We start from the raw sequence: 144179 nt of genomic DNA on the forward strand, positions 1-144179 counted from the left end.
CAGAACATACACAACAAACCAAACCCAATGATAACAATCTGGGAAAATGTGAGTTGTCATTGATTCTTGATCACAATAAAGCACAGTTCAGATTTATTTTTTTCACAGCTTGCCAGTGTTAATCAAAGGTCATAAGGGAAAGAGAAAAAAATTCCAGTAATAGAATTAAAAAGGTTTGATTTAATATGTTCCATGTACCATAAGTTGTGCCTGCTTATAAATTTGACTAATTACCTGCACACCAGAATCAGGGAATTTTGTTGAGGACATTTAACTCCTGAGGTGAGGTGCCTGTTGTATACCAATCATATAGGGAGACATAGAACTGAAGAGCTACATGACATTTAACACTGTGAGTTATTAAATACAAAGGTATAGCAAATGTCTACAAGGACCCATGTGTTTATATGCAGAAACACTTTTTGTGTCAACAGAAGAACAAACCATAAAGCTATAGCTTGAACAGGACTGACAGTACAATATATGTAGCTGCTACTGCTATGCTTAAATGTGGCCGCCATGGCCACCTCATCGGCAGTGATGGGGGGGAGGAGAGGTGGCAAAGCATTCACCCCTTTCCTGCGGCACGAGTAAGGGTTGAGCCCTGCCCCACTCTGGAGCCACAAACAACACCAGAGGAGCAGGCAGCCAGTGTGAGTTTCCCCTTTCCCAAGGGCAGTGGGGCTTGGGCTTCCAGCTTCTGCCCTAGGGCATTGGGTGGCAGGCTCCGGCCATGGGGCTTCAGGTTCCAGCCTCAGGGCTTCTGTCTCTGGCCCCAGGCTCACTCCCCCATCATTGCCCCGGTCCCTGCTGCCTCCCTACCCACCTCTCCAAGAGCTTAATATGTGACCCAGCTTGCCAGGGCTGAGTAAGTCTGCTATGAAAAGCGATAACAAACCTACAAATATCAGTTTTCACAAGCACAGACTTACTAGCTAGTAAGGCTAAAAAAAAACCCCAAAAAATCAGCAACCAAAAAACCAAAAGAAACAACAACAAAAAATGACAGGAACATGGAAAGCACCTTATTTTGTTTCTATTCTGTTTAGGTCCAGCAAAGAATAGACACAACTGTACATTATTTTTATTATTGAGTCTGAAAAAAAACCCCTACATAAATAAATTACAATGACTTGGACATGTATCTGTGCATATTTATTTGTTTTTCCTAAAGTTAATTAAGTATTTTAGAAAAAATTCTCAGAGCAGTCACCAGCAAGAGTTGGTGGCTGCAATCTAAGGCCACCAAAAATTTTCTTGTGGGAACCCCAGCCCTAGGGGCCTGATCCAAAGCCCATTGAAGTCAATGGACAGATGTCCAAGCCCTAGACTGGCACAACAGAGAAGCACCAGAAGAAATGGACAGAGAATTTATGCATCTATTTCATCCCATTGCTTTCAGCCCACACAGGTAAGTGAATGGGGGTCATTTGATCTGATACTTCTCCTAAATAGCTATTGAAATCTCTTTAATTTTAAGAAGAATGTGTTCTGCAGAACCTATAAACACAGGCATTAGACATTAAAGCCAGAGGGAAAAAGACAGTAGAACCAACCAAACATAGGATTTCTCGCCCAAAAATTCACATGACAAGCTTAAGAGTAGTGCTCCTGAGCCTGTGATGATTTGCAAAGTGTTCCCTGCAATGCATTATGTTATTAACATTATGGGGCTTGTCTTGGAAAGAGATCCAGGCTTTTTGTAATTTACCATAACTAAGATCTCTACTTCCTGAGAAGGCCACACAGCTGTCCTTCTCTGATAAGTGCTAAGTAACAAAATCAAAATGCACCTTTGAGGCAGCTGTATTGGGCTTTGGTAGAGCTGGCATAGGAGTCTTCTAAAGGCAACTTTCGATGTTGCTAATTGAAACTCAATTTGGCTGGGTGGTTTGCTGATGGTTCCTCATAAACCAGGAGGAGGGATAGCTTAGTAGTTTGAGCATTAGCCTGCTAAACCCAGGGTTGTGAGTTTAATCCTTGAGGGGGCCATTTAGGGATTAGGGGCAAAAATTGGGGATTGGTCCTGCTTTGAGCAGGGGGTTGGACTTGATGACCTCCTGAGGTTCCTTCCAAGCCTGATATGCTATGGAGTAGTACACATTTTTCTTCTATTAATCCTATATCTGAAATATACCTGATCCACAGCAATGGGCTCTGAATAGGGCCCAAACTGGTTCCTGCCTTTGCTTTCAAAGATCAGATATATGCATCTATGATTTCCATGTTATTTTTTTGCATATGCTTACGTATTGGTCTAATTTGTGTAGCCGATATGCTCGAAGAGGCTCTGGGTTGTAATGGCTATTATAGGAAGGATATTTCACATTGCTTGTAATTTTTAATATTTATTTACAAGCCCCTAGCATTCAGCAAAGTACTTTTTATCAGTGAAAAAATAGATATGCACACACATTCCTCTACGTGTCATAGATAGGGCCAACCTCAGGCTGTATTGAAGTCAACAGCAAAGCTTCAGTGGACTTCACCAGGATCGATATTTAGGCTAGAAATAATACAGGATCTTTCTTATGACATTTTTGTTTCCAAATGAGGAGAGAAAGGGGAATTCATAATTAAGTTCTTGGTTCTCAGATCTCCTAACAAATGAAGATAAAGCTAAGAGATTCACCACTGCATATAATTAAAATATACTTTTTTTCTCCCATTGTCTTCAGCACAGACATGCCTTTAGATAACAGAACATTAAAAGTGCTTGGAATACGTGAGAATAGAATGATGTTAAACTTTATAAAACAACTGTCACCAGTGATGTGTGTTAAACAGAAAAGGGCACAGTATATACATGCACATCTCTCTCTCTCTCTCTCTGACACACACACACACTTCAATGGAAAGGGCAACGAATTAGGCTCTAGCTTTTCCTTTTTTAAAATAGAGTATTATAAATTATCCACAGATAAACCACACATATTGTAGGTTCCTTTGGAACTTCTGATTACACTTAAAAATATATTGCAGCTTCCCCCATTTTTAGTCTAAATGGTCACTAGAAATCCTGGAGTGGGGATATTTTATATTGTATACCTGGATAAAAAATGGACTAATAAAGAGAAAACTAAGAAACTACAGAAATACAAACCAAGCTTATAATTCCATTGAAGTGTTCTAATAGAAAACCATTAGAATACAAAGATTAAGGTATTAAGAACATGAGTTTCAAGATGAAATTTCCTTGATTATATTGTTCATGGGTTGTTTCTACCAAGTTAGAATGTTTGTTTTTGAATGTGTTTATATCCCACATTCCGAAAAGCTGTTGTATCGATAGCATTTCGCAAGCACCAGTTTTACTATCAGTGGTGAAAACAACATTGATATGAATGTGGTTGTCTGCTGGTCAATGGCAGTTTTCACAAGTTATGCATATACAAAATATCAAGCTATGTGTAACCATTGGAATGAGAGAATTTCATCCTCCACTGGAGAGAAATACCCTAATGAGTAAACTGTAGTGTGGAAATCCTTGCACCTTTTCTATTTGACATTTCCTATGTTATGGGGTTTGGGTTTCAGTGAATGAGGCTGGTTTAGGCTAATTGTAGGATTTTAATTTTGTGATGGGGTCTATTTAGGGGTAATTGTTAGAACCCTGCACTGATACAAAATTTGTATCCACATCTGATTTGCAAAAATGATCCGCAGATATCTGCATCCATATCTGAGGATGAGGATCTCTGTGGATATAAAGCTGATATCCGCAGACTTGCGGGGATCTAGATACAAAATTTGTATCTGCATCCGATCCAAAATCCGCAAAAATGGTCTGTGGATATCTGCGTGCATGCAGATATCCAAGGCTATAAGGTGGATATCCACAGATTTCCAGGGCTCTAGTAATGGTATGATTTTAAATTTTTGATTATGGGCGCTTAGTAAATTTCTCTAATGTGTCAATAACTTTTGCTAAGAATTCAGAATTACTGAAGAGTGGAAAAGATGTGTTTGTTTCAATTTGCTATCCTATCTATGAATCACTTGTGATTTTGTTGATGGTTTAGAAACTATAATAGAATTCGATTAGTTATGTGTTTGAGATACAGACAATTTCAAGTGTAGAGGTTTATGTATAGGTCAGAAAAAGACACAGGACAATTTGAGAGCTTGCAACTTGTAATAAAAAGCCACACTGAACTTTATATACTTAGAAACTCTTCTTATAAACTCATTAATTCTAGTTGGAAAGACTATGTTGGTACAAGAATAATATTTTAAAAGTGAAGCAGCGTTGGTGCAAATGAGATCAAATGTTGAAAGTACCAGTAAGTATGTACTAAAGAGACGTACTACAGAGACATGTTTCTCCAATTGGGCTTATCCTCAAACTTTTATGCATTTGATGAAGTGAGCTGTAGCTCATGAAAGCTTATGCTCAGATAAATTGGTTAGTCTCTAAGGTGCCACAAGTACTCCTTTTCTTTTTGCGAATACAGACTAACACGGCTGCTACTCTGAAACCTCAAACTAATGGTGCTTAGAGTAATTCTAGTAAAGACCCTGTCAGGTGAAACTGACAGATGCAGAAAAGACTATGTCAAAACAAGGGACTATTATTAACAATTGTCATATGTTTACCCAGAATAGTTCTAATTTCAAAATAGAAAGTTATTTTTGAGTCTTTGTCCGCATCTTCAAAGAGAAATTCAGAGCTTCTCTGCCTGCCACCAGGTGATGCTCTATCAGTTGTGAACATTATGCGTAGCTTTTTTTGCTAGTGGGAATCCATGGAAAATAAGAACCTGAAGACAGTTCTTAAAAAAGTCTTCCTCTAAAGAAAATCCTTTTCTCACACTGAGCAAAAAGCACAGCTGAAGGTCCCAATCCTGCAAGCACCTACATATGGGTTTAGCTTTAAGCATATTTGTATGTGTCTGTAGGATCAGGGCCTTATAAAAAGATTTCTAGGTGCTGTTTTTCAAGTTTAATGCATACATTTAGGACCCAGTCCTGCGTACACCTATACACCTGCTTAATTTTACTGATTTCAGTGGGACTAGTTATGGTAGTAAAATTAAGCAAGAATGTAAGAGTTTGCAGAATCAGGGTCTTACACCCTCATCTGCTATAGAGTACTTTTTAGCTATAATTCACCAGTGGTGCAACTCCACTGGAGGTAAGAATGGTAGGAGCTGCAGTGTAGATAGGTATTTTTGCCACCATGTCATCTTATAGAGCAGAAACTTACCACAGTGTAATTCCCTGCAGATACGCACAGATGCATAAATCCAAACCAAGCTCTTATTTTCAATGAAAAACTTCCCTAAATTTAAATTCTTAATGACAAGATTATGCAACTGAGATAAAGGATGCTCATTATTATAAGTTAGACAGATTTTTTTTAAACTATATATTTTTACATAAAACAAATGTATATGATACAATAAAATCAGATAAAAACAACAAAGCTATAAGTTCATAAAGAAAAATCTATTTTAATATATAAAAAACACCATTGACTGCTCCTAGGAGAGAGTCCAAATGTTCACATTTACCATTTACCTTTGATTTTAAAAAGTACTTGTTCACAGTAGACAGAATGACGAGGTCAGACATATTTTTACAACAAAATGTAGTAAACACTTCAGCTCAATTAATCATAAATTAAATCAGGATAAAAATACACATTTAAAGCATCGCAGTGTTTTCCCATAGTTGTATATCAATAGAATTGTCAGTCATTCACAAAACCTTACTTGAAACAGTAAAAACAGTTTGTGTGTATAGCTTTATTACTAAAGACTCATCATACTTCTAAATATTTTGGTATAGTAGACCACACTAAAAACACTCCCATAATTGTTAACTACAACTAAGGGATATATTTAAATTTGAGTTAAAAAATGATGTACTCCATCATATAGATGAGTTTTATAGTAGATTATGCATTTGTGACTATTAGGCAAATAAAATAAAAACATCTAAATCCTGCAAGATACTTTTTTTTATTGAGCATATCTCCACTTTCAGCCCACACCAGATGATCAATGTACTGCACATTTAGCAGAACTGTTCACAATTCTTTTTCAGTATCAGTCTTCTTGGCTGGTATATGGCTAAAATAATTATTGCTGACCAGTGGTAAAAACAGAAAATACAAGAGCAGAGATAGATTTTTCTCTTGAGTGCCTAGGTTTTATGTGCCATCAGAATTTGTTAATTAACTAAGTGACTAGAAGGGGAAAAACGATATTTCAAAACATGCATATAAAAGTTTTGGATGTATAGGCACTGTCATTTGAAAGTATTTAGTTTAAACAGTTTTTCAAAAACTAGTGCTAACACAAAACATAGCAGAAGGTCAAATTGTTTAGACATCTCAAAAAATCCCAATTACATAAGCAAATATTTCTTAGTCTAGCAGCATCAGTCCTATTCCTCAGCCTGCAAAAGAACAAAGCGTTTTCGGAGAAACACATTCTTAAAATTCTGCAATACATTCCTTACGGTATATTTCACTCAAGGTATGTTGTTACTGAATACAGAGTACGATATTTAAGACATGCAAACTAAAGACATGCACATAAAACTGTTGAGTTTATATCCTAAAAGGAATACAAAATATGGACACAAGCCTCAAGTTGCAAGACTCTGCGAATGTGCAATTCATTTCTGTATCAGTTAATGGTGGTTCTCTCCATTTTAGGGTGGATCTGGATCAATAGCTTGTGACTTGCTATTGCTGTGATTGATGCTTTAGTTGATTGTTTAACACAATTCAAAAAGAGAAAGTTACTTTGCGGTAGTTGTGTGTGTTACAGCCTCTACGTCATGCCTATAATAAGATTCTATAACAGTCCCACCTACTAGGAAGCAGAGGCAAAAATAATTGCAAACATAAGTAGTATAAGCAAAGCCTAGTGTTCTTCCCTGGTAAGCTGGACCTAAATTACGCTGCATTATTTCTGTTGTAGCAGACTACAAATTTAGTAGCAGCTTCATTTACATTTTTTTATCTGCAGCTTTTTACTAAATGTGAAAATGTACTATTCAATCTGTACAGTAACCTCCATGTTATTTTTGTGTGGATAATAAATTCAATTTATTTTACTCAGTGCTCACATTCAGTTTTTTGATATGCCAAAGATTTTTGTATTTATAACTCATAACTGCATCACAGAAACAGGGACAAAGTTGGAGGTTTTGGCAGTTGAGTAGGGGATAACTGGGACTTTGGACCCATCAGTAGGTATGCAAGACTTGTCTGGGATTGCGGGAAGATCACATTAGTTGACATTTCTGCTGAAACAGTCAGCAATGGAACAGTTAAATGTTAACATTTAAATTGTCATCTTTAGAATTCAGTAATAACAACTCACTGAGACGAATTGGGCAGTTCAGCCCCTGGAAAGCTTTTGTTTCAGGCTGTCTGCAGACTCAGGAAGACAATATGGCATTAGTTTACAAATCATTCATGGTTTCGAGACTTTTGCAACCATAAGGGCTAGAAACACGTTAAAGAAAAAAAAAAGAGCTTGAATTCTGAAGCACAATCCTGTACCCAAGGGAAAAAATCCACACCTGTGAATCATGGAACACACAGGACTCTGAGCATAAACAGGCAGGTTCCACCAATTTCCCCGGACAGCGAAGACAGTAAACAGTCATGAGGGCAAAAAGCCAGAAAAGCAGGATGGATGCAGAGAATGAAAAGAATGACTAGTAAACAATTTTACATTGTTGTGCAGTCCTGCTTCCATCCAGTAAGATTCCATAAATGCAACTTGTAAAGCAGTGTGAAAAGGCAGACACAGGCTTACCTTGACTAGCAGCCAAGAGTATTGGGACCAAAGGCATATTTAGGCCTGACAGAAGCCTGCTGTGGATTTTAAGAACCTGTTCTGATAACATTTAAAGGTGTAAGCATAAATAGAACTGTGTACGTGTAAGAAATTGCAGAATAATCATATTTAGTGCTGTGCATGTGTAAGAAACTGCAGAGCAATCATGTTTGTGAGAATAAGAACAGATAAAGTAACTAAAAAGCTAAAAAATACTGGTGTGAACTAACACTAAGCCTGTACTGATGGGGGTGGAGAGATCTTATGGAATGATGAGATTGTCCTCATGGGCTTCCCACTCATAACTGATCACTACTCAGTGTTTTGCCTTAATAAATATTTGTTAGACCAGTCTGCTGAGTGAGTGAACCTCAATCCAACAAAGAGAATGCTGACCAAGATCATCTTTGGTATCAGCTGGTATTGAGCAATAAAGGAACGAGTGTAGGGGCAAACAGCTGCCACAATACAGTACAGTAGTTAATGCTTAGGTCCGCTCTCTTCATAAATAATAGCAATATTTCACAGACAGACAGCAGTGAAGAACTGTAGAAACTCTTCATATTGCCTTTAATCCACTGAGCAATAGTGGCTTTAGAAGCTTCATTCTAAATTTTAGACATGGAATCAAAAATATATATATTTTTAAAAACACAATCAAAAGGCGTTATCTAGCCTACATAAAACACGGCAACCCACTATCTGTTTTCTGGGCATAGGAGTAGCTGGAGTAAGAGGATTAAGAAAAATAGGAAATTTTGAATGATAATAAACTGAAAGTGAGAGATGAAATTTGAAATCCTTACAGACAATGCAGCTCTATTCCAGTGAACTCACTGATTCATCACTTGGCAAAGGAGATACCAATTAAAAAGGCTACTATGGCAGAAAACAAAAGAAAGACTCTTTCCCCAGGTCTCAAAGGAGGCCGATATAGCATCTTTAAACAGAGGGCCATTCCTGATGATGAAATAGAATTCTGAAAGTCAAGTCTACAAATCAAATGCTCCATAAAGAAAACCTAACAGTACCTTTGCATCAGACCCCTTTCCTATCTACAGGACCTCAGGAAGTGGAAATGACAGCCATTCATGCTCAGAGCGCTGAGCACAAGACGATATTAACAAGACACTCCAAATACAAGATCAAGTGATTGATTAGCCACTTTAGGTGAGAAACCTACATCCACAAAGACAGGTTCCAGAGTAGCCACCCTGTTAGCCTGTATCCGCAAAAAAGAACAGGAGTACTTGTGGCATCTTAGAGACTAACAAATTTATTAGAACACACTTTCATGGGCTACAGCCCACTTCATCCGATGCACAGAATGGAACATATAGTAAGAAGATATATATATACACACACAGAGAAGTTGGAAGTTTCCATACAAACTGTAAGAGGCTAATTAGTTAAGATGAGCTATTATCAGCATGAGAAAAAAACTTTTGTAGTGATAATCAAGATGGCCCATTTATACAGGTTTCAGAATAGCAGCCGTGTTAGTCTGTATTCGCAAAAAGAAAAGGAGTACTTGTGGCACCTTAGAGACTAACCAATTTATTTGAGCATAAGCTTTCGGGAGCTACAGATCACTTCATCGGATGCATCACAAAAGCTTATGCTCAAATTTGTTAGTCTCTAAGGTGCCACAAGTACTCCTTTTCTTTTTGCCCATTTAGACAGTTGACAAGAAGTTGACACCTTCTTGTCAACTGTCTAAATGGGCCATCTTGATTATCAGTACAAAAGTTTTTTTCTCCTGCTGATAATAGCTCATCTTAACTAATTAGCCTCTCACAGTTTGTATGGCAACTTCCACTTTCTCTGTATGTGTGTGTATATATCTTCTTACTATATGTTCCATTCTATGCATCCGATGAAGTTGGCTGTAGCCCACGAAAGCTTATGCTCCAGTAAATTTGTTAGTCTCTAAGATGCCACAAGTACTCCTGTTCTTTCTACATCCACAAACTGAACCTTTACATCTTCCAAGCTTAGAGTCAGTACTTGCTTGCATGGGGAAATCCATGTGTGTCTCCAACGTAGACGTAATGCAAAGTGAAAACTAACCAACATCAGAGGGGTGCTGAAAATTCATGTTTGTAAATCGTTACTAATAAGCAAAAACATCTGCAGACTGAGATATGGGGGCTGAAATTAGTGCTTTCAGGACTGTTTGGACTCAGATCCCTCTTTGGTCACCTTGGGATTTTCCTGGAACAAATTAGAGCCCTGGAGGGGCAGGGGTACAAACATTAATTCAGTTTGAGCAGGATTAACCCCTTGAGTCAAACATGTTTGACCTTCCATGGCTATCCCCATATACAGCTCAGCAATCAAAAAGTGCATCACTGAGATAGACAGTAACTTTGCTATTTATGGAGGGGCCTGAGCTCTGCAGATATCAAAATCAGGAGAGATGGGCCAGCACTAATGGCACAGCCTTGGTTAAAAAAAAAAATAATAATAATAAAAAAAATGCAGCATTAAGTAGCACTTTCCTATAAACAGCATAAAGAGGAGAAGTCATGGAATCAACAGAGATCACTATCTTAGAGACCTCACATATTTCCACTGCAACTTTATATAATACACAATACTTAGTGGGCGTAATTGAGATATGACTAAGCCTCTGTCAAACAGACCCCATTCCCAAGATGCAAATGTCTTGAAAAAAAACGTGAGGGAAGGGTGCATTGTTGTGATCAGGGAGTCTCTCCAAAATATCCACCTTGTACCCTGACAGTGGAAATATTTTCCAGCAGAGGGCAGCCTCCAGATTTAGGGGGCTCTGAATAAGAATCACCAGTCAGATTTCCCCCTGCAGGAAGTCACCCTCACATATCATGAAGTTTTCATTCTGCAGGAGCAGTGTCACAGAATCATCCCTCCCCCAAACAAACTTGAGCCTGTGGCCAAAGGACTGGAAGGGTGTGTGTGTGTGTGTGTCTGTGTGCAAAAGGAAGCCAGAATGCAAGACTGATTGGGCAATGTATTCCTGTCTGAGGGAGGCAGGCATTGAAAGGACACCAGATAATGGATTAAGGACCACATACAGGTCTCTTATGGTGACCAAACAGGCTTAATAGCTAAGGAGGGATCTTTATGGCAGGAAGCCTACTGAAAGCTCTCCAGGTTGCTTAGACAGCACGGCAGAAGTGAAACAGCAGAAAATGGAGGGAAAACCTGATACTGAAGAAACCAACTACAGCTTGAGGGAGAGTTCAGCAGTTGTTACCTCAGAAATAGAGGGTTTGGATTCTCAGGGCCCAGTACCTACAGAAAGATGAAGGTGGGCTAGAGAAAGCATAAATGCTAGATCCTTACTACTACCTGAGAATTGCCCACAAAGAGAATGCTTGGTTTCCCAAGGCCCTGTACTCACGGTTTGTTGGAGGAAGGGAAGAGAGGAGAGTTTTTTGTACCCCACCGAGTCCCTGAGGAGCTAATAAGGTTCACATATCTGGCATTGTGAGGTGACTGATGGGCTGCAACAGAAGTTCAATTATAAATAAAGTATTTTGCAGTCATATCATTTTTCATGCTAGGAACTCAATGTGCTTTACCAACATGGATTTACCCTCACAACAGCCATGTGACATAGGTACGTATCAGCTGCTCTTAATGAAAGAACCTATCCGGTAGGGATCAAGATTCAAGGAAGAAATGCCTGTAGGTATCCAAGATACGGAGGTATTAAGTTCCTGTGGACTGGGAGCTTGCAACATTTATAATCTCCTCTAATTACTAGAAGAAGACAGAGTGGCAAAGATGAGAGAAGACCAATTTGCATAATCCTTACAGGTAACAAATAGGGCCTTGAATCCCAGGACCCAGTATTTACATTTTGTTACAGGAAAAAGAGAGAGCAGAAATTAATTAGACCGGGCTGTCAATCCTGTGGAGGATGCAGACAGCCAGAATGTCCGAGCCTGCAAATTGTGTGCTGAGCTCCCCCAGAGCCTCAACCATGTAAGAACTGAATACGCCTGCCAAAGAAGGAAGGAATGTGAACACTGGGGTCCTGACTACAGGAGAGAGAACAGAGATTGCTCAAAGGGTATCCACCTTGTTCCCTTGGTTTCTCAGAAGTATGCAGCACAAGTAGCAGGTCCAGAAATAAATGCTTTTCTTTCTAGACTCTGCCTCCACACCTTCCCTCTTATCCTTATTTCTTCTTTATGAGGCCTTGTCTACATCAGAAAATTGTACAGGTTTTACTTGTCAGTTTTTAAATTAATTTAGTTAAACCAATGCAACCCTGTGTGTGGACCCTCTTATTTCAGTTTAAGAGTGGCTTATTTCATTTATTTTAATCTGATTCCTAAATGGTTTAAGATAAACTGAAATAACTGGATGAACCCAAAATAAATCTGGATTAAACCAAAATAAGAGTGTTTGCACAGCCCTTTGCACCTATTTAACTACATACATTTAAAAATCACACCTTAAGTTAAACCAATACAACTCTCTCATGCTGACAAGCCCTAAGACTCGCTAGTAGTGAAAAAAAGAAAAAGAAAAGAAACAGAAGATTGAGCAAGGCTCTCAGTACGAAGGAGGTAAAAGCATTAATGGGAAGCAGAGTAGGGAGCCTGGCAATGTATACTGTTTGTGACAGACAATTGTTTTACTTCCTTGCTTCACAGTTGGTGCAGCTAACCTTAAGACTAGGATGGGAGTAGAGGAGAAGTAGGTCATCTGCCTTTTTGATGATTCTTTATTCAAAGTGAACTATATAGATGCAAACTAAATACTGAAATTATTTGTTCAGAAAATACACTGTGTATCCTTTGTCACTTTCAATTTTGAGTAGTCGGATCACATTATCTAACCCCACATTATGTTACACATGTATATTCTGCACTGGTGAAAGCTTATTTTCACATGCCTACATTCTATATTATGTTTCCAAGTACCTGATATTTTTTTTAATTTTATTTTTTTTAATACTGGCACTCTACAACAATTTTTATAAAGACCACCATACACCGAAATAGTCTAGCTTCATAATATCAGTTGTATAAAAGGATTACAAAGCACACATACAAAAAAGGCAAGGCTAGATTGCATCTACCACTGAAGTATTGGCTATCTAAAATTAAAGAACTATTGCAGATAGAGTATCTCTACAGACTTCCAGCATCTGGATTATTAGATCTGTGTGCAAAGGTATTCAATGTACTCTTCACTTAAAATATTTAAATGACCAAAAACCCCTTGATTATAGCTTTATTAAGAATTAGAAATCTAATTTGTAATATGTGAAATGAATGTTGTGACATGGCCACTCTAGTCCGTCCTGTTGGAACACATTAATTTCACACTTCAGTAGCCTTTTCCAGATTAAAAAAAAGAGGCAATACCATCAATGTATCGGACGTAAACAGAACTTCTTGCCCAAATTCTATTTGCACGGGCTTTCAGAATAACTTCAGAGCAGGCTATTGCCTAATATTTATTAAAAAAATAAAACCAAAAACGCCCATGAAAGTAGTTACGGAGACAAAAGCAGAGTTAGATTGAATTCTGAACCAGTGTTGCTGTTTATGTCACCGCCTGTAGTGAAGTAAGCTTGCTTCTTATTTTCATGCTCCTGGAATCCCAAGCATTCTCTTGTTTTACTCAGAATGTGTTTAGAGCTGCTGAATAATCAAATACGAGTTACAATGTCTTTCTGCAATGCCTTTCTTTTTGTCATTCTAAATGGGCAATTTGGTTTCTAACTCATCCCCTTTAATATGTCATAAGATCGGAAAGTATACTTCAAAGAAAAGGGTTTTGCTTTCATGCTACCTCAACTCTGGATGTCTCCTGAACAGAAACTTGCATTTGTACAAAACTGTCCTCAGCGGTTCTGTGAAATGAACTAATGTTTTTTAGATTAACGGCTCTGAAATCACTTCAGTGGATGTTCACAGCAGTTATTAAGTTATACAGATAATTAGAGGGCCCAGACCTATATGTGAAACAATAACCTATCCCTATTGCTGTATATCTGGTCCCAGGAAGAGAGTGTGGTTTTTTCTAAAGAGGTTTTGATTAACTTAATTATATGAATTTAAACACCAGGGCTGAGGAAAAAGATGCTCTTGTTAAACGAGAAGTTCTCATCAGCTGTTGTACGATTTATATGAAGTACAAGAGCTGAGACCGACTGCAACTTTGCAGATTATGTGCTGTATGCGCACATACATTTACATGGTAAACCCTGTATCAGAGGTCACACAAGTATAAAATCGGTTGGTTTCTTTCTGTGAATTAGGCTTTATTGATTTGTTCCTAAGGATCTTAATATCTACTTAGAGGGATTTGCTACACTTGACTGCAGCTCAACTCAGACACATTTTACCCAACTGATTTACACATGGCAGGAGCCCCCTCTAATCTTAACTCCACTCCACTCAACAAAAGAAATAAAATTGCACGTTGCTAGGAGTATTGATAGTATTGTTTTCTGTTTCTATGGTTGCAACAGCCCTTAAGAAAGATATAAATTTCCCTGCAACAACTAACTGCATATTCATATAAGGTAGATCTAGTTCCAGATTCCTGAGACAGAATCTTCCACCTCTTCACAAACCCAGAGCAGCCATATAAATCATTTCTCTTCTCAACAGAATTCAGTGAGCAGCACAACTGGTTTGAAAAAACACACCAAATTTTCAGCCTGTATGTACAGAAACAATACCAACAAGTGGAACATTCTAGTCAAATTTTGTAAAATACACATTTGGGATCAACAAAACACCAAACATTCAGACCCTAGATTACAAAAATCTGTTGCCGTCTAGTTGTCAACTCCTAGTTTAGACAGTCCTTGTCGGAAGTCATGTAGTTCATCTATCTTCCCATCTAGTATGTCTAAAAAATTCTTTAATTCAGTTTTAAGGCTGTTCTGTCTCTGTTTGTTCTCTTCAACATCTGTCCTTAGTGTTCTGACTTTCTCCTCCAGGTCTCTGTTCTTTTTCTCAGCAGCCTTAAAAAAAGAATAGAAAGAAAAAACAACATGCATCTTAGAGAAGATGGATGAACATTTACTAGAGCAAAGCAACAATACCACGCAGACTTTAAATGTTTTGCTTTGACTTTCTATTAGTCTGCCTAATACAAACACCTCTGGAAGCAATTTTAACATGATATATTTTTTTTAAATCTGACTAATGCAGGGAAGGATACAGATTAAGTGGAAAAGATGCTTTGCATTATATTTTGTCATTGGTTGATATCTTTAAATTCTGCTGGATTTAAATTGTGGACTGTGCATACATTGCTACAGTTGCAAAATTAGTCTCTGTGCCACAAAATTATCTATGGTGGTTTAGCTTTTACAAACATCCCCTGAGAAATAATGTCGCTTTATTAGGTTCTGCAGGATTTCTTTTAAACTCCTTGGCTGAATACTTAAGCATATAGTCAGTGAAAACAACTTAATGCTCTCCCACACTGCAGTTTGCTTTTTCTTTTAGAAAACCATGTTCTCTTATTTCATTAGCTTTCCTTTTGCTTTTCCTCATTTCAGGACAGTGTACATATCTAAACTTAAGTCTTCTTAAAACTTTAAATAATGAGCTTTACCATGTAGAAATGGCCTATGTTAATATCTTATTCCCACAGCTCACATTTCCCTCCCACCTCTTCAATAGTCTTTCCACTATTTTCACCTAGATTACCTTGTTTCATTTATTCTTTTTTCATGTGTTATGTTTATGGCGGTTTAAGCTTGTGAAAGTGTCAGACTGACAGCCTCAGAGTCCAAAGACCTTTATTTATACCCAGAACAAATATAGCACAAGCAGGGAACAGCTCCCAACACACACCTTACCAAGGTGCCTCAGCCATAAGTAATCATTTCCAAGTGAGAGGGTAGTTCAGTTTCCATGCCCTTGCAGTTCTTGATTTTGCTGCTCAGGGTGGTAATTATGATGGTGACTTGGACTCAAATGAAAGCACTCACTTGTATAGCACAGGCCAAAACAACCATCAACTTGCAATGCCTTCTTGGTCACTACCACCCTATACCAAACCCATACCAGTTATCTAGACACTTCCTATCTCAAACCCTGGAACTATAAAGTGCCTCTGGTTCTTACTTTTTCCGGTATATTTACCCCTTAGCCACTGTTCCTTTTGTTGTGAGCTCTGCTAAGCTTGCCTCCACCACAACTTAACTGATGCCAAGAGGGATGAGTATCCTTCCATAAAAGCAAAATCTATTCAAGAAAGGCCAACACACAAAAGACTCAGCTGAAGTATTAGTTCAGTGCATAAGCCATTTCTCCAGTTAAATATTCAAGACGACAACAGATTTGGTGTTTTAGACTTTCCTCTACATTCTGTACAGGGCTAAGCACTGAGGGTGACTGATGAATCAAAAATTAATATCACTGAACAGATTAGACACAAATAACTAACTACAAAGTGAGATTTCACTATTAAAAATGTTTCTCCACTCTTTGTTCAAACAAGAACAAAACTGACCTCCTCTTCCACACTTTCCTTATCCATATTTACAGGGAGTGTCAAATGTTGAAAAATAATTCATTGCTGAAAACATGGCCACATGCTTTTTAGTTTTACTGTCCCAAATATTCATAAAATCTGGACATAGTATGTTTAACCAGGGAACCATACCGCTGTCTCTGAGCTCAACAAAGAAGCTGGAGGCATTGAAGAATATAAAGAGATGTGGGGAAAAGGGAGAAACTCTTTAGCTAAATCAATTCTAAACAGAGTCTTTTACTCACCCCTCCCTTTAGATCCTCACATCTAGGCCATGTGTAGATCTTGCCACCTCTTCCTGTATAATACCTCTAAGATCTGACTTCTCTTCTCCCTCAAAACAGCTCCATTTTTCATCCACTTCTCAACTACTGCAACCTCCTCTCCAGCTTTGACATGTCCCATCTCACCTCACTTATATCCATTCAGAACTGTTGCAAAAATCATTTCCCCAGATTGTCGCTTCGACCACATTACCCCCCTCTTTGCATCCCCCTGTAGGCTCTCCCATCCCTGCAGCATAAACACAAATTACTAGTCTTGCTTTTAAGGTTCTACACAGTTGATCCCTGCCCTATCTATCATCTCTTACATGCTACTGAGCTGTCGAATCTGGAATCTGCTCCACCAGTGATGCCAGTCTTCATCACCCATTTGTTTAAGTTTTGAACACGTGTGCGTAGAGGGAGCTTCCTATAAACATTCACAAAGGTCACTTCATCCTACTTCAAATCTCTCCTTAAAACCTTCCCTGGCCATTTCCTTTGCCAAAATGATTATGGTTAGATAGCTGATGTACTGTTACCTCTGTTTATCAGACTGATCAGTATTGTCTCACTGTTTTCTTGTGTTTCCCCCATGTGTTTGTTGCATCCTTGATTTAGTCCTATTTGGAACATAAGATTTGGTTCAAGAGATAACGATACCTAAATCACTTGGTAATGGTCACCATAATATAATTAAATTTAACATCCTTGTACAGGGGTGCAGGAAGTAGGGGTTCTGGGGGTACGGTAGCTTGAAGTGGTTTCCATCATATACAAGGTTTACAGTTTTATTCAATGGCTTTCAGCATCCCCACTATAAAAACTGCTCCAATGCCACTGTCCTTGTAGGGCAGAAAAATACCCCAAAAATTCCACTACAGTAACATTTAACTTAAAAAAGGGAACTACACAAAAATTAGGACACTTATTAGATGTAAATTAAAGGAAGCTGTCACATGGTTTAAATGCCTGCAAGCAGCACGGGTACTATTTAAAAACACTATATTAGAGACTCAGACTCAATGCATACTCCAAATCAAAAAAGACAATAAGAGGACCAAAAGAATGCCACCATGGCTCAAAACAGAGTAATGAAGGCTATCAGAGGCAAAAAGGCATCCTTTAAAATTTGGAAGTCAAATCCTAGTGAGAGCAACAGGAAGGTGCTCAAACTGGCGGATGAAGTGTAAGAGTATAAAAAGGCAGACCAAGAAAGCATTTGAGAAGCAATCTGCAATAGATGCAAAAACTAACAGTAAGAATTTTTTAAGTACATCAGAAGCAGGAAGCCTCATGAACAGTCACTGGGGCCTCTGGACAACCAAGGTGTTAATGGAGAACTCAAGGAAAACAAGGCCACTGCAGAGAAGCTAAATGAATTCTTTGCATCAGTCTTTTCTGTAGAGGATGTAAGGGAGATGTCAAGAAGGATATCTCTGATGTGGGTAATATATCTGAAGAAATGCCCCACCCTGACGTGTCAAAAGAAGAGGTTTTAAAACAAACTGATAAATTAAACAGTAATAAGTCACCAGGACCAGATGGTATTCACACAAGAGTTCTGAAGGAACTCAAATGTGAAATTGCAGAACTACTAACTGTAGTCTGTAACCTATCATTTAAATCAGCTTCTGTACCAAATGACTGGAAGGTAGATAATGTAACACCAATTTTAAAAAGTGCTCCAGAGGCAATCCTGCCAATTACAGGCCAGGGAGTCTAACTTCAGTCCCAAGCAATTTGGTTGAAACTACAGTAAAGAACAGAATTATCACACACAAATAAACATGATTTGTTAGGGAAGAGTCAACACAGCTTTTGTAAAGGGAAGATATGCCTCACCAATGTAATAGATTTCTTTGAGGGAATCAACAAGCATGTGGACAAGCGTGATCCAGTGGATGTAGCGGACTTGAATTTTCAGAAAGCCTTTGACAAGGTCCTTCACCAAAAGCTCTTAAAGGAAACTAACCAGTCATGGGATATGAGGGAAGATTCTTTCATGGATCAGTAACTGGTTAAAAGATAGGAAACAAAGGGTAGGAATAATGGTCAGTTTTCACAATGGAGAGAAGTAAACAACAGGGTCCCTCAAGGACCTATACTGGGACCTGTGCTGGTCAACATAATCATTAATAATCTGGAAAAGGGAATAAACAGTGATGTGGCAAAGTTCATAGATGACACAAAATTATTCAAGATAGTTAAGTCATGGGCGGTGGGTGAGCCCCCATTTTGGGGAAGCTAACCTACCGTCCCCATCCCGCCACATGTTGGAGCCCTAAAACCTGCCCATAACAGGAGGAGTCCTGAGGGGCCCCCTCCACCACAACCAGAACAGCCATGGCTAGCCCACCCCAGGCCGGTCCCCCCAACCCCAGCGCCGGGCCAATCCACTCCCCCTGCGAGCACCGGGCCAAGTCGCCCCCTGCCTGAGTGCCAGGCAGAGGCAGCGACCTCTACCCCTGTCCAGCTGGTGGCTCCAGTGCCCGCCGCTTGCTCGCAGCATCCCTCCTCACTCCCCCACCCCTGAGGAGAAGCAACGCAGCGAGCAGCATGGACCGGGGGGGCGGGGAGGTGGAGTGCATGTAGGTAGGGGTGGTTGTGCCAGGGAAGGCCAAGCCCTTCCTTGGCCTATTATACCCACTGCCCAAGAGTTAAGTCCAAAGCAGACTGTGAAGAACTACAGGAGGATTTCAGAAAACTGGGTGAGTGGGCAACAAAATGGTAGACGAAAATCAACATTGGTAAGTGAAAAGTAATGCACATTGGAAAAAATAATCTGAACTACACATAAATAAAGATGGGTTCTAAATGAGCTGTTACCACATAAAGATCTTGGAGTCACTGTGGATTGTTCTCTGAAAATTTCCACTCAATGAGCAGCAGTGGTCAAAAAAGGCTAGGATCTATTAGGAAATGGATAGAAAAGATGACAGAAAATACCATAATGCCACTACATAAATCCATGGTGAGCCCACAACTTGAATACTGTGTCCAGTTCTGTTTGCCCCATCTCAAAAAGGATATAGTGGAACTGGAAAAGTTTCAGAGACGGGCAACAAAGATGAAGAAGGGTATGGAGTGGCTTCCATATAAGGAAAGACTAAAAAGATTAGGGCTATTCAGCTTCGAAAAGAGATGACTAGGAGGTGATATTATAGGAAGTCTATAAAATGAATGATGGGAGAAGTGTTATTCACCCCCTTCCCACAGTGCAAACACCAGCATCACCTGATAAAATTAACAGGCAGCAGATTTAATACAAACAAGGAGGAAGTAGTTTTTCCACACAATGCACAATTAACCTGTGGAAGTCATTGCTCTGGCATGTTGTGATGGCCAAAGCATAACTAGGTTCAAAAAAGAAATAGGTAAGTTCATGAAGGGTAAGTCCATCAATGGCCATTAGCCAAGATGGCCAGGGATGCAACCCCATGCTTGGGCGACCCTAAACCTCTGATTCCCAGAAGCTAGGAGGGGGAAGATGGGGAAGACAACTGCCCTGTTTTGTACACTCTCCCTGAAACTTTGGTACTTGCCATGGCTGGAGACAGAATACTGGCCTAGATGGACTATTGGTCTGACCCAGTATGGCTGTTCTTATATACCTGTTGTTTGAATTCATACTTTTATTGTACAGGGCAGGGACTGTCTCTTTGTTCTGTGTTAGTATGGTACATACCATACTGAGGCCCAATCCATGACGGGGACCCCCCAGATCCAAATTCTTGAATGCATCATTTTGATATATACAGTCAGAGTTCAAAAGCTTTAAAACCAACCGGATTAAAATACTTTGGTGATAGGGGGCTATATAAATATCTACATAAAAATACAGACAATGTATTGTGTTGAAAAAGGCTACCCACCATATAAATACCTTTTGTATGAACTTCTCCCCAACATTACGTAACTTAGTTGTTGGGTTTTTTTTTAAACAAATAACTTTTCTTCTTTTCTCTTTCTTTTATAATAATTAGCTTTAGCTGCCATCATGATGTTAGTTTAACTGACTTGACTACTCAAAATGGCCGTTTGGAAGGAGACTGGTGAATGCTTGCCAGCTCTTGTAGGTGAAGCAGTCACTTCTAGTAGCACTGCATATGAGGCAATGCAAGGCAAGGGCGGCATAAAATGCTGGATATAGAATATCCTGGAGTCTGCCAGGTGACAGTTGCAACATGATCCCAGAGTAGCAACTTCTTCAGATAACCAGGCAGAGATAGAAGCTATCTATAATTACTTCTAATTCTGTGGCAGCCACAGTACATTTTGTATGTAATCAGCATTAACTTTTATGAATTGGGGGTCTCTTTATCAGTTAAGTTACAAACAGGTAAAAATACATAAACATGAGAAATACAAAACAAAATGTCCCTTCCACTGTATTTAGATCAATTTCTTTGCTGAACTGTACCTGTAATTTCTGAGATACAGATTCACATTCTGTCATTAGCTGGGGTATAATTTCACCCTGTTTTCGAAGATCCTCCAATTCCTATTAAAAAAAAAAAAGGAAAATTATAACAAGCTTCAATTTAGAATAAAGGTAATTTGAAGCTGTGAAATTACTTTGCACAAGTATATTGTATGCCACACAACATTGGGATTTAAAAATAACTGAAAATGTTTTGGCTTTATAAATGGCAGTTGTTAATTTAATAAATTAAATATAATAATATTCATTTTTGCAACACATTTAATCAATCATTTCTTGACTACATAGTTTCGACATCTGAACATAATCTAATCTCCAGCTAGTTATGTTTATGAATTCTCACTACACATAGACACATACTCAATGAGACAGGGAAATCTGAAACGCAATAATGCTAAAAAGAGACCTAGAAGACAGCAAATTAGATACGAGTTTGCAATGGTATATGGCAGTGAAAAAGGTCACTGGAATTTTGAGCTGTAAATGTAAAACATCACAGAGCACGGAGATAACAGACCTAAGCATATACATATATAGCTCTGAGCAACACCACCGGGGATACTGAATTCAACTCTGAGCGTCACATTACCAGAATAATATGGACAAACAGAAAGGAGTTAGAAATGAGCAACAAGACACATAGGTGACTACAGAGATGGATTGAAGAGGAAAGTTAAAAAGAGTTTGTTGCTCTGCTAACAGCAAAGGCAGTGGTGACGTGGGGAACATATTTGAAGAATGTAAATACCAAGGGCCAAATCATCCCCCTCCCTCATTTAAAGCTGCAGAAATGGACTTTGAGTGAAAATACCCACAAAGATCTGCTCCTGGAGATTTCCCCTAGAGTCCAGGAGGAGGCAGGCTGCAATCTGTGGAGCAGGCTACAGGATCTGCCTCCAAACATGTCTTTTATTTCCTCAAATATTATAAAAAAATAAATAAAGATAAAACGTGTCCAGCCTCATCAGTTCTCGGTCTAGTTTGATATAGGATAGCCAAGCCATATCACACATCACAAGTAGAGTTGTGGGATATGTGACATCTTGTCTTCCAGGTACTGGTGATCTCACAGCAGAATAAGAGTATACGTCTCCCACACTCTACCATAAAATTATGCAACAAAAAACATTTCCTCAATATCTCCAGATTTTGTTCCCCCAGGTACTATACCATTTCTCAAATTTCAGTTCCAACCCAACTTTTAAAAGAATCTGGTCTATTCCACAGTGGTTTTTTTTATTTGCTTCCAAAATTTTTGCCAAAAATACCACTACACAGAGACATTGAGCTTTCTCGATGAGTGATTCTGGTATCCAGGACATCTCCAATATTCTGTGTGTTCTTCTCCAACTTTGTGACCATTACTTTACAGTATTAACTTAAAGGCTCAAATTGCTTGTTAGCATGGCCTGTTTCTGACCATCACATTGAAATCAATTAAAAGAGGCTTCTAATGCAAGCGTAGCAGGCACTGACCCAGATATGCAAAAAAGCTGCTAACTGTGACACAGAGGCTCTACTACAGTGTGTCAACAAGTCTTGTCAGGCCTGACATAATCACTACACCTCCCACAGTGGGGTCACGATATTGATTTAAAAGATGACATATAATAGATTGTTTGAAATCTAACAGCACAACGGCTATTACAGTCATGGTGAACGCTTTGTAACAACTCTGTAGATGAAATTATGGATACTCTCTGATATTATGTCCTGGAAACTGTAAACAAAGATGACAAAACAGGTTTTTTAAATATAAAGGACAATGAAAATATGGCGGCAGATGCCCTGTCAGGGAAGAGGACTCTGACCTGCTGCATCCGGGCAGCCAGTGGCTAGCCCTGCTGCAGCTTTGTAAGGGGGGAAGTGTGACCCTACGAGCATCCAGGGCCAGAGGGCAAGGATTTGTGTTGGTATCAGGTGATGAGTTTCAGTTGGCCTGACCAATTCAGTGTTCCCCAACTCTAGTTATAATCTGTATCTAAAACGTGTCAAGTAATAGGTCATTGGAAAACGAACACCACACTGATCATTAATATACTTGTGTGATGGATATATACAGTGTGTATTAAGAGTTATAGATATATGTTGGAATGAGTACTAAAATATGTTTAAGCCAGGCATGTCAGGGGTAGTTAGTAAACAAGTCTGTCCCAGACAAAGGAATGTTTGCTTCTCTGACCAGCCCCATCATCAAACACAATGAAGGTCCAATTTACATATTAGATAAAGAAAGCTATCAAGGTAACAAATAGGGGAGGAGACAGCATGGCATCTACACCCAGCAGGAAAAAAGCGCGGTCCAGGATTTATTTTTCAAAGAGTACACTGCAAAGATTTACTGGTTTATAAAGACAAGGGGTCTGAACCTCACATGATAACCAACTGAATTAACTGATTGTAAACAATATCACTGTACTATAAAAGTTTATCAAGTGAGGTATTTTATTGAAGCCTAAGATTCACTGATGATTAATATTATCGTAAAAATGTATGTATTAACACTATATATGGATACTTATTGATATTAGGCCTTACAGTATGTCCAAACAAAGGGAGAAACACAGGTCTTTCCCAGACAGGAGGGAACATAGCAGCTATTTACCTGTCTCCTATGTAAATTAAGCAAATCAATAGAAGCCTTATATACATGCCAGGGAGTGGGAAGCCCTACAGCATGAGGTCATCCTGCCTCTTTAAGCAAGATTGTTGAGCTTTGGAAGTTATAAGCAAAGACAGAAGCCATCTTTAGCATCCATCACTAGATGGACACAAGAACTCTTGCGAAATGAGAAAGATGTGTCCTTCTACCAAGGAGGGGTTGAAGTCTCTAGGAACTGAATATGAGTGAGAAATCTGCTTAGGCAAAGATCTTTCACCAAGGAAGACAAGGGAAGCCAGCATCTTGTACTTCTGTAAAAGGTCCGGATGGAAGGAAAGCCAGCCCTGGCTGAAAAGAAGGAAGACTGGTGACAGAAACCATCTTGAACAAAGCCTGTACTTTTCTAGTTTAAGTTTTTAGAGTTTTAGGTGCAGATTTTCACTTTTATTTGCTTGTGACCCTTTCCAAATTTATTCCTTTTACTTGGCATCAGTTAACCTATGTCTTATTGTTAATAAATTTGCTTTATTTTTACCATAAATTAACTCAGTGCTGTGTTTGAAAGAAAGGTGAATTTACCTCAGTTAATAAACTGTAATGTGCTTTTATCTCTTTAAAGGAGAAACAAACCTTATTTCTCTGAGCTGTCCAGGAGAGGGCTAGATACTTCAAAACGCACACGGTTTTGGGGAAATATGGGACTAGGAGTGTGATGGGGTCACCTTGTTTTTGTAAGCAAGGCTGGTGGAAGCCAGAGGGGGCTGCAGGGTGGTAGACAGGTTGGGGCGAGAGCTGCTGAACTAGGGATGTCTAGCACACAGACACTTAGGGTGTGACCTGCATACTTGTAGGTTGGCTGTGAGCATCTGAGACTGGAAGCTACAGAAGCAAAGCATTGTGAGGCACCCAAGGGTTGCAGAGCAAGTAGTGACAACTCAGAGTTCTAGGGTGTAACCCAGATCAGTGTGACAGTAACTCCCTATGTTTATTTTGAGATGTGAACCCCTATACATCTTTAAGCATTCCGATTCCCTTGTATAGGTCTGTGGCTCATATATCTTTTTCCCAGTGCCTCTGCGCCTCTTTCCATCCCTTCATTTTTCTCTCCTCCCTTTATTGTTCCTCAAATGGACAGAATTTCAGAGGTGCTTCTTTTATGTCTGCATTTGTGAGCAGGCTCCATGCTGGTTTGCCTTGCAAAGCCAAGAGCAGCTTGTTTAGGGTGGTTTAGAGCTAATCAGAAATCCACTAATGTAAGAAATAGTCTGAAATCAGGCTGGTGCAGTTCATTCTCAAAAATGAATGGAAGCTAGGCCTGTAATATTCATGTGTCAATCAATTCTCTGGTTGATGTGGTGTCTGGAGAATGTGAACCTCAAGGAAAATGCTAGCACAAAGTAGGGGTTATTACATATGCTATTAGAGCAGAAAGGTTGGGAAAAAAGCATGACGACATTTTCCTTTGAAACTTGGTGCTGAAAACTACATTATATTTTTAACTGCGCATTAAAATCCATCTCCCTAACCTATCTCCTTGTACCATCTTAAAACTCCTTAATAGCACTGCTCTTTAGGAGTACCAGCTGAGAAGTTATAATGGCGCTAGACACGCTTCACTACATCTGCTGTCTGCGTTTGCTCTTGAGTCAGCACAGAACATTTGGTTTCTACTATGGGGGGCGGGGGAGAACCTCAAAGATTCCATTATTTTTCCCCCTAGTCAGGGGCTATACGTTTCCAACATCATTCATCTTAGCAAAATGAATACCCTCTTGTCAAGGTTCCTTCCCCACTCTGAACGCTAGGGTACAGATCTGGGGACCTGCATGAAAACCTCCTAAGCTTACTTTTACCAGCTTAGGTTAAAACTTCCCCAAGGTACAAACTATTTTACCATTTGCCCTTGGACTTTCGCTGCCACCACCAAACGTCTAACACTGGTATTATTATTATTATTATTAGGAAAGAGTTCATTTGGAAATGTCTTCCCCCCCAAAATCCTCCCAAATCTTACCCCCTTTTTTCTGGGGAAGGTTTGATAAAAATCCTCACCAATTTGCATAGGTGACCACAGACCCAAACCCTTGGATCTTAAGAACAATGAAAAAAGCATTCAGTTTCTTAAAAGAAAAAGTAAAAAAGAATCACCTCTGTAAAATCAGGATGGTAAATACCTTACAGGGTAATTAGATTCAAAACATAGAGAATCCCTCTAGGCAAAACCTTAAGTTACAAAAAGACACAAAAACAGGAATATACATTCCATTCAGCACAGCTTATTTTCTCAGCCATTTAAACCAACAGAATCTAACGCATATCTAGCTAGATTACTTACTAAGTTCTAAGACTCCATTCTTGTTCTGTCCCTGGCAAAAGCATCACACAGACAGACCCAGACCCTTTGTTTCTCCCCCCCCTCCAGCTTTGAAAGTATCTTGTCTCCTCATTGGTCATTTTGGTCGGGTGCCAGCGAGGTTATCCTAGCTTCTTAACCCTTTACAGGTGAAAGGGTTTTTCCTCTGGCCAGGAGGGATTTTAAAGGTGTTTACCCTTCCCTTTATATTTATGACACCTCTAAACTAAGATGAGAGATTTAGGAATTCTGAATGAAACTGTCAGTAACATCCTCTAATTTTAATCTCCATCTTGGACTTAATTCTTAAAATCAGAAGGTATGGGTGACAAAATGGTAAAATAGAAGACTCCACAGAAAGAGAGCCTCCCCTGTCTTAACAAAGATACTAAAAACTCTCCTGTAAGGGATGTTTTTTTTACTGACAAACACCTGGAAGTCAACAGCTCCCCTCCTCCCATATGGTAAAGCGATTGGAGTAGGGGACTGAGAACAGTGATTCCGAGATTCTATTCTCAACTCACTTGCTGTGTGACTATGAAGGTACTATTACTTACCTGTCTCAGCAGGTGTTATGCTGTTTAACCAATTAATGGTTTTAAGGGGCACTGAGATCCTCAGAAGTGTAAAGTATAATTTTTGTTAACGATTGTCAAACTCAAATGCCAAATCAGATTAAAAATTCAGAACCTACAGTGTTGTAAACGAGTGATTAGGGGACACCACTGACCTAGGAGGTCTAAAGAGTCTTACAGCAGCTAGAAAGAGCAGTAACTTTAAACGCTGGACTCCCTTTGACTGTGGTGACACATTGTATGTGTTGCTTTGTATAGTCAAAAGCAGATGGGCCCACTCTGACTTTAAAGAATTTGTGCCATTTCTAAGTTTATTTTACTTACTAGTTCTTTGTCTTGAAGTTCTGATTCCAGTTCCTGGAGGCGCCTGTTCAGCTGTGCATTTCTTTCCTTCTCTTTATTTATTTCATTGCATTGTTCCTCCAGCTCTTCAATCTTTAACAAAAGATCATAGCAAACTCCAATTCTCTGTAAATCTAGGGGCAGATCCTCAGCTGGTGTAAACTGTCCCAGCTCCACTGGAATCAACGGAGGTACGACAATTCACATGAGCTAGGATCTGCCCCCCTAGAACATACCAGTTAGTACAACAGTTCAAAGTTACCACTGTTATATTTAAAATTAAGAACAACAAAGTAACCCAATTACACACACTCTAGGGAGCCTCATAGGGTGCATTTATTGTATCTCACGTAATGCCTTATGTAATTACATAGGACTGTGCAAAGCATTGGAATGTCATAATTAGTAATGAAGAGCAACGGATGGGCATAAATTTGCACTTCCATTTTTATGCAAGTATGAGCCAGTAATCTATGGGTTTTTTCAAATATGGTATGAGGAAGTAAGCTCTCTAGAGTTCCCAACATCATCTCCTCAGGGCCTGTCTATTATTCCAGGAGGAATAAGAGGGCTGGATACAGCATTAAAACTTAGCCAGAAGGATTAGTACAGTGTGACAGATGGTGCTTTGTTCTCTCACGCAGGAAATGAGCTTGCTGATTCCACACTTCTTCTAGCCATCTCTGGACTCGGATCTCGTGTGCTGCACTGCTCCTAGGCCACCAGGCTCTCTCATTAATATATTTTTAATTCTCAGCGTTGGGTTTCTCTGGGACTGTACTTGGCATCATTTTAAGGTAGATCAATGTGCAAAACTGTCTAACTCAATTAACACAGGAGAGAGAATTTCCCAGCACCCCATGCTTGGTGCAGCACCAATGCCTATTCAGAAACCTACTTGAGAGAAGAAACAGAGAAGAATCTTTCTCTCTGCAGGAAGATCAATGACACCATATGCAGACAGTGGGGCTATATGAACCACAGAAAGCGTCTGACAGTTGGGCTATAGGTACCTTAACCACTGCGCCAGAATAAGGAAGCATTTTGTGAACCTGCTCATTTTTGACCACACTTAGAGAGAAGTGGCACGTTTGCACCTGGTCATGTTAATGAAAGGAACTTTTTCCTATGTAGCATTACACAAAAGCAAATGCTGAGTAAATAATTTTTGTTGCATGATATGCTATTTAACTGTAATCTACTATTTTGATCAGCTATTTCTCCCTTATACATAAGAGAGACCTTCACTGCTAGCCTTAACAATGAACTATTAACTCTTTGCTCTAGGAACCTGATTTATCTAACAGCCTAATATTACCTTGATGCTGACAATTAGTTCCAGGCAATCTTGACACCCAGCATGGGTTAAGTCGTAGTCTAAATACAGTGAAAGCTTGTTGTGAAGCACTGATTTGCTCTATTAGAATTATCTCCACATTCTGACAGTGACATCCTCAAACTGCACACAAAGAGATATAAAATCTCCATCTTGCAAAGACAGAGTGAATTCCAATAGGCATTTTAGTGCCCTGACAGACAGGTAAATCAGGTTACATCTGCCTATCAGTGGCACTCCCACCAGCTACAACATTCTTCACCTGGAACCAAGTGGCATGCTAAAAGGAATGAAAGTCATACCTACTCCTGAAAACAATCGAAAATCAAAAATCACTTGCAATCTGCTCTGTACATTGAATGCCCCAGTCATCTGTATGAGTGAAAGGCAAAAACAGCAGCAACAACAGGACCCACCTTTTTGGAAAGTAACTTAAGATCAATAGGCTGAAATTATCACTACAAGCATTATTCACAGAAACTGAATTCCCACTGTATTCAGCAGACTTGTACTAGTGCGTGGGCCAATTACAAGCTTTTGATAGATAGCATCATATTATTTTAGAGACAGTACAAGCTACTATTCTAAGCTAGGGTTTTTAAAAATCTAAATGTACATCTCCCAAGTGTTCTCTCTTGTGGTTCACATTCAATCCCTATACTACAGTGCTGTGAAATTACACGCTCAGTAAGGAAAGGAAAAAGGCTTTTGGCAACAATCTCCAACAGGCTTATGGAGTTGAAATACGCTGCTTTGAAGGTGGTGGGCCTGATTTGCAGCCTGGCTCCTCCTCCTCCTCCCTTTTTGTGTTTACAATATTGTGGGTACAACTCATGTCATCACTTAGCTGTCTGATTTTGAGATTTAATTAGCATTATTGAATGGTTTAAACCAGCCAACTTACTACAATGAGTGAGCACAAGGCATCAATATGCTTTAGCTAAAAAACTTATAAGAAGAGTACACTACGGTAATTGTCTTCATTGCAGTTCTCTTTCTTCTCATCCTACCCAACAGCACGGACAGACAGTATTATAGCTCCACCAACCAGGGAGCATGGACTCCTGGGTGATATGTAAATTGGCTCCCAGTTCTTTGCCTCCTGCATCCTGGAAGCAAGGAGAAGTAGCCATCTCCATCTCCTCTACTCCATTCTTCCTCTCTTTTTGCTTTCTAGCACAAGGAAAGACGACAAAGCAGCAGAGTAGACAGAGAAGAAGAACATGAGTACAAAAGAGATGCCACTGCTGTCTCTGTTCTGCCTAGGCTGAGAGAAGAGGAACATCAGAAAAGGTTTAGAAAGAACTAGATTATGGATTTTTAAGCTTAATTAATAATATTACAATAAATATATATTTCAAAATGATCATTCAAAGAGTTTGGGTCTGGATTTTATAACTGGTGGGAATCTGAACTTTGTTTTTTGCTTCTGACCCTTGGTGCTGCTGCTGACTGCCCTCCTCCACTTTGTTCAGTGCTTGGCTGCAGACTCCTCAGTAGCTTCTGGTGAGTATTTGGACAACCTAGTACTGCTGGTTATGTTTGTAAATATCATACAGTCTGGGCTGTTTGTGAGGACATTGGCTTGGGGCAAGGAAAGAGAAATAGGAGAGGAGTCTCCAAGCCAGGGTTCTCTGGCATTTCAACTGGTGCTCTAGGGTTCATTTTATTCTATCCAACCCACTCATGTTACCTTGTTCCTGAGTTGATCATTCTCTTCCTTGCATTCTGAAAACTGTTTTTTCCAGTGTTCTACACTGGCAACAGATTCTTGGAGTGCAGAAGTCAGCCTGGCATTGCTCTCCCTCAGAGTCTGCAGTTCTGTTTCCCATTTCTTTACATTGGAAGAACTGAAAACAACGAACTAGAGTTAGAGTCACTAATGCTTTAGTTCCATTTATTACTCTGTGAGAACACCTGATTGCAATGGTGGGTGGCAAGCTGAATTAGATACAGTATTCTAGTGCAATGCCCACTGCACATTGACCCTCTGTCACAGAGAATATCAGACCTACTCAAGTGTATATGATTACTTATCTCTAATGAACAGCCCACAGACAATACAAGTCCTAGAGCTACTACATCTAGCATAACAGATGCTCTGTTAATTCAAGTAGGAGGAGCTTGTGCTTTTTGATTTTGATTCCAAAAGCACAAGCTCCTCCAACTTGAATTAACAGAGCATCTGTTATGCTAGATGTAGTAGCTCTAGGACTTGTATTGTCTGTGGGGATGTGAGGTTTAGTTTAGATGTGTGGTGTCTGCTGTTTGTAGTCATGAATTTTTACAGCATTCTTTACTTCCTGTCCTAAGCTGTACTGAAGTGTAGCTGTGAATTGTTAAACAGTGGCTGCATTTCAGGTGGTACCAGCATATAGTGTACATATCAGTTTATAAAGCATGTTGGGATCTTTCAGGATGAAAGATAATACTATAGTATTTTATATAGTAAGCCAAGAAAAATATAAATATATATACTCTGTAGGTAAAATACACTTTCACTTCTTTTCTTTGATTTTAAATATCTATATAGCTTTAAAAATATTACTATTGAAGAACTAAACATCCTAGGACCTTCCAAGCTCCTGAAGTAAAGGGTGGGTGATGTGCCTTTTAAAGAGGTGAGGGACAATGGATGGAGAAAACTGAAAGCTTCTAGTATCTGAGTTACTAGCCTGTAGAAGTGACTACAGCCAGTAGGAATAAAAAAATTATCCTATTAAAAATTAAAAGGAGGGTTGATGTACTTCACCTGTCGGGAATAGTCTAGATCAGGGGTCAGCAACCTGCGGCATGCGTGCCAAAGGCGGCACGCTAGCTGATTTTTAGTGGCACTCTGCTGTCAGCCAGGGTCCCGGCTGCCGGCCCCACTCAGCCCGCTGCCAGCCTGGATGGACGGAACCCTGGGCCGGCAGCAGGCTGAGCGGGGTGGGACTCTGGCTGGCAGAGGCCAGCGGACGGAACCCCAGACTGGCAGCGCGGGCTGAGTGGCTCTGGGGATCTGTCCGCCAGCCCCTGCCAGCCGGGGTCCTGGCCACCAGCCCAGGTCAGCCTGCTGCGGGCCCAGGGTTCCGTCCACCCAGGCCGGCAGTGGGCTGAGCGAGGCTGGTGGCTGGGACCCCAGACCGGCAGCGCGGGCGGCAGACGGAACCCCAGACTGGCAGTAGGCTGAGCCACTCATCCCACTGCCGGTCTGGGGTTCTGTCTGCCGCCCACACTGCAGGTCTGCGGTTCCGTCCGCTGGCTCCTGCCAGCCAGGGTCCTGGCTGCCAGCACCGCTCAGCCCACTGCCAGTCTAGGGTTCCATCAGGGGGCCCCTGTAAATGTAAAATTTATTACTGGCACGCAAAACCTTAATTTAATGAAAACTTGGCACACCACTTCTCAAACGTTGCTGACCCCTGGTCTAGATAATACTTAGTCCTGCCATGAGTGCAGGGGACTGGACTAGATGACCTCTCAAGGTCCCTTCCAGTCCTATGATTCTATGATTCATACTGTATGCAACCTTTGAATTGCTTATCGCAGGGGTCAGCAACCCTGGGCACGTGGCCCATCAGGGTAATCCACTGCTGGGCCACAAGACATTGTATTTACTTTGACTGTCTGCAGGCACGGCCCCCCCGCAGCTTCCAGTGGCCATGGTTCACCGTTCCCTCACAATGGGAGCTGCGGGAAGTGGCGGCCAGCACACCAGTGGGAGTTGTGGAGGGGTGGGAGGTGCCTGCAGATGGTCAACGTAAACAAAATGTCTCGCGGCCCACAAGCAGATTACCCTGATGGGCCGCGTGCCGAAGGTTGCTGATCCTTGGCTTATTGTATCATATGGCTTAAAAAAAAAACAAAACTTTAAAAAGCAACAAGTGACCCTGATATTTTTTCCCTTTTTCACTCATGGGCATATTCATATGCTAGAGGCAGATGTGGCAAATAAGTTCCAAGAAGAGAATTATGGCATATTAATGTCACTGCTTAGAACATTCCAACTTTTTATTTTACTATGGCTACAAATTACCATGATTTGCCTTTTCAAAAAATTTATTAAATCAAATGATACAAAATGTGATTTCAAGGCACACAGGGCACATTTTTAAAGTGGTGCTCTAAGTTTTTTAGAAAGCTACGTAAAGTTAAAAAATTAATGAAAAAAATTTATGATGAACTAATAATTATCTTTTGTTATTTTAAATACCCTCACCTGTTTTCACAGCTAAAGTACACCCACTGAAACTGAAGAGAAGAGAAAATTGGCTTCACACAATATCAGAAGTACTTGCTCCCCTTTGGCCTAAATGTTATCTGCATTCTTAAACCCACATATCGATGGTTAGCAATGTGAGCTGGTATCACTAGCTAAGAGAGTTTCTCTCATCATGCACCAAATCAGAAAGAAATGAAATGGTAAATCTCCCAATTTGACAAAAGTAGTACCTACTAAAGTCAGCTAATTCAATCATCTAATATGTGGTTTTAAATTGATGCAATAACATTTGACTAATTTCTGCTAATACTATTAACCTAGATATTGTAAGCTATGACTATTTAATATTCAGTGGTCTAAATTTTGTAAGCAAACCTTTGAGGATTATTAATGTAAATGAAAAATATATACATTTTAAACCTTTAAAGAGCAGACATTTTAGCAGTATATCAAAACGCCTCCCAATCTGTCAGCAATTTAAAGTTCACACGTGAAACAAAGCTTTTTTTTTAGGAACACAAGTAAATTAGAATTCATGAAGAGGTTTGCGAGCCACACGCAGTTCACTCTGGTACGTGTATACCCCTGTCCTACCCCTGTGGCACCTACCCCACACTGGGCTCTAAAGGGTTAATAGAGCCCTAGGGAGGTTGTGCAGGAGGCAGCCAATCAGAGAAGGGCTGAAGGGAGCAGCCAATCAGGGCCAAGCAGGCCCATATAGAAAGGGAGCTACAGGGCAGAGGAGGGCAGTTCTCTGCTGGGAGCCCAGGGAGGAAGGATTGTGTCTCTGTAGGGCTGAGAAACAGCACTCTGGACAGAGCAGTGCTACTAGCAGGGACCAGAGGAGCGAGAGTCATCTCCTGGCTGGCTGATGGGGTTTTCAGGCTGAGGCCCTGAGGCAAGAGCAAAGAGGATGCTGGGGCCACAAGGAAGTGGCCAGACAATTCACTAAAGTAGCCACTAAGGGAAGTGGTAGAACAACGGACTGCAGGTCCCCGGAGGGCTGTGTCGCTGAAGAGGACACCGCGGTCCTTGGAGAGACGTAGGTCCTAGCGCAGGAGTGACGGCGGTGAGGCACCACCCGAAAAGGGCACACTAACATGCAGACCTAATTCCCATGACAGCCAGCAGGAGGTGCCAGAGTGGTGAGTGAACCCTGTTACAAGTCCCTTATTGCTACAGAAACAACACATGACTATATGGGCTATGCTAAAATAGGACACATTTTTATTTCCCTTTACAATGATGTGGGTAATAGGCAGGCAATAACACAGATCCTATTACCACTTTTTTTGATCGCCTTCCCATTTTTTATGTAAGCTGTTCCTGTATCTACCTTGGTATTTGCCTTTTAACATGTATAGTAATTATTAGGTCAGATAGCGGTTTCCTTATTGAACCATCCCTGGATATGTATATGTAACCACTCCCAAAGAGTCACTCCACAGGCATTCAGTGCAATTTAGATACTACAAGAGATTCACCTTTGGGCTAGAGCAATTTTCAGTTTGTCATTCTCACTTTTCAGATGTGCATCAGCAGAGCCACCATGAGATGCCTTCTCATCATCTGTTCCATTTATGCTGGATGCCCGAGTAGAAGATGGTGTTTCACGTCCAGATTCCTGTAGCACAATCCACAGATTAGTGTTAACATAAACTCATGGAAATGTAGGGCTGGAAGGGACCTCAAGAGTTTATCAAGTCCAGGCCCCTGTGCTGAGGCAGGACCACTTAAACATAGACCATCCCTCACAGGTGTTTGTCCAACCTGTTCTTAAAAATCTGCAACAAGAGGGATTCCACAATCTGCTGGAAGCCTATTCCAGAGCTTAACTACCCTTATAGTTAGAAAGTTTGTCCTAGTAATTAACCTAAGTCTCCCTCGCTGCAGAGGAAGCCCATTACTTCTTGACCTGCCTTTTGTGGACATGGAAAACAACTGATCTCTGAGTCTATCCTCTTTATAACAGCCCTTAACATATCTGAAGACTCAACAGACCCCTCTTCAAGCTTCTTTTTCAAGAGTAAGCATGCCCAGTGTGACCGAAAAACCTCTTGGTGCCAACTGGCAGAGGGTATATGGATGTTTATAGAGTTTTACCAGGATCCCCTGTGGCAGATGTATGTATATTCAATTTACCAGAAGGTGGCATGTGAGAGATATACCACGGACCAAGAGCCCACTGGTCATTATAATAACTGTGAAATGTATGTATGCATAATGTTTAAGGAATTGCGTATCAGTACTGAAAATTTTCATCGTAAGGTATGTGAGTTAAGGCACATCACCAGAAGGTGATAAAACAAGCTTCTGTTATGTAGGAGGGAAAAAAGACGCTTCTCTCTCTCTCTGGCTGGTCATGTGTCTATTCTGTATCGTCCGCTTTGCAGTGGAGGCCTATTTGCATTACTGAGCCTGATGCTAAGCAGAAGATTGCAGATTCAACAAGAGAGGAAAGCTGCAGGAAAACACAAAAAAGCAAGAGGGTATCCCGTTTACAAGTAAAGACAGTGGATGTTTGGGGCATAACTGGAGGTACTGAGATACATTCCAGATCCTTCACCAAGGAGAAAAACTGTCAGTATGTTCTGCCTTGTGAAAGGAGGGTCATGGCCAACCTGGCTGGAAAATACTCAAAGACTTTGGATGAGCTAAATTTAATTAGAACAATATCTTGGTAGTTAAATCTAGGATTTAAAATGCATGTTATGATTTTATTTTACAGTTAACCATTTGTTTCCAATATTTTACTTGCTACTTCTCAAATCTCTATACTTCATTAAGTAAATTCTTACTAGTATTCACTGTAAACGTTATCTAACTGTTGTGTGTCAAATGGAGTGGTGACCTGAAGGGAAGCTAGTAAGCTGGTGTGGACTGCTTCATTGGGAGCAGCAAATCTGTGAATCCTGTGTGTAGTGGACCAGTGGCTGGTCACTCCAGGGGGACTCTTTGAGAGCTTGAGTCTTAGAGTGTGCCTAACCCTAAGAGAGAGAGCAGGGCCTGTGTTGCCCATGGCCCCTGGAGTTGGGGAGCTGACCCCAGCATGCACAGACAAGCCTGCCTCACACTAAGGGCAGGTAGTAATGAGGAACTTTGCAATCCTGGGAACCCCCAGGGAACTGTGTCTCACAGCTTTTTTTAAATTTTTCCTCATACATCAGGCTTTCTAACCCATTTATTATTTTTGTTACTCTCCTCTGGACTTGCTCCAATTTATCCACATCCTTCCTGAAGTGTGGTGCCCAGAACAGCACACAGTCCTCCAGCTGTTGCCTCACCAGTATCGAGTACAGTGGGACAATTACCTCCCAGGTCTAACAAATGACAGTCCTGTTAATGCACCCTAGAATGAAACTGGCCTTTTTTGTAACTGCACCACAGTGTTGACTTGTATTCAATTTGTGACCTACTGTAACCCCCAGAATCCTTTTTAGCCGCACTACCACCTAGTTATTCCCTATTTTGAAGTTGTGCATTTAATTTTTCCTTCCCAACTGTATGTAGTAGTTGGCACTCCTCTTTACTGAATTTCATCTTGTTGATTTTAGACAAATTCTTCAATTTGTCAAGGTCATTTTCAATTCTAATCCTGTCCTCCAAAGAGCTTGCAACCTCTCTCAGCTTGATGTCATCTGAAAATTTTAGAAGCATACTCTCTACTCCATTATCCAAGTAACTAATGAAAATACTGAATAGTACCAGACCTAGTGGGAACCCACTAGGGATGCCCTACCAGTTTGTCAGCAAACCACTGATAACTACCTCTGAGTACAGTCTTTCAACCAGCTGTGCACCCACTAATTTGATCTAGCTCACATTTCCCTAGTTTGCTTATGAGAATGTCAAAAACCTTACTAAAATCAAGATATATAACATCTACTTCTTTCCCCTATCCACTAGGCCAGTCACCCTGTCAAAGAAGGAAATCAGATGGTTTGGCATGATTAGTTCTTGACAAATCCATGCTGTTTATTCCTTATAACCCTATTATCCCTCTAGGTACTTACAAACTGATTGTTTCATAATTGGTTCCAGTATCTTTCCAGGTATCGAAGTTAGGCTGACTGGTCTATAATCGCCCCTCCCCCCCAGCATCTTTGTTCCCCTTTTAAAACATATGCCTACTTCCCTACCCCTCTCAAAAAAACCTCAGTGTCACCGAAAGGAAGCAAGCATTTACTTTTGTGACATAACATACTAGGTATGTGACACAAAATGCAATGGCAGATTACCTGGCATGGCCTATTTGAGGTAATGCTGTTGTCTGGGATGCCACTGTTTGTGGCCCAGACAAAGTAGTAAAAAAGTTTCTCTTCTTGTCAATCAAAATGCAGTCCTATCTTTATCTTCACATTGACTTTATCGGTACAAGTAAATACAGGTATCATAAGAGGTCATATTATATACCATGTCGTGTTATATATTTGCACTAAGCAAGAACATTTCTGATTCCCTTTAAGTAATGACAGATAGCTCCTTATCTGAGCCTAGTGATTCCCCCCGGGGTGCACCAGTAGCCACTGGGACTGGTGAATAGTGACCCTCACATCTGTGCTATTTGTAACCTTGTCTCATGTCAAGTCAGTGAGACCAGGAAATAAAGACCAGTCTCTTATCAGCTCTCACATGCATCACATCTTCATGGCATACTAGACTATACACAGATTGTAACAGTAAATGTAATATTTAAAGAAGAACATTTAAAACACAGAACAGTAATAAAAAAAACTATCACAATGAAGTGCCCTGGGGGCAAAAGGCAGCCTCTTTTCAAAGAGAAAAAATATAATTTACAAAGTTTGCAAAATTTTCCAGAAGAATATTTTAAAATCAGTTTAAGCTACTGGAGCAAAGAAATACTACTGGAAGTTGTGAAGTACCAAAAAAAAAAAAAAAAAGGGACACTTTCCTACTCCCAAGAGATTAACATCACACACTTTTTACCAGTGGTCAATTCAGTTAACTTCCTTTGCTTTACATTAGACTCAATGGCCACAATTTTTTTTTTTTTTAAAGCATCTAATGTCAGGCTTCTAAGTCTGGTTTAGGGATCTAAACAAGGGGATTGATTTTCAGAAGAAATGAACACTAAGCAGTCTCACTGATGTCATAAAGGCTCTTCTGATTGTGTAGTTGAAGTAATCACTAAATAGAAGTTATTCTAACTTTCCTCCAAAGCAACACTTTTATGCAAAACACAATGAATGAGTTCCCATTAAACAAGGATTAATTCTTAGCTAGCTGTCGACTTCATGCAATTATAATGAATTATTGTAAGGGACTGTGACAAAGCTTGTGATAAAACTTGATTTCATCATATTCTAACGTAAACAATTAACACTGGGTATAGGGGCATCTTTCTAAACCAAACTGTCCCAGACAGGTGTACTCCATGGACATACATTATAAACTCCCTTTCCACCAGTCACCGTGAGTAATGGATGGTAAAGCCTCACCTGCAGACAAACTATAATCACCCAACATCTCTGGATCACCCAACTTGGACAATGAAATACATGAGAACTCAAATTACGCTAGCTATGTGACATTGTACAAACTGATCTCTAACACAGCCCCAACCAAACAAAAAAATGGGTTAGGCAACTGGCATAAGCAAGTGTTACAACAGATTCCATTTATTTATTGCTGAAATACTGCAGTGAGGCAAAAAGAAAAGGAGGACTTGTGGCACCTTAGAGACTAACAAATTTATCCGAGCATAAGCTTTCGTGAGCTAACTTCATCAGATGCATTCAGATGCATTCATCAGATGCATTCCCCAGTGGCCACCACAATGAAGAACTATATCAAAGAATATATGGATGACCTTGTTATTTTTTCACTAACTTCCTGAAAAGACTATTATATGTAAGTGAGAAAGAGAAGGAGAGCGAGCACACAAGAAAAAGAATATTCCTCCAGCAATGTTAAAGACCAATAGTTAACAATGATATTTAACCATCTTCTTTGTTGACACTTTAAACTGGCTGCCAGAAGCAGGTATATTCCACTGCTGAATCTAGTCTCAAATAATTTTTCCTGCATATGTGTGTGTGTGTGTGTGTACATATATTACAGATAATTGACTTACCTGGGAATGATTGCTTGAGGTCTCAATTTTCTCTTGAGATCTGTCTCTTGCTAGTTTGGCAGCTTCTTTTACTTCCTGGAATTTCTCTGCAAACTGCCAAATGCATGAAAGATATTTATTAAAATCATTTAGGACACATTAACTGTTCAGAATAGAATCTTTATATGGTTTCTTTGTAGTCCGCAAACACCCATGACCATACAATCGCTTATGGCAATTTTTAAATTTTAGATATGAAACATTAAGTGTGTGCTTGATTTGAATTAAAAACAGATTCCCTTGGAAGGGATGGTAGTAACTCTGTTTTGAAAGCAAGGCAATATCTCCATAGTTTCTTTAGAAATTACTAATAATTATTTATTGCTGAAGAAAGAAAAAGTCTGGAGGGAAAAGTGAACGTGATTTAAAAAAATGTTCATCTATTAAAGTTTGAGGATAAAAAGCAGGTTTAGATTAACGGTTATCAAATGTCTTTTGTTCTGAAGGGAAAGGCAATTGAAAGAAAGAATATAAATGAGCTCGTGAGACCTTTGAGGGATTGAGGACAGGGTGTCATGAAGGAGCAGGAAGGTGAAATTAAGGTAACCCTCCACCCCAAAAATAAAGCAGGAATGTGGGAGAAGATGGCCTCTCTCTTAAAAGTCTCGTTATCTTATAGCTGTTAAAAATAAAGATATTAGACAATGTTTGAAGACTGAAAAGCTTTGGCTGTTTCTGTTCACATAAAATGTTCATTCAAATCACCAGGGAAAAAATGCAGTAAAGCTTCTATAGTTAAATCTAAAGATGGGATTTTCAAAACCAAGTTCCAGTAGGCTTTGTGCTTATGAAAGGCCCATCCTAAGGCCATGTAAATTGAAGGCCTCATTCTGCTGTTCTGGTCTTATATGCAAACCCCAATCATTATATGCAAACCCCAATCATTTAATTTTGTGGATCCTACCCCCAAAACACAGGTTCAAGGGGTGGGCAAGGGAGGCATCTAAATAAAAAGCATTCAGTATGAGGGTGGGTGTCTGTAACACTTCGAATGAGTCCTTCACTTCTACCAAAGGCAGTTCAAACGTACATGAATTTATTGTGGAGAAATTTCCAATATTGGAAAGGGAAGACAACATGAAACTTGCTCAACAGTCAGCCATATTTCCTTCCAGACAGGTATATTCCCTTCCCTAAATAGCATCCAAAATGTAGAAGCCACATTTTATTACTTCAGTGTAGCTCATTCCCCCTCCTTCCAATATTGATTTTTAAAAAAAATCATCTGAATAGATCAATTTATTAAGCACCTCTCCACTGAAACAATTGGGCATGGCAGAATGATGGTTGAGAATATATATAATTAAAAACAATAAATAAATAGAACACAACACAACAAACATTCAAATGTGATAAAAACTACACTTTCACTAAAATCCAGGAACAGAAGGGAGAACTACATCCGAGAAAGGGACAAGGGAAGAGTTAGCGGGCGTGGGAGGGAAGGGTTGTCACAATAAAAATATATCTTGAAAAGAAAGACATTTACAGATGTTGTTCAAAGGAGGAGAGGGATGGACTGAGATGGATTATAAAGAGGGAGTACCAAAGTGAAATCTCAGTCATCTGTTAAGTACAATGGTGAAATCCCTAAAAAGTGGGTGTCAAAACAAAAGCACCCCTCAGGAAAAAGGTCAAAAGATGCTCAAATATAGCCTTAGACTACACCACTAATAAAACCACATGATTCAACTCTTCAAAATTATATCGAGTCTATCCAAAGCCATTACACTGGTTAACACTCGGCACTTATCACACATTCCATCCAAAGATCTCCAAGTCCTTGCATACATTCATGAATTCAGTCACACAACACAGGTAAGTAAGTACTCTCATCACCTCAAATTTACAAGCATGGTAGCTGAGGCAGAGAGAGAGATGACTTGTTCAAGGCCACATAGTGATTTGATACATGCTTCAGCAGCTGACACATTTACTATGGGGTTCTTACACCTTTCTCTGGTAGTGCCCATTGTCAGAGACAGGATTACCCTGAACAACATTCTATTATGTATATACACATTTGATTATATATGTGTATATATATATATATATACATACATACATACACACACACACGCAGATTGCTGCTAGAACATTGCAAGATCATTAGTTTTATCGATTACCATAATTCAGCTCTTACGCATGCCAAATTTCAGCCCTAAATGTAAAACTCTGAGAACGTCAGTAACCACAGACCCTTTTTAGAACAGAACCAAGTAGGTGGCCAGAACTACAGGTGTTGCTCTGTATGCCATCTATAAATAAGAAACCTAGATAAAACTACATCAGTAGATAACATATTATATAACACACACACACACAGAGTGGAAATTACCATTAAACATAAGTCATCACAGGATTCCGTTGGATGGGCATGCATGTGCTTAAAGCCAAGGGGAATTTTAGATATAATATAGAGAGGGCTGCGAATATGATCTGTGAAGGTACATATTAAAACTCTGAACTCCAGAGTCCAGTCACCTTCAGCTGGAGTTGCATATGAAAAGTGTTTACTATTTGAAGGAATGTACAGGTAGTATACATGCGATTCCACTATATCTGGAGACCTATAAAATGCACTGAATACAACTGCACTATATTTTGTCCTTGAGTCATGAAACCCTGACCTTTCTAGGTAAAATACATTTTATGTTGCAACTGTTGTTACCAAAACATGTATAACAAGCAGATTATTTCTACCATATTGTGTCAAAAATAAGCTCCAAACTTGGGTATCTTTAAGTCAGCATAGAGTATATATTAATGTTATATTGAGTCACTCTCTTACAATAAATCTTATGTATCAAAATTCCCATGAGTCTAAGTGCACTAGAAAAAAGATGAAAACTGGAAAAAAGTAATCTTTCAAATTTGATTTCTGAAACTATCCTCATAATGGACACAGATGACCGCTCTGAAAAATAATGTGCGCTGTGAAGAGAACATTTTCCACCGTTCCATATAAAAAAATTATATATGAACCCCCCCACTTCCCCCGACATTCTTTAACATATAACCAACAATGATCTCAGTCTGTTGTGTGATTTTAGTCAAAGCTAAAGTTTACTAATGCATTTTATTTAAATAAATGTGCTTCTAGCAGCAAAGACCAACAAAGGAATTGTCCACCAACTTAAAGGGACATCTTCATTTTAAAAACAGTCACATTTCTGAATTATGTTTACCCAATATTGTGGCTAGAGTTAGAGATTATTGCAACTGAAATTATAATGAAAAGTATTGTCTATTTGTTCAGTTTGTTACTTTATGCACTGAATGCTAACAAATGCATAAACAGTTTTGATATTTCCTCTTTAGAAATGTCTTTTTTCTGCCTAATTTACACCTGTTGGATTCCACTAAACAATCTCTGCTTTCCACGGTTTGATAGGTGCACTTAGCTCTTGTGAGAAATGAAAGACTAACACCTGACTGTTCTTCTAACTGTGTAGCCATCGTAGTGGCAGACTAAATGTCTGCACCATTTCCAGTGCCAATTGCTACTTCAGCAACAGACAAGACATTTCTGAGGGAGGTTACAGAGTGTCTATGGAACTTTTGTGGCATTGGTAATATATATAAACCCAATCCACCGCTGGCTGCAGAATCACAGCGATCCTATTTTCTGAGAATTCTTAATATATTATGCCCCCTGACCACAGCCCATTGGTATTAAAACCTGTATGTCACTTCTGTGATCTAGATAGGCCATGAGTTATTAAACCAGCATAAAAGCTGGTTGCTTTTAATGTGTACTTTGTAATTAAAATGGCTAATTGTAAGTTCAGTAAGATCCTACTAAAATATTTTTAAAAATAAAGAAATGTAAGCAGAAAGTGATATTTTCTTGAGGGTGGAGGTATGTTTAGTTATTTAAAGTCTTTCAAAAAGTAGCCTCATTCCTCATCCTCACTCTTCTTTTCCCCTACTTCCACTGCTCTGGCTATTTCAAACGAACTCTTTTGGGCTGACAAACCTACCCAAAATTAGCAAAGGAAGGGAGAAAGGGAAGGAGGTAGAAGGAAGGGAAAACAGCAACTAATCATTGCTGCAGGTTTGAAAGTACATTTCAGAGCCAGCCCCAGCTTCTGCAGCCAGTTATGAATTATATATGACATCTCACAGCAGTCCAGTAAACTGTGGGCACAGGCTGTATTAAAGGAAGGATTTGTTGCTACCAAATCTTGACAAGCGTTTTTGGTCTTGAGAAGGTGTATCATACAAATGCTATATTTGGTTATGAATCTCCCCTGCTGATATTTAATGAGGAATTGAAAGTGCTAATAAGTGTCACATAATATGAATTATTTGAAAGTAACTTGAATCTTCAGAAAGTTATTCACAGAAATATATATTTTAGTAGACCTTACATTTTACATGTTTAGGTTTTACATTTCTGGTGTTATGTTTTATTCCTCCTAAGCACAAGTTGCTCCAGTGCCAGAGCTATAAAACAGCTGCTACCCCCACCCCCCAACCAGTCTCATTTATATTTAATTGCCAGCTCATTTTGCAGGAAGCTCTTGGAAACTAGGCTGTATGAAATTTGCCATTTATGTTTTATGAATGAGTTAAGATAATGGCCCACAATTAATGACTGGCTCATTCTGGCCATTCTCTTTGATATACCAGTTCAGGCACGCCATGTCACATCTCTGTCATCAAATGGATTGGTAGAAAAGTTAGGAGAAACAGCAAAGCATTCAATTAAAAAAAGCTGTGGTGGGCAGAAGAAACACACCTCACTATGGTTCTTTATGGAGATCACCATCTTAGAAACTACCAAAAACCTATTGCCAATAAGCTTCTTAGGCAAACAATTAACCCCGAAGTAGTTACAAGAGAGCTGTATATCAGGAAACGAGAACTGAAGCAGCTCTACAATAAGAACAACAAAGTTATGCAGATGGCAAGAATATCAGATTCCAAACAAAGTAGCTGATTATTTACACAAAAGCAACAGCTACACTATCCACCCCAAACTCATATGACCTAATCCATGCCTGAAAGCCTGTCTTACAGGAGGAACAAAAGATGGCTAAACAAAAGCAGAGGACAATGACTCTGTTTTTTGACAGCTAACCTAAGTCAGTGGCCACCGATAGGGTTGCCAACTTCTAATCACACAAAACCAAACTCTTGCCTCGCCCCCTGCCCAGAGGCCCCACTCCCGCTCTGGCTCGGGGTGGGGCTAGAAATGAAGGGTTCAGAGTGCAGGAGGAGGGGGTTAGGGCTCTGGGGTGGGGATGGAGATGAAGGGTTTTGGGTACAGGAGCAGGGCTCTGGGCTAAGGCCAAGGGGTTTGGAGTGCGGAAGGGGGCTCAGGGCTGGGGCAGAGGCTTGGGGTGCGGGTTTCAGTGTGGGGTGGGGGATGAGGAGTTTGGGGTACAGGAGGGGGCTCAGGGCTGGGGCAGGTGGTTGGGGTGCAGGAGGGGGTGAGGACTCCAGCTGGGGGGTGTGGGCTCTGGGATGCTGGAGGGGGCTGAGGGCTGGGGTGCAGGAGAGGGTTCGGGTTGCGGGCTCCAGCCGGGCGGCGCTTACCTCAGGCGGCTCCCGGAAGCAGCCGGCTTGTCCAGGTCCTAGGCAGAGGGGCCAGGGGCTATGCACACCCCCTTGCCCACAGGTGCCACCCCTGCAGCTACCATTGGCCCTGATTCCCAGCTAATGGGAGCTGCGGAGCCTGGCCACACCTGTGCCTAGGAGCCAGACGTGCTGTCTGCTTCCAGGAGTTGCGCAAAGCCAGGGGGCCTGCTTTAGCCGCGCTGTGCGCCAACCGGTCTTTTAGCAGCCCGGTCATCATTACTCATCAGAGCTGCCAGGGTCCCTGCTCAACTGGGCATTCCAGTTGAAAACTGGACGCCTGGCAACCCTAGACACTGACCCCTGTCATGTGACAGGTTTATTAAAAACTTTTGTAACTGTGGCCTATTGTCAGGTGATTGGGGCCAAAAAATAAAAAACAGTTTCTTATCAGCTCTTTCTTGTCACCCCTTTATGACAAGGTCCACATGCAAAAAAGTGTACATGCATGGGAGGAGTATATCTGCATGCTCAATAACTACTGTGTTCCACAAATAAGGTATGGAATCTTACTCTCTCTTTATTAAAAAGAGATAGGCCTATACGATGCTGGATTGGATAAGTGTTGTTTGGTTTAGGTATCAGAACTACATCTGTGTGTTAGAAGGTGCCCAGTAAGGACTTTGTTGCCTCAGAAGACTGAAGTGCACTTGCTAGTAAGGGAGTTACCGGTGTTTTAATATTTTATAGAATTCAGTGGTACCTCCTTCCAGCCCAGGACTCCTCCCTGATTTTAATGAAAAAATCACTTGTGGCCTACTAGTTAGAGCACTGGCCTGGGACTTAGGGGACTGGGTTTTATTCTCAGCTTGGCCACTGGCCTGTTGGGTGACCTTGGGTGAGTCACTTTACCTTTGTGTCTCAGTTTCTCCATCTGAAAAGTGCTGCATAAGAGCTAGGTACTTTTATTATTTCTTCCTATGCTATTGGGCCATCTAGTACTTCCCTTTCACTCTGTGTCAGTCTGGGCATTTTAATATCTTGCAGTATGTTTCCTCCCACATCTTCCACTTTACATATCTGCTAGTGTATCTCACTTGGAAATAGAATGCTAGTACTTTATTGATCCCTTTGTTTGCTTGCTTTGGAGTACCCCATTTTTGTCCTTAAAGTATGGTACGGCTGCTGTGGGTCTTCTGTTAGAGAGCAGTCTGGCATGTAATCTGCCTGATTTGTTCCCCAATTCATAGAGCCTTTGGCAAACGAGGGAGTTGCCTGTTTGTTTTTTATTGTTGTCAATACTTCTAATGCTATTTTCGCATTCTTAATCTCTTTGACTAAGTCTACATTATTAGACACATTGCTTCTGCAAAATTTGTTCCTCTAACTCTTCCCGGTTTTGCCGATGTCTTTTTTCCCTATAACTATGGCATGAGATAGTATGTCCCCTTATTACTGCTTTAAATGCTTCCCATCTAGCTCCCAGGGTATATCCTGTGAGCTATTGTCCTTAATATAATTATCAATTATCCATTTCATTCACAAAGTTTGGGTCTTTTAACAAAACTTACTTATATATTACTAAACTTATATATTACTAAATCTCCAGCTTTTAATAATCCTGAACTGGACTTTATTTTCATGAAGACAGGAACAGGGTCAGAGATATTCCATTCAAATAAGATTTCATGTAGGAAATCTTTAGATATTGAAATTAAATCTATTCTAGTAAGTGTTTTTCGCAGTTTCAGAGAAAAAAAGGCAAAATCCAAATCTCCATTGTGTCCTGTTCTTTATATACTAGTTCCAGAATTTGAGCTTCTTTAGATGGACCTTGTCTCATTGGTAGTTTATCCCACATTGTGGCCAGACAGCTATTGAAGTCACCTGCCACTATTACCTTTGAATTCTGGACCATTGCCATCACTCCAAAATTATTTCTGAAGAAATGTATATTCCACACTCGGTGCATATTTGTCCTCTGCACGCCCAACAATCACCTCATCTGCCTTCTGGATAGGTTTTAATCCTTTTACATTCCCATTCTACTTAATACACACACCTCTCTCTCATGGGAGCCGAAAGATACTCCATGGTACACATTCCTTTTAAGACTGATTCTTCTGTTTTGAGATAAGTTTCCTGAAGCATTGCCACAGATACATTCTCTTTTTTTTAAAGCAGGTAATATTTTTTCATTTTACTGAATGACTTAGTCCTATAAACATTCCAGGAGAACCAGATGGTTACCAGGACACTTTTCTAGTCACCCCAAGAGTGAAAACAATTTTGCATGATCATTTTTGCAAATGTGAAATATTTGCAAAAAATGCAGTCGTGTGGAAAATGCATGAACTCAGTAAGACCAATTTAACAAAAATAAGTTCACGTAGAATTCAGTCACCCAATTGACTGAAAGTAAACACATTACATCCAACAGGCTTTTCCTTTCCCTACAATGGTCAGTCTTTGCTGTTTCAGACCCAAGAAGCAGCTTTTAAAATTTCAACACTAGTACCTCTCAGACCAAAACATGCAAGAAGACAAAAGGAGAGTAATGGAGACTGTTTGGAATGCCCAAGGACGTGATATTTGGTTAACTGATAAAACAGTGCCAATAAGGGTTGAGTGTTCATGCTTAAAACATCAACTATGTGTTAGATAAGTACCTTCTTTTATTGTGAGAACAAACATTCTGGTTGCTTGACTTGCGTTTGAAAAGTATTAATCGAATCACTGTGAGAGGTATTGTTTACACTACTAGTTATTCATTACCAGAGTCGGCTGGATATTTTACAAGCCTTCATTGTAACCTGTTCTGCAGACAAGTGACATAGGGGAGCTAGAACTACAATCCTCAGCCTTCTGCTTCAAAAGCACAGGCTTACCCCAGCTGAGATAAAGGACAACTTTTCTTTATAGTCACTTGTAGTAATAGTCCCCTTAACATCAAAGGGCCAGCCACTATGGGTCAAATTCACTCATCAACACACAAACCAGTACACCACTACACTACATCCAAGGCCATATGTACTTCATAGGAAGACAATTTTGGATTCTAAATAAGCCTATTAGTTGGATGTCTGTTAAAATAATAGAGACTTCTCTGCAACATAGATGTAGAGTTAAGCATGCATAGGCAGCCTTAACGTTGGCATTTTCTGACATTTTAGTGCTTCACTTTGTATCCTTAATGTTCTTTTGATGTAGTTTTTATATAAAATTAGCACATAGTCTAGGAAAAGAGATGCCAAGAAACCGCTTAGACTGTATTTGAGAACATCTAAAAAACTAAGCTTCAAAATCTCATAGCTTTTGCTTTTATAGAGGGCCACAGGTGATCAAATTAAAATGTATCCTTGTATCAGTGAACTTTGTAACCTTCACTGAGGCTCTATAAGCAACCACTGGATAGTTAGGAGTTTAACAACTTGCACATAGAGAAGAAGAGATCATTAATGAGCTACCGATAAATTCAATTTGTGAGACTCCTACCAGATTGGTACCGACAGTGCAGCAGTTCCCTAATTCACAAGAATCACAGCTGCTGTTTCAGAAATAAAATGAGCCCAGTTACCTTTGTTAGCTGCTGTTCAGAGGAAAAACCCAAACCAAACACAGTGTTTGCTCTGCTGTCCGCCCACTGACCAAACTTCTGCGATGTTTTCGTAAAGGTCATATTAGGTGTGATTGTGCTGTTTATAATCACCTGTTTTAAAAAAGTTGAAAAAAGAATTAGATACAGAAGCAACACCTGAAATGCATATTCTAGCAACATCATTATTCAGAATGATTAGCAGGTTCCCAGTCTAAATTTGGAGTTTGCGGTAGGCATGAAGGATTTTACTTATGAAATATTTTAATACCTTGACTGTCACTTGATTCACATGCTCAATAACTTTTTATTTAAAAAAATGCCACTGTGGTCCCACAGCTTACTACTCCTGCACTATTTCATTGAAATTAGAACTCTGACATAGTCAAAGAGGAAGTAGATTACTTTAGCAATGATATGAGTGAAAATGTTTTTCTTCTGTAATCCACTACTATTAAAAGAGAGCTCACAGAGCATCAGGAAAATGCTTCCTTTGAGGAGCTGAAATACTGATTGAATGCTGGGCTGGTAATGTTGAGAATTACAGGAAAAATCTTTGGACATAAAAATAATTAATACAAGGAAAAAATACAAAATTAGTCCATGCAATTTCTATAGGAATGTTACAGATTCAAGACAGAGATGTCTTTTTTCTATTCTCCTCTCTTGCTAACTTCATTTTGTTTGGATTTTTTCTGCAATCTTCCAATTTCCAGGAATTTCTTTTGACCAATGTATTTTGCCATATTTTGTTTTATCATCTTCTTTGTAAATGGCTGTAGTTGTAAATGAATGTATTTATTAGATGCTCCCATAAAACTTTCAGTAAGCATTATAATAAATGGCCAGTCAAAAACACCTCTACATACTCTTTTAACAGCTTCCAATACCTGGTGTGAGGGCCAGGCACATCCAAGGCCAAGAGTTCTGGGCTGAAGGGCATGGTCTTTGTTGGGAACTCACAGCAGCACTTCCATTTTTAGCATTTCATAGGCACTAGGAACCTAATTCTCTGCTGCTTAGCACCTTGTGTAGCCATTTACCTACTTAGCACATGTATAAATGACCACACAAGGAGCTAGGCTGGTGAAAGTCAGGCACCAGGGCTGGGAAGGATGTACTTTGTAGGGACTGTTTTTTTTTTTTTTTATAAACACACACACACAAAATATGAAAATATTTTGATTGTCATTTTTCTCTCTCCTTTCCCACCTTGTTGTTTTTCTCCTCCCCACCATTTCTGAACTCTTCTCTCTCCCATTGTCTTTATGTTTTCCCTTCTGTTCCCTGTCCTTCCTTGTCCCCTTCTTCTCAATGACTCCCTGGCTCTTTTTCCCTCCATCTGCGAGCATGCTCGCTGCCCCATTGGTTCTTCTCTCATTCCTCCTTTGTCCTGGTTGCCTCTGTCCTGCAGTGAACCACTCCTGCAGCATTTGATCTCTGCTGCTGAAGCATCTGGGCAGAGTAGGCCACAGAATGCCAATCAGAAAAGCATTCTCCACAGGTAGGCAGAGCAAGGAACTGCCTTCTGATCAGCGCTCTGCTCCCCACTATGTCACTTCAGGCAGACATGCAAGCTGATCCAGAGGTGCTAAGGGGGTTAACTCCAGAGGAGGGAGCCCCAAATGAGCAGCACAGCCGTGCTTAATTTCAGGACTGTCCCAGGTGATCTGGGAGAGTTGTGAACTGTAGCATCAATAACTGTATATAATGATATCTTCAAGAGCCAGATTCTGCCTCTTTTGCTCAGTTTGATTAGTACCTTAAGCAATGGGGCATCTCATGAAATAAGGTACTATTTTACAAGAGGAAAGCTATCAAAGGGGGATCTGGAAAAGAATGTACTGAAGCTAGCATAAAATACCATCTTACTACGCAGGTTTTATATACATCAGTTCATTAGGACAGATCTTAATCATGTGGTTGCAAAAAGAAAATATAGTTATGTCTAAAGACTTTTTTCCCCCTTGAAAATGTATCTGAATACAACGGTCTATTAGTAGAAGAGGAGCTTTCTTTAGGAACATGCACCATTGTGTCCAATATGCAAATTATATGCTAATTAAGCTATATCTGCAGGACAGTTTAATTAACACGATCAGGAAGTATCCTGGCAACACCATCTATGATGTATTTCAAGCAGAATTTTTTTCTAAACTATAATTTATATTGAGCAAAAAGTGTTCTATGCAATTCACAATACGATTCCTCCTCCCCCCTCCTTTCTTAACTTTTATGACCTTTCAGAGTAGCAGCCGTGTTAGTCTGTATCCGCAAAAAGAAAAGGAGGACTTGTGGCACCTTAGAGACAAATAAATTTGTTAGAGCATAAGCTTTCGTGAGCTACAGCATGCATCCGATGAAGCGAGCTGTAGCTCACGGAAGCTTATGCTCAAATAAATTGGTTAGTCTCTAAGGTGCCACTAGTCCTCCTGTTCTTTTTATGACCTTGCCATTAGTGCTCCTATTTTTTTCTTATAATCCAGTCAACTTTACTCTTTCCCTCTTTCTACTATTTCCTCTTCTGAATACATACCATAATGCTTTGCGATATGCATAGATATATTTATCACCTCACTTCATGGCATGCGATTTGCGACAAAATTAGTTTTAAAAAAGAAGTGCACAGCAATACAGATCCAAATAGCAACCAAACACAAATGTGCTTGAAGATATTCCCCTGCATTTTGACAAACGAACTAAAATAGACGGAGGCAGGGGGATGTTACTCTTCTGAAGCTTTTTTTGTTTTGTTTTAAAAGAATCAGAATGGCAGAGGCAGTGGCTAATATACATAGTATGTAACTGATCTTTCATACTACATTTTTCTGAATGGCTGACTCAGAGGTTCAAATATAAACAGATTTCCAGATACACTCTTCTCTACCACAGAAATAGCAAAGGAAATAGCAGCTGCAATTCAAAAGAAAATCCAAGTGTAATGTGAGATATTCAAGCCTTTACATCTAAATGCAAAGAAGAGCAAAACCCTAAGGATTTTAGTTAAGTGATCTATATAACTAATTGTCAATGCAATATGAATATGCCATCTTGATGAGAGGATACTGAATAGGACCGTTGGAAGGCCACGAAAGCCACCATTTCTAAACTGCTTATGGGAAATAGTTTTTTTTTTAAATAAAACATTTATGTTAAGTGGTTAAACCAACTACAAATGAAATCAAGTTTTTTCAATTATAAAATTTACTTCAGAATTTAGAAATGCTCAACATTTCCAAGGCTTTCAAGTGGTTAAAACTATTCTTTGAATCCTAATCTGCATCTTAAACTGGGCTCCCATAGGAAAATATTCATAAAATGGCAGCCATTACTGACAGACAATGGCCCCACTCACTGGACAGAAACTGAAAGAGCAATAAAATTTTTCAAAAAGCTACTTTGAAAAGATCCTTCAATAAATATTTACATTTCTTAGAACTATAAAGCTAGATGTATCATTTATGATAATGTGTAATAAGCTATAAAGGGACTAAGACAGTGAGTTGTAGACACGTAACAACACCTGCTTGGGAAAGGAAGTGAAAAACATTAGGTGCTATCTGTTAAACATGGCAAAGTTTAGCTTTTTTGGCAGCCAAAATGCAAGGAAATGTTGCACAGTGATCAGATATCTTCAAGGAACTGACAGTTCATCTATTTTTTATAAGCTGCAATTAAGAAACTACCAGTGAGCTGGCTCTAACTGTTACTCCCTAGTCTGCCAATTACTTAATTAAGATTTCTTTTTGTGCACAGGAAAGTAAGAGAATAAAAGGTGTAAGAGACTAAACTAGAAATGCACTAAATTGGTTCAGAGAAGTTAGGGGCCATTTTAACCATATCTATAATATTTTACTACCTGCCTGTTCTTCCTACCCATCTCCATCTAGTCAGGTAATTGGACAAACAGGGGGGAAGGATTCTGATAGGAAAACAATCAGGAAAAGTCCACTTTCGAAGAGACTGCTGTGTTAAAGCACCTAAGAATATTCAGCATACAGGTTCACTCAATTATCTGAACATTCTTCCGTTTTTTTGAAAGCAGAGATGCTTTTACCTGTAATGAACTATCCAGTGTGCTATGGATATGAAGGGAGTGTACTTAAAACAAACAGAGAGAGAGAGAGAGAGAGGAGAGGAAGCAGGCACAAGGCCTTACGTATTCACAAATACATAATACAAAACAGCTCCATCTTAGTGTCCCTGCATTACTAACTTGCTTAAAGCAAGAGTGGTTGTGTCCAAACTGTTCTGCCACTACACTAATAGCACGCAACGCACAGCTGGGACCAACATTTTGTATATTCGTTATTTATCTCTATTGGAAAAACAGATTTAAAAGACAGTTAATTCTATTGGGTTTTGAAATAAAAGTGGGAACTGGAATTTGAATGTTACATGCAGGAGGGAAATTGTGTTTATTTAAGAGGTTGCTCACTAAGATAACCTCATGAGATACCCAGCTTGATTTTTAACATGGTTCCCAAAGGAGCAGCAGTCATGTAATAGTGCTCCAACATTACTTAGTACCATACAATACATCATAGGACACAATTTCAAACAGCAGACAATCCTTCCATTCTTTTTGCATAGAACAGGTTTGTTAGGAGAAGAGAGTCAAAAATCTCTTAAATCCAGACATTGCCGCTAACAGCTGCAGTATCATATAGTTAAACAAAAAGCTAACAAGTAAAAAAAACCCACAACCCTGGAAAATCCTGTCATTTAATATTTAGAGATGAAAAACACCTCTAATTTCTATGTTTCTGTAGCCTATAAATATTTGAAGACTGTAAACACTAAGAATAGAAAGGACAGAGAGACACAAGGTTATAAGAAAGAATAAGAGGCGCGCATTAAAAAGATAAATTTAGAATGAATATCAGGAAAATCTGTCTGACCGTTCGCTCCATTAGTCTGTGGAATCATCTCCGAAGGGAAGTGATGGAAACGTCTTTGCTTGGGACTCAAAACTAAATTATACACTAGATTAGCAAATTCACTTCAATAAAAACTTCTGCAATGGACAGAATAATCTGACAGGACTTCTCCATCTGTAACTTCCTGGATCTGTTATTCTATTTCTGTAAGAAAAGATGACCCAGCAAATCCAACAGACACATGTAATAATTTTGGATTTGGGCTGCACTAATATAATACAAGCACTAGATGCAATTATGGCTGTACCAGAAACTTGAATAATCTTTCAACCTTTAATCCAGAATTGAAGGTTCAATGGTCATAGAGCTTCTTGGCAGAATAATCTAATCAAATATGATCAAGACCAGAGACAGTTAGTGAGTTTTCCTTAGAGACGGGGCAGAGAAGAAAGTAATGTAATAAGCACCCTTAAAGAATAATAAACTCATTTATCACACAAACTAAGTTCTGTATGTGTGGTAAAAGAAAGAATCACTCTTTACTTTGACATCTATACTAAGTGTATCGATAGTTATTGTTCCTGAAATGTCTATATAAAACAATTTATATTAATCGCACCTCCTTCAGCAAGAGAGGAAACCCTAATGGATATCCTGTATAATAAAAATAATTAAAAAAACATGATGCAACCCATCTCAGTACAAGCTTAGTGCTACAATGCCCAGACAGCAAGTTCTCAAAGTGATATTTGACTCTAGATACTTTAACAGAATGGCCTGAAAAAGGGAATGTTTGTTGGATAAAAGTTAACATAAATATGCTGGAAGCTATGAAGACACATACAGCAGATGACATCTATGGTAAAGCCTTCATGCAGAGAGACTCAGCCAAATAAGTAAATTGTATAGGCTACAAGAAAGCATAAACCTGTAGAAAAAGAGAAAGAAACTATGGGTGATGTAAGTTGTCAAAATGCTTGTGAGATGCACAGAGACTTTTTTAAAGTTGTAGGACTTTGGCATCTAAGAAGTTTGAGGTCTGTGTGATAGCACTGCACTGGGCAGAAAGTGGTTCTCTTGATTCACAGATGTATTACTCATGTACAACTTGCAGAACCAGTACAAAAATGCCAGCATGCCTCCCAAAAGCAAGGGTAAAGGAAAAAAATAGAGATATTTGTGAATCACTCATTACATTACGTATTGTCACCATTTCACGAAGTCATGGATAGGGCAGGGGATTTAAAAACAGCACAATTGTCAGTCAGCTGAAGATCAACAGAATGGAGCTAAGGGATCTTTGGGATTTAGGTTTCTTTAGGTTGGCCTGGTGCTGAACAGATGCCCTGTGGCATCAGGCACTGCTTGCCAGACGAGCACTCCTCCCTGCTCCTCTAAAATAAGGGAGGAGTAAAGATCCCAGAGGCTCAACTCCAAAAGGAAGAGGAAAAAGACCCCACCGGGATCTTGGCAGAGTGGTAGGCATACCTATATGGTGTGGCAACTCGCAAGCAGGACATATTCCAAGGTAATAATATTTCCTATACACAGGAACCTTCTGCAAGAATATCCACCAGGTCTGAATATCCTCCAATTTACCTGCTCCAACCAAGAACTTGTCTACATGTGGAAATTAAATGGAATAACTGCTGCAAAGTTCCTTTCCAAATGCAAACAGATGGACATCATACCAAAAGGAATGAAGGTAAAAAATCCATTACAATCTACATACCACACAGACTATGCTGACAGCTTGTGCCACGCGCTCTCAAAGAAACTGCAGAACCACCTGATCAACATCCTCTACAGCAAACAGGGAAAGATTAAGAATGAGCTCTCAAAACTGGATACTCTCATAAAAAACCAACCTTCCACACAAACTTCCTCGTGGTTGGACTTTACAAAAACTAGACAAGCCATTTACAACACACACTTTGCTTCTCTACAAAAGAAAAAGGACACTAAACTATCTAAACTACTACATGCCACAAGGGGCCACAGCAATGGTTCCCTTAACCCACCCAGCAATATTGTTAATCTATCCAACTATATTCTTAGCCCAGCAGAAGAATCTGTCCTATCTTGGGGTCTCTCCTTCTGCCCCTCCACCCCCACAAACATGATACAGTTCTGTAGTGACCTAGAATCCTATTTTCGACGTCTCTGACTCAAGGAATATTTCCAACACACCTCTGAACAACATACTAATCCACAGAGACCTCCCTACCAACACTACAAAAAGAAGGATTCTAGGTGGACTCCTCCTGAAGGTCGAAACAACAGACTGGACTTCTACATAGAATGCTTCCGCCAACGTGCATGGGCTGAAATTGTGGAAAAGCAGCATCACTTGCCCCACAACCTCAGCCGTGCAGAACACAATGCCATCCACAGCCTCAGAAACAACTCTGACATCATAATCAAAAAGGCTGGCAAAGGAGGTGCTGTCGTCATCATGAATAGGTCGGAATATGAACAAGAGGCTGCTAGGCACTCTGCAACACCACTTTCTACAAGCCGTTACTCTCTGATCCCACTGAGGGTTACCAAAAGAAACTACAGCATTTGCTCAAGAAACTCCCTGAAAAAGCACAAGAACAAATCCGCACAGACACACCCCTGGAGCCCCGACCTGGGATATTCTATCTACTACCCAAGATCCATAAACCTGGAAATCCTGGATGCCCCATCCTCTCAGGCATTGGCACCCTGACAGCAGGATTGTCTGGCTATGTAGACTCCCTCCTCAGCCCCTACGCTACCAGCACTCCCAGCTATCTTCAGGACACCACTGACTTCCTGAGGTAACTACAATCCATCGGTGATCTTCCTGAAAACACCATCCTGGCCACTATGGATGTAGAAGCCCTCTACACCAACATTCCACACAAAGATGGACTACAAGCTGTCAGGAACAGTATCCCCGCTAATGTCACGGCAAACCTGGTGGCTGAACTTTGTGACTTTGTCCTCACCCATAACTATTTCACATTTGGGGACAATGTATACCTTCAAACCAGCAGTACTGCTATGGGTACCCGCATGGCCCCACAGTATGCCAACATTTTTATGGCTGACTTAGAACAATGCTTCCTCAGCTCTCGTCCCCTAATGCCCCTACTCTACTTGCGCTATATTGATGAGATCTTCATCATCTGGACCCATGGAAAAGAAGCCCTTGAGGAATTCCACCATGATTTCAACAATTTCCATCCCACCATCAACCTCAGATGCCTGGACCAGTCCACACAAGAGATCCACTTCCTGGACACTACTGTGCTAATAAGCGATGGTCACAAACACCACCCTATACTGGAAACTACTGACCTCTATTCCTACCTACATGCCTCCAGCTTTCACCCAGATCACACCACACGATCCGTTGTCTACAGCCAAGCTCTACGATACAACCGCATTTGCGCCAACTCCTCAGACAGAGACAAACACCTACAAGATCTCTATCAAGCATTCTTACAACTACAATACCCACCTGCTGAAGTGAAGAAACAGATTGACAGAGCCAGAAGAGTACCCAGAAGTCACCTACTACAGGACAGGCCCAACAAAGAAAATAACAGAACGCCACTAGCCATCACCTTCAGCCCCCAACTAAAACCTCTCCAACACATCATCAACAATCTACAACCTATCCTGAAGGACGACCCATCACTCTCACAGATCTTGGGAGACAGGCCAGTCCTTGCTTATAGACAGCCCCCAACCTGAAGCAAATACTCACTAACAACTACACGCCACACAACAGAACCACTAACCCAGGAACCTATCCTTGCAACAAAGCCCGTTGCCAACTGTGTCCACATATCTATTCAGGGGACACCATCATAGGGCCTAATCACATCAGCCACACTATCAGAGGCTCGTTCACCTGCACATCTACCAATGTGATATGTGCCAGCAATGCCCCTCTGCCATGTACATTGGTCAAACTGGACAGTCTCTAAGTAGAAGAATAAATGGACACAAATCAGATGTCAAGAATTATAACATTCATAAACCAGTCGGAGAACACTTCAATCTCTCTGGTCACTCGATTACAGACCTAGAAGTCGCAATATTACAACAAAAAGACTTCAAAAACAGACTCCAACGAGAGAGTGCTGAATTGGAATTAATTTGCAAACTGGATACAATTAACTTAGGCTTGAATAGAGACTGGGAGTGGATGGGTCATTACACAAAGTAAAACTATTTCCCCATGTTTATTCCCTGCCACCCCCACCGTTCCTCAGACGTTCTTGTCAACTGCTGGAAATGGCCCACCTTGATTACCACTACAAAAGGTTTTCTTCCCCTCTCCCCCGCTGACATTAGCTCATCTTAAGTGATCACTCTCCTTACAGTGTGTATGATAACACCCATTGTTTTGTGTTCTCTGTGTATATAAATCTCCCCACTGTATTTTCCACTGAATGCATCTGATGAAGTGAGCTGTAGCTCACTAAAGCTTATGCTCAAATAAATTGGTTAGTCTCTAAGGTGCCACAAGTACTCCTTTTCTTTTTGCTGCAAAGTAGCTAGTCCTTTAGCCAGTATATTTTGGAAGTCGATTAAGCTAAACTGGAAAAAGGCACTAAGAGTACCCACACAGGAGTTAACACAGAATAGCTCTTGCATTTTAAATTCATATCCTTAATCTGGAATAACTTCCCCACATGGACTGTAGGCCTGGCTTGACATGAGTAACTGAACATGGGGGTGGCCTTATTTTTTGAGAGACAGAATTAGGCAGGTAAATGGATCAGCAGGCTGAAAACAGAATGTCTATAAAAGATACGATAAGAGGAAACACACAGGGAACAATTTACAATGGCTAAGATAACAATGGCTAAAATAAGCCTGGAACATAAATTGAGGTAAGGAGTAAATTGTGCGTGGACAGAGCCTGCTGTACAGCTTCTTACAACCCAATCCAAAAATATGTGATGCAATGTATGGCAAATGCAATGTAATGTCTAAATGTAGATAAAGGGAGAGGTCTGCTGTGTAACTTTGGATGCGTGGTATGTCCTGTTCCCACCCTCTATGCTTGAGCCTGACCAACTCAGCGTAGCTTTCCTGTATGCCAAATAAAGGAACCACAGTGATGAGACTGGAGTCAAACTGAGCTTTTGTAGAACCAAGTGGAAGAGGTCTAGAGGAACCCTAATATGGACATGCCCAAAATAACAAAGCCAAGGTAACTGACCATTAAGTCAGTCATTAAGGTTACCTAAACAAGCTACTAATAATTTCTCAATTATGCTCTCAAAGGTGTGAAGCTGAATGTGTGTGTGCCCCTCAACTGAAATTTCATTTCCCCAGCCCTCTAGGCTGCAAGTCTGCAATAAGGGCAAGTCTCAGGGCTTGTCTAGACCAGGGGTCGGCAACCTTTTAGAAGTGGTGTGCTGAGTCTTCATTTATTTACTTTAATTTAAGGTTTTACATGCCAATAATACATTTTAACATTTTTTAGAAGGTCTCTCTCTAGAAGTCTATATATCAGGGGTCGGCAAGCTTTCCCCTCCCCTCCGCCCTGCAAGGAGAGAGCGGTGGGCGGCGGGCGGAGAAGAGCGGGCCGCGCAGGGCAGGATTTTTAATAGCAGGCTGCTGTCTGCTGGGGTAGGCAGACAGCAGCGTGCCATTAAAAATTGGCTCGCGTGCCATCTTTGGCACACGTGCCATAGGTTACTGACCCCTGATCTCGAGTATTCTTCCTTGTCTATGGTCCACCAAAAATATATATATTTTAAAAAAAGCTTTGTTAATCAAGACTGCTATGAAAAGAAACAAAACACAGGAGTAGAGCAAAGAAACAATCCAATAGCAACTAAGGAGTCAGAAATTGAGAACAGTACTCTGGCTCAAGCAATGAGCCTGTAATGCAGACGGATTAATTATAGTTGTTATAATCACTACCAGTGAATGTGATCAAGCTTTTTCCCCCCCCTTTCTGCCAAGTCTTTGTGGGAGATGCTTCTAAAAATTGTGAGTGCTGCTACACCCTGAGAAATACAATCTGACACACCCATTCGCTGGAAATTGAATGTAGTAGCTGTGTGCATGCATTAGTCTTGATTCATCTGCACAACCTGCCATGTACCACTTGCTTTAATTTGGATGAGTTGAAGATAAGGATGTATTAGATAGAGATGTGTCATAATTCAAAGAAGAGCTTTATAATTCTTCTCTCTTCATGTTCCTCTTTGCTCCTCTACATCACTTACGCACGATTGAGGGGCTTAGAGTGTTGGTGGGACAATACTTGAGACCAGACCTGAATTTATCACCAGATAATTAGTTACAGGTGCCGAACAAAAGACCAGCATTTTAGCCCCATGTATCTGACAAGGCTGGTTATTTGCAGGGACTTCTGTTGTACGTGCAACTAACCCAGCAGGTTTGGTATTTCAATACTGATTATTCTTCACATCCCTTTGCCCTATGGATCTACTTTGCAGCCAGCCAAAATAGTCAAGTTGAGTGATGGGGGGGTGTTTTTAAACCCCAAGTTAAAATAAATCAAACAAAACCCATATATGATTTACATCTGGAAATGGCTCCTAACCCATTTTATGAATAGATGTAAAAGTACTAAAAAAAAAAAAAAAAAAAGACTAAGCAGTCTTCCGCTGAGAAAATAATTCTGTGATGAAGTCCCTACTGAGAAACCTGTCTAAATGCAATGAAAAAATGTTCCTGCTTTATGTGAATTCTACTAAGTAATTTTGTAGCTATACCTACTCCAAATATATCATCTTTCAAGGTAATTAACATCGCCACTAGTTTGGGTAGGCTTTTTCGGGGGAGGGTCCAATCTAAATCTCAAATGTCTGCTTTGACAGCTAAATTTTTTTTCCCTTGAAGGCACAGTGCACACATCCAGCCACCCACACTATTCAAAAGCCTGAGTACTGTTTCATGTAGGAAATCTACAGCCTGTCTTTCCAAGCACTTTTAATCATTTGATATGAACTGTTATTTATAGATTTAATGTAATTTTTATAAGGAATATAAACAAAGTTTTCTGTATTGTTTTAACTTGCTAGGAAGGGAGCCTTCTAATTTGTCCATGGGGTGTACACAATGGATACTTGGGGCTAGATCTGTAAAGGAATTTAGGTGCCCAAATCCAAAATGTAGAACCTCAAAACCCTCACTTAGCTGCCACCAGATCCTGTAGGTGCCAACATTCCCATAAATAAAGCCCCAAAGATGCCTACATTTCTGCTGGTGGGCACAGGCAGAGCCTAAACCTCAGTGAGATTCACAAACTAGGAGTTTCCCAGCCTAATGGATCAGGCCCTGCACAAAACACAGCCGTATATTCTATAGCCCAGTGCTTAGATCAGTCATGGAGAATGTGGGCCACCCAGGTTCCAATCCCCACTCTGCCTGAGAGTAGCAGGGACCTGAACCCAGGTATCCCACCTGTGAGGGAGTGTCCTACTCACGAGGCTATGGGGTATTTTGGGTGGGGGCTCTCCCAAGCTCTCCTGTTGAAGCTGTTCCACTTTATAAAATAATAGTCTATTCACTGGACTAGAATGAGTCCATGATCCGGTGGCTAGGGCACCCACTGGGATGTGGGAGAGCCACATTCAAGTCTGTATTCCTTCTTTGCAAAAAAAAAAAAAAAAGAAAAAAAAAAGAAAAGCCTAATCCAGCTTAGGTGCTGAACTCCAGAAGAGGGTTTGTGACTGTGAATCCCAGGTGGAGATAGGCACCTAATTCCCTTTGAAGGGCAGGGCTTAGGCCACACCCCTCTCCTCAGCATTTCCCACTGGCTAGCTCTGCCTAGCTCAGCACACAGTCTTTTGTGGATCCCATTCTTAGGTGCCTAACTGTTCCCATGCATTGTATAGGGTGCCTGGGTGACCAACTGGGGCGGTGGATTCCACTGGTTGGCAGGGCACCTAGAGTCCAGCATTCTAACACTGAGCCTAAGTTTCCTTTGTGGAGTTAACCCTTTAAGATTTTCCTGGTGACTGGAAATGAGAACATGAAAACACTATAATTATATGTCACAAAAATAGTTTGTGGTTACATAATGCCCACATTTTCTGTACCTAATAAAAGCACATTGTCTTTTGTGCAGCCACCATATTACAGACAAACACTTGTATGAAGTCTTATAAAATCTCTAACATTTTCTACACCCCTGTAACAACATTACTGAAGCCTCAGGACGAAGGCCTCATGTTGCAGTCCTAAACATTCCTATCTTGGGACAGACATGGCCAAGTAGGCATAGAATCACAGAATATCAGGGTTGGAAGGGACCTCAGGAAGCCATCTAGTCCAACCCCCGCTCAAAGCAGGACCAATTCCCAACTAAATCATCCCAGTCAGGGCTTTGTCAAGCCTGACCTTGAAAACCTCTAAGGAAGGAGATTCCACCACCTCCCTAGGTACCGATGCTTCACCACCCTCCTAGTGAAAAAGGTTTTTCCTAATATCCAACCTAAACCTTCCCCACTGCAACTTGAGACCATTACTGCTTGTTCTGTCATCTGCTACCACTGAGAACAGTCTAGATCAGTGGTTCCCAGACTTGTTCCGCCACTTGTGCAGGGAAAGCCCCTGGCAGGCGGATCAGTTTGTATACCTGCTGCATCCGCAGATTCAGCCGATCGTGGCTCCCAGTGGCCGTGGTTCGCTGCTCCAGGCCAATGGGAGCTCCAGTACGTCTCTCGGCCCATGCCGCTTCCAGCAGCTCCCATTGGCCTGGAGCAGCGAACTGCGGCCACTGGGAGCTGCAATCAGCCGAACCTGCGGACGCGACAAGTAAACATACCGGCCCAGCCCGCCAGGGGCTTTCCCTGCACAAGCGGCAGAACAAGTCTGGGAACCTCTGGTAAAAATCCTTCCTCTTTAGAGCCCCCTTTCAGGTAGTTGAAAGCAGTTATCAAATCCCCCCTCATTCTTCTCTTCTGCAGACTAAACAATCCCATTTCCCTCAGCCTCTCCTCACAACTCATGTTCCAGTCCCCTAATCATTTTTGTTGCCCTCCGCTGGACTCTTTCCAATTTTTCCACATCCTTCTTGTAGTGTGGGGCCTAAAACTGGACACAGTACTCCAGATGAGGCTTCACCAATGTCGAATAAAGGAGAATGATCACATCCCTCGATCTGCTGGCAATGCCCCTACTTATACATCCCAAAATGCCATTAGCCTTCTTGGCAACAAGGGCACACTGTTGACTCTCATCCAGCTTCTCGTCCACTGTAACCCCAGGTCCTTTTCTGCAGTACTGCTGCCTAGCCATTCGGTCCCTAGTCTGTAGCGGTGCATGGGATTCTTCCGTGCTAAGTGCAGGACTCTGCACTTGTCTTTTTTGAACCTCACCAGATTTCTTTTGGCCCAATCCTCTAATTTGTCTAGGTCCTTCTGTATCCTATCCCTACCCTCCAGCGTATCTACCACTCCTCCCAGTTTAGCGTCATCTGCAAACTTGCTGAGGGTGCAGCCCACGCCATCCTCTAGATCATAAATGAAGATATTGAACAAAACCGGCCCCAGGATTGACCCTTGGGGCACTCCGCTTGATACCAACTGCCAACTAGATATGGAGCCATTGATCACTACCCATTGAGCCCGACGATCTAGCCAGCTTTCTAGCCACCTTATAGTCCATTCATCCAACCCATACCTCTTTAACTTGCTGGTAAGCATACTGTGGGAGACTGTATCAAAAGCTTTGCTAAAGTCAAGGAATAACACATCCACTGCTTTCCCCTCATCCACAGAGCCAGTTATCTCGTCATAGAAGGCAATTAGGTACTACAGAGAGTCCAATCTGCACAGGCTCTCCCTGCCTACTTGGTTGTTTATGGTCATAAACTTTTCATACTGATCACATGGGCTGGAACCAGAGAGGGGAAGCAGGTATAATTAGGGGGCATGAGCTAATTTAGTTATCACTGTATTGTTAAGCCTGCTCTAGTGCAGCAATAAATCCACATCTCCACTGCACATATAAAAGAGAAAAATCCTGTTCTGAGCTCTTACACATAATTATATTTTTAATTTATGTTACTATTTCTTCCTCTTTCCCCACCCCCAAGCTCATGACACCCTTCTTCTGTTAGAGGAAGATTAACTGGAACTCCTTTTGAAGCGATTCAGTGCCACTCCTTGATCACGATAGAGTGATCAATGCAACTTACTCTCTGCCCCCGGAAGGCTGAACTTGTAATCACATTCTACTAAAAAGACTATCTGTGTTGCAAAAGTCATACTGCTGGGTAGATAATTGATATCTGATAGAGGAAGGAACATGGACAAGTTATTTACAGGCGATGAGAATGTCTCCTGGCCATTTTCCTCGGAAGCATCTGGTCTGGCTACAGTAACATGGAAGGCTCACTGGTCTGATCCAGCCTGGCAATTTCTACATCCACACAGCCGAAGGCATATGCCTCTGTGTATACACGTATACATCTATAGGATTGTGTAAAATAATATCTCTGTGCTCCATGGATGAAAATCATTTCTATTCTACATGTTTTTCCTCTTTTAAAAGATAATATGCACCAAATTATGTTTGATGCACAAATTTTAAGGAGTGCATGTTATAATAGTTTATTTATAAATTGCATCTGGCACTGTTGACTTGATTAGAATGGCTGAAATGTTAACTCTCAGATTGTTTTAGTGGTTGTGTGGGGATTTCCAAACAGACACCTCCAGCAGTACAGCAAGGGGAAAAAGAGAAACTAACGATGTAAATTAGCTGTTCCATTGGACAAGCAATCCTTAGAGCTTTAAAAAGCGTCACAGCTTACATCAATTATTCCTTATTACTTTCAGTGGCTGAACTAAAAAAAATGGGTTAAAGCAAAAATGCCCTGTTTGAAGGGAGGAAGGCTTATGTAATAAAGCATTTGCTGATTCATCAAGGAAACCTCTGGGAATAAACTGCAAGGTATCTGGCTTTTATTCCTGTTACAAAAGAAGGGCTGGATAGGACCATGCAGAATCCATGAATGATGACAAGTGTTCCCATAGTCAATGAATTCTAGCAAGCAGAAGCAAGGGACTTTAACCACTAGTGCTATATGACACTCATCTTCATCAGTTCACACCCCTGCAAGCTTTGCTTTGAAATCTAACAATGCCAAAAACCCCAGCACACCCCACCAAGTTGTGCCTGGTTTCACGACCCCAGCAACAGCCTCTGAGCTGTTTGTGATTTTTCACTTGATGCCACATACCAGCTCATGCTCATCGGAGACCTGGCCAGGATTTTCTGAAAGATCCACTAACCTCACTGAGCCTGGCCTGTGTTTAGGAGAATGTAACAAAAATCAGAAATCAGATGCGCTTTGCCTGGTTTCAGGTTTCATTATCAGAACATCACACAGTTTGGATGACCACCTGGTGCCAGTGGTCTTGGCACATTCCAATGCCCAGGGTAACACTTGAAGCTAGTGCTCAAAATCTATAAGAGGTGATTATGAATTGTCATTAGTTTTTCCATTATTAAAGTATAGGTGTTTCCATCAATTAAAATGTGATCTTCGGCTTGAGCAAACAATTTTCTTATTAATTGGAAAATGGTGCCGTTTAAATGTGTCTGTAGGGCACAATGCTTTGTGACCAACATACTCCACAAACTGGATCTGAAAAGTGGTTTTTGCAGCATCAATCTGCCGGATGCAATTCTGGGTGCTCTTTTCACAAAGTCAGTGAGAAGCAGCTGGGCTGTCCACAGGAACACAGACATAAGCCACACAGGATCATAATCAAATGTGGAGCTGGTCCAGCTCACTTTTACCACCAAGCAGCTGCTGCCAATAATTTGTCACCTATGTCTGACTAGGTTTACAAGTTTGCTTTTGAAGAATTTATATCCTGCGAGTCAAAGGAAGGGATGTGGGATCTTGCACTTGGATTTTAATAATGTGAAAAGAGATTACAGTAGAAATGATCAATCCATTCAAATCACAAAGCTCCACATGACGACATTTTATTCCGAAATAACGTCTTGCACAGATGTCGGGACTCCTACTTAATACACACAGAGTCTCAAAGGACCCATCAAGTTTCTTGAAGCTAAATCAGGACACAACAGAGCTCATTCTGTTTCATATCCCAGTTCTAACCAATTTTCTGTTCCCTTCACAGCCTCACGTCTTGTTTATGCCAAAAATGTTCTTCAAAATTTCCCTCCATTCCCTACACTAGTTCAGCTCAACCAGTATTTGCAATTCTGGGAGCCCTTGTGTAGACAGACTGCTGCAATTATTTCAAGTCCCAATTGGTGGTAGCAGCCAAAGACCTGTAATAGTTATGCTTAACTTTAACAGCTAGAGAGCGCTTGTCAGAAATATAAAGGGAAGGGTAAACCCCTTTGAAATCCCTCCTGGCCAAGGGAAAGCTCCTCTCACCTGTAAAGGGTTAAGAAGCTAAAGGTAACCTCGCTGGCACCTGACCAAAATGACCAATGAGGAGACAAGATACTTTCAAAAGCTGGGAGGAGGGAAAGAAACAAAGGGTCTATGTGTCTGTCTATATGCTGGGTTTCTGCCGGGGATAGACCAGGAATGGAGTCTTAGAACTTTTAGTAAGTAATCTAGCTAGGTACGTGTTAGATTATGATTTCTTTAAATGGCTGAGAAAAGAACTGTGCTGAATAGAATAACTATTTCTGTGTATTTTTTTGTAACTTAAGGTTTTGCCTAGAGGGGTTCTCTATGTTTGAATCTAATTACCCTGTAAGGTATCTACCATCCTGATTTTACAGGGGGGATTTCTTTATTTCTATTTACTTCTATTTTTATTAAAAGTCTTCTTGTAAGAAAACTGAATGCTTTTTCATTGTTCTCAGATCCAAGGGTTTGGGTCTGTGGTCACCTATGCAAATTGGTGAGGCTTTTTATCCAACATTTCCCAGGAAAGGGGGGGGGTGCAAGTGTTGGGAGGATTGTTCATTGTTCTTAAGATCCAAGGGTCTGGGTCTGTAGTCACCCAGGCAAATTGGTGAGGCTTTTTACCAAACCTTGTCCAGGAAGTGGGGTGCAAGGTTTTGGGAAGTATTTTGGGGGGAAAGACGTTTCCAAACAGCTCTTCCCCAGTAACCAGTATCTGTTTGGTGGTGGTAGCAGCCAATCCAAGGACAAAGGGTGGAATATTTTGTACCTTGGGGAAGTTTTGACCTAAGCTGATAAAGATAAGCTTAGGAGGTTTTTCATGCAGGTCCCCACGTCTGTACCCTAGAGTTCAGAGTGGGGGAGGAACCTTGACAGCGCTCAAGCTATTTTAGGTTACCATACCATTTAATACTGTTATACCACAAATACAGACAACCTTAAGCTACTACTAACCCAATGCAGAACTAGAATAATAGATTTTAAGGCCAGAAGGGATCAATGCAATCATCTGATCTGACCTCCTGCATAACACAGGCTAAAGATTTTCACCCAGTGACTCCTGTGTCAAGCTACTGGGTGAAATGTAATGTACCTTTTAGCAAGACATCATATCTTGATGACCTTCCGAGATGGAGAATCACCTTAAGACCTCATGTGATGGAGAATAGGGTACATCCCTTGATAGGTTGTTCCAATGCTTAATTGCCCTCACTGCTGAAAATCTGTCCTTTATTTCCAGTTTCAATTTGTCCAGCTTCAACTTCTAGCCATTGCCAAGTTTGTTATGCCTTTGTATGCTAGATTAAAGAGCCCCCTACTATCAGAATCTTCTCTTGTGCAGGTACTCAGACTGTGATCTGGTCACCTCTTAACCTTCTCTTTGATAAAACCTCTTCTTAAACCTCTCACTGTAAGGCAGATTCTTAATAAGTTGCATCATTCTTGTGACTCTTCTGAGCCCTTTCCAATTTCAATATCCTTTCAAAAGAAGTTTGCACCCCAGAACTACTAGTCAGTGTCTTCCCGTGACCTCACAAAGTGCATATTAGAACCAGTCTTCTGCAGATTTCATTCATTATAACTTATTCCACTATTCCAGTGTAATTAGAAAATAAGGTTAAAAAACAGCGGGATGGTGGTAACAGACTCTGCCTCAGATGTAGGACAAATATTCCCCTTCATTCAATTTGTTCATCATGCAAAATGAAGGAGAACTTCACAACAAAACCAGCAGCTACCTCTCAAACTGAAGCCCAATCCATTTTCATTATTTACAAAGGAAAAAGACTGCAAGAAGCACTCCAGATAGCTTTTACAAGTACATTATTTAAACTGCCACTGCTACTAGGACACAGATCTTTATATTCAAGCATTTTTCTTTAACCTATGCTAGGACATCTCAAGCTACGACAGTCTAAGTTACAGCTGTCTCAAAGAACAAAACTGCTTGTTCTGATGAGTCTGAGTAAGGGCTGATTACAATGATAAGAAAAAGTGTGGGCTTCCAGCAGCTTAACCTATCAGTTTCTAAACCCAAACAATATTTACAGTGCATGCATCACTATACACACTAGAAAACCTCAGCTAATATGCATGAATTCAATGGCTGATTCTCCAATATAAAAATAAAATGTTAATAATAATAGACATAGGGATGCATGATACACATTGGAGGACAGAACTGAGTTCTACAATTACACTTTATATAGAGTCTTTAAAGTTCCAGCCATGCTGTTTTCCTTCGTTAGGAATTCCTTTCGAAAACATATTAGAATCATAAAGCAGACGAAGTTCTGTGTCTATAACCATGTCAAAGTTAGTAGTTTTGATATTTCATGGGTAAAGAGAATAAGTTGATCAAATATATTCAAACTGCCTAAACTGCAGCACCCCAACTTCTCCAGCCCTGGGAGTTTCTGCTCAAGAGAATTGTGCTGAGGTTTCTCCGTTGTGAACAAATCTGCATAGGAGTCTAGGAAAACCAGTCAACCTTCATTTGAACTTAGGTGCCCAGAGGAAAAAGCAATTGACCTTATCACTGAGCCATACTATCTTGATTCACCTTACAGTTAACCTTCAAAAAGTTTTATGCAATATAAAAAGGGCCTGAAGTGTTTTCTTTCTGCTGAATTTATGTTAAAAATGGAAGTGGTATCAAGTCAATTTTTTCTTTTTTTGCTGGAGATCTTACTTGGAGGACTCAAACGTGGACTGGAATCTCTCTCCAGCTCAGCTCCTACCCGAAGGGGTGGGAAGGAGTGCTGTAGGGAACATTCTCACCTGCCAAACTGTTTATTCAGACATTTGAGTTGTTGGACCAAAAAAACAAAAAAAGGTTTTAAAAAGTCTGAACCATTTTCTGCTCACTTGATCAGGTTTCACTGGCACAAGTTGTCTGGATGTCACAATCCTACTGGTTCTACTGTCGCTAATGGATCTTCAGGGCAGGGACCATGTCATCCTCCACAATTGCAGAGTGCACTGCACAATAGGACCTTGACCAGCACTCCGGGTGCTACCATAATATAAACAGCCAACAACAAATAAATAATGACAGCAAATAAAATCTAGCTAGAAAAAACCTGAATTTCTAACGTAAAAAACCCAGGAAACAGAACCCTCTCCATGCGCATGCCCCTACCCATCTCTTTCTGAATATTTTTCCAGGCCTTCTTTATACATTATAAAAACGAGCAAAAAAGGCAAAGCACCACAGTTTTCAGATCACTTTTGAAGACTCCTGAGCTGCTTTCTCCTCCTCCTCTGCATTTCATGACCATAAAATATCTGCTGGTCATTTAACTGTATAGCTAACGGAACAGGAAATTTAGGTTTGACAAAGGTGAATCTCCAATTACAAGCATATAGTTTTGTTTTTAGTAGATGACATGACCAAAAACATAGACAAAACGTGCAGTCACTGTACAACATATAATTGCAGCTAACACACATTTCCCTTAGGGTCCATAAGTCAGCAGGAGCAAAAGCAGGGGTGGGAAGCCATTTGCCTCCCGGCAATCTGTTCACAATGGAGTTAAATGCTGTGAAATCTATAAAGGGCATGGAAAAGTAGGACTTCTTGCATGTCAGTACTGTCATAGTCACAGCAGCAGGGAGTAGCAGGGGAGGAATCCATTAGCAATTCCCACAGATATGTTTAGCCATACTATATATATCCCCAGCTAATTAATCTGCTAAATCAGGATATCACTACATGTTCACTTGGAATATGCTCACAAGAAATAGAAATAATTGCAACCAAATCATGCATTATATTTGCTACAAATCAGACCCCCCAATTCTCAGATATAAAGTTAAGTGCTATGGTGAACGTGCAAGCATCTAGCAAAGTATTTTCATAGCATGTGGTCTGAAGTCTTTATTTGGTGCCAAAAAATGTAGCAGTATGGAACTGCTTCTCAGCGTCACGCTAAATATTTCTCTTAAAAAGATTCAATACTGTTCTAATAATGGAAATTAGGGCAAAGAAAAAGGTATAAAAGCCAAAACAAAATCTAGAGAAAGGCATGTTTCTCTCAGACCCTCTGACAGCACTAACTGCAAATTCTTCAAATCTGAACACACACCTTTTGGCAGAACATCCCAAACCGTTAAAACAAGCAAACAAACAAACAAACAAAGTGTCCATGCTTTCACAACCAATTAACTTTCATCCACAAAGAAAAGTATGCGGATAGTTTCCTTGAAAGTGGTAACTCTAGAGTTCAGGTTCCTAAATCCACCCCTTTTCACTGAGTAAATATTCAACAAAGAAATGTATGTTCTGTGCAGATGTGCTGAGCTATTGTATTAACTAGTAATGCAGACTGGTGAAAGGATTAGAAAAACAAACCCTGAAGGAATCCAAGCATCATTCTATCATCTTCAGCAGTAGAAATTTCCTTTTCAACATGTGCTATTTTTTACTAATCTCTCATATGACAGGATATGCAATTTAAGGCCAAGTATTTTGCAGAGAGGCTTATTCAGTTTATTCTATTCACTCTGAGGAATATACCCCACAGACCTGATTCTGCCACCCTTATTCACACAGATTTGCACTTTACTCCACGAATAGGCCCATTGACTTTGATCCACAGGTCTGCCAGATAACAAAACATTGTATCCTGGGACTCTTCCTTACTATATACATTATTTTAACAAGGTTATCAGCTTGGCCATTGCCAGTTAATTTTCAAGGTAACTTATGCTGTATGTTGTTTTATAGCACGTGGAAACAAACTTGGGCTCTGCAAATGAATGGTCACTCTGCAGTTGAAATGAACGCTTTCCTTAAAGCACTAAAGGTTATCATTTCTGTAGCATATATTTACTAGAGCCAGTTTTGCAACATGCTGGTCTTTTCCTTCTGTGATCTTGCTTCATTTCTCTTCTCTCTGCCCATCTGCCTGATCGTCCTCATAGAAATATCTTCTCCAGTTTGTCACAATCACAATATGAGATGTCAGGTTTCTCTGCTGGACTGGTCTCAAAATATCTGTTCCATCCCAAACTATCACTGGATTTTAATTCTCGGGGTAATTTTTTTTCGCCAAGGACAGAATAGAATTGTTTCTCAAAAGATTAACTGGTGCAGTTGTAACCCACACACCTCCTGGGTGTGGTGTTCTGTCCCATCTAATGGCATTGAGACCACTTAGAGAGATTAATGAGTCTGCTCTAGAGCCTTAGCTAGGGGCCCTATGGCTTTTAACTCATGCAGTAAAGGCTTATGCATTTAGCTCCAGATGCCTCAGGTTCAATCCTGCCTGCCAACAATCGGGGTCTGTTGATGTTACAAGTGGGGGCTCGTCCGGGATTTCAGCTGGGACGTACCTCCTCAGGCTAGGGGAAGTATGCAACCCACACACCTCATTGGTTTGGTGTTATGTCCCATCTAGTGGTATCGAGACCACTTAGAGAGACAGAGAGAGATTAATGAGTCTGCTCTACAGCCTTAACTCGAGACCATATGGCTTTTAGTTCATAAAGTAGAGGTTCATGCACTAAGCTCCAGAGGCCCCAGGTTCAATCCCACACACCAACGACTGTGGTCTATCAGCCTTACACAGGGTCAATAGATTGAAATGGGGGGAGGGGGGGGAAGAGGGAGGGGAAGAGACCTAGCCCTTGCTTATTGTCATGACTGCACTACCCCCATATTTGGAGGGGGCTGAAAATAACAGTTTTAATTCTCAGGTTCTCTATGGAAATATGTTAGGTTCCTATTTTTCCAACCTCAGTTTTCCTTCTTAACAAATATTTACAACTTGAAGGGTTTTTTTTGTTTTAAAATCAATCCAGGCAGTACCATGCATAACTCCAAAGGGTGATGGAGGTTATTGCTCTGTTTAATTCGCAATCTTTCAGCTCTCTGTGTTTCTAAAGGTAGAATAATATAGATTGTTTTTAATGAGGAGTCTGGCCTATGCTTTCCCCCGCACACTGCACAGTAACCAGCCACTTTTATTAGCTCATGTTTTTTCCCCAGTTTAAGTCACACTCTGACTTTTGCCTAAAACACTAGGGGTTTTCCTATGGCAGAGCCAATGGTCACCTCATTAAATCTGGAACATTCCAAGCCCTATTTGTCAATATTACTTCCTTTAGCGTTCTGTATCTTCCTGTTTAGACGGACTCTGGCGAATGACTCCTCCAAGAATTATGATTAAAATTACTTTCTTGAAAAAGTTACAAAGTTCCTTTGTTATTATGTAATTAAAAGACATATTGCTCTGTTCCTTTCCTTGGTAATGTTATCTTGGAAAAGATTCTTATGTTCACACTTGATATAAATACTAACAGCCTATCCAGAAAGGGAAATGTGTCAGCTGTTTTTTCTGTGAGAGGTTACATCAAAGACACTACCCTGGTCTCTGGTGGCTAAGGTTTGTGTGAGTGTCTTCGGATCACTGATCCGCCATGTAGTTTAACTCATCTATGCCATCCTTATAGTTGATACATTACCTCTAGTAACCATTCTGCTGGGAAGACAAATGCTGGTCAGACAGCCAGAGATACCTACTATTCACGTTTCTTTCTCCAACCTGTTTTACTTCATGTTTTCTTAACTGCATATGTTCTCTATAAATGTACAATGCATTTCCACACAGAGAAAACTGCATAGCCCTCTACAGACACATCAAGTGCTCCCTAAACACTCGGTAATTATTAGGGGGAAAAACATGATTTTCCTAACAAACCACTCTTTCAAGGAGCAAGACCTGTCAAACTAGTGACACATCAGAAGGGTAACAAATATTCATTTAGTATTATGCAGCCAGTCCCTGACTTTATGAATGACAACAACAGTAAAGGGGTGAGAGTGACCCTACATTTTTTTCCATATTTGCAATTCAACATGTAGCTCCAGAGGAACAATGAAAGCTTTAAAAAAAAAAAATGAAGCTTACACAACCAAACCACCACCAATGTGGAATGAATTGCACTGCACTCTAGAGAGTTTTCATAACATTTTATTGCTGCTACATAATGTCAGCATGACGTGGTAAAACTATAGCAAATGCGCTGAAGTGGGATTTCAATGCGATTTTTATGCAAGTGTCTCAGCATGTCCTACACTGACTTGTCTAAGCAAAGCAGTGGCCTATAAGGAGGGAGGTTTTGCAGTTAAGGCATAAAATGGAGAGTCACGAAATCTAAGTTGTTTTCACCATAGACTTCCTCACTCAACTAGTTTAATCTAGCCATACTTCAGTTTGCCCATCTTTAAAATGGGGATAACAGCACTTACTCACAGGCTAAGTTATGAAGCTAAATTAACTGATATTAGTAAATGTGCTGAGATTCTTGGATGGAAAAAAGGTGCTAGAAAAGTGAAGCATACTGGCTGAATCTGGCAGCACAATACCAGAGCTTCCTTTTCCAGCCTATATTCCCAAACAGGGGGATGCCCAGCATGGAAGGACTCCACAGAAGGGGTAATGAAGAACTCCAAAGAAGCCAGCGTAAACACTATGTTGCTTCTCAGCTAGCACAGGCCTACTATTCTGGAAAGAGGAAGGACAATCCAGAGGCTGGTGAACAATTCATTCTCTGCTGAACGTATCTCAGGAGATTTTTAATTTCAAATGACTCAGATTGATTTCGTGCATGTGCACCCTAATGCTGACAGTTTTTTTGCTCTCTTTTTTAATGTCTTTTGGTAGACTATACCAAGGCTCCTCTCAAAGCGCACTGAGCATGACAAAGAAGCACACAAGCATCAAGAGATGTACTCCACCCCAAACATAGTAACTGAAATGTTTATTTGCTTCTATTAAATCCAAATAAAACTCTAATTTGTAATCTATTTTAGAGAGAGAAATAATTTACATAAAATAATCACTGCAGTTGGTCTACTGAAGGCTAATGAACTCTGCCTTGCTAACATTAACCACTGAATTAAGTGGTAAACTGAAGCTGTTCCAGTTTAGACCTTTACAAAGGAAACATGCAAGGGGTAAATTCTGCCCTCAAATGCACATCTGGGGCTCCCACTGAATCAATGTAGACATTCTTCCAAGGGCAGAATTTGGCCTTAACTAGTCATTATCGGAAACAATAAAAACTAATTAAAGGAGGGGGGCGCAAGAGAAGGGCTGCAGCATTGTGGAGTTTCTTCACTTTTTCACTGTGCTAGAGGAATGTTGCATGGGGTTGCGAATTACAATAGCAGACTATGTCTTGCAGACTGAAAAAAATGACCAGCTGTGTGACAGTCTATCAAGGTGCAGGCAGGAGGGCATAATTACTCACTGAAGACATATTATTTTATCCCAAGGAGTGGGCAATCCTTTCTCTTCAAAACTAATAGTTCCAGTCCGAGCGTGCACCTCTCCCATTGTACCCTTTAAAAATAGGTTTTTGCCACAAAAATTCAGATGTACCTTTAATGGACAATATTTTAAGACACAATCAGCCAAATACTCGCCAAAACTTGACACTAAGAACTACTGGCCTGCCAAGATGTCAATATTATTAAGCTATCCTAAATTGATATAGTCTTGCCTCCACATGTATAATTGTGTTCAGAAAGCCACTTGTTATTACACACACACACTTACTTCTGCACTCGAAGCTTTCACAGTACAAAAACAGAGTGGATTACATACAAATTAAGTATTTATTCAATTATCTCTGTAGGCTGGCCCATCCATATCTATTACCAGTTAATGGTGAGCAGCATCACACGATGCTCTCCAATCAATAAGCATGCCAGATGTATCTGTCAACCTCCTACCTTGGCTCCATCCACACTGATAATCCGATAGCTGTTTCTTGTGCTGTCATAGAAGTAGGAAACAGTTACAGCCTGCTTGCTTGCAGGAACCCAGTTCTTCTTGGTGCTGGGGTCAATTTGGAAGACATGTGCTCTGGTGGTGAAGATGGGCTGTTCTCTGGAATAGGGAGGGACAGGAGAAATGGATGCATGAGTTTGTGGAAGATGAAATGTTGCAGAAATCCACTCTTGATCAACCATGTTGAAAACAGCAGACCTAAACCTCACAGTTCAAATGAGATAACCCTGGAATTCTAAATGGAAAAACAGTGCTCTAAAATTACTATCTGAATCAACACTCCAGCGTTCTATACCTATTCTTAGCCTTACCATGTGACATTTAGCTCCCTGAACTCACTGACCTTCTTCCCTTCTTGGGCCACCAGTACAAATGCAATTTTAGTTCCCATGTTGCTATAACTGGACACTGTTAAAACATTAGCACCTTCTTCCTCAAATTAGCACATCATTTCAATTAAATTACATTGACACACATCTTTGCCAAATCCACCTGCTTTTTCTAAAACCACACAGCTTTCCTTCCTCATACCACTCAGCCATATGAATCATTACTTAGAGACAGAACTCACTGCAGATTCTCCTTACAATTTTATCAAACCAAATGCCCAGTGTCACTATTTACATACTAAAATCTCAGTCCTTCCGTTCATTCTGTTCTATGGATGTGCACGAAAATTTAATCAGCTGCAAAGTAGCTAACCACGATGAAAAAAGATTGTATTACATTTTAGTTCAACAAGCTGTATTTATGGGTGAAGTATTTGGGGTCCCAACCCACAGCTTCATTTCCTAACTATAGTACTGTCAATTCACAGACAATTTTACCCAACATGAGAATTCCACACAAAGTACAGGTTTGTTTGTTTTTAAAGATGACAGTATAAACAACATGAGAGCAGAGAAGAAGCAGGGTTAGCAGAACAATACATGTGATAAACAGGAAGTTATTTGGATTGAAGACTACAGTTAGGATTTATTAAGGCAGTAATGTCAGTAAATATTCTATTTCCACTTCAAATTGTACCTTCCATCCAAGTTAAATTTTAAAGTGTAAAGAAAACTCTACTATATTTATATAATTTTTTATTCCCTGAGTCTGAGGGCTAACTGATTATATAAAATAGTGAACATTACATGACATTACCACTCAACATAACACATTTAGAATATTATATAATTAAGACATTATCTTGACATAATTATGATAGGATGCTGAAATGTCAGTTTATTCCAATACAACCCACCATATCAGCCTCAGAGAAATAGGATGTTTACAACACACAAACTGAAGAGGCTGCTAGAAGGTGTTTTGCACAAGGCTAATTAATGTCTAGGTAGAACACCAGTGGGAATCTCGGATATTTGTTTTATAAATATTTTTATTTACCCACCTCAAAACCATCAATCTGTGTACATATCTGGCCTCCACGTTTTCCATTATGTTCAATCCTTTGCTCCTCCCAGCTGATTGTTACATCCACTTGTTGTGTTATCTTAGGCCATGGCTACACCTGGAGCTGGAAGAGTAATTTCCAGCTTGAGGAGACAAACCCACCACACTAAAAATAGAAATGTAGCTGCCATGGTGAGAGAGGTAGGAAGCGCTAACAGCCCTGAGTACACAGCTAGCATCTCAGAGTTCTACTCCAGGCGGCTAGCCCCTCCCACTGCTGCAGCTACCCTTCTATTTTTAGCACCCTAGCTCAATCAGAGCTAGTGAGGGTGTGCGTTCTCGAGTTGGAAATTACACCTCCAACTCAAAGTGCTGACATACCTCTAGGCCGTAAGATCTTCAGGGCAGGGACTGCGTTCTGCTCTGTTTGGGTAACATCTAGCACAAACCGGCCCTGATCCTGAGTGAGGTCTCTAGGTGCTAGAGAATACATGATCATACAAATCAAATTGAATTTACTAACATTGGGCATATCTGATACTCTAATTGTAGAATTAACTTGGCAAAGGTGGTTTGCTGGTGAAAAACCTAATGAGGCCTAAAAATGAAAAAACAAACAAACATGCAGGTGCAGTAGTAATGTTTTTTCCTTGTAAGATATCTGCATGGTTTTAAATTTTTCAGGAGCTGTTGAGTACATTTCTGGATGGATGGCTGTGCCAAATTCAATAAATTCAATACTCATGTGGAAGACACTTCAAATACAATGGAACTTTCTCACTATGTTGGTAAAGATATATAAATTATTCCAGTTATTCCTTAACAGTAGCTCTGTGAGACTGATGTTATATGCAGTCCCAGGTATGTGAATTTGGCTCTCATTTCAAATGCTAATATTTGTGCAGCACTTAGCTAGAAAAAAGGGGCATTTCTCTACATATACATAGACCACTTCAACCATAAAATACTCAGCTTAAGAGGCCTAAAGCCCACTTACATGTCAAGTTTTTATTACGCAAATACATGTGAGTCTATGCCAATAATTACCTTCAAATTAAAACAGGTCAGAATGCCACCTGAGTAAGCAGCTACGGTAATTCCCCATAATGGGGAAGTCAGAGAAATTTCCCCTTTAAAGTACTTGCTCTTGGGCTCTTACAAAAAAATACCAAATAGCTCTGCAGCCAGGGAATAGATATCTTCTCCCCTTTCCCCCATTTGCTTGCTCTGTATTTTTTGTGGGCATAACATAACATAGTCATCCTGAGTCTGGAGACTGACAGTTCCAGTACCTCTGCTGCGGCTTGTAGCTTTGCCAGTCTTGCCTACTGCTATTCAGAACCCTCTGGGGAGCAGTCAAACTAGCAAGACTCAGTCTTCTTTTGCAGCTTGGGAAAGTCTTGCACACAGGCGGACGCTGGAATTGTTTACTGAAAAGGTAAACCCCCAAAACAGAGTCTTGAGGTTGCTGGGAATCTTTGGGTGGGAGGGAAAGCCTAGAGAGAAAACTCCTTCTCCAGCACCCAGGATGTTATGTGTGTGTGGTGGTGGCAGCAGTGACAGATTGAGTTTGGGAGGGGGCATTCCAATTTACTCAAAACACTTACACCCGCTGGCATCTACAAAAATAAATGGAGCTGCCAAATAATATTCAGGGGCAGCAACCTGGTAGGAATCCAGTCACTGCGGTGATGGGTAAGGTCGTGCCTTTTCAAGTGGTATTGACTTCTGAGCAGTGAGATCCTCACTGCAGTTTTGTCCTCTGCATATCAAGATGCCTGGTGCTCCATGGAAGAGGGTGTGTATGCAACATTAAGTCAGGGTTGTTGGTGTGTAAAAAGGTGGATGTTGGGGTGGGGGGAGGAAGAGATTGACTGACCAATTCAGAAAACAGAATTAAGGGAAATATTCTGGGAAAAGACCTGGAAGATACAGAAATAAAGGGGATAGGTACATAAGAATGGCCATACTGGCTCAGACCAATAGTTTATCTAGTCTAATATCCTGTCTCCAACAGCAGTCAATACAAGAGCTCCAGGGAGACCATACAGAACAGGGTAATTCTGGAGTGATCCACCACTATCTTCCACTTCCAACTTCTTGCAGAGGTTAAGAGCTGTATTGGGCAAGGGGCTTCACACTGACCCTCTTAAGCTAATAACCACTGATGGACTGGTCCTCCGTGAACTTAACTAGTTCTTTTTTGAACCCAGTTTTACATTTGGCCTTCACACCATCCCACAGCAATGAGTTCCACAGGTTGATTGTGTGTTGCATGAAAAAGTAGTTCCTTTTGTTTGTATTAAACCTTCTGCCTATTAATTTCATTAGGTAACCCCTAATTTTAATTTTGTGGGTAAAGCACATAATGAAGGAAAAGAAAAAAAAGAGGAGATATAGAGAAGTGCAAGAACTGACAAAGAGAAGAGGAAACAGACACTGAAAACAATGCATCTTCCCCAATTAATGTTTTAATTTCTAATTGGCACCATCAAGTAAAAGCCACATTCACAACCAGCCAGTCAAATTTGGAGTACAGCGGGAGGGCCAAATTCTGCTCTTACTTACACCCATGACACCGCTTCAAAAGATGTAAGAGAATAATTCAGTCCCATTATAAATTAAACACACACACCCCCCCGCAGATTTTCCATTAATATTTAATGTGTATTAGTCACATTTCAAGTGCAAATGCCCTGCGACTGACATAGAATAATAATGTGCAAAACCAAGATCTGTTTTATTTCAACATATTGTAGTTTATAGAGACACCATTTTACCAAACACCAGGCTGGGGTGTAATGTAGTTATTTTATGTGCCCTACAAAATGCTTCCAACAGCAGAGTGCAGCATTGGCACTCACTACTGCACAGTATGAGGAAGACGTCTCTAAGACATGTCATTTAGTGTTGATTTGCCATCTTTGGCCCCTGATTATTAAAAACGGAATGGATATGTTAAGTCAAGATGTGCAGCCCCTCCAAACTCCAGCAGTGGCTGGTGACATCTGAAAGCGTACAAAAGCTCCAGGTATTATTGCTGTTTTCAGTGGAGCGTAACCCTTTCCTTTTTGTCTCACTGCAAGGTTTGCTAAGATCACGGGGAGCAGAGGGAGAGAAGCAAGCCCAGTCCATCCTTCCTGCCTTGTAACAGTCACACCTGCCAAACTTATTTCCATATCAAAATGGCAGAGCTTTCATTTTACAAGATACATGCCTATTAATAAGTAGCTAAAGCACTACAATATTCTAATCCTCTAATTCACACTTAACAGTCGCAGAACGACCAAACACAAAGCTACACCATATCTTCACTCTCACCAGTTTAATTTTGCACAGCTTAATAGTTTTTAATTCCAAAGAATTTCAACACTGCTACACATTTATTGTGTGTAAATTATTAAATACACTCCCAAGACTAAATATGCTAGGTCACTCACTTTCAAATTTCAATTTCCGTAGCACATATTGTAATGTAAATGAAACCTCATATACCTCCAAGATAGAAACAACTTGTTGTTGTTTTATAATGTTGTGTTGTTGTTTAAAATCTCTCTCCATACTTCATGAAATCCGATGCGTTTGCTTTCTGCATGCTTTATTTATTTACAGGCACAGCAACACATACTAATACACAGATGATGGAATAAATACTCTATTCATGTACACTGGTTATTTGGAATAACATGAGCCATATTCATAATAATGGCATTCAGAACAAAATTACAATATAACTAAACACACCCCAGGGAATTATGAACCATGCACGCTGTGGGAGCAGAATCAAATCAAGTGAATAAATGACCAAATCTGCATTAAATAATTGGCATTTTTTGAATACTTTCTGGACACAGACTTGACCACAGCTCTGGGCTCAGCACGATCATGGGTATCAAGTCCTTCCATGTGTACGGATATGTGCCCTTGAAAGAATTCCAGAGATGGCTCTATTTGCAATCAGATATAAGAAAACAGTTGTGAATACTGTAGATGCATAACCCAGCAATTCACGATAAACTGCTCGGCCAGAAAGTTCTTATGCAGTAGATAGCTGTGATCACTGTAACTGCACCCTTCATTCATGAACTATAAATGAACAAACAAGTGCAAAAATAGTAGGGGTATTGGTGGGGGGATTCTACAGTTATGGATGATTTATTCATTGTCAGGAATGTTGCCGTTATTAAAAATTTGAATACGAGCAACAGGATTGCCATTTCTCGTGATTCTATAGAGAGTCCTCCTGTGATATTTGGTGTTTTTCTTAAAGCCCCTGTGCATGATTATGTGAAAATGACCACTTTCATTAAAAAATATATTTCTAACCATCATGGTCATGGAGAAAACCCTGAAGAATGCAAATGTTAAAACCTCAAAAAACAGAAGGCTAAAAGATGCTAAAATTATAAGAGTCTCATGAACTTTAAATCACCATAATGGCTTTTATGGGCCTTCTGAATGTTTAGGGTTGGTAAGAACACAAGAATGGCCAACTGGGCCAGACCAGTGATCCATCTAACCCACCATCATGTCTTCTGACAGTGTCCAGTGCCAAATGTTTCACAAGGAATGAACAGAACAGGGCAATTACTGAGTGATCCATCCCCTCTTGTCCAGTCTCCGTTTCTGGCAGTCAGGGTTTAGGAACACCCACAGCATGGGTTTGCATCCCTGACCATCTGGGCTAATAGCCATTGATGGACCTATCATCCATGAACTTATCTAATTCTTTTTTTAATCCAGTTATATTTTTGGCCTAAACAACATCCCCTGGTAATAAGTTCCACAGGTTGACTGTGCATTGTGTGAAGTAGTACTTCCTTATGTTTGTTCTAAACCTGCTGCCTATTAATTTCATTGTCTTATGTGAAGAGGTAAATAACACTTCCCTATACCATTCATGATTTTATTACCTCTATTATGCCCCCGCTTCTTAGTCTCTTATCTCTCCTCATGTGGATGCTGTTTCATATCCCTAATAATTTTACGTGCCTTTCTCTATGCCTTTTCCAATTCTAATATATTTTTATTGAGATGGAGTGACCAGAACTGCATGCAGTGTTCAAGGTGTGAGCGTACCATGGATTTATACAGTGACATTATGATTTTTTCTATTGTTTTATCTAACCCTTTCCTAATGGTAATACTGAAATAGTGCAAACTGTGGTTTTATTTCGTGTACAGAAGCTGAAAACAAAGCCCCATTCCCACAACTGATTCTACATTGGTGACAACAAATTGCTGTGCCCCTGGGGAGCCGCATTGACTTGCCTGGCTACAGGGAGTCACCTTCAGGTTCAGGCATTAAGCTACTATGCCCTTGATCATGCAAACACTTACAGTTTTGAGTACTCTTACACACATGAACTCAATAAGGCTCCTCATGTGAAAAGTTTCAGAGTAACAGCCGTGTTAGTCTGTATTCGCAAAAAGAAAAGGAGTACTTGTGGCACCTTAGAGACTAACCAATTTATTTGAGCATAAGCTTTCATGAGCTACAGCTCACTTCATCGGATGCATACTGTGGAAAGTACAGAAGATCTTTTTATACACACAAACCATGAAAAAATGGGTGTTTACCACTACAAAAGGTTTTCTCTCCCCCCACCCCACTCTCCTGCTGGTAATAGCTTATCTAAAGTGATCACAGCTGCATTAAAGGAGCCCTAAAGCTAATAGCATATCAGGGATTCATGTGTGTAGTCATGACTGCAAAAAATGAAATAAAAACACACCACACTTCAAAACCCACATGGTAATTTTTTTCTTAGTAATGATTTCTGGCACCTGAATCAAGAATCAATTTTACCAGAATTGCAAATGGAAGAACAGTTAATGTTCTGCTGAGGATTCTTTAAATAAAATGCACATTGCAAGGCATGACAGTTCGCTGTGGTATGCTCAATATAAAACTATAAAAGCATTATATAACAAGGAGTGTTTTAGAAAATAACTTTTTTATTTTATTTAAAGAGACTCCCATTTTAAACTGAGTATATTACCCTCTTTTAGAACCAATTTATAAAAAGGAATTTGTTAGAGATATTTGAGCACAAAGGTGCTACATTTACGGTCACTACTCAGACTGGAAGTACTGTACATATGGGTATGTTTAAACTCCAACTGGGAGTGTTCCTCCCAGCCCAGCAGACAGACATAAGCTAGCTCTGCTTGACCTAGCATGCCAGAAATATCAGTGTGGACGTTGTGTCTTGGGCAATGGGATGGGTTAGACACTTGAGTATGGATCCAGAGGGTCAGGTGGACTTGTACTCAGGCAGTTAGCTCATGCCACCTCCTGAGCTGCTAGTCTTAGCACGCTAGCTAACACACAGCCAGCACATGCCAGTTTAGCCGGGCTGCGAGGCATGCTCCCAGCTGCAGTGTAGATGTGCCCTAAGTGTCTTCCAGTAGTACTTGCTGGTGTGTAGAAAATCATGCCCTATAGCTCCAACCTGCAAGCCTCATTACAACCATTTCTTCCTTTTTTTTTTTTTTTTTGTTCTCCTAATAAGATTTAGAAGGATTCATGTTTACTTTTAAGTATTTTACATAGCCATTAAATGTTACCATGAAAACTCTCTCATAAAGCGTAAGACCATAACTAATGATGTCCTCACTCCCCATTCTTATGTCAAAGGATGTTTGTGAAAAATCAAGCCTCCTTTCCTATTCTGCAGCAGTATGTGGCAGGACGAGAGGGAAGGCAAGCTCAATCAGATTTACTTTTGGGGAGAAATTTGAAGTTCATGCTAATGAAAGTGAGACTCACTGTGGACTGATTAGTTCAGCAGATTGGTAATGGTATATTATAGCTCTTCACAGCTAGGTCACCAGCTTAAGTCAGTCCCTGGTCGACTATAAAGGAAAGGTATTGTTATCCAATAATGGTCTGATGGCTTATGTCAACAGTGGGCAAACTATGGCCCACAAGCTATTTTAATCTGGCCCTCGAGCTCCCGCTGGGCCGGGGGTCTCAGGCTTGCCCCATTCCAGCGCTCCAGCTGGGGAGCAGGGTTCGGGGCCGCTCCATGTGGCTCCCAGAAGCAGTGGCATGTCCCCTCTCTGGCTCCTACACAGGTGGGTAACCAGAGGGATCCGCTCTGCATACTGCCCCCACCCCAAGTGCTGCCCCCGCAGCTCCCATTGGCTGCTGTCAGCCAATGGGAGCTGCAGGGATGGCGCCTGCAGGTAGGACAGCCTGGCCATGCCTCTACATAGGAGCCAGAAGGCGGACATGTTGCTGGTTCCAGGAGCTGCTTGAGGTAAGCACCGCCTGGAGCATGCACCCCTGACCCCCTCCTGGGCTCCAACCCCCTACCCCAGCCCTGATCCCCCTCTCATCCTCCGAACCCATTGGTCCCATCCAGGAGGACCCTCCTATATCCCAAACCCCTCATCCCCAGCTCCACCCCAGAGTCCAACCCCCCCATCTGGAGCCCTCATATCCCCCCGCACCCTATCCCACCTGCCCGAACTCAGAGCCCCCTCCCGCACCCCAGCATGAATTTTGTGAGCATTTATGGCCCGCCATACAATTTCTATACCCAGATGTGGCCCTCGGACCAAAAGGTTTGCCCACCCCTGGCCTATGTGAAATTAACTTCTGGCCTCAATGCAGTGGCTAGTGGACAGGTGTTCATATCTCACAGCCCCACAAGATTCCCCACCATAATTGACACTATGGCACAAGCTTATTGGCTGCCTCAGCCAAGAGGCCAAAGGTTGATTGGACACATGAAGAATGACTACCTTTTCATCCTAAGAAGTGGCTCTTCCAGATCTGGAGAGAAGTATATTTGCAGATAGAATTAGGAGTCTTGGACTGCCCATACAGCATACGTTATGTGGAGTTTGGGGTGGGGTTTTTTTTTTTGTTTTTTTTTAAAGTTCTGTCAAATCACCTCCATTCACAAGCACCACATTCACTACAGAATTATTTTGAGTGTGTGTCTTTCCTTGAAGAAAATTAACGATATATTAATTTAGCAACATCAATTGCTATTGATCTTTTTCAACAGTCACATCTTTACTGACCACTATCCCAGAAAATTAGTGTAGGAAGCAAATATTTGTGCAAGATAAATCTTTTCCCACAGAATGTAATCTAGGCTGTATCTATAGAGAAAGTGAAAACAATGGAGATAAAGCAGATCTTGACACAGCCACCTTCTTATTCAATAAGAATGTCGCTTTGTTTAGAGATTGACGAGCAAGGAAATGTTTCCTGGTAAACATGTCATATGTGTTTATTCCTTTCTCACTGAAGCTTCTGCAGTGTATTTTAAAGCAATATAGCAAGGAATATCTTTGAACATTGGACTTCACATGTTCTTCACAGTACGCAAATAAACAGCACCTGTTGTTCAAAGACTATATTTTAGATGTTATTGGTAATTGTCACTAAAGCGAAGAAATAATTAGTTAACATATGTGATACACATCCTTTAATTCAGAAATCTGCATGGCAGAGAAAACATAATTACAGGTTATATGGGTTCTAAGGTGATTTCCTAATTTCTTTTCTCTCTTTTCTGGGGAGAGGGCATTCTGACAGCAAACAAAGGCCTAAATCAGGTAAGGGGCCTTATTATGTAAGGCTCTATACAAACACATAAAAACACCATTTCCACATCATCCTGCTGAACACCACCATCCCTATCCAGTTCAGATTTCTGTATATAAGAAACTACTGCCATTTGAAACTCAGATAATCATATCAGCACTCCCGATTAGCACCTTGCAAAATCAAAATTTAGCTGAAAAACCTTTTATAGTACTCAGTTGTAGTATTTCAGAACACTTGCCCACTAGTCAAATTTATTATGAAGTATATAGATATAGGCATGGCAAATTCTTACACAAGTAATCCCAACCTATTTCATTTCTTAACTCTGAAATAGGACGATAAAACCCTGACTACCAGTTCTGGAACATGATTTGCTGTGTCTGGCCCAGTCCTGCAAATTGTTGCTTGCAGGAAGAATGCGGCACGCATATGGAACCCACCAAAATCAGTCAGGCTACACATGGCTGCAGTAATCCACCCATGCATAACAAGCTCCAGGACTGAAGCCTAAAAGTATTAATTTACCCAGCTGTTAACACAGAACCATAGGCAACCATGGTAAGCATGACTTGTAGGGTTGATTGTCTTAATTCATGTGCTTACCTACTACAAAGGTTGTTGATCTGGTAAGGTGATTCAGGAAAATGTCAGACTGCACCAACATTAAATCACCATTAAGGCATAAAATCTGACCCGGATTGATGCTGACCACCACTCCCCTCAATTTAAAAACTGCAGCAATTTGTGTAATATTTTGTAGAGAACAACAAACAATTTCTTCAAAGAAAAATGTAATATCCTAGAAATGCAGTGTTCTGACCTCAGTGACTATCTCTTATCTATGTTTGAACAGTGCCCAGTAGGAGGCCCCATTCTCAATTCCCTGTCAACGTATCCAGAATTATAATAATGAAGAGGTCAGAAAATAACAAACCTTCCAGCCAAATCATTTGTAAGTGTCTCTCTCCAAAATAACCGTGTGTTGTTTTTGCGAAGAATATGAAGTGTCCAACCACGCACTGCATACAGCTCTGTTATCCAGCTCTGCATACTGACTGCCTTGCATGCCTGTTCAGCTGGTGAACAGCTGTTAAACAAAAGCCTCTAGTTTCCATCCCAGGCTTCCTTGGCACTATGAGCCCCTGAAGAGCTAAGTGGTGAGGCGGGTTAATGCATCAGCTTCTATATCTTTGGCTACTTCAATCTCCTTATATCAAACACTAAGTTGGACAAATATCCACACACAATGATATATTTTCAGGACTCGTTCAGACATATTTCACCCAGGCATAATAATCTGTGTCTCTGTGTACAGATGCAATGTTCCCATACACACATACCCACCCTCCGCTACCAGTTATAATGATTTTTTTTTAAAAGATCAAAGCACGGACCCTAACACAGTTGCTTTAGAGGAGAACTACAACTTGTTTTTTTACACAAGGCATTCTGCACACTGGCTGAAGTTTATCTAAAACTTTAATCATTGTTCAAAAGAAAGATCATCCATCATTTTTCAATCTCTGACTACAGTTAAGAAATGGTGCAAGCCTTTTCACTGGTTCTTATGGTGCAGTGAAGAAATGCACTAAATAGTCTTCAGCCAGGGTTGAAGGGCCCAGCTCTAATCTTAGTGAAATCATTAGTGAAACTGCTACTTGCTTTCTAAGACAGCAAGATCAACCTATGCCATAGGTCATAAATTAAATAGGTTTAATGGTCCTCATGGATATTATGAATGCAACACACAATGTGGTACCACAACTATCTGTTTACTGCCAAAGATTAGACAAGCAGGAAGTGTGTCAGGTTAGTATGCAGATATACTGGAAAGGATATGTGGGAAAACCTATGGTTGCTCCCTCCTGAAGTTCATAAATCCACAACAAAGCTCTTCACTGGAGAACAACAAAATGGGGGTAGGAGTAGGGTTGCCAACCCTGCAGGATTGGCCTGGAATCTCCAGGAATTAAAGATTAATCTTTAATGAAAGATGTCATGTGATAAAATCTCCAGGAATACATCCAACCAAAATTGGCAACCCTAGGTAGTAGAAGGAAGAGAGTCTTACTTAACCTGATTATTTGACAGATTTGGGAGACTTTTTTTTTTTAAATATCTGGCATCACACCTTGAAGAAACTCAGCTATACAATGTCTAAACTAAATTGTATTTTAAAATATGTAATATTTTGGATTAAACATGAAAAAGATCACTAGAATTAAGTGTAAGATTTTTTTTAAGTTCCATAATGCAAAATGCAGCAACATAATGACAAACTTTTGAAATCTATACACTTCACACCAGGAATAACAGCATGCAGGCATTATGAAAGTAAACAGCTTGTTACCAGCCCCAAACTGGCACACACTAATTAAGTCAGCTCAGTCAGATTCCATCAGATTCTTCATGCAAGTTACACAGTCTGCTGACAGGATGTTTAACAATCAAAAGTGAAATGCATGTTTAAACCCGTGAGTAAAATTGCAAAATATTCTATGGCACAGAATAAGAAGAACAGTCAAGGACGTAGGATGGGTGGGACAAATGTGAAACACACCTTTAATTTCATTTCAAAGCACTTAAACGTTGGTAATATCTCCACTGTACATGTGGGAAAAAAGACAAGAGTGGTGAAATTACCGGCTCAGGGTAACAAAGAGAATCAGTGGCAAGGCTGGAAATACAACTCAGGTATCCCAATTCCTTGGTAATACTTAGTAAGGTTACAGGCCAACTTTTAAACAAAAGTTTCCCTAAACCAGGAAAACGTTTGTCTGTGTTAATTTAACAGAGACTAAAGCACCATTAGTGGTTCTTTTCCTTTAATCTTTGTCTAACTCACTTGGTGATGACAGTGAATACCGTCCACGGACAAGAAGGGATTTGTGCCTAAGATGGTAGAAATAAGCTTGGGGGGGGGGGTCTTTCATGTGGGTCCCCACATCTGTACCCCAGACTTCAGAGTGGGGAGGGAACCCTGACACAAGCCTTGAGAGAGAATATTTGAATAGTGTATGGAAAAAGTATATCAATAATTACATGCATGGGTTCATGCACCAAAGTACATCTTTGTTTAAGGCTCTGTTTAGTTTTATGGCATTTGAAATCGTTAAGCATTTGATTATGCTATTTTGCAATAGCAATGCTTTGATTGTATTACTGATTAAAGTCAAATTTTCAGGTTCATTTATACAAAGGCAACATCTTCTAACGTTTTACCTTTTAATATGCAAAGGAACTCAAAAATTCCAAACATCAACATGTTGCCTTGGGAACATCAGTGGATTTGTCCTCTGTCAACTGCTCCCTCCCCACACATATTAATTTTTCAGACTTCATAAATGTTAGTAATATTTTTGGGTTCTGTTCTGAAGTTTAATCTGGCTTTTGTTTGGCTTTTTAATAAACACCAAACAGTACATACAATCTGCAAACATTCCCTGCCTCCATGCAGAGCACTGAGCATTCATCCAATTGGCTCAGCAAGCCTCCGGAAGGACATTCATGGTGTTTAATGATGGCAAGACATAATATGCTGTGCCTATACTAGCCTTTTTCTTTAAAAGTTTCCTACCATTGCTAACATCAGTGCAGCTCTACCAGTGGTAGTAATGGTGAGTGTGCAGACAAGGGTCTAGGTGTTTAAGTTGTCTCAACCTGCGCTGAGCTGGTCTGCACACCATTGTAGTAAAAATACTGGCAGTCACCGCACCTTGTCTACCCCAGCACTTCCACCATAGTTAACCACCACGGAAAATTTTTAGAAAAAAATATAGTTATAGGCAAGGCCCTGGAAGGACTTTGAACTTCTATTGCTCTGCTTAGTGGAGACGAAGTGGCAAGTGCTGTGAGAGATTTTAGATGTGTGTCTCAGGCTGCTCAGCCCCTGTATTTGTGCCTAAATAAAGTCCCAGGTGTGCCTGCATTCTAAAGATTCCATGAGGGATGAGAGCCTAAACATTTGTATGGACTTGGTTACCCTGTTTGGACATGTCATTCCTAATCTTAAGGAGATGTGAGTGAGCTATGTTTACGGAAGTTAGTAAATCACAAATCTACAAAAACTAGCTTGCTATTTATCTGGGTTTTTTGGTTTTGTTTTGTTTGGGGAGGAAGGATATTACCAAGGGAAATTACTTGTTGTTCACTTGTTAAGTGAGGTTTATTGCAACGCTGAAACATAGGCCCAGACTCTCACCCCGGTTCTGGTCTCTTTGGGCTGCTCCAACAATATAAAAAGAGTTGGAATTTGGATGACTGGTCAACTGAGAATTTCCCTGTCATAGCGCAGTTCCCAAATGGCATGAAGCAGCCTGCAAGGTGGAGAATTCATGGACTGGAAATAAGATATCCTCATCCCACAAATTAGTAATCCTGACAGATTATGGCTTTTATTTAGTGCATGCAATCAGCCTGCTGAGCCAAAAGAGTTGTGGAAGGTAGCAAAGGGATGCTTTCTGGATTCTGTTTGGCTAGGGTTGTCTTAGCATCACAGCATCAATTACAATTAAAAGCTAGGTTCCATCCCTTTTACCTCCTTGTGATATCCGGTCAAGATTTCATACTTCTAATTAACAAAAAAAATGCCCTGCAGTGAAATGTGACAATAGAAACAGTACCTTAAACATCACAGTGCCACAAATGAGGTTGAAAACTTTGAGGACTGAGCACATCTAATAGACGTGAACATGGTTGCCCACCTACCATGGAATTGCAGATGCTCCTTGGAGTCCCCTAACATGTTAACAGGGCCTCAGTTGCTATATATGACAATCTTGGTAGAGGACTCTGTATCTGCACTAACACAAAGAGGGAAGGCAACTGTAAAGCCTAATCCCTTCTTCCTCAGCTCTTTGGAGTTTGAGTTTGTCTCCCATGTCAATGGAAGGTTGTGTGAAGATTCCACAGATCTGTACCAGTGAACCAAATTTTAGAGCTTTTAAAGCAGTAGTTTGTCTTCTCAAGGTTATAAACATATTGTGTCTGAAAGATACACACAACAATTTCACAGGCTTGTTCACCAAGTAATAAAAATACTTTACAATTTTTTGCTGCCACAGACTGCACTTATTTTTTATTACAGGGAATCACATCTGTAGAGGATTGCTTTAGTTTCCTTTCAGCTCAGCTCCTCTTATTCGTATATATAATTTCTGATACGATCTATTGATAGGGCATCTTGAAAAATTAATAACGGTGTTAGAGATATTTTCATAATTAAGCCAGTATATGAATTAAGATGTTTACATTGAACTGTGTGTTTGAAGCAGGACGTCACCATGCAGTGAGATCAGATGCTGCCACGGTTTTCACCCTCTGATGATTTTTATCCTGAAGAACTGTGTTTGCGGATAGATAAAAAAAAAATCAGCTACTAACTTAAAATGCATTTGATGACCATTACTTGCTTTACCAGTACACTCCTCTTTAGCTCACCCGGCTTTTCTCTTTCTATATTATTTCTTGCCTCTACCTTAGTACCAGATGGAGCTATTACAGTTCCTACGCGTGCAAGGAGCTTCTATGCTAATTTCCTTCCCTCTGTTACAATGGATCTGTGTAAATGGGTTTTTTGCATGGGTTTAATATCTTCAGCATACTAGTTAATAGCAATTATAATATTATAAAATGGATTCTAAAGAATTCTGGATTGTGGTTATTTTAACCAGTCGTATGACCCTGCAGTTAATGAACACTATTACTGTGTTCAGAACTTCTTTTCAAGTAGGTAACCTCATTGCCATCATTAATAAGCATATAGATCAATGCTGGAGATGCACTTGAATTTCAGCAGCTGAAAAAGTCACAAATAGGGACTTTCAAATAATTTTGAATTAAAATAATGAAAAAGTAGGTCCCACCGCTTCCCCTTTTCTATGTATTGTGTACCCCCTCTGCTTGCGGCCTTGATTTTTTTTCAAAAGCACCTAAACTTGCCCTCCAATTTTGCACCAATTGTGCAAATGTGCCATTGTGGGCACACTTTATAGCACATAAATATCTAAGAACCTGTTTGCATTCACAAATCATGTACTTGAATGTCTGTGTGCTATAAAATGCACTTTCAATATTGAGCTTGCATTTGTTTGTGGAGATAAAACTTGAGGCTGAAAATAGGCCCTATTTTTTCATTTTCGCCTTAACTGGTTGAGAGACAGACTCTTCCCATTCTCCTCCCGAATTCTTCATGTCGCACAGGTATAGAGTACATCCTTCCCCTTTTTCACTCCCCATTCCCTCTGCTTAAGTTTTCTTTTTCCTTCCTCTCCTGCTTTGCTCAGGATTGATTCTCTCTCTCCTCCTAGGCTACGATTTTTTGTTATGTAAAACTCAAATGGGAGATTGGTCAAGTTTTCAGACCAAACAGAATCTAATTGGGTCAGGGGGAAGAGCCTGCTGGGGAAGTACTGGAGGGAGCTGCAGCCTGACAAGAAAACTTGAAGGAAAGAAAAAGAGGTTGTCTAAAAATGTTCGGTTTCAGAGTATCACAAGGGGCTGGCAGCCCCCAGTAGGGGGCCCAGGTCCACCCAACTCCACTGGGCCTGGGCCCCCCTGGGCAATTATCAGTCATTACTAATCTGGGCCACATTTAAACCAGACCACCTAGAACCGAGAAGCTCCATATCCCATCAACAACCCAGGGCCCTGCCAGCAGCGGAGCAGTCCGCCACAGGGTCAGCAGGGAATCCTACCAAAACACACTGACCTCATAAGGGTGGGAGGTACCATTCCCTTAGTGTTCTGGCCAGTCATAGGTAAACTGCTCACCTCCCCCACTTCCCCTCTGCCTGATCACAGTTTCTTTGCTTTGAATAAATCATGCTGGAGTAAACACTAAAGCTGCTGATTAGTAAAGTCTTATTTGTCAAGTATTTTCGTTGTTTGGGTGGGGAACATTCTAATGGTAGAAGAATCCTGCTAGTTGCAGCCTTATTAGAACCAGGCTAGTTACAGTTCAGCCATGTGTAAATAGGGCTGCAACTAGCAGGATTCTTCTAGCACACCTTAACTAGAGGACAAAAATCACTGAAAATAATGTACACAAAACCATACCAAAGGGGGAGGGGAGAGCAAAGCCCTGGATACACTACACATACAGCCATGCTCCTCGGCACTCGCCAGACCTGGTTACAAAATGCATGGTTATGTCTACAAAACAACTTTCCCCTCACCCCCCTCCCCCACTATTCCTGTGTCAGACCCATTTGTGCATCTGCATCTACCAAGCTGCCAAACTGCACTTGCATCAATGCTTTCTAGGGAAATCTGAGCAGCAGTCCCCAAGTGCCTCAGCAGGTGAAAAAGAGTGCCTAAAGGACAGAGGCCAGCGGAACCAACAATATATGAAGCAACATACTCAGGGGTGTTTTACCACATGGAGAACTGGGAGGAAGGAGAGCCAGCCATAGACACAGTTAGGAGTTCCCATCCATACAGCAAAAAAAGCAATTTACAACATTTCACTCTATTTACAGAAGATGGATCTTTTTTTTCCCCTGCTAGATATTTTAAAAAATATGGCTTGAAGTTTCAAGCTGCTAGACATTAGCTTATTCATCAAAGATGATAAACTTTAAAAATGTAAGACCATCTGGTACCATCAGATCTGCACTGCAGAGTTCTAACATGTGGATTTATTTATGAGTATAAAGGACTGTCAACAGCATTTGCACATAACTGTGGGTCCTCTGGCATTCTCCTGACCTCCAGAAAGAATGGGTTGTCAGATGTGCAAGATTTCCATGCCTATGCTGGTAGAGTCTCACTGTGACTTGACAGAAAATTTGTAGAACAAAAGACATTAATTTGTATTATACCAACTAACAGAGTTAGGTGTATTGTAGAGAAAACTGAGAGCACAAGTTACAGTATTATTAGAAATGCATATTATCCATCAGAAATCCAACCCAAGATTTTTTTAAAAATTTTGATTTTGGGTGCCCAACTTAGACACCGAAAAGGTATGTCTACACTGTAGCTGGGAGCTGTAATCCCCGCATGGATAGACAGACGCTTACTCGCTTAGCTCGAGCTAGTGCACTAAAAATAGCAATGTGGATATTACATCACAGGCAGCTGCTTGGGCCTGCGTGAGTCTGTCCATCCACACAGGGAATCATACCACCCAGCTACAGTGTAGACTTACCCAAAGGGACCTGATTTTCAGCACTTTCTGAAAATCAGACCACTCTAAGATGTCTCAAGTGGGGCAACAATATCACTAGTCGTTTCTCTTAACCCTTGGCCCTAGTTCTTCACAGGTAAATATGCTTAAAAAAATAGTTGAGCATATTCTTCTGGTAAAGATCAGTGTACTTCATGTAAGAAAATAAGGGCTCTGTTCAGTGTTTAAAACCCAAACAAGGCACCTTGAAGGACTGAAACAAGCTTAAATATAACCCTAGATATATGATGCCACTGACCATGTGTTTCCAACCTGTGGATTTTCAAATTTGATTCATGCATGTAACAGGGCAGAATCTATTATTAAATTCTATTGTTCTATAGAGCACAGAGACCTGCTGATAATTTCTTGGCTGTGAACTTTAAGTTGAAAATAAAGTTAGGATTTGTTTTATAAAATAGAAATGCATTAGCACAAACAAAGATTGAGGAGTGTCAGCATTTCAATATTTCATCAAGACCTTTTACATGTATACAGATTTTTTTCCACCCTTCGGGCTAAGGTGAAGGACATGGCTGTAGGAATTTTCTCCATTTCATTTACATATTGATTGTAATAGGGACAGACAGGTAGGCCAATGAAAACTTGTATACAATCAGCAACCAGCATTACTAGGACTTTGATAAACACACTACACAGAGTAACTGTCTTTGAGTACATTTGGACAGATGGCAAATTTTATAGCCATATGGTAATTATTTCCATTCTGTTGAAAGTATATTAACATCCAAAAATGTTTAAAATGAGATGATCTAAAATAATTTTTCCATGAAACACAGAATAAATGAAACATTAAAGAGCTAAGATGAGCACACCTTCTGCACACTAGAAATGACTGTTTCCCCCCAGCGTTAGTGTGGACTCCATGGCCCTAAAGCAACAAACTGTTATTGATCCAACTGGCTTTGTGCATTGGGTCCTCAGCTGGAGTACAATAGTGGTGATGCAGCCAGAGGATAACGTTGCCTCATTTTTACCACTGATGCCTTGCCTTTGGTTTAGCTGCCACATTTACTACACGGTGTTTATGCTGTCCTCTGACGGCTGCACATTTATATTCTCTTCCTGAGAATTCTTTCTAAATCCTTCTCTGATCTTGAACTGGATTTAAAACTCAACCCAAATTATTTCAGTCCTGTTACTCTTTTTAAAAGCGCTAAGGGCCAAATCTGCAGCTTCGGCAGGGCGAAGGTGATGGAAAGCTGGCTTGAACAGCCAGCTGGGAATTCCTCTTGCATGGGGGTCTCCATTTCATCTGCCCCTGTCCCCACTGCCACCTCCAGCACAGGAGCCGAGCAAGAGGGTACAGTACTGTGTTCTAGCAATCCTAGGCCAGTGAAACAGTCTCTAGTTGGGTATTACTGCCAGCATAAGCTAAATCAGCCACTCTATGGAATCAAGCTGGCACCTGATATCTTCAGGTTCAGGGGGCCAGAAGGGTGGCAAAAAGCAACCTATGCCTGCCTCTCTTCTTCAAGTGCTGCTCAGGCACACCTCCATATCTGTACACAGCAGAATTGATAAGCCACAGAACTACTTCAGCATTAAGAGTTTTCCTTATCATATTACCAAAAGCAAAGTGTTCCTGGATAATAAATCAGGGTGATAGTCATTCCAAATGAGATGACCTGCATAAGACCTTATCTATGATTTTATGCTTTTATTGTGGGGCTTGTAGAGTGCATAGGACATTTTACATGCCTCATGCACCCAGATGAATTTAACCCCTAAACACAAGAGAGAGCTAAACAAACAAACAGGGCCTGATTCTCCTCTCGCATCAGCTTTCCACAGTTGTAACTCAATTCATTACAGTTACTTATTTACACCGGTGTACATGGATGCAGAGTCAGGCCCACAAATTCTAAATAGGGCTTGTTTTATGCTAAAATAGTAAAGCCATGTTATACAAGAGAATTTCCATGTAACATTTTAGAACAAACTTTTGCTTGCTTCATTTTTCTGAAACAGATTTGGAAATTCCACAAGTCCTGTGTAACAACAATGATCTGTTTGGAAAGTGCCGAGCATATACAAGAATCGTTGCCACTTAATCAACAAGTGGCAGCAGATGTTTCTCTTTGTCAGGAGAGGCAAAGTTTATACACCATTTTCCCTCATCTTCCATGAGTAAATTCTATCAAACCACGAGCTAAAATCTGTACTCGTCATAGTCACTATGGTCTAAAATTAGTGCCTGGTGTTAGAATGCAATTACACAGTCACTGAAGACGAAGCACCGATTGCTGAGAAATTCTTACTGTGCTTTTGAAAGTTCACTCTTTGGCACCACAACTAAGACTTAAAGGAAGACGAAAAACATGGAAATGAATGGTCCTGTGCATTCAGACTTTTAGTTCTCTACCATTACAAACCATTACCCACCTTTTAGGTGGATTGCATTACTCTTGAAAGGTGTCAACCAACAGACTCAATGGCCTCTACCTCCCCAACCTCCCACTGGATACATACAACACGGGCAGTCACAGTACCTGTTTCCCCACACCATCCTAATGATGTGCCTCAGTCCTATCCTCGAGAGATGGGGCCGCCTCTACAAATATGAGGGTTGTCAGTCTCTGTAGCCCATTCAGTCTTTGGCTTCTCTGATGGAATTGCTAACAAAATGGCAGTCATGATGTGGACACATCCATTAGGAAATTAACTAAGATCTCAAAATCACGTTGTAGGCACACCACAGACGGTGGCAGTTATCAGTCATTACTAATCTGGGTCACATTTAAACCAGACCACCTAGAACCGAGAATCTCCATATCCCATCAACAATTCTCGGAGCTATCCAGGCACTATCCCAGAACAAATGTGTTAATTTATTTGCAATGGTCACTAGTAACACTTTAGGGGGCTATATAGATTTTCTTTTTAAATGAAATAAGACTAAATATTTTTAAAACCTTCTCCTCATAGCTCTCCTCCCTCAAGCTGCCCACTCTCCGAATCATCAGGGATTTTGGGTCTATTTGTGGATCACCATCCCAGTGGCCTCAACTTTCCCTCATGTTGACAATATTGCATATAACACTGAGCACCAGGTTCAGATTTCAGTTATACTAGCATCTGTCAAGAGTAATTCCAGTTAAATCAATGGAATTACGTTGTCATAACATTTGTGTATAGTGAGAGGAGAATCAAACTCTTGGTGTTATTAGCAAAATGTTTTCTCTCACCTACCAAGTTCCAAACAGGTTCTCTTCCACACTCCAGTTGCTTTCAGACACATGCTCTGGCTTGCATGACGCAGAAAGTAACACCTAGTGTCATTAGCATATTGAAAATGCCTCAACCCACACCTCCTCACTAACCCTCCCACTGGTCCACAGACACATTGAAGAGAAGGGGTGATAAGTTGGAATCTTGTGGGGGACAATCCTTAGGAGAGGAAAAGCAATTACCCAAAACTACCTTTTAGGATCTCTCTGCTAGAATAATACTAATAGAAGCACAGCAAGGCAGCCCTGCAGAAAAAGCCAAGTTGGTGTAGGAAATCTTTCTAAGATTTTGGACCCTGTTATACTAGTCTGCTTGCATCAGGAATGTCTTTGGGATCAGAATGTCTAAAACTTCATATGTATGAAACCATATTTTAGACCATCTAGTATACTAATTAATGGAGCCTATTCATGACATCAAAAAACAACAGGCAATGTTTTTAAGTAGATATTTACCAATCCATCTTACATTATTTCTAATAGTTATGTGTCTATTTTGCTTTGCTGACAAATAATTTAGAGGTCATGCAATAGAGCATCTTGACCTCTTTCCATTACAGTCCTGTGTCATACTCTGTCATTTATGCTGTGTTAATAGGTATTTGAAAAGGCATTGCAACATTTACAATTCACATGAGAAGTCTTTTATGGGTTACACAGAGTTTCTGTACTTCCTTCAGACAGATAAATTTCAATTAAAAATTCAAGTGAAGGAGGTCTGGCAGGGAATGCAAAATGAACCCGACATTTCATTTCAGCTTCTTACTCTGGTGCCCTAATATAAAATTTAAAAATTATAATTAAATTATAAAATTAAAATATAAACTATTCCTCCAAAAGAATTTGAAATTTTCTTCTCTAAAGCCATGGAGAAAAGTTCCAAGATGTGATAAATCTAAAATATAGTCATGCAAGCTTACTGCATTAAGAGGGAAAAACTCATAACAGATCCACTCAGCGGAGGAAGGCAGCCAGTAGCCATGATGGCATGGAAGAGGAGCTGCCAGACCTCAAGAGGTTTATTTACAACAATCTTTTTGAAAGAAGTTAAAGTACCCCGGTTCTGAACTAGCGGATGTTAAAAGCTCTTCTGAAAGCTAGATAGTTTCGAGAGGTTTGGGGTGGCCGTGCACTGTATTAGACATCTGGAGAGCCATGAGCTGCTGTTTGAACAGGATCTTAATTCAGCATCTGAAAGCTGATATATTAGCTTTCCTACTGAATCAGTCTGAGGATCCTGGGAGTAGATGCTCAGGTCTAACTTGCGGTTGGGGGGAGTCCCCAAAGATCCAAACATGAAGATATTTGTGTAGAAATGTCTCAGGCAACATTCAAGGAGAATGCAGAATATCCTGTCTATGAACCTTAGAGAGCACATGGGGATTTTAGGCTTAAACTTGGCTAAGCCCTGAGCTTCTGATTCACCAGTAAGACATCTGTCCTTCAAGCTTCTCAAAAAAGCTACAGCATGGAACTGCAGAACATTCACAAAGACATTACCCCAGGAACCTTGAGCACAGGAGAAAGTGGAACAGGCACAAGGAACCATGAAGAAGCTTAGATTCCAAAGGGCAGAAGCTTTCCCTGATCAGTTAACGTCTGTCTATGAAGGGCAAAGAATAGGTTTTGAAACTCTGATGTAGTTGCAATTTTTTTTTTCTTTTGAAAGACTTTCCCAAACAAGGGCTCAATTCCTGAACACTCAAGGAGCATCAAGTCTGATACCTACTTCATTATTATTTCACTTATTTTTAGATGGAGATGGGACAGAGGTTCAAGTTCAGATCTGACCTTCCCTGAATTTGGAGGGTGTCACATCTAGTTTGGGGTCAAGCCCATTCTGTTTTTGGCTTGAAAGCGACAGTTTCCACTTTCAGCACTTGTTAATACAGTCTGTTTGGAAATTTTTAGAAAATCCCTTTAAGTACATTTTCTAAGGGTTTTTCAGTTCTCTCATTGATGTTTATAAGGGTGTTTTCAATAAGGGAATAACTAACTCCCATGATGGGATACACATGGGAAACAATGAATATGACAGAGGGCTGCCAAATGCATGAAGTAAAGAAACTGGAAAAAATAGAGAAAAATATTTTTCTGCTAACTTCTTTAAGTCAAGTCACCTTAGGTGTGGCTTATAACAATGGATGGTACTAAATTTGGGACTAATACGAGTTTTATGTTGGCAGTGTCACTTTAACTGCAATAAACAACACTCTGATTATTAAAGTAAAGCTTATCAGAGGGTACTAAACCTCCAGCTACGTAACAGCATAGAGTGCACACATTTGGTTAGGTTTCAGAGTAACAGCCGTGTTAGTCTGTATTCACAAAAAGAAAAGGAGTACTTGTGGCACCTTAGAGACTAACCAATTTATTTGAACATAAGCTTTCGTGAGCTACAGCTTACTTCATCGGATGCATACTGTGGAAAATACAGAAGATGTTTTTATACACACAGATCATGAAAAAATGGGTGTTTATCACTACAAAAGATTTTCTCTCCCCCCACCCCACTCTCCTGCTGGTAATAGCTTATCTAAAGTATAAAAACATCTTCTGTATTTTCCACAGTATGCATCCGATGAAGTGAGCTGTAGCTCACGAAAGCTTATGCTCAAATAAATTGGTTAGTCTCTAAGGTGCCACAAGTACATTTGAGTAGGTGCTAAACCAATTAAATCCCTTTGGTCCTTTAGTTTAAGGAGAATACAATTCTGATGGGTGAAGGAAGTGAAGGAATCATTACTACAAATACTGAATTTTTTAAAGGCCGCCAGGAACATATTTTATATAGACCTACATCTTCCCCCCAAGTGACCAGTGGGATCACATCCCTCCCACCCCTAAAACATACTAGGTGATACCTTGCCTGTTCTGTAGCTCCTCAATAGACAAGTGAGAAATGTCTCAGCTTTCTTCTAGCCAGTGATTTGCCCTTAATGGAGTTGTGTAATTTTTTAAATAAACTGCTAAAAGTTGTGGCATACTGCCAAACACCTCTCCTGGAAGGGCAGGCCACCAGTGGGGAATGTATGAGTCATGTTCTCCCTGTGGTGAGAGGTAAAGTGGATAAGATAGGGTTAGTGAGGAAGCAGAAAGGTCGAATGCTGAAAGCCCTCTGAAGCAAGGGCCATCCTAGTAGTATTTGCCTACACACTACAGCCCTTATCCCTGACTGGGGTCTTTAGATGTTCCCACAATTGAAATGATATGCAATAATGATATGCAGGATTTCTCCCCCATTTTCAGCTTCATAACTTAAAAAAAAAAATTCTGCAGTTCCTAATGAAGCAGTACTCCCACTGGCTTCACTAAGAGTTTTGCTCAGTTAAAGGCTGAAGAATTTGGGTCAAAATATTTTTTCTCCTTTTTCAAATGATGATATAGATATTTTGCAAAATCACAAAACAGGACACAGACTCCTAGCTTAATGACTGTCGATAGACATCTTTAGATATGTGTAACACATTCCTACTGAGAAGCAGAACTACAGGTATCTGGATAAGAAAAAGGGCACGGGACTAAGTAAAGGAGATAACAAACTGCTCAAGTTGTGTGTGTGGTTAGATTATAGTGTACCTTCCCAAAAGCAAAGATTCAATTTCATGGAACTTTAGTGAAAGTGAACAAGAGCGTGTGGATTCTACTTTGTTGGAAGAATACTTTTTCATAGAAAAAGGCTTAATACACTGAATACTCCCCACTTTTACCACACTTCCTGTCCTATCTCGGAGGATAAATCAATCAAGAATAAGCATAGAACACAAAAATAAATACTCTCTACTGCCAAATAATAAACCTAGTGGTTTCCTTTTAGACTACACGCTAGTTCTAAAGCATATAGTGTTGAAAAAGGTATATTGCTCTATATGAGGACATTTGATTCCACTTGCAGCTATACATCTGCTTCACCACATTGCATAAACAAGTATTTGTCCAATTTAAAAAAAAAAAACACAAATCTTAATCAGGCACATAACATTGCAACGGTCCATATCCAGGAATCCAGAACAAGAGTGGGGATAGCCTATGAAAATATGTTGTACAAGATGGCTATATATTTTCGAACCCATTCCAAAAAGGCCTTTGCTGCCTGAATTACTTTTCTTTTTTTTTTTTAAGCCTGGTCTTGTCAGAATAGGTTGCAGAACCACTGTTACTATTGTTTGTCCTTTGTTTTATAGCAACGCCTAGCAGCCCGAGTCGGGAATCAGGGTCCCCTTGTGCTAGGTCATGTGCGGACATGAAAGCTGGGCTTTTCCAGTGAGTTAGGAACTCAACTCTTAGTGAATTTCAGTGGGGTTTGAGCCCTGTTGTACTAATTTACATGGCATAAATGGGCCCAAAGAGTCAAAGGTGTTAACATAACCCAGTCACTGTCCAATGTTAAAAAGTGTTAAACCTGGTTTGGTATACAGAGATCTCAGCTTGCTTAGGACCAGAGCAAATACACCACTAAAAATCCTTTCAACCTTTTATTAAAGATACAGAGAAGAAAGAAAAGCAGTTTAAGTCTTTGAAATGTAAGATCCCATTTCCAGGAAGACAAGACAAAACACACAAAACGGGAAAGAAAAAAACAGCTAAGATAGAAAATGCAATTTCTGTCTCTGCTGTTGACTCATATGCAATCTCACAGCTGGAAAAACACAGGCACAGCACACGGTCTTATCAGCCACTCAGACACATCGTGCTGTTTAGGGCATTGCTTTTAGCTGCCACTGTCTGGTTACAGGCTTACAACAGTGTTGCAAAACATCCAGTCTTTGACAGCTAAGGCAGACTCTTATTAGACAGAAGGAAAAAGGAGAGGGATTGGAAAGAGAAGAAATAAGGTGGAGGAAGGAAAAGAACACATGGGGGGAGGGTGGAGAACAGTCTTACATCACAAGTGATGTTCAGGATTCAGCCAGAGCTGGTAAAGGTGTCAGCAGCCTCTGGGTCCCTTTCTCTGCTCAGGACATCTCTCAGGATTAAGACGAAGAAGAGTGTCCCAAGAGATGGTGGGGGTGGCAGGAGGATTACCACCTTTAAAATGCAAACAAGTTGGCACACACACACACACAACCCACAAGGACAGACCATCGCAACCCCAACCACAAAGCAACTCCGCAGCTCCCACCCTCCAACAGCCACTTATAGCGTCTAGAGAGACAACACATATAGACAAGATTGATAACATGCACATCTCCTCAATCCTGGGTGATTCAAACCCTCTCGCTCTCTCTCTCTCTCTCGCGCACACACACGGATAGTGCGCTTGCATGTTAGTTAGCTGCTGTATTTCCAACAGTTTTGATCTGTTATCACAAACTGTGGAAAAGGGAACACTACAGCATCTTTAGCCAGACACTGAAACTTTTAACATTAGATATCCCAATACATTGGGATAATAATGCAAATCATTAGACTAGGGATCTGCAACCTTTGGTACACCCATGGCGGGCCAGGCCAGTTTGTTTACCTGCAGCTTCTGCAGGTTCAGCCTATCGCAGCTCCCACTGGCCGCGGTTCACCGTCCCAGGCCAATGGGCACTGCAGGAAGCAGCACGGGCCAAGGGATGTGCTGGCCACCCTTCCTGCAGCCCCCATTGACAGCTTTCCCTGTCAAAGCTTGCTGATCCCTGCATTAGACCCACATAAAAAAAAGACAGCAGATTAAATTATTTTTCTGGCAACCAGTAAATCCATAAAAAAAACTGGCCAGGCTGGTCAAATACAAGTCAGTCAGTAATCCTAGGTGGCAGCCATGATAGAGAAGCTTGTTCCTATAGACAAATTTTCTCCCCAAAGTCTCTTCCTTTATGGGATTGATGGGTGGAATAGTCCATCCCCTTGTTATTTTGTCTACTAGTGAAGCCTAATTCCAGCCACACCAATTTTGGTTCATTGATTTTTGATCTCACACTTCTCTCGTTTACCAGGCATGACCTTAACACAGTCCTTGAGTTATATCAGTAGGCCTTTTGGTTTGGACTAATCCAGTCCATTTCCCTTTTGAACCTTTTCCCACCAACATTTGTTCTTATAGATTATTGTGACGTTTTAGAACATTTGACTAACGTCTTACAGTTGAATTCACAATCTCACAATAGGGTACCTTTGTAGGCCCAATTATCACAACAGCCCCTAATTCCCGTAGGCTCCTTTGAAAGCTCCGGACAAAATAAAAATAAAAACAATTGAAAAAACAGTTCTGCAAAAATGCTTAAAATCTTGTATTTTGACAAGTCACAACAAATGGCTGAAAGCAATCAGACTTAGACTGAGGGGGATTTAGAAGGGAAAAGGAAGATGAGTTAACAGTGAAATGAGCGAGTTTTGGCATGGTAAGCAGTAGCCCCTTTTGAACCTGCCTTCATAGTCAGACACTGTTTTTCTGTTTTAAATCCACTCCCTCTTCACCATGATAAACCTGTCATTATTTTCCAGCTAAAGCTCCCAGTCCTGCCAGCTTTAAGCATGAAAGGATAAAATTACCATCAAACTTGCAAATCCTACACACCTACACAGCAGAGCTGGTTCTCTCATCTGAGTCATCAAGGCAGACCAGCAACAGTGATGTAATCCACCAACACCTCTTTTTAAAAAAACACCAACATTCATAAATGTGGATTGTTACAAATATTTTGCTTCCTTTTAATCCTGATCCCAGTAATAATACTAACCTTACAAAATAACTCTGAATGATGCAGTGGGCACAGTGGTCCCTAACAGTTTCAACCTCAGCGATAAGGTCAGATGTAAGCAGAAGGCTACTAGCATCACACGTGCTAAGCAGTGTGACTTTGCAGCAGGCAGCACTGAAGAAACCTTCATTCTACAGCAGGTAGAGAACAGCAAGCGTAAATCATAGAAAATATCATCAGAAAAGACCAACTGCATCATCCAATGTAATCATCTACAGTTTGCAGGAGTATTACACATAATCCCTACTCATGCCTTATATAGCCTGTTCTCAATGATGTGCAGCGATGATGCTTCAATAACCTTCCTTGGTACTAACAGCCTGTGTTCCCTCAAGCACATTTACATCCCAACAAGCAAATTCCAAAATACAATTCAACTCACACACTGTATCTGCAGAAAGGACACCCATAGCCACAAACATGACTAACAGTACTCAAGGGAGAAAAAGAGTTGGAGATTTGATCATTTATTTAGCGGCCTTCAGAAAACTGAAGAACTTCCCACACAACAGCAGCTGTTTCAAAAATATGTATATTTCATAAATTTAATTTCATGGCTAAGGCTATTTATTCTAGCTATTACAGTAATGTTTATATCTGAACATAATATAGAATGATAAAGAAAATCCATAAACAGAAACAGACTAATATCATCTTATCCTGATTTCTCTCCAAATTAATTGCTGCACTTTGCCCAAGTTGGTCATAGCGAGACTATACTTTGAGAAATTAAAGTGACATTGTCAAAGCTTGACCTAGTTTAAAACTGTTTTCTGCCGAAAGGAATGCTTTAATATTTTAAATGGCCACTTGTCTTCAGCATTTCATTCTGGGTTTCATTTCTGTCAGGGGCCCATCTCACTTCCATCCTTTTACACGTGGGGAGAGATTTAAGGGATATTCCATCTTTTGGGGAGGATATTTTATTTAGGAGCTATTTTCAGGTATCAATCAAATTAACAGTGGTAATTAATTAGCTTGGTAGCTGAAAAACTCAGTTGTGATCTCTTCTCTAAAATTAAATTATATCTCAATTGCTCTCTTCATTCTTTTTCTATGGCCTTGTCTATACTAGTGGGAATATTTGCTGAACTCCCACCAATGCAGTGGAATCAGTGGTACCAGCAGTGGGAATTCTTTGCTGAAATTCTCTACTGCAGATGCTGCCTACGGTTCTCTCTCTACTCTGCCCTCCCTGTGCCTCCTCCTGTCTCTGAATAGCATGCAGTCACTCCCTTTCACTAGTTTCTGTTCATTTTCTGCTTTCTTGTTTCAACATCTTCCCGATTTCAGGTTTCTCCTTCACTTAGAGCTTATCTACACTGAGGATTTTTGCACTTGTATAGCAACATCAGTGTAGCTGCACAACCACAAACTCTTAATGTAGATGTGCTGCACTGGTGCAAACAGTAGCCTGCACTGGAAAGAAGAGTAAACCACACTAGTGCAAGTCAGTTTTCACTTTGGTGCAATGCATCTGCACTAGGGGTTTTCACAAATGCAGCTACCCTGAGGTAACTACACCAGTGCCAAAATCCCAAATGTAGACAAGCCCATGCTAAGGCTTTCCTGTTTCCCTCTCTACCAACTCTTTTTTTAAAAGCCATTTTAATGTTTCTGAAAGATGTATAATCCTGGGGTGAAATTCTGGGCCCCAGGAGTTTTCCCATTCATTCAATGGAGATAGGAATTTACCCCTAGAGATTACAGTTCTCTGAGCCTGATTCTCCACTGGTCTGCTCTTTGTGTAAGTTATTTATATCTGTGCAAAGTGTGTGTAAAATGCTCAATATCAGAATGGCAGGAGTTCGGGCCCACTTTGCACAGATGCAAATGACTATGCAAGATGCAAGGCTATGGACAATCAGATCCACTATTCACATAAGACAGGGTGGGCAAACTTTTTGGCCCGAGGGCCACATCGGGGTTGCCAAACTGTATGGAGGGCCGGGTAGGGAAGGCTGTGCCTCCCCAAACAGCCTGGCCCCTGCCCTCTCACTGCCCCTGTCAGAACCCCCAACCCATCCAACTGCCCCTGCTCCTTGTCCTGACCACCCCCTCTCAGAACCTCCTGCCTCTAACTGCCCCCCAGGAACTCCACCCCCTATCCAACCCCACCCGCTCCTTCTCCCCTAACCGCCCCCCCCGGGACTCCACCCCCTATCCAACCCACCCTGCTCCCTGTCCCCTGACTGCCCTATCCACACCCTGGCCCCCTGACAGGCCCCCCCAGGACTCCCATGCCTATCCAAACCCCCCGTTCCCCATCCCCTGACCGTCCGTCCCCCCCCCGAACCTCTGCCCCATCCAACCACCCCTTGCTCCCTGTCCCATGACTGCCCCCCAGGACACCCTGCCCCTTATCCAACCCCCCCCTCCCCGCTCCCTGCCCCCTTACCAGCCGGAGCCAGCCACGTTGCCCGGCAGGAGCTCGCAGCCGCACCACCCAGAGCATTGCGGCGCAGTGAGCTGAGGCTGCAGGGGAGGTGCTGGGGGCTAGCCTCCCCGGCCAGGAGCTCAAAAGCCAAGCAGGACCATCCCAAGGGCCATAGTTTGCCCACCTCTGACATAAGAGGCACAGTATAGGTAGTAAGGTCTCCACAGCACCCACCAGCATGCCTCTATTCTGATCTAAAAACGACATCCCAAATCAGAGAGTAATTCAGCTTCAATATCTACTCTATCCTCAGTCCCTTTGTTGAGGCTGCCAATAAGAACACCACCTGGGATGACATTTGATGCAAACTGGACTTGTGAGAACTGACAGGCCCTGAACCAAAACCACCAGTTCACTTCCCATAGGCCAGTGAGCCATCAGATCACTCATTACCAGCTTGGGCTGGATTTGAGCACACACTGACGTTCCTTCTCCATCAAAGGAAGTCTAGATGTGGCTCCTTCAAGAGCCACTCCATGCTGCTCTGTCATTTGGCCAGAGAACACTGCTCAAGAGTGATGCAAGGTGCTCTCTCCGACATCGATGGATGGCCCAATCTAGTTCCCAATGAAGTAAAAAAAAAAAAAAAAGTCTCCAATTGACTTTTGGAGCTAAACTAGGGCCAAAGTGAATTTCCGCTGCAATACCCTACTAACGTGGCACAGCAGCACCAATATAATTAAGATTGCTTCACTACATCAGTGTAAAGGTTGACATTTCTAAGCCTCTAAAATCAACATGCTTGGTCGGATTCCTTTTAAATCTGGTGTGCCCCCGGAGGATGCAGGATCAGGTGAGTGTCCCAAGCTTGGGGTCATTTGAGTTAGGGGTTGTGAAGATAAGAGGCATTTTTTAAAGTTTCTAGGTGGGTTTTTGCCGTGTGCAGAGCGAGGGATCAAACTATTAGTGATATGCAGGTCAAAGTTGTCTCAATCTGTCTATTTTTACCCCAGGTAGTTCATGGCACACACTAAATCTTTGGGGGATCCAAATTGAGAATGGTATTTAAGAACATGTTCACTTCTTCACTTGCACAGATGTGCAGTCTGGAGGGATTACAGTGTCCATATACAATAAAGAAAAAAAAAGCCACATGAAAAGGTTTCTATGCGGCCCCTTTATGCTTGCCTGGGTAGATCAGGGAAACGTGTCAACTCATGTTGCTTGCTACCAGTTGTCTCTGTTATAATGTGTTATTTATGGGGAGGTTTACTGTGAACACAGCAGAATAATCATCAGGCAGCGTAACCAAAATTTCTGTTATATCGGGTGGGTAGGAGCCAGAAACAGATGACTGTGTGGAGAGGTGTGGCGGAAGGCCTGGGAGTACGGGAAGAGGGGTTGCAGCTGCGGAGGGGACAGGAAATTAGGACAATTAGTAGGCAAGCCTTGGATTGCTTGTTTGAGAAAATCTGTATTTTACTAGCCTCCAGGTGGGGGGAAGGGGGAAAATGGTTCCTTCCTTACCTCAATGCAGATTAATGTGGTGTTTCCAAGGAGACATAGTGGAAAGTTTTGGAACCCACAGCATGGGCACCTTGACTATTGAGGGGAAAGAAATATGTGTAATGCCAAGCTTGCCAACATGTGGATCCTGTGGGATTCTTGGATCACAAGGTTGCAAAAGTTTGTGGGAGAGCAAGGAGTAGACCATGACATGGAGATTCCAAGGAGATTCCACCCAAACGACCCTGTAGTGAGCAGAGTGATGGCCTGCACTGGCATCAAGTTTTGCTCACTCTGCAATGCCTAACCCGCTGACTTTTTTTAGAACATGCCACTTCCCTCCATTCTGCTGGCATTCTTTAAGATGTTATGATCTACTGGACATTGTAGTGATTCACTTGGGTGGAAATGATTTGGGCCTTATTCCTGGCATACACTTCATACAGATTTGGACTGCATCAGAGATCTGTGTCCAGGAACTGATAGTTTTCTTGGATTTGGCTGAGCATCTGAATAACTGCTACAGCAACAATATGAAAGCTATTAAGTGCTGGAAGAACATTAATCATTGGAGAATTCACTGGAGGGTTCTGGTCTGGCTGACCAGCAATTTTTACTGTATGCCATAGAAACAAGCTCTGATACCTCACTGTTTCTTGGAAGTGGAGTACATCTATTGAATAAAGATCTGAGGATCTTTCTCTCAAAATGTAAAACTGTCAGCATTTTGGAACAGAAACCAGTTTGTGATTTCTCTCACATGCTCTGCCATAAACTCTACCCTCCAACCATAAGAACGGCCAGACTAATCAGACCAAAGCTCCATCTAGCCCAGTATCCTGTCTTCTGACAGTGGCCGATGCTTCAGAGGAAATGATCACAACAATTATCGAGTGATCTATCCCCTGCTGCCCACATGCTGGCAGTCAGATATGAGGAACACCCAGAGCATGGGGTTGCACCCCATAGCATCTCTTGGCTAACAGCCACTGATGGATCTCTCCTCCATGAACTTATCTAGTTCTTTTTTGAACCCCATAGTTTTGGCCTTCACAACATCCCAGGCAATGAGTTCAGCAGGTTGACTGTGCATTGTGTGAAGTACTTCCTTTGGTTTGTTTTAAAGCTGCTGCCTATTAATTTCATTGGGTGACCTCTGATTCTTGTATTATGTGAAAGAGTAAAACAACACTTCCTTATTCACTCTCTCCACAGCATTCATGATTTTATAGACCACTATCATATGCCCCCTGAGTGGTGTCTTGTCCAAGCTGAAAAGTCCCAGTCTTTTTCATCTCTCCTCATACGGAAGCTGTTCCGTACCCCTAATAATTTTTGTTGCCCTTTTCTGTAACTTTTCAATTTATATCTTTTTACAACCTATTCACTCTCACCCACAGGATTCCATCCAACACTATTAAAGGACAACAAGGAAAGAAGAAGAAGGTGGCTGACCGTGCCACTTCCCTCCATTCTGCGGGCATTCTTTAATCAGTTAAAGAACAATTTAGGAGAAAGATGTAAGAGCATATTGCTAGCAGAGGGCAAAAAGGCAGATCACTTCACAGTGTCCTTAAACGTCATCACATAATGGAAAAAAAACAGGACCAAATTGTACCCTCTTACAGATGTACCAACAAGACTGGGAGAGATGTCAAAAACTAGATGAGCGTTGCCTGATGGAGTTTCCAGCTAGTTATCCTCTGAAGTGGGAGGGGGCTTTTGAGGAGCAGGAAAAGGGCAAGAGGTACCATATCCCAACCTCACAAAACCAGGGGATCTTCAGGGAACCAGAATTTACATTAAGTCCCATTGATGGTAGACCCATGTAGAGATGGGGAAATTATTATTTTCTGAAATGGCCAGACAACCAAAAAAATCAGTTGTTTCAGGTTGACCCAAAACAAAACAAAATTCAAAATATATAGTGATTAAGAGTCAAAAAAAGTGTTTGGGGTTGAAAAAAACATTTCATTTAGATTGAGAATTTTTTATACTTAACATTTTAATGAAATTGAAGGAAATTTAAAATGAAAAGTTTTTTCAAATCAAAATCAAATGGTTTCATTTCAAAAATGTAGAAACAGAACATTTTGATTTTTTCAGAGCATTTTTGAAAAGTACTTTTTCCTGCACAAAACAATTTGGTGAAATTGATACAAAGTGACAAAATGTTTTGGTTGACCCAAATCTGCACATTTTGCACACAAAAAATTGGTTGAAAAATTTCACCCAGCTCTAGACATCAACCCTCTTACTCCTCTGACCTCCTCAGCCATGGCAGTATGACTCTCTCCACTGGCCAGACACCCCAGACTCTCTCTCCCAGATGGGTGCAGGCATGGAGCCCACATTAATACAGCTTCAAGCAGCATTACTTAGGCACAGATATCTGCTTGAATATCAGTGGACTTTGGAGAGGAGCATACTGTGAAGAATAGCTCCCTCCTGAATAAATGCAACCTGGCCTCCATTCACCTCCACAGCCCCACTGATCTCGGTCCACAAAGAGTTTCAATAGAGGGACTGCCACAAGGTTCCAGAGGTGGGGGAAGAAAGAAGAATTGGCACTCTTCCTTCCTGCTTCACCCCTACGCAAAATCCAACCCCTCAGTCCGCAGAAGTGGGTATAACAAGTAGTTCCATATTAACTAAACTACATTAATTCACACAATAATATAATTCACCATTTATTTTGTATGTTCATTTTTTGCATTTAATTTGTATGGTGTTTCCTTGTGGTGTGTTTTAATATTTGGATGGTTAATTTTCATTTTGATACAAATGCTTTATTAAAAAGGGCTTTAAAATTATGTTTCATTGCTAATAGGTGTTTAGACTAGTTGAATTTTAATCCAACAAATATGAACAACATCTTCAATGGCAAAGAATCGATGTACAACTCTAATCCAAACTGGGTATTTGCCACTTCTCTACTAACGAGCAACGTTTTGTAATTGAGGGATATGAAAAATTAAAGGGAACTGCAAGTGTATTGTGGAAATTAAAATGGTAAAAAGAGTCTTAGCTACATTTTCCCCTTTCTGTAATCTAATTCCTTTTAAAATCATTTTAATAAATAAAACTGCCATCTTTACAATAGCACGTTAGCTTTTGTTGTTAAAAAAAATTGAGGTCAAATTGAAACAGGTATTCTTTGTTAGATTAGCAGATATAGCTCAGAAATCTGAGCAACTGATGAGCTAGCCGTTTTCTTTGTTTGTTAGTTCTTTGCTGAGGTGTGAAAAGACATAACTCAGGATGTATGTTTAGATTTAAAAAAAAAAAGTCTTGGAAATTGGAAGTCTGATATACAGTGTTTTGGGAATAGTTAACATTTATTGGCCAGACTATTGAGATAATAGTACCACAGCTGTAGGATTGCAAGGGTGGGGAGTTAGCCCTGGGGAAAAAAGAACTATTTTTCTTCAACATAAGCAACATTAGCGCCAGATCCAAAGCCCATGGAAATCAACAAGACTTGACTTTGCATTGACTTTGGAGTCAAGCTCTCTTTGTTTAGGAGACATTTTATACAAGAGCAGCATTCTCATGATTAGCTGAATATACATTTTTAGTAATTTTGTAAAATTTGGAAAAAGTATTGCAGTATAGTAAGCTGAACTGCATCATCACATGCTTCTTTAGAGCTCTCATTTCACAGGAGATTTACGCGAATGACCTGAATAACTAGTTTTACACAGTTCAGGTAGCTGTAAGTTTTCATACTTCTGTACTGTTACTCAGTGCCAAACCCAGGGACAGTACATATTAATAATGGCCAACCACACAAAAACTATTTTAAGTGCTGAGCCAAATTCTTCCCACACTTTACACTTGAGGAACTAGGGGTGGAGGATCCAGGTGGCGAGATGCGGCTAGTACCCTCGCAATCAAAATATTGGGGGAGCAGACAATGTGTGTTTCAACCACCACCACCCCCAGGTTTTTTGCCCTCACACTACCTCACAGAGGTGAGAGTGGGACCCAGAGGAAGGGCTGGAGCGGCCATGGTGGCAGCGCACAAGATCAGGATGGCAGGAAATAACATCTCTGCTCTACCCACCTTCCAGACACTCTGGCAAGACACTGGATCAGGGAGGGGCAGGAGCATGTGCACCGGCCGCCAGGGCGGGGGACAAGGCTCTAGCACCTGATCAAGTCTCAGTAGCTCCCTTCATTCCCCTTCCTACCCATCCCTCCCCCATTCACAGCAAGCTTCCACCTGCTGTGTGGAGCCTCCATACAATCCTGACTAGGTCCCATATAAATTTATCAAAACCTGCCATGTTACTGGATGTAGCCGGAACAACTAGTGCCTGAAGCACTTAAAGTTTGTTCTTGAACCAGAGACAGAACTGAAAAGTATTCTCAAACCAGACTGTCTATAACCCTGATAAACAGCAAGGCAATTCTTTGCACTTTTATATTGGAAAAATGTACGTCTCAAAGCACTTTACAAAAATGGATAAGCATTAATATGTCCAGTATCAGGGGGTAGCCGTGCTAGTCTGTATCCACAAAAAAAACAACAAGGAGTCCGGTGGCACCTTAAAGGCTAAGATTTATTTGGGCATAAGCTTCCGTGGGTAAAAAACCATTTCTTCAGATCCGTGGAGTGAAAATTACAGATGCAGGCATTATATAATGACACATGAAGCAAAGGGAGTTACCTCACAAGTGGAGAGCCAATCCCTATTCAAGCCCAAAATTTGCTGGACTGGGAGTGGCTGGCTCATTACAAAAGCAGCTTTACCTCTCCTGGAATTGACACCTCCTCATCTATTATTGGGAGTGGACTACATCCACCCTGATCGAATTGGCCCTGTCAACACTGGTTCTCCACTTGTGAGGTAACGGAGATGCATTGGTGTAAGAATGGGTGGAGAATCAGGCACACTGGTGAAGTCACCTTGTATTTACGTAGGCTTGTGGAAGAATAAACTCAAGTCTTTGCTCTTAGGTTGGTTGCAACATGTCAGAGGTAGTTTATTCTCAAGCAATTGCAAAAGGGGGAGAGTACACAATGGCAGGTCTCCCAAAAGATAAACAATTAAGGCTAGCATTTATACCTTTTGTCACATCCAGTAATGATCAACAACTGCATTTTGTTTATACATATTCCTTCCTGATATCTTACTTTTCTCAGCAGTTCTTGCTATAGTCTGCGTTCCATTCTTATCTAACACAAGGTCAAAGCAACCTCTCTTACAGTTCTTTTCCACTCACCCAGGCCCTGCTTGGAAGTCTCGCGTTATTAGCCTGACTCTTGCTCTTCCTAGAAGAATAAGATGTCTGCGCTTTTTTCCACTTCCACACTCCCCCGTGTTGTGCTTCCAGCACAACTATCAATCTTAAACCTCCATTTTCATTAAACCTTGTATTGCAGACTCTGCATCAGATGCTTCAACCTCATGGGTTTTGATTGGACGCAATGACAATGCATGGTTAGTATGGACATGAAAACTGTTATTATTACGTCTTTTACAACAACAACATAATCCTAAACAACAATAAAAGCAGTAATATTCCCTTGCTAATAATATGATGGGGTTGTTATACAGTTTTAGTCACAAAGCACAGTACATCATTCTTAGTACATAAATAAAGAATTATACACTGGCAGGAACCAAAAAAAAAGCCAATGTTATGTGGTAACCAGGGTAAGCCAATGTGTGGCTTAGGTCAGACCTATGTGAGTTGAGGGGTTGTGGTGATGCCCTCAGATTAGAACACAGGTGTATTCAGTCCGGACGGAGGAGTTGTGGTGATGCCCTCAGGGTTAAAAAAAAAGACAACCAAAAACAAAATAAAAAACTGATGCATTGTGGTATGAAGGAACAGAGGCCTTGGGTGTGAGAGAGGGTGAATGAGGGTCACAGGAAGACACCCAGAGCTCTCTGCGAAGCCCACAAGCTCGTGACTGGAGATGTCTCTAATGCAAGCCCTGTGACCGCACCTAGCGGACTAGTAAAAGGTCCTGACCAAGGCAGGCTGACTGCATGGCATGACTGGGAAGGGGCCTGTCTGAGTCTAGGGTTGTGTGACCCTATCCTTTTCCTGTCCTCGGACAGTCCACGTCCGTTTTCTTGACATCTTTCCTCCCTCTCTCCTCCCCACCTGAAGGCAGGTTATGAGCCACTGACTGGTCTGACCATCTCACCGAAAGAAATTGGAGTAAGTGGTGTTGTTCTCTCTGAGACAAGATGACGCTCTTTGCAAAAGGGGGGTAGGAAGGTCGTGGACATCCTCGATAAACCTTTCCTGTGTAAGTGACCCGAGTGGAAAATAGGAGGTGGTGTGATAATTTTAGCTTCATGAGCCGCTACCTCAGCAGACAGGGCACTCCTGTGTGATTGGAAAATGGGTGGGGGTCAGTTTAAGACTGTTCCTGTGCCACTGAAGGGCACACCTGCTTATTATATGTATGTGTATTATAGTTCTAGGATTTGTAGGGATTTAGAAAATTGGAATTTTTACACACGTGATGATCCATCTAAACAATTCCCACTAGAAGGTACCTTCAATTTAGATAAAATCATACACCTCAGAGAAAGCCATAAAGAGACTCCATGAGTCTCGAGTGTGGAGTCTGAAGGACTCCCAGGCAAAATTAAAACTCAAATGCAGGATTTAAAATGAAATGTAAAGCATCTGGATGCCTCCCTACCCAAACTATTTTGTTAACCCCTTCGACTTCTTTATATTCCCAATAAGTTAAGGCTGAAGTCAAGGAGAGAAAGGAATGGGTTAATTTGAAAAGTTAGCTTGGCCTAGAGATAAGGAGAAAGCTGCTTTGCGTTCAAGGTCAAGAATCGACACAGACCATGCCAAGCACAAAAACACTGCTTTCAGCCCCAGCTGGCTGTGAAGAAAATATAGACAGAGGTAAAACAAAGGCAAATAAGTTGCAGGACTGAAATTACATTTGCGAAGGTTGGCCACCTGGTGAGACCCAACAGTCTGCCTTTGCAACCCTGGACCTGGTGTGGTTTGGGGATGCTGAAGAAGCCACAGGCAGCCGGCCTGGACTGAAATACCTCCCAAGAGCAGAAGCAAGTTGGAAATTTTTACAGTGTATCTCTGGACAGTCTGTGCACAGAATAACCTCCCATCCGTCTCTCTCTGTCTCTCCTACCCCCTGGGCCTAGCAAGCCCAGGAAGCATGTTTGTGAGTATAAAAGGGGGTCAGGGTTTAACATTAACGTTTTTTCTTCCCTTGAGTGATGAGGGAGCATTCCCAATATTCTTTGCTGTTATTTCATTAATTAATGCTTTAAATTCAGTTACATGGTGTGTTGTCTTCATCTCCGCCCTACGATCCTGTGGTCTTAGCCTGATCAACTAAGGCACAGGCAGATTGGTAATGAAAATCTGTCACAGTTTTAGTGGAAAATTGAGGAGTGGGAGAACCCTGCAGAGTGCACACCATCTATCTATTTTGCCCTTGATATTTCACATTTGCTTTGTTTGGCACAGTTGGTATTACATGTTAAGAATTGCATGATTAAAGGTGAGCCCCACTCTCAGCCACAGTAGGTCTGAGAACCAGATAAGGGTTTAGCATTCTTCTCTCCACCCCAGTCGGCGGTGATAGAGTGCAAATGGGTGTACTCCTGGTTGTAGAAGTCCAGGATGATGGAGGGGAGGACTCGGGGAGTCTCGCTCCATGCATATAATCCTTGGTGCATACGACCTTAGCCGTAGCATGCCTGGGGTACAAATAGGAGTTGGGGATAAGGAAAGACGTGTAACTGACAGCTAGAATTGAGCAATTAAAAGCATAGATTATGAACAGGCAGCAACCAAACCTACACCCAGGACAAGTTGCAAGCCTTGAGACAGGACTTCCAGGCAGAAAAAGCGGAACACACCCACCTGGAAGCACTGACTAAGTACCAGTCCTTCAGAGACTTGTCAAAATGTAACCATTTGTGCTCAGCATACGCTGTAACATTGTAAGGAGAGTGTCAAGGTTCCTCCCCCACTCTGAACTCTAAGGTACAGATGTGGGGACCTGCATGAAAAACCTCCTAAGCTTATCTTTACCAGCTTAGGTCAAAACTTCCCCAAGGTACAAAATATTCCACCCTTTGTCCTTGGATTGGTTGCTACCACCACCAAACTAATACTGGTTACTGGGGAAGAGCTGTTTGGACGCGTCCTTCCCCCCAAAATACTTCCCAAAACCTTGCACCCCACTTCCTGGACAAGGTTTGGTAAAAAGCCTCACCAATTGGCCTAGGTGACTACAGACCCAGACCCTTGGATCTTAAGAACAATCCTCCCAACACTTGCACCGCCCCCCCCTTTCCTGGGAAATGTTGGATAAAAAGCCTCACCAATTTGCATAGGTGACCACAGACCCAAACCCTTGGATCTGAGAACAATGAAAAAGCATTCAGTTTCTTACAAGAAGACTTTTAATAAAAATAGAAGTAAATAGAAATGAAGAAATCCCCCCTGCAAAATCAGGATGGTAGATATCTTACAGGGTAATTAGATTCAAAAACATAGAGAATCCCTCTAGGCAAAACCTTAAGTTACAAAAAAGATACACAGACAGAAATAGTTATTCTATTCAGCACAATTCTTTCTCAGCCATTTAAAGAAATCATAATCTAACACATACCTAGCTAGATTACTTACTAAAAGTTCTAAGACTCCATTCCTGGTCTATCCCCGGTAAAGACCAGCATATAGACAGACACACAGACCCCTTGTTTCTCTCCCTCCTCCCAGTTTTTGAAAGTATCTTGTCTCCTCATTGGTCAGGTGCCAGCGAGGTTACCTTTAGCTTCTTAACCCTTTACAGGTGAAAGGAGCTTTCCCCTGGCCAGGAAAGATTTCAAAGGGGTTTACCCTTCCCTTTATATTTATGACAGAGAGTGATCACTTTATATAAGCTATTACCAGCAGGAGAGTGGGGTGGGGGGAGAGAAAACCTTTTGTAGTGATAAACACCCATTTTTTCCATGATTTGTGTGTATAAAAACATCTTCTGTATTTTCCACAGTATGCATCCGATGAAGTGAGCTATAGCTCACGAAAGCGTATGCTCAAATAAATTTGTTCGTCTCTAATGTGCCACAAGTACTCCTTTTCTTTTTGCGAATACAGACTAACACGGCTGTTACTCTGAAACCTGTAACAGCAGTGTGTCTGCCATAAGAGGAAACTGAATAGTTAAAACGCCAATTGGCCGTGCGTTCTGTCCAGGTGACAAGCCTCACGGGGTAGGACTCGGGTAGCCCTAGTGACTGAGAATGTTTAAAAGAAGAGACTTGGAGGGGTGGGGGCTAGTTGAGAAGTCCACCCTCCTTGCTAATTGGTAGTGGGACAAGTTGGTGCCCATGGAAAGAACCGATCAGCAAGAAAAAAAAAGGATCAGGCCCAGGCAGGCAACAGATAGAGAGATTTGGAAACTCTGAGGGCATGGTGGAAACAGGAAAGAAAGAGAGGGTTTAAGTGCAGCCATTTTAATTTGTTAGAAACAGAGCAATTGTTATGCTAAGTCTTAGCCTAATAGCGTGGGACCTGTAGAAGCAGGGCTCAAGTCAGAAGCAGGTGGGAAAACAGCAGCGCAAAGTCAGTGTGACCTTGCCTTGAGATAACAATGTTTTGAGAAGTGAAAGTGAGAAAATGCTGGATTAGACAGGATATAATATAAACAAAATGTGCATGTTTTCAATTAATGCATGCCACAGAAGAGTATAAATGCTTGTGTGATATTGCTTGTATTTTGGAGAAACTGAGACAGCTCTCTGTCAGCTGTATTCTTCCCTTGCAATTACTCGAATAAAGTTGTCTCTGATTTTGTTGCTTCCAACCTAAGAGTGAAGACTGTTTTCTTCCACAGGCTTGCCTAAAGCAAAATAGCCTAGATAATATCATAAATACACAAGAAGTACAAATAGGACTCTGCAAGTGGATCAATGGACTTCAAATCCTTTGGAACTTTTAAAGAATAGATTTCTGTGGAATAGGACTTCCATGTTTCCAGGTCAGACTGTTTTTTTTTTAAAAGATGTTTTTCTAATTTCTATTCAAGCTCTCATCCCAGAATAGCTAAAAATATTCTGCTAGTTAGTTAACAAGGATGACAGTGAAAATATTGTTTGGTCACCCAATTGAGATGAATGGGGCAGTTCTTCAGACCCATTTTTCTGCCCATCTATAGATGCAATGAGACAGCCTTGCATCAGTTCATATTCTGAAACTTACTTTTATAAATTTGAAAGGCAAGATGCTGTCTTGTTTTTAAATGAATGCTTATTTAATGAAGAAACTGATGAGCCCATCAGAGATGTTCTGGTGTGGCATGCTGGTCAATATCCACTTATATCACCCCATACCTATTTCCTCCGCCCACCTTCTTTCCGAAAGTTCTCTGCATCAAAATTAGGCACATTCATTGCATTTTTAAATTGTTCATGTTTATATAATTTACCTTTAGCATACCTGTTGCAAATTATGCCACTTCAGTGATACTGTAATAAATTCTGTAGTGGGAGCTTGCATAGTTACAAAATGGCATAAGTAAACTGAGAAATTAAAGAATGATCCCTCACCACATGGGGGTGAGAAGAGGAAAGATGTAAGAGAATATACAGTAAATACAGCAAATTAAATGATGTGTGGGTTTTGGAATCCCCCCAGCATACCACCTTCCAGGCTTGTTAAGAAGATTTCAAGGTCTATCCATAGTTTACACTGAAAATATATGCGCTTTTTTTTTAAAAAAAAATTCTTGTTTTCTAAGGTTTTAGTTTACAAATTCCTTAAACCACAGTATTTACCTTCTTCCCTCTTGTTCAAATTACAAGATATGAAAAAAAAAAAAAGTACTATTAGTTTCTCTGAACTAGCAAACTGAATTGTCCAGTGGGGCATGTTCTCAGACCAAAATCTTGTACATTTAAACAGAGAAATGTTTCAGAAACAATTATCTAAATATAACAAACAATAACGTTTGGATAAGTTTATTGCCTGCTTTCGGTGACTCAGTGCTCTGACTGAATTACAACACAGAGTCACTGAAAAGAAATCCTCTGCTTTTAAGTGAGTTTATACACATGAACAGATTACTCATTTCAAGATTGGAATCTTTCACATTGTATCTGAGGCACTTGTTCAGTCATTTTAGCCATTTAAATCATACCTCCGTGTTTATCTGCTACAAGGACATTTCTGCACACTTCAAGTTTTATTCTACAGCTAACAGCAAAGCTTATTATCTTCACATTTTAAAAAACGTTGCCCCCTTTCTTACATTTATGAATATTTTTTGGTTATCCATATTATTTGTACAAGATCCTATTTTGCCACTACAGCATGAAAATCAATTAACTACATTTAAAACCATTAAACTGAATAATAATACTTTGCACATCAGAAGATCTCAAAGCACTTCATGAACGTGTGTTACCGAACTAAAAGGCTTTTTAAAAAAAAATAGTCTTAAAATGTAACAACCAACAACAGAGAAAGACTCGTATCCTGGGAGCAACAGGGCAACAACCACACTGCACATACATTTTAATTACGAACTCTCATACGAAGGCCTCGAGAACCTTAACCAATATAACTAACAAGACAGGAACCAAAAAGAAACCACGACTCAAGACAAGTCCTAAAACTAGTGTAAACGCCCCCGAACCAGGTTAAATCCACCAGCCATCCACCAGCCGGAAATTAATCTTTGCTGCGCTACTTCAGCCACAACCACCAAACCCCGAAGCCAGAGCGCACAAAGTACTCGGGACCTGCTCGTGCTCCATCCAGCCCCCCTCAGTCTCCCACTGCTGGGCTCCTCCGCTCGCTCTGGCGTTTGCCGAGCTGCGCCTTTCCCCGCTCGTTCAGCGGGCACCCCAGTCCCGTCCGAGCCGGGCAAGCTCCCCTAGCCCTCGCTCCTCTCCAGCCCCATGGGTGCAAACGGCACTGTCCGTGGCAGAGCCGGGCTCCATCCCTGGCGAGCCCCCTCCAGCTGCCCAGTGCCGTGGAGTGACTCAGCCCCCCAGCTGGAGAGGAGCTCGGAACAGCGCTGCCCCCGGGTTAGCCGGGCAGGGGGGCTGCTCGGAGCCAGGCGCAGGAGCCCCGGATACAAACTGCCCGAGGCTGTACAGCGCCCCGCGGCACCCGGGAGCGGGGTCTGGCCGCGCCCCGGGCTGCAAGTTCAACACGCCCCCAGCCGAGCCCCAAGCGGCTCGCTAGAGACCCGCCGGCGAAGCGGCGGCAGCTGGGGAGAGCCCGACCTGAGCCCCCGGGGCGGGAGGGAAGGCAGTGGCCGTGGGCTCCCGGGGACACTCACCCCATTTCTCGGTACTTGTCCCCAGCTGCGCCCGCAGCCTGCAGCCCCGCCGGGCCCCCGGGGTTCTCGCCTCTGTCCCCGGCGGGCGCGGGGCGAGTCCCAACTTCGCACATGCGGCCGCCGGCTGCTAGCGCGCTCAGCTCCTGCGCATCCCGGGCCGGCCCCGCCGGCGGCGGCGGCGGCAGCAGCAGCAACTCTCCCGAGAGCCGGGCGGGCGGGCGGCGGCGGCTTCTCCCTGTGCCCGCTCGGCGGCGGCAGCCGTCCTGCTCCTGCTCCTCCTCCTCCTCCTCCTCCTCCCCTTACATAACCTCCTCTCCCAGCGGCGGGGGCAGCCACCAGCCTCCCGCAGACCCCGCGCCGGGCAGGAGGCGGGAGCTGGGGGGTTCTCCCGGGAGCTCCCTCGCACCGCGGAGCCAGGGAAGGCGGCGGCGAGTCCCCACCTGCTTCGCGCAGCCGCCTCCCACTGGCGGGGCCACACGCTGCTGCCCATGCTGCCCGCGCTCCCCCGGCAGCGGCCGGGCAGGGCGCCTTCCCCGGGACTCGGCAGGACTCCCCCTCCCCTCAGGCGCCCCCTGCCGCCAAACATGCCCCTCCCCTGAGTCCTCACCCTGCCCGCTTGGTGCCTGGCGGATGTGGGCTTGGACCAAAGGAAACGGGGGCAAATCGACTCCAGAGCCGAACTTTGTGGGGGGAGCCCAGGCGGAGATCCGCCTAGGCCCATCCGTGGCCCCAGCACCCCAAGACTCTGGGTGAGATCCACTCTGCAGCCCTACGCGCCAGCTCCGCCATATGAGCCAACCCCGATCTCTGACCCCAGGGTTTGGAGCCTCCGCGAATGCCACCTGCTCCCACACTCACACACCCTCGGATCCGTGCACCCCAACGTTTGGGAACGGTCCCCTCTGGTTCTGAACGTTGCGGCCTTTCCACGAACTGTCCCAACAGACACACCAAACTCCTGCAACCAAACACCACAGATTTTGGGGACGTTTCAGCTCCATCTCTAAGCAGGCAGGTTGGTCTCTAAATTCAGGGAATGTGGTTTGAGCTGTGAAGACTATTCTCACAGATGGGGAAGCTAAAGTACATATAGGCTAAGTGCTTATTAATTAGTCAGTGAGTGACAAGAGCTGATACCATGGTCCAAATTGATCCTTCATGATCCTTCATCCAATTGCACTTATTTCCACTTGGCTCCAGGTTTCTGGAGTCCCACTAACAGTGATGACTCCCAGTCTTTCTGAGTTTTGCACAGCTCTAGCTGTGTCAATCCCTTCCTCTCTATATTTGTCCTTTCAGAGTGCTACTGTTGTGAGTTTGACTGTCATTTCATAATATAGTCTGATGAAATTGTGCCAAACTGTCATCAAGATGCAAAATCACAATATGATGATCTTTTGCAGGCCCTGAAACAGCTTTGGGATGGCTTGTGAGACACACAATCACCTTGTTAAAATCAAGACAGTCCCAAAAATACACAACCCTGCTTGAATTACCATTTACTAATTATATTATGCTAGATACTTTAATTACCTGTGTCTGTCTTTCTGTGACCATAATGTGACTTCTGTTCTCCAGTACTTGCCTCCCCATCACCACATAAACACACTACTGTCTATGAATTCCATAAATATATGTTCACTTTGCAAATGTAAGTTTGCAAATATGTTCTGAAGCTAATTTTCTCTGTTTATCCCACTTCCATTTTTTGTTACTGTGTTCCACACATACATTGTTGTTATGCTGGGGAAACAATGTGACAATTGGGTTTTAACTTCCCCTCTCATTCAAAATTACAATTGATTGGACAACTTAGATATACACCGTTGTCAAGAATGACTACCTTCAACATTTTATTACTGAACATTAATTTATATTTTTTTTTAAAAAAAAAACCCAAAATCTAAAGATTGGAGCTGTGGATAAATTATTTAAATTTACTTGGTTTGGTACTCTGTATGATAGCTGTATTGTAAATGCCGATCTGGCATTAACTAGAAACCAAGAAAAGAAGAAAAATTTAGCCAATGACATAAGGAACAATGTCTCAACTGTACAAAACAAGGCTGACATTCCATCTAGGGGTACTAGTGATATCATAAACCACTCAAGTGAAACTTGAGTCATTTATTAATGTCATTAAAACCCTGTGATGGAATTACAGCCGTATAAGCCTCTTTCTAAGACGTTTCCAGCATTCAAAAAAATGGAAAAGGACATTTTAAAAAAATGTAAGAGCAAATTTTAAAAATGTCATGAAGATAAGCAGCTGTATCATTCTAAACTTCAGGATGGCTGTACTCCAAAGGATTTTCTCACTGTCATGAGATTTGTTATAATGACAGCCAAATGTACTACTGTAGATTTTAAATTGTGTTTTACCAGTTTGCAAGGGCCAGATACTAAACTTGCTTGAAGGAGATTTAATAGGAAAGTCATACACCTCTTTATTTGACAGCTAAAGCCTAAAAACGTCCTATCTCCTTTTCTGCACTCTCTCTTTTTCTCTTCATTCCCAATCTCAGATTAAAAGAAACCCTCTAGTTCCTCCTGGGTAATCAAGAAGACAGTATTAGACTTTTTAAATTCATCTTGGTATTCAGCTTTCACCACAGTTCAAGGTTAGGTTTGAGATTCTTGTCTCACAATTTATTTTTTAAACCTTCAACTCATATCCCTCCTGCCCTGAACAATCCTGCAGATGATAGAAGCAATGCAGTCATACACCCTCCCTATTCAAAGAGTTTGTTTCAGTGAACAGTTACACTTCATGGGCTACTGATATAAGTGGCTTAATGGGAACTTTTACTGATTTTCAATGGAATTCAGATTTATTAAAGTAGAGTAAGGCTTTACGTGTTTCACTATTAAAAGGAAACTGGAATTGCATTTGTCTTAATGTAAAATTATCACCTTTTCTAACCTGTCATCTAATACAATATAAGGTGTGAAGCTGGTACTACTGCACTACAGTAAAAAATGTAAAGGCCACACAAACAAATTTAGCAAAGGGATGGGTGTGACAATATAACTGACTGGTGAGTGTGTGTTACAGGTGCCAATCTGTAGAGAATTCCTGATGTGTTAGCCAAAAGGGCAACCACTGCCAGGCCCTCTCAGAGGTCCAGAGAGGCTTGGGCCATTTCCAGCTTTTGAGGGCCCAGCCATAATAAAAATAAAAAATGACGACACATGAAAACAAAATAAGGCACCAAAAAAAGAGTGAGTCATAATTTGAATATTTTTTATTTAAAAAATGCTTTTCTAGCCTTTTTCTGTGCAAATGCACTAATTATTGAGGAAAAATCTAGCTTTCGTGCAATATCACAGTTGATTTTAAGCATTGCGAGCCCATTCAAATGCTCTTGTCCCATAGTTGAAGGGTGATAGTTCTTCACTTGCTTCAACACATTGAAGGTGCGTTCACCTGAAGCCACTGATGCAGGCACACTGACAAAAATACACAACATGTAGCCAACCATATTTGAAATGTTCTGCTGTAAATAAGTAGCTTATCCACACTTGAAATGCTCTACTGTAAATAAGTAGCCTATTTACACCTGAAATGTTCTAAAGTAAATATGTAGCCTATCCACACTTGAAATATTCTACTGTAAATAAGTAGCTTATCTACACTTGAAATCTTCTACTGTATATATGTACATAAATGCTGAATGGTACACAAATGCTGGAAAGACTTAAAACAAATTAAGAACACAAAATGAAACAGTCAGACTAGTTATTATCCTTATCACTGAATCAAACCTCAAGCACACAAGGTATAATATAACAGGCTGAGCTGAAGACAAAGGGATGACATATACATAGTAAACACAGACACAGATACAGACAGAGGGATAACGTCCAAAAAATTCAAATTTGTGTGTCCTCACGAAACTCACCGTACAAGAGTTCCTCACAAATTTTCACCTTGAATCTGGGCCTATAGACTATGAAAGCCGATGTTGATGGTCAAGCTACCAACCTAGGGCTCAACCTACCAACCAGTCACCTCTTTTAGCTACCATATGAAGATAATAATGAGGAATTCTCACACATAAATAATTCCTTAATCAACTAGATGCAAAACTATAAAGACACGAAAACATAACAATTCTCTACCTTTCAACACACACTTGATCCAGCACCAGCCACTAGTAGTGGTTTGTTTATATAATCAGCTGATCTGAGAGGACACGGTCTAATCTTGTGTTCATCACGGTCTAATCTTGTGCCATCAGAACCAATATATTTTTATTAATAGTTATGAACATTTTTAACTCTTGAATATGGCAAAATCTATATCAGTTAACAAAAACATTATGTCTTTTACCAAATCACATCTCTTATTTGCTTAAATTTGCAGCTCTAAGATGAGAGAGCGTGTCACATTTTGGTCCGATAGGGATGCACATAAAAACAACTTGCGAAACTTATCAAATGCCAAATAATTAACAAGTGTCTAAATTTGAGGCCCCCTTTGAGCTTGAGGCCCAGGCCAAATGGCCCTCCTGTCCCCCCGTCCCCCCCGCCCCGATTGGCCCTGGCCATTACAAGTCATCATAATGGTAGCAAGTGTACTGTATATTACTGGGTTTGAGGAGACCTCCCCCACTATGAAGCTTTATTTGTGGTAAGAGTTCAGACCCCTCTTTTGGAAGAAATATAAAACTGTGGTTCTGACTTTTCAAAGGTCCGATGACACATATTGCTTGAGAGGGGAAATTAACTCCAGCATTCTGGCCAAATTTAAGTTTGGGATATTGCATTATCTTTCCCTGAAATTCTTTCTGTCATTCTAATTGGATAAAATATTCTTGCTTTCCTGTCCTAAACTGTCATATTGTAATTTTGCCCTGTAAAACACACAGAGTGAAATCCTGGCTCTATTGAAGTAAATGGCAAAACTCCCATTTATTTCAGTGGGGCTTGGATTTCACCTGAAATGTTTAACCCAGAGGTGGCTACATTTCAGTGCTGAATTAAATAATTTCTCTATATAGGGCCCAATCCTGCATCCCTTTACTCATCTGAATAGTCCTTAACTACATGAAGTTCCATTGACAAATTGCTTTCATGAGTAAAGACTACTCACATGAGGAGGAGTCTGCAGAATTGGGCCCATAGTTCTTAAAGCACTTTGGGATCTCTTGGAATAAGGACTATAAATCTGCTGTCATAATTAATTAGTTCCTCAGCTTTCACATAGGACACAAAATTTCTCTTCTGATACAGCTCCTATACAGGATGGAGATAATTCAGTCATGATATATTATTCATAAGAGTGTCCTTTACTACTGTGGCAAGATTCAAGAAAACTCCAAGTGCTGAAAAGTGGAGAAGCCCCTTGCACTATCCAACCTGTGAAACAAATTCATTCTATCAGTGTATCAGTGTATCTGCAAATGGAAAGTAAAGTAACTATTGTTCCTGGGAGCCTGTAAAATATATTATTCCTGATTCCTGTAAACCAAGATAAATATGTCCTTCGCACAAGACTGTCCTAGCAAAAATAAGTATATGTAGTCAGTCTGCATTCCACAGAGCTCAAAGATGGCTCATCCCTTCCTACCTCTCTTTGTTTTACTCTCCTTTTTGTTTAGCTTTCGCTATTGCCATATTTTACTGTTTTGCTTTATTTTATTTTACTTCACATGTATATTTTTATGCCATAAAAGGTGCTGTTAAGACTTTTTAATCTATTTATGTATTTGTTTGGTGACAAATGTTCTCATTATTTCCCAAGATAAACAACTTAATATTAAATAAAATATTGTGTGCTTTCACTTTTTTTAAAAACTAGAGTTATAAGATTTGTATTTTTCAACATGTCAAGAGCCATGCCTTTTCTGATTTTTTGTGATGACAAATAACCAACTTTATTTATGATGTATAAATATGGCCTGAAAGATTTAGTCAAAAAGGTTTTGGTGAGGAGTTCTTGTGTTTTATGTCAGAAACTGAGTTCTTGTCTCCCCTAGAAGATTCTTTGGTGACTGGAGAACAAGTTAAATTACTACATCACAAGAAACAAAAGACTGAAAGCTAAGCAACTGAGAAAGAAAAGGATTTTAAATCAGATAGTTTTAAACACTTTGGTTTATGATTGGTTTTGTTAATATTTATTTAATCCAATGACTAATAAATATTTTGGACAAAGGATGTATTTGTTAAAGATTCAACAGTCTTGTCCTTTCAATTAAAACGTCAGAGCTCACACTAAACAGCTGAGACCTTCAATGAGTCCTATAGCAAAAGCAGAGAAAACCAGACCTGACATCCCGGAGATTTCTAAGGTAAAAACAAGCAGGAAAAAAACCACCCCACTTTAAAAAACAAACCAATTATTCAGGCCTACTATAAAAGGAAAATAAAATAAAAAAAGAAATAAATAAAAACCCTGTTTCTTAAAAGCCCTTTGCAGGTCATCCTTAAAAGAGCAAATTAAAGACTAATTGTGTTGTGAAATTTAATCTAATCTTTTTTTGTCAGAGTTCAGGGACCCTGGAGTAGAGATTGATTATTAATTGAGGAGATTCTTTCATTATTCTTCAGATCTTATCTTTTGTATAAAATCATCTGGCACCAGGCGTTTCCTGATTCAGAGTGCTACCACAAAGTGGTTTCCAGCTCTGTTCAAAAGATAATGTTGGAAAATGTACAAATATGCAAATATCAGCTCAAAGCAGTTTTATGTAAATATAAAGAACTATGGTCACCCCCTGGGGCCCTATGCATTTGCAGTGAAGGAAAATCTATGACCAAAAAAAAGTGAGCTCTTCAAAACAAAAAAAGACACACACACACACACATAAAATAATCCAGTAAAGCCAGAATAATGCCAGATTGTCCAACACAGGTCTTTAAACCCTAGAGTGAAACTACACAGTACAGTGTTAGAGACTGCCAAAATATCTAATAATTCTAGTATAGTCAGAGAGCAGCTGTCAGCATTAATAAACAATTCAATACAGGTCTTCCAGGCATTCTCCATACTTTGGCCTGAAAGAAATCCAGACTAAATCATATCATAGAGTACATGCTGAACCTAGTAAGTCTGAAACTGGATTGCCACAATTTTCTCTACTGTTTTACTTTAAAAAAGATGCTACAGAAACGCCAGATACAATATTTTCAAATAGAGTTTTTATCGCTATGAAATGTATCCTCTTTTACGATAACATGAACATTGCTTAAGTTTTACTATTTGAACATTTGGGGAAGGTTGGGGGAAAAGGACCAGTTCTTCTGATCAAGATTCCTGACAAAATGAGAGCAAGCAAAGCATACTAAATGTGCAATATATCTACATATAAACAGTTCTACAATACACTGTTCCCGGTGCTGAAAAAATCAATAAAGAGCATTTTAAAAAGCGGTCCCCTACGTAGACAAAGTATTGTGCCCTGAACTTGACTGTCTCACTCTGCATGTGGTTTATGCTCATATGCCAGAGATGGGTGCACTACAGTACAGATAGATGAGGTCAGAGAGAGAGTTTCCGAGCTTCTTGTCAAGTCATTTCTTCTTGATAAGCTCTGTACAATGAAAAATTTGTTGTGTATCAATGTTACTGTTATGCTACTTTCCAAAGTCAGCAGAGAAGGCTGTTGGCATCTGAAAGTGAGTAGGCAAAACCAATAGGCAAAGACATGCTCTGAACCTATTTTTAAAGATACTATTGTATTTGACTCAAAAACAGGGGAGCCAATGCACTCCTGTCCTTGGCTATCCTGAGGAGCCTTCATGCAAGGGTAGTAATAAATATATTAGCTCTCAAATTCAGCTCTTTGTTTGTTCAACATCTGAAGTATCATTTGAAAGTACATAGTGTTTACCAAATTACTTGGTCCATCTTCAGATGTTGCTCCCAGAGGATTTTGATTCAAGGGTTAGTCTGAGTGCTTTGCATTTGAAATGACTCATGCAGCTCCTATTATTTCTTTCGTAACACAGGAATTGCCATAATGCCTCAGATCCATGGTCCAATTAATCCAGTATTCTGTCTCTGGCAGTGGCACCTTCAGAGGAAGGTGCAAAAAACACCACAGTAGGTAGATGTGGCATAATCTGCCTCCATGAATGTCTCATCCTAATCCCTAATCATCAGAGATTAATTTGAAACCTGATACGTGAGATCTAATAACCTTCTTCAAAAAATCATTCAGATTAACTATTATAACACTAGAGTTTTTGATCCATATAAATGTCCAGTTCCTCTTTGAATATTGCTAAATACTTGGTCTCAACAACATAATGTGGCAGTGAGTTCCACAGTCTAATCATATGTTGTATAAAGGTATTTCCTTTTACCAGTTTTGAATTTTCCACCTTTTAATTTAATTGAATGTCCCCTTGTTCTTGTGTGTTGAGAACAAAAGCTCCTCATCTATCTTCTCTATACCATTCATTATTTTATATTCTTTTATCATATCTCCACTTTACCCATAGTCTCCTTTCTGAGGTAAACAATCCCAACCTTTTCAATCTCTCTTCATATGAGAGATTGTCCATGCCCCTACTCATTCTTGTCACCCTTCTCTGAACTCTAATTCTGCAACATTCTTTTTGAGATAGGGTGACTAGTACTGCACACTGTATGTCAGATGAGGTTGCAACACTGATCTATGTAATGGCATTATAATATTATCCATATTATTCTCCATTTGTTCCTTATGCTTCCTAACATCTTGCTTGCTTTTTTGACAACTACTTCACGTTGAGCAGAGGTCTTTATTGAGCTGTCCACAAGGATGCCCAGGTACTTCTCCTGAGTTGATACACTTAATTCAGAACCCTGTAAGGTGTATGAGTAGTTCAATTTTTTCCTCCCGAACATGAATTATTTCACATTTTATATTTTCATGTGTCATTTTTAAGCTGTCAGCATTTTTATTCTAAGTTTATTTTGGTTACTTTATTTTCAAATCCACAGAAATAGCCCCTCCACCCCCACCCCCCAAAAAGGTTACAGTTAGCATTTTGAGTTCCATTCTGAGTCATCTCAATTGTATAATCATGTGACTCCATTTACTTTAGAGGAAGTATTTCTGATTTACACCAATATAAGTTAGGGCAGAGTTAGACACTAGCTCTTCAGCTGGTGTAGTATAGTTTTCTTTTTAACTTAGTTGAGATCACATTTTTGGCCCTGTCAGAACAAACTGTATTATAAGTCAAAATCAAAATGTAACAGCCAATATATTCTGATGTTGTGTATTGTAAACAGACCCCTAGTATTGTGGAGTTACTGTGATGATGTCAGAGCCAGGGCTACAAATAGAATCATAGGACTGGACGGGACCTCAAGAAGTCATCTAGTCCAGTCCCCTGCACTCAAGGCAGGACTAAGTATTATCTAGACCATCCCTGACAGGTGTTTGTCTAACTTGCTCTTTAAAATCTCCAATGATGGAGATTCCACAACCTCCCTAGACAATTTATTCCAGTGCTTAACTACCCTGGTAGTTAGGAAGTTTTTCCTAATGTTAATGTCCAACATAAACTGCCCTTACTGCAAGAAGCCCATTGCTCTTGTCCTATCCTCAGAGGTTAAGGAGAACAATTTTTCTCCCTCCTCCTTGTAACAACCTTTTAAATACTTGAAAACTGTTATGTCCCCTCTCAGTCTTCTCTTCTCCAGACTAAACAAACTAAATTTTTTCAATCTTCCCTCATAGGTCATGTTTTCTAGACTTTTAATAATTTTCTTGCTCTTCTCTGAATTTTCTCCAATTTGTCCACGTTTCCTGAAATGTGGTGCCCAGAACTGGACACAATACTCCAGTTGAGGCCTAAGCAGCGTGGAGTGAAGTGGAGCGGAAGAATTACTTCTCATGTCATTGCTTACAACGCTCCTGCCAATACATCCCAGAATTATGTTTGCTTTTTTCGCAACAGAGCTACACTGTTCACTCACTCATTTTTAGCTTGTGATACACTATGACCCCCAGATCCCCTTCCACAGTACTCCACCTTAGGCAGGCATTTCCCATTTTGTATGTGTGCAACTGATTGTTTTTTCCTATGTGGAGTACTTTGCATTTGTCTTTATTGAATTTCATCCTGTTTACTTCAGACCAATTCTCCAGTTTGTCCAGATAATTTTGAATTTTAATCCTATCCTCCAAAGCACTTGCACCCCTTCCCAGCTTGGTATCATCCGCAAACTTTATAAGCGTACTCTCTATGCCATTATCTAAATCATTGATATTGATATTGAACAGAATCGGACCCAGAACCGATCCCTGAGGAACCCCACTTGATATGCTCTTCCAGCTTGACTCTGAACCACTGATAACTACTCTCTGGGAACAGTTTTCCACCAGCTATGCACCCACCTTATAGTAGCTCCATCTAGGTTGTATTTCCGTAGTTTGTTTATGAGGAGGTTCATGTGAGACTGTATCAAAAGCCTTACTGAAATAAAGACTTTAGTGAAGTCTTAAAGTCACAAAGACTTAGTGAAATAATGAGATAGAGAATACTATGGAAAGAGAAAGATGTTCACATTTTCGGTACAAGCAGCTTAATTTTCAAACACATGACTTTCAGGATCATTCATTTCAATAAAACATTTTTCTCACATGTAAATTTTCATGTAACTCAAATGTTTTTAATTCTCAGACCTCACCACCATCTGTAACTCAGTCTCTATTTCTTAAAAAATTGCAGACATCTGTTTAAATACCCATCTCTTTCATCACACAGAATTTTAGATTCAAAAACTAATCTCTAACATAATACCAAAGTTGGGTTACATTTCCAAGCAACCAAGAGAGACTGGCATTTAAAATTCTGTTGTGTTGGCTGCACTGGACTCCGTGCTGCATTAGGCATTGTCTAATTGATATCAAATATTAATATTTAATTAAATAGTCAAGTAATCTTTTAATTTTTTGTTAACATTGAGATGTTCAGAGAGAGTGATGGCCAAACCCCAGTTTCAGTCACGTTTTGGTCCACAGCTTTGAGCAGTCAGTCAGTTTTTTAAAGGCCATTAATTTGCTCAAGTGTACGCTACAGTACCTACTGGGTAAGGGGTCCAAAGTTACGCACTTTTATCCTCCAACACTCTTCAGATGGCTGCATTTGTGGGGATGATTTATATCACACACCCATGCTGGTGCAAAACATTTTCTGTTAGGTTCTCTCTGCAGGGTTTTTTTCCAGTTCTTCCACAAGTGGAGGTGGACTTTGACCCCACTTTCCTCCCTGCCTCCCTCACAGAAAAAGAATGGCATCCCCATGGATTCATTAAGGGCCAGAACCCTCTACCTCAAGGCCCTGTGCCTTTGTACTGGCTCCTGTAGCTATCTCCAGACTCTCTGGCAGTGGTAACATGTTTTTCCTTGTAGGCAGTGGCACCTGGAACCCTCCATTAAGGGACCAGTCTGTATCAACTCCTGAATGGATTCCCTGCAGGATTAGATGATGCATGCGAAGTGCCATGGGAAAATGAGACGATGACCAGGATTTTCAATGTTGGCTTTAAAAATCCATATTGAGACACCTGCCTGTTTTTCAAAGGTAGTCAGCACCCAACAGCTCAGATTAAAGTCAATGGGGATGTGACTGGACCCTCAGCATGAAAAGATGACTCTCCCCTCTTGGACAGTCTGAGAAGCCATTTTTGGCTTCTCAGACTGTCCAAGAGGGGAAAGTCATCAAGTTCGGGAATATCTGGAGGTTAATAGCCTCCATGCATAGGAATAACTCCTGTTTGTAAGGTTAAATACTGCCTTGGACATTAATACCCTCCATGCATAGGAATAACTCCTGTTTGTAAGGTTAAATACTGCCTTGGACGTTAATACCCTCCATGCAGAGGAATAACTCCTGTTTGTAAGGTTAAATACTGCCTTGGACATTAATACCCTCCATGCAGAGGAATAACTCCGATTTGTAAGGTTAAGTACTGCCTTACTATGGGATCCACGCTATTCACCATTCTTTGAAGAAGAGCTTGATTTTTGATTTTTCACAATCAAATAATAGAATACTTTACACTCGTCACCAACAGATAAGCACTCATTTTAAAAAATTATGTAGGGAACCATACATCTGACTTCCCTCTTCAACCTGCTGCTTCGCTAAATTTATTAACATAGTATCAAAAGAAGTTTTAGAGCCATCCTTTGATACTGAAGACAAAGATGCTATTCAGAGCACAAAACCTCAAAGTCCTTGCCTTAGATAGCTTCCTTGTTGAATTTTACCAAACATGTGTAGACCAAGAGAACTTCTTCCTATGTTCTAAATGGCCCTGATTACTGTCTTATTAAAGCCAGATGATCCTGCAAGATACGGCAAAAGTCTTGTCATGAAGGCTAGAAATTACTCTGCTTAATATCAGTCACCCTAACCAAGAGTGATTTGTCGACAACATATACAATTCAAGCACTTACCTCCAACCTCATTGCTCTGATGATTCTATACCAAGACTCTGTTGACCCATTCATTAGTAAATCAGTTGATGCCGAAGAAGCACTCAATAAGGTGGGCTAGGATTTCCCTTTCTTTGGCTTGGAGAAATATGGGTTCACTACTTACTTTGAATCCTGTCTAAAACTATGTACAGGACCCAAGTCATCCATCAGAACAAGTAGCCTCTTCTCAAATATTTTTCCCCAAGCTGTGTCATGCAACAGAGGTGGTTTCTTCTTAGGTATACTTTATATTGCCCGAGTCCCTGCCTATGGCGCCTCATGCCCACCTATACATACATATAACATATACATATAACTGAAATAAAAATCCATCAGTGTGAACGCAGAACAATGATATCTGGTAAGATCGATCCCCTCACAATTTCTTTACAGGTATTTGAAGCAGTGTCAGGATTTAAAACTAATTGGGACAAATCTGATATTCCCCTAATTTCTAGGAGAATGCTGAAGTATATTTTTATTAGATGGGAATTCCAATGGCCTAATAACTAAGTCAGATATCTGGGAATCATAATACCTAGAAAAACAGACCTAATAATCAGTAGCTCCAGTTCATCTATTTATTGGGGGAGGAGTGGGACAGATTCCAGTCCCGTCAGGGACCCTTTTCTGGTCTCTGCAGATCCTGTCTCTCCCTCAGCTGGGGAGACTCCCCTCTCTCTTGCCCACATGGTGCACAAGCCAGTGCTACCAGGAGTCGAGTTCTCAGTGGACTCCCCTGCTCTCTGCTATACCAACAGAGGTGCCCCGTGTACCAAACTGTAATACCATTGTGACTGTCTGTCCTTCTGTCTGAACAGCATGAGAGGTCCTGGGTTCAAATCCCAAACAAGTCCTTGCAAAAGCCTGATTTTGTCCTCTACTTTTACATTTTTGGGCTACCTTTGCCTGCTCGTTTTTCAAAAAATAGCATGGAATGGTTGTTGCACTGCATTCAAATATGGTTTGTTGATCTAGGGGTATGAATCTTGTTTCAGGTTTGAGCAGGTCCTGTTCCAAATCCCAGACAAGTCTTCACATGTCTGGTTTGTTGCTGTAGACTTACAATTTTTGCACTAGTTTTGCCTGTGTTTTTTTCCAAAAGTCATGTGAAATGGTGCTCACCCAGTCACCTGAAAGTGGCTTGTTGCCTAGTGGTATGATTTTCATTTCAGATCTGCAAGTCTCAGTATTCAAATTCCTGTAGAGGCTGGTATTTGTCCTGTATATTACAAATCTGGGACTACTTTTGCCTGTGTTTCTGTCCCCCCCACCCCCAAAAAAAAAATCACATAGAATGATGGTCACAGTAGGGTCTGAATATGACTTACTTTTTTGGGGGAAGGAGCAGCTCCACTTCCAGTTCCTCCCAGATGGCTGCAATCTCAGGTGGTGGAGGTGAGAGCTCTGCCTTCCTTCCTCTCTCTCTTTCTCTGGGTGACTATAATGTCCTGGACAGCCTATCTGTGGCAGAACGCCATGAATATTTGGAGCTTTTGTTTCTTATCAAGGGCTCCTTCCTGAAGTGGAAAAGTCTTTCCAAAAGATAATCACCCTGCCTGGATATGGGTTATCAAAATTAGTTTAGTTGGAGCAACTCTAAATTTCTCCCACTTCTCAAAGGGCGAGTGGTGCGAAGAACTTCCCAAAACATCCCACCTGAATCTGGGGGAGGAAGAAACAGCTAAGCAAGGGAGAAGCCAATTGACGGGCGGAGGGGAGGAATGGTAACCCGTCTATAAAAGGAAACCTGCTCGAACTGCTCATAAAAGCAGAGCAATGTGGATCTCACAACCCGCCCATTAGAGACCTGGACAATGTGAGAACCTAGCAAAAAGAACATTTCTTTCTTTCTTTCTTTCTTTCTTTCTTTCTCTCTCTCTCTCACACACACACAGACAATTATCTCCCTATGTACAAAGGAAGTTTTTGCTTTCCTAATTCAGGCACATAATATTACTCATTTCTTCAGATGCAAGCAATATTTTGATGTCAGAAAACCAAGTAACCTCCCCACATGGGTTCATATTGAACAAAAACTATTATATCTCACCCCAATCTTTTGCTATTTAGGATTAATTTATTATAGGCATTCTAATGCCCAGTTTCCTGCTGTTGTAGCTATTAGACAAGTAGGGTCACATACCTAACCACCAAACTTAAATTTCATGCTTCTGTTTTATGGGGAAATTACATACTTTGTATTCAGAATAAACCCTTACTTTTGAAAAAACTGGGAAGGGAGAGGGAATTATTACTTTGTCACAATTAATCCACCACAATGTCATTAAATCACTTGCAGATGTACAAGATTCAAAGTCATTAAGCCTTCTGCAAATGTCCAAGAGCTGCTTTCTGGATATGTTTGTAGCTGAAGTGTCTGACTGAGCATCATTTTGGCCCCATTGTGCTTACTCACATTTTAAGAGAGAGAGAAAAATAAGACAGGTCAGCAGAGGTCATGTATTAATATCTTATGAAACTTTCTGAAGAGAACTTAGCTGACTCAAGGTTTCTTTGGGAGACTGACCCTGGAACATCCATACACTTCACAATGTAATACCATAGGACACAACCCTAAGCCATCAGCTATGGATCAGCATTGAAGATCCGATCCAACTCCCACTGAAATCAATAGAAAGATTCTCACTGAAATCAGTGGGAACAGGATCAGAGTCCTATGTTAGATCCAGCAAAAGCTTTAAATTGTACAAGAACCCATCCTGCTTACATAAAATAGGTACAAAAAGTGATGATAAATGCTGGCTTTCCAGGAAGACCTTAGGCTCCTTGATTAACATGATTTCCCCCAAAGTAAAAGGGCTTTTTGAAGGATGTACGTTATTATAGTCAATTTCATTTTGCATACAAATATGTTGTTAAGATCTGAGATGTTCCTACTGGCTGAAATTCATCCCAGCACAGGGCCAATGCACCAGTTATGTCCCAATCATATTTTGAAGTCTTGGATAGACTGACTATGCTGCCACACCAGTTTTAAGATGACATTATTCCCTCAAAGTCAATGGAGTCAGACCAGTATAAAAATAGTGTTGATAAGCACTGGTAATCACACACCAGTAAAACTCAAATGGTGAATCAGCCTCACACAGGTCATGTTCGCAGGTTGAAGGGCACCCACTGGGACTAACATAAGTAAAAATGGGCCTCATGGAATAGAAACTTTGGATACTTCAAGCAAAGTTTATGGCTAAGTTTCTAGCTTTATAAAGAGAGAAATCCAAAAGAGTTGTCTCCACCTATCTGTTATGTCTTGTCTTTTAGATTGTAAGTGCTTTGGGACGGGGTCTGTTCCTGTATGTATTGTATCACACCTAGCACAGTGGACCTCAACATAGTTGGCTTCTAGGTGCTACCACAATATCTGTCCTCATTCCTAAATAATAATAAATAAATAATAGTCTCAAAACATGGAGGACTGGTACAATGGTCTAGTAAATATGAGGCTACCATATAAGCAATGAGAAGAACTTGTGAAGTTCCACATAGTCATGCTTTTCTTCCTCATTAGTTTCCTGCTGTCTTGTTTCCCATATCTTGCTCCTGTCTTCTCCCTTCCTCTAATGTGGAAAAATTATATGCATTATTATCCAATAGGATGGTTTTATCCTCTCCTAGATTTCTAGATTGTTATGGGTTTTCTATTTTTTTTCTGCTGACTATATAAAAAAAGTTTCAAAAACTCAATAAAACATTAATTTACATACACAAAAGGACACACATTCTAGAAATTCGAGAACAGAATAGAATTAGAATAAATATTCTAGAATATATCTTCCATTCTTCAGAAGCCCTGTATCTGTGTTTTTTTTCTGCTGGACAGAAGTGCAAGTTTATGGCATCATAAGAATCTCATAGTCCAGGGGTGGCCAACCCTCTGGTTCCTGAGCCACATGCGGCTCTTCAGAGGTTAACATGCAGCTCCTTACCTAGAAATGGATTCCGGGGCTGGAGCTATAGATGCTAACTTTCCAATGTGCTAGAGGGTGCTCACTGCTCAACCCCCTCTGCCCCAAGTCCTGCCCCCACTCCACCCCTTCCCTCAAGGCACCTGCCTCCTGAGCCTGCTATGCCCTCACTCCTCCCACCCACAGCCTCCTGCGCATGTGAAACAGCTGATTGCAGGGGGAGGAGAGAGTAGGTGCTGATTGGTGGGGGTTGCCGGCAGGCAGGCAGGAGGCGCTGAGGGCTGGGGAGCGGATGTGGGGCTGCTGACATATTACTGTGGCTCTTTGGCAATGTACATTGGTAAATTCTAGCTCATTCTCAGGCTCAGGTTGGCCGCCCCTGCCATAGTCAGTGCGCCCAGTCAATCATGGGACAATGTTTTTGTTTTAACACCAGGCAATAACTAGTTTATTGGGTCATTGTAATAGCCAGAGATGGAGTCATACTCTGCATTAAGCAGGCCAAATTTGATGCTAACTTACCTCTACCATGCAAGCCAAGTGAAGCCAGTTGGATTGCATGAGGTGTGAGGGCTGAATTTCAGTTGACTCAGAGTATCTCAGCTATAGTAGCCCTTTCCCAGAATGGGCAGCAAAACTTGAGGGTTTCCCCTTTAAAAGAGAGAATAGAAGAGCTATTTTTAGAATGCTGAATGTGCCACTCAAAAGCTGCCTTTGATCAAAGAGACAATTCATATATTAGGGTCATATCTAGCACTCCCCACTCAGGCAAAACTCCCATTGAGTCTGCATATTTACACTCATATAAATCTGGAGTAACTCTATTTACTTTTCCATTTAGTATTCCTCCAGATTTACATCAGTGTTCCAGAAAATTTTTGGTCTCGAATAAACAATAAGTAAGAAAAGGAGAATACGGCTTTTGCTTTTTTCTAAGATTCCTTCTCAGTACAACTGAAATTTTTAATCAACTAGTTAAACTTCTCTTTATGACCAACATTGGCAAAAGATATATACAATTCTATAGCACAATATAAATTTACCAACATTTCAACTTTTTTGCTTTAAATTAATCCTTATTCAATGGAGTAATATTCAGACACATTAACTGAAAATCTTTCTTAGATACTTACAAGGGTGAGAGTAACATGACTCTATTTTATAAGGCATGAATGTCACATTCTTCTTTAAGGGAAAATTATACAAAAATATAGGGTATCTGATTATTGTATGCACTGACATTTTTGTAAGTTTAATTTGATATTTTTTCCCCCAGGAATAGACTAACCTTTACTAAGACTCACCTTTAAGAATGTTCATTCCAGCTCTTCTGTCCATCTGGTGGCTGCCTGGCTTTTCCCTCCTATTGCTATGTCCGTCTGGCTAGCATTTTTTCCCCAAAATACTACAGGATCATTTTTTTCTAAGTTTGTATGGAAGAAGCTAGACCACCCTTTAAAATCTCTATTTCAAGGACATAACTTGTACCCTCATGTCAGCAGATCTAAAATCTCAAGTGGTATATCACAAGTCATAAATGGCATGTGACAGAAGTAGTAAGCAAGCAAGGAATATATTATATTCTCCTCACATATCTAGCCAAAGTCTGTCAGAGTTAGAGGATCTGGTTGTTTTCCAGATATTTTTTTCTCCCAGAGGGATTCACCTTTACTTAATCTAAGAGAACAAGCCTGACAACCATAATTGTTTACTATTTAGCTTTCTGAGAATATGTGAGGCCATAGTTTCTGTTGGTGTTACTTCAATGGTGTCAAGAGTTACACCAGCAGAGAATTTAGCTTCTCGGATATGATCTGACAGCATCAACTTCAATGAGACAAGATCAGTAGCAGACCCTTAAACTGCAACACGAATCATCATTTGAATGCATAACACATACAAAACCAAAACAGTAGTCCAATCAACATCAGTTCTTTAAAGCTTGATTCCAAGATCTCTGATTTCCTCACTGATTGTCCTGGGCCATGTGACAAATATTTATCAAATACTTTGGGGACAAAATCCTCTAGGGTGCAATGTAGTGTCTAGCTAAAGAAATTCTAATTATACACCCACTTGCACAAAGTCACAGACCAGGGGTGGGTGGCCAAACTTACTGACCCTCTGAGCCACATACGATAATCTTCAGAAGTTCGAGAGCTGGGCACACCTCCTGTGGCTCAGGGTTTCTGCCTTGCAGCAGGGTGGTGGGTTTAGGGGCTTCTGACCTGCACGGAGGAGTGTCTCGGGGCTTCAACCCTGTGGGAGGTGCCTGCTGTGGCTCAGGGCTTCAGCGGAGAATGGAGGCGTGGGCTGGGCGCGAGCCATGCGGCTCATAAACCGTGGTTTGGATACCCCTGTCATAGATGGTATGTTGATATGGTAACACTGCAGCACTATACCTCTCATCACAGAATGAACGTTTTACACATACGCAGGGCTAATCCTGCTCCCACTGATGCCAATGGAAAAACATCCCATTGACTTCAACAGGATCAGGCTTCACCCATAATTAATTAAGCCTCATGTCATTCCTGTGAGACAGATAAGGGATATATAGAGATCACTTCACCCACCTCTGCAAAGTATCTGCCTCTGAAAAATATCACTGTTCCAAAATACACATGAACACAACAGTTTAGAACAGGATGTGGTGGCAAATACCATAGCCAATGGAAACAATAGAGGGAATGCTGATAGCCAGAGTGGAATTACGCAAAATAGAATCTGGCCAGGACACCAGGATTAACGGCTCCACTTTTACAAAATGTGCCATGGATCTTTAATAACCATAAATAGTCAAGACCTTGTTTTTTTGTCTCCAATTGGAAAGATGACACTGCTAGCAGTAAAGCATCTGCTCACACCATGCTGTTGTATCATTTCACGGCTGAATCACCAACATCACTTCCAGCAACACCTAATTGTTCTGTGCTTTTATCCAAGTCCAGTGCCAGAGGGAATTCCCAACTCCATTGAAATAAATGTCAAAACTCCCATTGACTTCAAGAGGGCCAAGAATTTCACTCCCAACATGTAGCTTGTAAGATCAGACAGTAACTTTTCTCATCTGACAGGAACGGTGAGATCTTGGTAATTTTTTTAGTAACTGAGATCCTTAAATAAAATTTATAACTAGTTTATAACATTTTTTCCAATTTAATTAGAATCTTGCTTCATTGTTCAGGTTGGCAAAGTCTTTTCTTTGTAATATGCTGTAGATGCTAGTGCTCTGAGATTTGCTTTCTAACTGAAGTGTTTACTCAGGAAGTTTGCAATACTCCCAAAGCAGCATTTAAGATAAAAGTTCCTATATTATTTTTAGAATAAGCAGCTACAGCATAATCCAAAGGAGCAATCACACTCAAAGCATCACCAAAACTCCAGTATATAGATTTTGTGTGTGCGTGCACTTTTGTCTGCTTGTTTTTTAATGAAGTCAGCTCCATCAGGACTTCACTGCTTGTGCTCAAATGTAGAGTTACATCTTTTTACAAACTTAGTGCTCTACTTAGTACAAAATACCTAGGTTCTGTTAGAAGTGATGATCTGCAGTTCAATGGAAGCCTCACAGGCTTCTCTGCAGCTCAGTCGATATGTTTATATAATCCCTAACACAGAGAGGTCTCAGTCCTGATTGGTGCCTCTGGAGAGTACTGTAATACAAACATGGTATTTTTTTTAATGGTAAAAAGAAAAGGAGTACTTGTGGCACCTTAGAGACTAACCAATTTATTTGAGCATGAGCTTTCGTGAGCTACAGCTCAGAAGACACTTAGCTCTCCTTAGCTACACCAGCTCAACTTCAGCTCTCTTATTATTTTTATAAAATTAGAGGGACTCCGTGGAAATGCTCAGGAAGTCTCCCTCAAATGCATACAGAGGGAAGAGCAAAAAGAACCTGGTACATTCTTATGCTTACAGTATTTGCCAATAAAGTCTGCTGGAGAAGGTGATGTTTACTTGTTAGTGTAGGCAGCTTTATTCAAGCAAATGTTGATTCCAATTCTACGCCCATTCAAGGCCCTGATTCAGTTAAACTCTTAAGAATGTGCTCAAGTCTCATTGTGTTCAACTTAAGCATGTGATTAAGTATTTAGTGGGGTTAGAGCCTATATTAGTTTGGAGCAGGCTCATAACTAATCTTGCTACTCAACTAGCTGTAGGGCCTATTTTCAAAGAGGGGGTCCCTTAATACAATGGTCAAAACCAACATTTGAATCCTCAGATCAACGCTTTGGTGGATAAAAAATGTTTTTAAGCAGTGGAGTGAAAATCTGAGGGTAAACTGGGTGATTTGGACGTCCTCTTAAGTGATTGATATTCAGGCTCTGTGTCTGAGGGAACTGATTGATGTCCAGTACATAAATTTCTAATGTATCTGAACTAGGAACAAGGACAGACATTTATGAATGATCCTGTTTATTAAGCAAATGTAGTTTCAGCTGACACAAAAAGAAATGGAATATAAATAACTGTTGCTGGGACATTAAAATACCAAAGTGAGAATAACAACTTAAAATTTTACTTTAAAAGTAAGACAAATGCAGCTAAATTCAAGTGCACATGGCAGCTAGTCCTCTGTCATGCCACGGGGAGTACAGTCTGGCCTTAAGAGTAGAGGACTGGAACCCAGGTCTCGTGGGTTATATATTCCTGGCCCTGCCATCGGTTCACTGTGTTGCTGGGAAAGTCACTTTAACCACTCTCAGTTCTGCTTTCAGGTTTAATAAATTCATTTAATGTAGATGAAGTCCTTTATGATGTATGAAAATTATGATAATATAAAGTATAATTATCATCATCTGAGAGTTCCTATATTCCAAAACAGGTAAGTAGGACCTTTTGTTAGGATCTGAGTGACATAGGCCAGGACATTGCTGGTCAGGCCTAGTGGTCAGAGCAGAAGCTAGGCAGTAGAGATCAAAGAGGTCAGAGACACAGTCAGGAATCAAGCCAAAGGTTGGAGCCAGAGTCAGTAGCCAGGGGTGGGGCATAAATGCAGATATCTGGAACAAGGCAGGAATCTAGATCAGGACAGGACAGGAGGAATAAGGAGTCAGGTGAGAAGGCAGGGTCCAATGTGGCAGCCATCCAGGAACTCAACTAATTTCTCAGATAACTTCCTGTGCCTCCTTCTGGCTTAAATAGTGAGCCTGAGCCAACTGGAGTGGCTGGGTGTCGCCTATGATTGGCAGTGTTGTGGGTGGTGCCTCTGGTCAGCTATGGTCCACCAGTCCACACTCCCTGTTAGTATTAGCAAGTTGCTGGCTCATGGCTGAAGTCTGAGGCCTACCTGTAGAGCCACAGAACTGGGCTCATGAGCCCTCCCACTCAGTTTCTCATTCAAATACCAGCAGCCTTCTTAAAGTATATGGGAAGATTTTCTCTATATACTCACATTCTATGCAGATTGAAACTATCAATCTGGCTCTAACAGAAATGTCAGTATTTCCATATTCTAACAGAGCTGGCAGATTATTAGATTGGATATGAACATTACTGACAAGCCCAAACTAAAATCAACACTCCAAAAAAAAACAAATATTGGGCAAGAACAAAATCTGAATCCAGATACCTTTCAAATGTCTTCTATCTTTATAATGGGCTGATCCAATATCATGATCATCCAAAAAACTTTGGGTTTCCTGAAATCTAATCTGCAACTGGATTTTGATTTTTGGAACTTGAGCAAATCTCTGACAAATCTGGTAAATCTGGTTTGTGGACATGCTACCTCATATCCTAACTTTCAAACAATTCTGCATAATACTTACATGAATATCTGAATGCTTCTCCCACTCAGTTTCATTTGGACTATCAACACAAAAGAATAAATGTACACAAATCTGACATCAGGAATTATAACATTCAAAAACCAGTGGGAGAGCACTTCAATCTTCCTGGTCACTCAATAACAGACCTAAAAGTGGCAATGCTTCAACAAAAAAACTTCAAAAACAGACTCCAATGTGAAACTGCAGAACTGGAATTAACTTGTAAACTGGACACCATCACATTAGACCTGTATTAAGACTGGGAGTGGCTGGGTCATTACAAAACCTAAACCTAAGTTCCCCCTACTGTTACTCACACCTTCTTGTCAACTGTTTGAAATGGGCCACTCTCATTACCAGTACAAAAGTTATTTTTCCTCTCTTGGTATCCTACTGTTAATTGAATTGTCTCATTAGACTGACCTCACATTTGGTAAGGCAACTCCCATTTTTTCATGTATTTATACCTGCTCCTGTATTTTCCACTCCATGCAACTGATGAAGTGGGTTCTAGCCCATGAAAGCTTACACCCAAATAAATTTGTTAGTCTCTAAGGTGCCACAAAGACTCCTCGTTGTTATATCTATCTGTTTCATGAAGTGTGCACCAGATTTGCTATGGTGAATGCTTCTTCTTATCCTTCAGACACAGCGTGCATATCAGCACTGGCTGCACTGGATCTAATCTACCTCCCTCTCAAATGAGCAACATATGGAGCAGGGATGCTGTTTGAACTAGGTTCTTTCTGTCAAAGACCCATCTTCTTGCCCTTGTCTTTACGGCTCCACTGAGTAATGATGAGAAAAGAATTTAACATTTGGAAAAGTCTCATAGGAGCAAATTCAACTGTAGTGTAACTCCACTGAAACCACTGATATTACGTCAGAGATTAAACTGGCACTATAATATTTAGAAAAAATAAGACAGTGTGCTGCAGTATGTAATTACTGTCTTAGAAAGCAAATATAATAAAAATGAATCATTCTTAAAGAACCAGGAGGGCACAGTTGGCTTAGTCATCTTAAAGGTGAAAATTAGACATGGCAGTAAGACTTTGGTGATATTCATAAAAAACTGACAGCAAGGAAAGGCCACCCTTGCAATAGTACCAGAAACAAGATGCTAGAAATATAATTTCATGATGGTATTTTAGAAAAGACTGATAAAGAAAAAAGCACTTCTGAAGCTGAAGGGACTTATCCTTCTCTCAAATCAGTGTAAATCAGCAGTAACTTCACTGCAAGTCAAGAATTATACTGATGTAAAGCTAGTGTAAGAGGAATCAGTCCCCTCAAAAGTCTAAATGGGTACTTCGTAACAAAAGCTGACATCAGGAATTGCTTTGCGTGTGTCCGCGCACGTGTGTATTTTTTACTATAAAGGCAACTTTTTTAAAGGCAATTAACATCTAAAAGGCCATTGTTAAGGGAAGGAAGTGCTCTTTTAGAAATATTCTTGTGCTGAGCATAGTTGATGGGAATCGTGCATTCTGTTCCTTTGGGTGCTCCACATTACAATCTCACATGGAGGTGAGGAAAGAACATTTTTGAACACACGGAGACAATGTAGCGATCTGATAGAATTACTACACAGACTTTAACACATCTGTCAGTAACATCTGCCATATCTCAGCTTTTCTTGTTACTTAAATGAGAATCATCCAGGCAAAGATCCTCTCTAGCCAAGGGAATAACATCCAACAATGAGAACCAATTTTGTAAGTGCAGAAGGCTCTAAAGAAAGAATACAATTCTGAATATTTTTATGGTATTGGGCTACAAAATAGCCTTACTACTGCTGTCTTTCATTGTCACTGTGTGATGCTAACCAATAACTTATTGTCATTTACATTCACTGAGGTGCCCTCTGGTCTTCTTATGGTATCTCATGTGAAGAAACTCAGCTCATAATCAGCAAGAAGTTGTCACTCCCACCTCTTTTACCTGCCTCTGGCCAGAGCACAAGGTTATGCTCTCTTTAACATGTCAAAAGAAAAGGAGTACTTGTGGCACCTTAGAGACTAACCAATTTATTTGAGCATAAGCTGTCGTGAGCTACAGCTCACTTCATCGGATGCATACAGCTGTAGCTCACGAAAGCTTATGCTCAAATAAATTGGTTAGTCTCTAAGGTGCCACAAGTACTCCTTTTCTTTTTGAGAATACAGACTAACACGGCTGTTACTCTGAAACCTTTAACATGTCAGACACTACCCTTTCCCACAGTAAAATAATTTGAGCAGTCCATTTTTGATTTTACAAAAAAGAGAAAACTTTTAATATCAGATAGACTACAACAGAGAAAAAGAAAATGAAAGCATTCAAACAACTAACATGAAATCTGTGAAAAGATTTGGAAAGCAAGAGAATATCTTAGTTTTCATAATAAATAAACTTACGATAAAGTAATGTTTGATAGAAGAAAATGCTTTTTCTTTCTCCTTCTCATACCAACATGATCTATGATGCTCTCCTTGGAGGACTCTCTGCCTGCATAGACTTTGCCCATATATAAGCAAATTCTCCTTTGGTCAGAGTGGACACAATTGCAAGTCGTGTTAATTCTTTAGTTCAGTGTTTCCCAAACTTGGGATGCCACTTGTTCAGGGAAAGCCCCTGGTGGGCTGGGCGGGTTTGTTTCCCTGCCGCGTCCTCAGGTTCTGCCGATCGCGGCTCCCACTGGCCGCCGTTTGCTGCTCCAGGCCAATGGGAGCTGCTGGAAGCGGCGGCCGGTACATCCCTTGGCCCACGCCCCCCATTGACCTGCAGTGGCAAACTACGGACAGTGGGAGCCGCGATCGGCTGAACCTGCGGACGCGGCACGGAAACAAACCGGCCCGGCCCGCCAGGGGCTTTCCCTGAACAAGCGGCATCCCAAGTCTGGGAAACACTGCTTTAGTTGATTTCTCAGAGTACCTATGAGCCTTCATGAAAAGGACTCCTCCTGTTGGAAGTTAAAGAAATATACAAAAATTGCAATTTCCTTTTTCCTGGTACCATGTCAACATTTCATTAAAATGCCTGTCCTAACCATCCCAATTGTTCCAAATCAGGAGCCAGGTTCCCAAAATTTATGAGATTGGCATAATAATTATGAGATTTTAAACAAATAACATTTTCAGTCAAATTTCAGGGTCTTTTTATTTGCCTCTTAGTTTTTGAGCCATCACGTCACACTTAGGTCACATTTTCAAGATTTTCTCCACGAGCATGAGAGTTAAAAACTTAGTTTTTCTTTTAAATGAAAACTGAAATTCTCATGAAATCACATGATTCCAGAAGCTGGGCCTTTAAGAGGATCACCAGATATTATAAGACTCATGATAAAATAGCAAGAGTTAACAACACTCGGCATTCTATGAAACATTTTTCCTCCCCATTATTTTCCGGATAAACTAAACTATTAATTTTTTTTACAGTGTATGTTCCTCTGTTTAGTCAAAGGGCATTTAACACCTTTCTGTAAGAGTTCATTAAGCACAGATGGACTGAAGGGAAGAGTTCTTAGTTAAAGTTTAGAAGAGAATAACATTATTACTATTTGATGTGCTAAAATTCATTCGAAGAATAGTCAGGAATGATGGGAGCTTTGTCACATGGTAGTGTTGTACCAATAAATTAAAAACCAGCAGGATCTTATTAAAGAGGAAAAGGCAAAATACCACATTTATTGTGAATACAGAAAGAATCATAGTAAGCAGTTAGTTATAGTTATAACATTCCATTCAATCTAATATTTATTCACTCATACACACACACACACACACAGAGGTTCTGCAAGGTTGTTATCATAGTTACCAGCCTTAGAGTTGCTCATGCCAAGCCTCTGGCCAGGTGGCCTGGACATGAGGAGGGAGCAGGGCCTTGTCAGATGCTCATCTGATGCTCCTGGAAGTTGGTTTGTAGAATCAGACCCCGAAGTTCTCACTTTCTAGAGTCCATTTTTATAGGAATTTCTTCCTATGCCAGTCTATGGGAGGAAGCAGATAGCACATTCCTGACGGCTCCGTGCTTATCTTGTTCTTTGGTTCTCCCATTCTTGAGGCTGTTGGGTGG

The 144179-nt window shown here is 40.7% G+C and overlaps 1 protein-coding gene across 2 annotated transcripts; it reads right to left on the bottom strand.

The window, feature by feature from the left end:
- Positions 1 to 9712: 9712 nt before the first annotated feature.
- Positions 9713 to 118236, bottom strand: HOMER2 (homer scaffold protein 2). Of its 2 annotated transcripts, XR_012154019.2 has the most exons (10): positions 117990 to 118236; positions 73668 to 73824; positions 47654 to 47785; positions 38515 to 38607; positions 33902 to 34041; positions 29910 to 30066; positions 26863 to 26973; positions 20988 to 21068; positions 18410 to 18581; positions 14691 to 14778 (listed from the first exon to the last, which is right to left on the bottom strand). XR_012154019.2 is itself a non-coding variant. In XM_073304047.2 (9 exons), the coding sequence occupies exons 1-9, from the start codon at positions 118100 to 118102 to the stop codon at positions 14590 to 14592; spliced, it is 1173 nt and encodes a 390-aa protein (XP_073160148.1). In that variant the 5' UTR covers positions 118103 to 118232; the 3' UTR covers positions 9713 to 14589. The 2 variants fall into 2 exon arrangements, 1 of the variants encoding a protein (XP_073160148.1); XM_073304047.2 differs by lacking the exon at positions 18410 to 18581 and having other exon boundaries at positions 9713 to 14778; positions 117990 to 118232.
- Between the last annotated feature and the right edge of the window lie 25943 nt (positions 118237 to 144179).

This window comes from Lepidochelys kempii, chromosome 10, assembly GCF_965140285.1.
Source record: "Lepidochelys kempii isolate rLepKem1 chromosome 10, rLepKem1.hap1, whole genome shotgun sequence".
Lineage (NCBI taxonomy): Eukaryota > Metazoa > Chordata > Testudines > Cheloniidae > Lepidochelys > Lepidochelys kempii.

Excerpts from the sequence above, each read along its gene's own strand:
- HOMER2 (XM_073304047.2), bottom strand. The coding sequence starts at position 118,102 with ATGTGCGAAGTTGGGACTCGCCCCGCGCCCGCCGGGGACAGAGGCGAG. Across the intron at positions 38,608-47,653 it reads CTGAACAGCAGCTAACAAAG|TTTGCAGAGAAATTCCAGGA; the intron begins GTAACTGGGCTC and ends TGCATTTGGCAG. Across the intron at positions 21,069-26,862 it reads AACTTCAAGACAAAGAACTA|GAATTGGAGGATCTTCGAAA; the intron begins GTAAGTAAAATA and ends TTTTTTTAATAG.